The sequence below is a fragment of the Drosophila busckii genome, chromosome X (assembly GCF_011750605.1).
Source record: "Drosophila busckii strain San Diego stock center, stock number 13000-0081.31 chromosome X, ASM1175060v1, whole genome shotgun sequence".
NCBI lineage: Eukaryota > Metazoa > Arthropoda > Insecta > Diptera > Drosophilidae > Drosophila > Drosophila busckii.
In genome coordinates, this window is record NC_046608.1 from 13,668,158 (window position 1) to 13,773,496 (window position 105,339).

Here is a 105,339-nt window from a genome sequence, read left to right on the forward strand (position 1 = left end):
TATATATGTATATGTATATGTATGTAACTTAGCTAGAGACTAAGCGAATTGCAGCTGACTTAAGCTGAATCTTTTAAGAAATTTTTTTAATATGCAGAATAAGAATTTCAAGCTACCTAATGATTGCATTAGTTTATTATTATAATACACGAAAACATTGTCATAAAATTGTTTAAATAATTATGACATGCGTTATTTTTAAAATTATGCTATTTGAATAAATTGAAAATACTACTATTCTATAATTAATACATTTTTTATATATTTTAAACTGAGCAGACTTCTTGGCAAAATCATAGACAATTTAATGTAATTTAATAGCGTTAACTAGCTCTGCCCATCAATATTAAATTAGTTTTTAAACTGTTTGAAAAAATGTTTTAATCTTAAGCGAATTTCTTGAGCCGTGTGTCATTAAAAAAATAAATTCACTTTATCCTAAAATAAGCCCAAAGGCAATCAAGCATTGTCGTTGTAGCCAAAAAACAAAAAGAAAAAATTGTTTGTTGCTGCGCCGTAAACGCAAAAGTAAATTGATGTCCAGTTGGCTGCTACTTTTGAAATTTTGCCGCCTTGGGTACGTCTCGTCTGCCAGGGCAGTCAAACATCAATCAAATTGCAAATAGAAAACAAATCTCCAATCAAGCCGAATTGATCTTTCGATTGCTCTTGGCTCTTTCGGCTATGGCCATGGCTATGGGTTTGGCGCTCTCAACTGGCCACAGCCGGCGAGCGAGCGAGCGAACCCGCGGGGCCCAAAAACTTGACTCTAACAAATGCTTGCGGGTGGGCCGCCAACCAGACCAAGAGTTGCTGTTGCTGTTGCGGTTGTTGCTGTTGCTCTTGCTGGTGGATTAAGGAGTGTGGGGACACGCATACACAAAAGAAAGTGTTAAGTTCAATTTCAAATATTCGCTGGTGAAATTTAAATCATTTTCAAATTTAATTACTAACAAATAAACGTTTGACATTCCAGGCGAGCCAAGCCAACCGAATGACTGACGTTGCTGCTTGTCTGTGTCACCTGTTGCTGCTGCTGCTGCTGCTGCTGCTGCTGAGCTGCTGTTGGGTGTGGCGCGCGCGCATTTCAAACATTCAAGTGTAACAGCAACAGCATCACAGGCAGCAGCAACAACTACAACAACAGCAACTCGCATATTATCATCATTGGCATTACCATTAGCTTATTCTACGCATGTGCCACTCACCAACTTTTTCTCTCTGCTTTGCTGCTTAACCTCAGCTGATTGCTGTTGTCATTGAAGTCGTTGGCATCTCCAAAAATTTTAATGCCCAACAATTAAGCGCATGCTATTCATTCAGTAAAAGTGAAAATATTCATTAATGCTTAAATACATGTCATCAAATTTAATAATATTATATCACTTTATTTGAGATCTTTTTAATAATAATAAATATTATATACTAGCTGAATCGCCAGACTTTGTACTGCCTCATTCGATAAATAAAAGACAAACTTTTGTACACAATCATTTTAAAAATAACAAAACGAATCCGTATTTAATTTTTTTAAATTTGTCCATTAATTATTGCCATCAGCAGCAGCAGCTGAATCGTGGATGTGGTCGATCACGCATTGATGCAGCTGCTCCTCCCAAAAAGATGATGGCAACATTTGGCCGTCCAACGCTTCACAATTCGTTAACATAGCCCAATAAATGCTCAAGTTCTGGTCCAGTTGCAAGATTAATCCATCCAATCCTACGTAACTTTTTCCCAGTTGCGGCGATGTCTGCACCCATTACATTAATTTAATTATGTAAAATATTAACGCTCTATAAAATTTATTGCAGTTGTTGTTAAAATATATGTACAAAATATTTTGAAAATCCAATTCAATGTCAATTAATAATTAAATATGTTTCAAAAATTTTAATAGCTTTATACATATAATTTTTTGTTATTTATAAATATTAGCTTTAAGTGCATAACAATTGTTGTATAAATATCAAAATAAATTAATAGAAAACCCAACTAGTCTTAAATTCAAATATATTTCAATTAATAATTCAATAATTAACTCTTAAAAATATTTAATAAAATACTACTATTATTTTAAATAAATAAATACTATTTTAAGACGTAAAATGGGGATAATGGGATAAACATGTACAATAAAATATAAAAGTACATCAAAATTTGGTAGGCCCTGCTCATAACTTTTGTTAATAACTTCAGGCAAAACTAATTAAAATGCTTCGCATTTTTGTTGCCAAATGGCCAAGTGGCCAGTAATAAAACTGCAAAAGTCACTGCTACTGAATGTGTGGCATGCCACACTGCAACAATGTTGCACTTGCCAGCGTTTTTTATTTAACTGGGTTAGCAGGTCTGTGCGCCCTTGGCGCAAGCATTTTACAGCCCAGACAATTTCATTCATATTTAGCACACACACACACACACGCACATGTGCATATGTATGTGTGGCAGAGATCAGGAGACATTTCTTGTTGTTCGTTTTCTCGCCTTTTTTGCGTTGGCTGCTCATTTCTTTGCTTTTCTTACTGCAATTTTATTTATTTATTTATTTACGTTTCTTACACTTTTTTCCTTTTTGTTGCTATTGTTGTTGTTGTTGTTGTTGTCGCTTTTGGCGCACTTAAAAAAGCAGCTTTTCGTTTAAGTGCGTCGCGCCTGCCTGCTATGGAATGAGTTTAGATGAGAAGCTGCGCTGCGCTGCCGCTGCCGTTGGCGCTGCTAACTGCGCTGCTGGTTTCGCGTACCGCTAAAGCCGGAACTGGCCATGGCCATGGCCGCGAGAGATGCAAGCACGAAAGTTGCGCCGTTTTTGGGCTGACCGACTGACTAACTGACCAATTGACTGGCTGACTGACCAAACGAGACACTGCTGCAGACCCAGACTCAGACGCGGACGCAAATGCGCAGACGCAGGCGGAAGAAGGAAAGTGAAGACGATGCGCTGATGATGACGCCGACTGCAGCTGCATGCAGCCGACAGAGCCTGAGAGCCCCGGCCGCCAAGTTGAGGATGTGGAGATGTCGAATGGCCGTTGGCTGCGTGAAAATGCCGCCCAACAAGTTTCGCAATAAAGAGAAAGTGTCCAAAAGCCTGCTGTTCTCGCCGATCGTAAAGAATAAATTTGTGTTTCCTGTTTAACAGCATTTACTTTAAATCGCGCGCAGCGCACCCCCCGCTCTCTCGCCCTCTTATACCTTTTTAGCAGACTGTCCATAAAAAAAGTTTCATCTTTTTCGCTCTCTCGCCCAGCAAGTGCAGCGAGAAAGTTATAAGCACACAGGCACAGTCACAAACAAACATACATATGTATGTGTGCATGTGTGAGCCTTTTGGTCGGGAATGAGAAAGGAATCACTGCCAAAGCAGAGATCAATGAGCCCAAGCGACATCGTCAAGTGAAAACTAAACAGCAACAACAACGCTAAAGAAGAAGAAGAAGAAGATGCAATGATCAACAACTAAAAATGCAGCCGAAAATAATGTGTCTTTGCTGGAATGCCAGGCTGCTGCACAGTGGTACACTTATTCAATTATTCAAATGTATTCAATTTATAATTATACATACATATGTACATATACTCTGTATTTATGTATTTAATTGTATGCCACTGACTCATGCTGATAAGACACTTGCAACACACAAAAACCTATGACAAACAACAAAACAAAAAAAAACCAAAACAATTATTTGCAATTCATAGCTTAGCGCTAAGATAAGCTTTCAAAGCCAAGCTCTTAAGACTTGAGTATTTATTTATTTATTAAAACATACATATTTTATGTTCCATCTTAGTTTTTACTCTTTAATACGCTTTCATTTCGTTTTAATACGCATGCAATATTATTTACTGTATTATTTCTTTGTTGCTTCAGTGCTGCGTAAGCAGCGACTAATTGTGTTTGCCGCTAATTTTGTTAATAAATCTAGCGTTAATCAGGCTGCATACACACAGCACAGCACAGCCATGTAAATTGTGTATGTGTGAGTGTGTGCGTGTATGTTAGTGCGTTTTATTTTCAGCTACGATAATGAATAAGAAACAGTAGCGACAACAACGCATAACGTTTTAATATAAATACATGCGTGCACTGAAAACAATTTCTGATAGGAATATAATACATAAGTATATGAAAGTATGATCATATGTACATATATGTATTTTCAGTACATGCTGGCTATATAAAAATAACAATAGAAAATAAAATTGCCATTTACATTATTCACTTTGAAGTTAAAACACTTAAATAAATAATATTTATACAACTACAACTATGAAAACTTGAAATTTAAACATTTTGAATTTAAATAAAAAAGTTGCGGTATAGTAATTTTGCATACTTTTTTTATTTATTGAATATCAACGGTAAAAAATAAATAATTACATAATATTTAATGCTTTTTAAGTTTTTTAGTTAAAAATGTTTTATAAGCTTTAAATGGTATAACTGCTAATATAATCTTATTGTTGTAACTTTTATGGTAAAATACCAATATCAAAGAAATAATGAAGAAATAAATGAATTAACTTAAAACAAATTGCCTAGTTTTTCTTTTAATTGGCAATTGCTTTATTTATTTTAATCATTTCTTAGCTATAGCTTGAGTTTATTGCAGTGTATGTAATGAATTGTATGTTTTTGTGTAATATGTATGTACATATATTATTTTCTATGTATGTATGTATGCATGTATTTGCTTCTTATCCGCTAAAAAGTCCAACTGCTGCGGCGTCGGCGTCGGCTGCTTGACGCATCCGTTGGCGACAAACGCGCAGTGCCCTCAGCCTCCTCCTAGCGACAACAGCAGAGCTGTCATCAATTAGCTTATAACGCACATCCCACATCCAAATCACATACGCACTGATCCTTTGCCAAGTTCAAGATCCAAGAGTGCGCCATGTATTTGTGGCGCCACGCAGCTGCATCGCTGCCACTGCTGCTGTTGTTGCTAGGCGAGTTGACCAGCGTACTGGCCTGGATGAAGTACAACAGCTATACGGCCACAAGCAGGAAACGCACGGATTTGCGTAGGCGATGTCCCAATGTGAGTAAAAACGGTGAAAGGTAACCGTTTTAACAAATTGAGCTGCACAGTGAAACGAGATCTGAAAAAAAAGTATTCAATTTTACTCTTGAGCTGGCAATTTTTAAATGTATAGGGTCGAGTGTGTGTGTGTGTGTGTGTCTCATCAATATGCAACGCGACTCTTGAACACGTCGCATTCAGAATGTCTGGGAGAGCTTAAGAAATGGGCGCACACTGATGCCAAAATCAATCACACTTTCTAAGTGGAGCTGCCTCACACACACACACACACACACACAATACGTTGACGTCGCTGTCGCTTTTGGCCGCGACGCGCTTTTGCTGTTGACAGCGGTCAAATGTAGCAAAGAGCCTAAAGCTAAATAAACAAACTGTACAAATGCAACATGTTGCATGTGTCTGTGTGTGTGTGTGAGTGTGTGTGCCTTGATAATATTGTTTTGGCACGCACTTTTTCGATTTTTGTTAGCTTTCTTTTCATTCTTGCAACAGGTGCGCGCCATAAGAAACTTTGATCTGGAGCAAATGATGGGCTATTGGCATGTGGTGCAGTATTATGCATCCACTGAGGAGCTGCCAGAGTACGCTTGCATGCGCAGTCACTTTGCCTTCTCCAGCGAGGATCAGCATGTAATAGTATAAAGCCTCATTTATTCTCATACTCTTGTGTCTGCAACATGTTGCGTGTTTTGGCCCGTTGCAGATTACCATGAACTTTAGCTACATTTTTGCTGAGGATCCGTTGCGCGAAAAGCTGCAGGGCAACATTACTTGGCTAATACCGGATTTTGGCACACCAGCGCATTGGATGCACACTGAAGATATATACGAGGGCATCTATAATACGTATGTGCTGGACACGGACTATCGGAACTGGGGCCTTATAATGCACTGTGCCGAGAAGAAGAAGCATCCACGCTACTTGTCTGCTTTGTTACTTTCCCGGGAGCCCACACTGGGCGAGAATGTCATCACATTTTTGCGGTAACTAATTAAATGCCACATCTATGTATACATTTTGGCTAACTAATTTTCGTTGCAGTGAAAAGTTGCCGCGCTATGATATTGACTTGTCCTTTATGTTTAGCATTAATCAAACGTCATGCGACCATCTTATGGAGTCCAGCAAGGATGATCCACTTGCGTATATTGTAAATAGCCAGCTGAATTCAGGCGATAATTTTAAAATTATAAATAAATTATAAATATTTTGAATTGTGTATTTGCATTGGCGCGCCCTTGTGAAGTTGGCTGCGCTTGCTTGTGGCTCATTTCTGCGTCAATCATTCGCTGCTCGCTGCGAGCAACTGTGCGCCGCGCCGTGTGCTATCGAAATGTGAGCAGATAACTATCGAAATATGAGCAAACAATAGTTGGTCACTCTAATTCGCAGTTGGAAAGAAAAAATTAAATATTTTTGTGTGTTTTTAAACCAATTTAATTGACTTAGCAAACAACAAATGTGCACATAAAATGTATACGAAGCTATATGGATTATGTGCCAGATATTAAACAGTAATACAGCCAGCGAAACGCTTGTATATGTATGTAATCTTTAGCTGTTGTTGTATCTTCGTTCGTTGCGATTTTCGTATGCTGCGTTAAAAGTGGTGGAAAATGTGTGCAACAAAAAACATGCAGCTACTACTAACTATGCACAAACAACAGCCGCAATAGTGTGTGTGTGTGTGTGTATGTGTGAGTCTGTTGTATGTTGTTTGCAATTAAGCGTATAGTGTTGCTTCTTTTTTTTTCCGTGAAGTGTGTGCGGCAAGTGAATAAATAAGTGCAAAAACGTTGCAAAGATTTCGCGCGTGCAACAACACAAAATTGCGCCAATAAGCCCAAAACGAAGTCGACGTTTCTGTTTTATTGCATTCCTACTCTCGCATGCACACATACATACATACAAACATATATACGTACGCATACAGACGGACAGCAACAGAGATTTGAACACAGCAGCACACGCATATGTACATTTAATATTAATAAAAAAAAACGCAGAGGAACAACAAGAACCCACAAGCAAAAACCTACAAAAATACATCGAATATTGTGTGCTCAAGTCAAATGTTTTGTTTCAGGTGAGCTTGAGCATCGATGTACCACCATACAACAACAACAACAACAACACCATAATCTCTGCCTACAACAACAACACATACAGTGTGTGTGTGTTTTACTAAATAATTGTGTGTGCTAGCAGCAATAATAAAAACAGCAACAACAATAAAATACTTGCAACAGAAAAGTGCAACAAATAGCTCGCTGCATTGATTTGTTTTTGGCAGTAATAAGACAAATACAAAAAAAAATAGAAATAAGAAAAGAGAATTGTTAAACGATTCGCGCAAAGTAACTAGTGTGCGCTCGCTCGCACACATGGGCTGCTTATGGCAGCTCGTTTGTTGTGTTTTGTTGTTGTTGCATTTTGACATTTGCGCTTTTGTGTACTTGTCTGTTTATTAGTGTACATAACATCAAATGGCAGTTTATAAACATAATAAACAAAACTAATAATAATAGCAACACAATAACCGTGATTGCAATAATAATGCGCACTCTTCTTTTCTCACTCACACTCTTTCTCTCTCTCTCTCTCTATCTTGCATTGCAGCAGCCTAAACGTTGCCATCAGCTGGGCACACGCTTCAGCGCGAGCGTAAACAAAAATTTCAATTCGAAACTTAGATAAATAAAAAGAGCGAAGAGAGAGCAGCCGCAACAGCAGCAGCAGCACAAGCAGCATGTCGCGCTGGGGGAAAAACATCGTGCTGCCGCTGGACTCGCTCTGCAAGGAGAAGGAGAACACCAATCGACCCACAGTGGCACGCTCCGTCGGCACAGTGGGCAAATGGGGCAAAATGGGCTTCACCTCGACGCGCACCTACTCGCTTTCCAACCTGCATCCGATGGCAGCGGCTGCCGCAGCCGCCGCCGCTGCCGCCAGTCCCGCACAGAGTCCGGCTTCCACGCACGATCATGATCCGAACGACTTGTCGGTCTCGGTGCCAGAGCCGCCCAAGCCCAAAAAGTTTTTCAAATCGCGCAATGCAGCGCCGCCCGAGGTTATAGCACAGATCATTCAACAGCTGCCGCATTGTCTGGCTGGCGCATCGCCCATGCGTGAGCCGTCGGCGTCAGCGTACTCCTCCCATACGCCCATACAGGAAGCCCTTCCCAAACAGAAACTGGTCAAAGGTGGCGGCGGCAGTTCCGCAGAGCGGAAGCGCAAGTCGCCCAAAAAGAAACCCACAGCCGCAGCCGCCGCAGCAGCAGCCGCAACGCCCACAACGCCCGGTGCGTTTGATAGACTGGACAGCAGTTCCACAGATCAGCTGGATTTGGTGGTGACTGCCACGCCCAGCACAGCTGATCCCAAGGGCAAGAAGAAGAAGATCAAGGAGGAGAAAAAACTGAAGCCAGAGGCGCCGCCCTCACGCATTTTGGGCCGCGCACGCAAGGCGGTCAACTATTGCGAAGTAGAAGAGGATGACCGCTATCCCACGCCCGTCAAGGATCTGATCATTCCCAAGACAAAACCAGAAGCTTCCACAGTAGACAGCAGTCCAGCGCTTCCGCCGCCCACAACGTCGCCCAGTGTAGCGTTAGCAACAGCAACGGCTTTAGCTAATGCAACTGCAGCCGTCGTCGCGGCGGCATCCACCATGCCAATGCCATCCGCCTCCGCCTCGTCCAGTGCATCGCGCACGCCAGAGCATCCGCCAATTGTGTTACGCATTTCAAAGGTGAGCGCATAGCATAGATAAATGGAATAGATACAAATTTTATTTAATTTTCTGCTGTCAATTGAATAATCTACAATTTCTAACCATTTCAAATGGTGTTCAGCCCACTGTGCCCCTTACACATTTTTGGGTAAAAAGCAGCGGCAGCGGCGCTCTCACTGAGCCCGAACGATCATTTACCCTCGCGCTCGCACTTACGCCGCTCTCTCGCACTCTCCCATATGCGGCGTCTCGCTCTATTTGAAAAAAAAAAACGCTCTTTCAAGTAGTTTAGTTGCCGTGTGGGAAAGAGAAAGCGACAACAACAACAACAACAATACACGCAGTGTTAAATTACGCGCGCTTTTACATTAAACGGAGTTTTTTTTTTTTGCTGCTCTGGCTTGTTTCTTTTCTTTCTTTCGATTTTTTTTTATGTCATTTTAGTTCAAGCTGCGTGTTGTTGTCGCTTGTCGGCTGAAAAAATAAAATATTTCAAGAAATATCAGTGAGCACTCAATACTAATATTATTATTTTTATTACTATACTCTGCGTGTGTGTGTGTATTTATTTATGTTTTGTTTGTTATACTGAGAACTGAAATCACTTGTCGCTTGGCATTTTGCAGGGCACGTCGCGCTTAGTCAGCACGGACAGTGAGGGCCCGCCGCCGAATAGTTCGCCTGGACAGCAGCTGGACACATCCAATGAGACGGAGACGGAGCCGGAGCCGGCTGAGGACTATGATAAAGTTCCTGCAATAACAATAAGTACGCCAAAAATAACTGTAAAGCCATTGCGACCGCCCCCAGAGGCAACGGTGGATACGTCGGACGCAGCTGCGTCGTATTATCAGGAGCAACACGACGAAGACGACGAGGACGAGGAAGAGGAGGAAGAAGAGGAGGAGGAGGAGCCACCAGAAATTAACTATTGCACGGTAAAAATCTCACCGGATAAGCCACCCAAGGAGCGCTTGAAACTCATCATCAAAACCGACGTCATACGCAACGCCATTGCCAAGGCAGCCGCTGCAGCCGCAGCCAAAGCCGCTGGCGAAGATTCACGCAAGAAGTCGAAGAGTAAAAAGCACAAGCATCTCAAGCACGCGGCGCAGCAAGGGGAGCAACTTTATCCACCACCACCACCAGCACCAGCACCAGCACCAGCAGCAGCAGCAGCAGCAGCAGCAGTCGTCGTAGCAGCAGCCACTCCAAGCGACGCCTGCGTTGAGTTTAAGACGCCCTCACCACATTTTGCATTCACCACAAGTGAAGTGAACCAACCGCCGCCACAGCCGCCGCCATCGCTGCTGTCGCATCCGCATCAGCATCAGCACCCGTCGTATGTCATCTCACCCACGACGCGCTTGGATCACGATTTCGATCACTTCGATTCGCAGTCGCCCATGCTGGGCAGCATTTCCTCCAAGGGCAACAGCACGCCGCAGCTGCTGGCGCAATCAGTCCAAGAGGACTCCTGCGTCATACGCAGTCGCGGTTCCAGTGTGATCACCAGCGATCTGGAGACGAGTCAACACTCCTCGCTGGTGGCGCCGCCGTCGGACATCGAATCGCATCTCGAGTCCATGATGATGAACATGGATGGCCACAATGCGGGAGCTGCCATGGTGCAGGAGCCACTGCAGGAGGACATATTATCAGTGCTGCGTGGCGACGAGGGGTCCCGACTCAATGGCGCCGGGGACGCCGAAGCGGAAGCCAAACAGCCCAAGCGTAGCACGCGTGGACGCGCCGTGCGTAAAGTGAATAACACTAGCGAAGCTGTCAGCACCACCGAGAGCACGCGCACAAGAACGCGCCAGGCCAAGCCGCTGGAGACATCACCCACATCCACATCCACGTCGTCGGCGAGCGCCAAGCGCAACACGCGTGCACGTGCTGGACTCAAGCAGCAGCAGCAACAGCAGCAGCAGGAGGAGTCAGTCATATCGACGACTACGAATCCGACTATGTTCAATGTGGAACCGCAGCCGGCAGCGCTGCCCGACTCGGCTGAAGCGCCCACGCGACGCGGCCGTGCTGCTGCTCGGGCCAACAACAACAATGTGGCCACCACCAACAACAACATCAACAAAATTGCCGCCAGCTTGTCCGCCAAGGCGGAAGCAATCAAGGCAGGTGTGGACAATGGTGCTAGTGGCGCCTCCACGCGCAGTTATGGCCGCAAACGTAAAAATCAGCAGGTGATGCAAGTGCTACAGCAGCCGGAGCTTGATGAGGAGCAGCAGGCGGAGCTGGCAAAGCAAAAGATGCTGGAGGACCTGGAGCTGGGGGACTTGAATCTGGATATGGATATGGATATGGATGCACAACCCACACCCGCCAAAATGCCGCACCAAGACCTGGACCTGGACTTGGATCTAGAGTCTGAGCCGGAGCAGGACCACGAAACCGAGCACGGCATGGATGAAACCTCCAATACTTCGAATAGCTCCTCGATGCAACATGACAACAGCTCATCCTCGCCGCCGGCGCGTGACTATAAGTTTAAGGATAAATTTAAGCGCACCATAACGCTGGACACAGGCGCTGCTGCAGCGGCAGCGGCGGCGGCAGCTGCAGCAGCAGCAGCTGCTGCTGGTGGTGGTGGATCTGCTACGGGCAATGGCTCCACCACTGAAACCGATGAGGGGCAGCGCGGCGGCGTTGTCAAGTTGGTCATCAGCAAGAAGAAGGGCAGCATTTTCAAAAGTCGCGCCCTGGTGCCCTCCGACCAAGCGGAGCAGGCAACTGTGGCCAAGCGACATCTCTACAAGCACAGCTGGGATGCAGCTCTGGAGGCCAATGGTGGCGGCACTGGCAGCGATGCTAGCAATACGTCTGCCTCCACTCCAGTGAGCGGCAGCACCAAGACCGACACAAGCACTGGCAAATCCGCGGGTGATGCCATCTACAGCGACTTTGGTGACAGCAGCTCCAACAACAACACGAACAGCTCCGTGCTGCGTGGCGAGAGTCCGGCATCGGGCAAGCTATCGCGGCTGGCTAAGCCGTTGCCCACTTCGACAACGACAAACGAGTCACTGTTCGACTTGGAGCTCGACTCTGCAGTGGACGAAGCCTTGGGTGGGCCGTCAGCTGGCGCAGGTGGAGCAGCTGGTAGCACGGGCTTGCGGGTGGATCGCAAATCCAAGGAATACTATACGGTGGTGCGCAATGTAAAGACCGCACATCAAATTCAAGAGATTGGCGAGTATCAGGAAATGTACGACGACGTCGAGTATATACTGGATGCTCTGCAGCCGCATAATCCGCCGGCAACGCGTTGCCTCTCCGCCCTGCAGTTGGCCACCAAGTGCATGACGCCGGCGTTTCGCATGCACGTGCGTGCCCATGGTGTGGTCACCAAGTTTTTCAAGGTGAGTGAAAGAATTGATGAATTGCAAATTGGAAGCTTTTGATATTGTTAATCGATACTATCGATAACATAAACAAGAGTTCATTTCAAAGGTTCTTCTATGCCAAGCAAACAGTTAATACCTTCTGCTTTATTTCAGGCCCTCTCCGATGCCAACACGGATCTAAGTCTGGGCTTGTGCACCTCAGCCATCATGTACATACTCTCCCAGGAGGGTCTCAACATGGATCTGGATCGTGATTCCCTGGAGCTAATGATCAATCTGCTGGAGGCGGAGGGCGTGAGTGTAATCGCGGCGGCGGAACGCGTTGGCTACGAGCGCAACAAGCAGAAGGTGCGCGAACTCTGCGAGGAAATCAAGGCTCAGGGCAAGGGCACACATCTGAATGTGGAGTCGATTACCGTTGGCACCTTGGCCATGGAGACGCTGCTCTCGCTGACCTCGAAACGCGCGGGTGAATGGTTCAAGGAGGATCTGCGCAAACTCGGAGGTCTCGAGCATATTATCAAGACAATTTCCAACTTTTGTCAGCCGATTATCAACAATACGGATACGGATATTAACTGGCAACCAGCGCTGCTGGACAACATGCAGACTGTGGCGCGTTGCCTGCGCGTCCTGGAGAATGTGACGCAACACAATGAGACTAATCAACGCTATATGTTGACCTATGCCAAGGGATGTGCAGTGGAGACGCTCTGTCTGCTCTACAGACTCTGCGATCGTCAGCTGCTGCTGCATCCGTCCATGGCGGAGCAATGCAGCAGCAAAGAGCATCCGGGCGTGGCAATGCGTGAGCTGCTCATCCCGGTCATGAAGGTGCTCATCAATCTAACGCATACGTTCAATGAAGCGCAGCCCTCGCTGGGCGCCGAAATGCTTGGCAGGCGCAGCGATGTCGTCGAGACCAGCTTCCATCTGCTGCTGCTTGCCTCCAACTACATTCCCGATCGCTATATCTTCGAGCTGAGCATATTGGTGAGTTCCATTATAGATTATATCTTATATATAAATTTTAATTCATTGTCTGCTTTGTAGGTGTTGACGCTGCTCATCAATCTGTGCATGCATACGCGACCAAATCGCGCAACGCTGATGCTAGCTCATGCGCCTGGCGAATATGTGGCGGATAATCCATCGATGGATGGTCGACCTGTGTCGGCGCTGCAAGCGCTGCTTGAGTATTTCTACAAATGCGAAGAGCTCGCTAGGTAAGTCATCCCGTTCAAGTCAAGTTGCTTTGCTCGCTTTACTCACTTTTATGCTCTCTTCTATTGCAGACTGGTGGAGAAGAACACCGATGCTTTCCTCGAAAGCAATGACAAGGGCAAAAAGAAGCAGGAGGAGGTCGAAGAGACCGTTAACAATCGTAAGCTGCAGCTCGCTGACTTTGGCAATAATTATTCTGTTGCTAACACTTTCTCCTTATTTTGCAGTTGTGCAACGCGCTGGACACCACATGGAGCACACGCTAAAGGGCAGTTATGCCGCCATACTCATTGGCAATCTGATAGCGGATAACGAGCAGTACGAGATGATTGTACGGCAACAGCTGCGCGACAGAAGCTTCAAGGAGATTGTAGGTGTGCTAGAGAAATATCACACCTTCATGAATCTCACCTCGAGCGTAAGTACTTGTCATATTTATGCTAGTCACAAACTATAGTTTAATTCATTTGTGCGTTGCAGTTGGATGCCGCCTTTGTGGCGCATATGAAGTCCACCAAGAAGATCATTGACAACTTTAAGAAACGCGATTATATCTATGAGCATGCCGATGATCATGACATGCAGATGCCACTGAACTTGGAGACGACGCATCATGATCATGATATAAATGCCACTGTGGGATCGCAGGAGGACTCATCGCTGAGCGCCAGCAGCAGCAGCGGCAGCAGCATGCAGCGTGTCTTCAAGACCTACAGCAGTCACAGATAGAGACGAAGGATGGTTAGAAAGCAGCAACAAAAAAAAAAAAAAAGAATAAATATAAATATGTGTAAATTGCTGTGAAGTGAAAGTGAAAGTCAAACGAACATTGTCGCCGTCGTCAATCACACCGAAAGCCTGCCACCAAAATAATTATTTACCTTCTATATTTAATTATGAATTCTCCTAACAAACGCCGCTTTAATTTAGCTTAGCATTCGACTGTGTTTGTTTTGTGTCTGTTGTATTTATTATAATATTATATGTATGTGAACAAAAACAAAAAGCAAGTGATAGCAATTTTAGTTGAGCATGGTCAGCGTTTTCACTAAACAAAAACAAAAACAAAAACAAAAAAACACACAAGAAAAACAACAAAATCAAACAGTACACATAGAAACTAACACTAACAACAAATACAAAAACACAAAAGTAACAAACAAACACTCAAAGATACAAATTACTACTGATATGTGTACGTTATATAGTCGTAAGCAATACTAGCAATATATTGCTATACATATATATGTATATATATATATGCAAGCCTAAATATATTATATTATATTTACCTTTTAATCTACTCAAATTGTATATATTTGGTTAATCAACGATTTTATTGAGCGCAACTTAGTGTTTATTTAATATTTCACACAATATTTTTTTTTAACTCACGACATTTTTTTTTTTCGTATTTGTAGCATTCGGTATTCATAAGCACTAAATCTAAATGTAAAAAGAAATTGAGCAACGGTTTTGCAATTTAATGAAAAATCCAGTTATTTTATTGCATATATGTGTATATTTAAGCGTAACTCTATCCATAAACAATATGAATGTATGTATGTATGTATGTGTATGTTTAAAAGAAATTGTCATATTTAGGCTTACAACTGAGATACATAGAAAACAAAAAATAGCGGACAGAAAGAGGAGAACACAATTCGGGAACAAAAATTATATCTGTATTTATTTTTTGTTTTGAAATTGTCGATAATGTGAAAATTTAAATTAAGCTAAGATTACAACCACTATACATATAAATATTGTTCTTGCAGATACAAATAAAAATTCAAATGAAATGAAACAATTTCCACTTGTGCTTTGTATACAAACGAAAAATGTTGTTAATGCCCAATTTCAAACTCGACTGTTCGACTCTGGTCCGATAGCTTATCGATTGCCTTGCTGGCAGGCGCAGAACTGATAACAGTGTTGGTAAAAGGACATTTTCCGCACTACGCGTGTAGCACACTGTCATCCAGGCGGTGAGTAAACTTAAACAGCAGCAAGAATATGTTGTGTTTTTCTTGCTAGGTGCATTGCTTTTGCTGCAAAAAAAAAAACTAAATTAAGTGCGACAACAAATACGTCAGACGTCGTATCCAAAATTTTTGTCAAACTTTTAATTGAAAGCGAAAATTAAGTTCTTGACTCGAGGCAAAACGCGAAAATAAACAAACCACAACCCAGTGCAAAAACAAAGACAACAACAAACTGTAAATAAGATTGTGACAAGTGCAAGAGAGCGTGAGCCAAAAAGAGAGAGAAAGAGAGTGCAGAGCAGTGGTAGCAGTTGCAGTCCAAACGGCAGCGACCATGTCCAAGGTGCTCAGTCCACAGAAGCAGCAAATTGCAACGCGCCCAAGGCAGCGCGTGGGCGTGGGCGTGGATGTGGACTTGGACACTGAGGTCGCAGCAGCTGTAGCCAAGTTGGACCTAAGCGCAGTTGAGCTGGACTACACAAGCAGCAGCTCGATTATAGAGTTTCTGTCCAAAGAGCAGGACTGCAATTTGGAGGCTGCCGATGCCGAGAGCATATTCCAGGAAGTGAACCGTCTCTCTGACAACACTGACATGCGTTCCGTTGATGAGCTGCTGCTGGAGGCAGAGCGTCTCATTCAACAGCAATTGCGTCTGGGCTCTGGCGACTCGGAGCATGCCGCTTCTGCCGCCGCACAGACGCCCTCATCCTCCTCGGCTTCGCCACAGAGCAGCATAAAGCTAAACACACGCTATACGCGCTGCATTGAGCATGTGAAGCCCAAGACGCCAGCGGCGGCGGCGGCGTCAGCAGTGACGCCAGCGTCATCGGCGCAGCTAAGCAAAAGCAGCAGCTTTTTGGCATTTGTGGAGAATCTGCCTTCCGAGTCGGTCATTTCGGAGGAGTCGACGCCCAAGGATTTGCACAACACACACACACTCACACACAATGGCGGCGCCTTGGCGCAACTGCAGCTGGATCAGTTTGATAATACCGATGATGATGAGGACACGGTGAGTACATGAGAATCTTGTAGGATGTATAAATATATTTTGTTTTATTAGTTTTACATAAAGTTATGTACTAAGTACACGCAGACATACATAAATAAACCATTCTCTCTCAATCGATCTCTCGCTCTATATCTATCTCGCTCTCATACACACCAATACAAATACAAATACACGCGAAAAGTTGAAAGTACATTTATTCCATGGCCTCGGCCACTGTATCGACCATTATCCAGCCCTCGAGCGCCGTTTCCTTTATATACTTTGGCGGCAGTATAAAGCCGTGGGTGCCACGATCGCGCAACTCCACCGTGTAGACAAATTTGGTGCCCAAAGCGGCGCGGGACCAATCGTCAGAGCCGCCACCGGCTATGCCCAGTTGCTCGTGGGTAACAGAGGCGCGATAGGTGGCGCCTGTCTTTTGTAATATGCGCTTGGCCGCCGTGTTGCCGACGCGCTGCAGCACGCTCGCGTCCTTGACCTTGACCGCCTTGTAGGCCCACGGATAGACAATCATCTGGCCATAGCTGTGAAAGGTTAGGTACCCCTCGAGATTATATTTGCGCTTGCTCAGAAACTCGCTGACGGCCTTGGTCTCCTGCTCGGAGGCGGGCTCAGAGCCGCGATAGGTATCACTGCAGGGATTGTTCGAGGAGCCAACGCCAGTCCAGCCAATGTCGAAATTGCGATTCAGATCAACTCCGAAGCATTGCGATCGCTTTGCAGGTGAACGATTCTTGCGCCACATGCGATTCACCTTGCGACTGTAGGTATACCCATCTGGATTCATCACCGGCATGATATACCATGTGCGTTGACGCAAATAGTTTGGCAACTTATCCCAATTGCTCATCAGTTGCTGCAGTATGAAAGTCACTGTAGCCGGTGCAATCCATTCGCGTGCATGAATGCCGCCATCTATCCAAATCTTTTTGTACTCGCGTGGGTTCTCTGAAATGCTGAAACAAAAAGGCATAACCACATGTTAGAGATAACATTTAATTAATTAATTGAATTCGGAATTTTAGTTCCGCTTAGTTTTCATATCTACTATTTTAGTTTAATTTATGAATTGAATTCATCTGATAATTTTTGATGAAGTAGAATATTTCTCCGTGAAAAAATTATCTTTGGTCTTTTCTATTTCCCTTTCTCAAAAGGACCTTATTAGTAGTAAGACTTGTTGAGAATTATTAAATTTTAAGTCTGTTTCGATCATAAACATTGAAATTTCGACAGCTTTATCCAAAAGAGGAATTTGTGTCTCCTAAACTTTTGATTTTAGTTTGTTATTGTCGAATGCGATTATCATTATCGATTATTCGAACAACAATTCTAGACTGGCCTTATTTAATACGATGCTGTACTTACCGCATAACCTTCAGATCACGACCTTCGACCGTCTTGCCTATGGAGTAGAGACGCACAATATCTGGAAACTTGGCGCGTATCTCACGCATATATGCATAGATGTCCTCCAAGTCATGATAATCATTCCAGTGCATGCCGCTGCCCTCGCGCGTTGCTTTCTCTATAGGAAGGGAAATAAGTTTAGAGGATTGCATTCCTCCATCGTTCCCTGCCCTACTCACTTGTGCGTGCGCCTGGTGCGGACTGCGCTGCTTGAACGCTGCCCAGCAGCTCCTCGTCGATGAGCGACTGGACATTGTCTAGTATTATTTGCGGCTCGAGACGATACGCATTGAGAAAACTACGCGCAGCCTTCTGCTGCTCCTTGGCTATGCTTATGTCCAGAAACTTGGAGTTCTCCTTCCACACATTGCCGCCAAACTTCTGTTCCAGCAGCTCGCCCATGGGCATGCTCTGCTGCAGTGCATCGGTTATGTTGTAAATGCGCCACAGTTGCATCTGATCGAAGCGCTCGGGTATGTTGTTAAAGGTGTCATCTGCCCACGAGGTCATGTTGTTGTTGTCGTGCATCAACACTGTGGTGGCCATGGCCAGCAGCAGCAGCGTGGCTAGTTCGACTGCCAATCGCGTCATTGTTCAATTGTTATCTTATCGGGCGACACTTGTTTCTAGGAAAAACAAATTAAAAATATATAGTATAGAAAAAACATGGCTCGTTTTTTAGATGCTGCAGCTGTTTTGTTCATGGCGTCATGCTCTAGTTGCTAACATTTTATTTACGTTTATTTCTGGCTTTTTCATTATTCTTTTGAGTTATTGTGAGCTTGGCTGATTAGCATATTTCAAACTCTTTGGGGGATTTCCAAATAAACATCTTGTACATATTCCCATAAGTACATGACGTACTTTGCTAAGTAACTGACTTGTAATAAAGTATAAAAATTTATAGATTTTTTAAAATGGGTTTTGCCACCTTTCGGAAAGTGAGCTGACAAAATATAGCTCCGTACTGATATGAATAATGATAACGATAATTACTTAATAATATAGTTCGTATTGTTAGCTTTTAAAATGAAATATTAGTTTATGGTTTGCTTGTATAATAAAATATGCTTATTATATTTTTTAAATTTAGACATTTAAAAAAAAATTAGAATGATTCGACCACAAGAATTGTTGATAATATTTGAAAATAGTTTAATATAAACAAAGATCTCAAAGCTCGAATTTCAAATTTAAGCGATGAGTTGACTGTTCGACTTCTTGAGTTCGAATTCGAAGATCGAAATAAGTAACTTTGCTTCGTTGTTTTAAATTTTAAAATTACAAAGCTGTTGCTTTTCATCTTATGAATATTTTATTTTTTAAAGTTAAGCTATTAAGCTTTGAAGTCTAAAACTTTTTATATTTTTGTTGTAAATTTTAAATGCAACTTTTAATGTTATTTTTTATGTCTTTAGAGATTTGCATTTTTTACGCATTTCACATTCAAAAATAAAATATTTATGTGCATTTAATTTTTTTTTATGCTTTTCCATAAGCGTTGTGTAACAAATTTAGCATAAAATGAATTTTTTTTATGCACAGTTTATTGCACTTTCTAGCCATTTGCATAGTTTGTGCCACTGTGCCAACTATAAAATACTAGTCAGTATAATTTGAATAAATATTAAAATGCTAGACAGTTAATGATGGGTCAGATTAGTATTGACTTTACTAGGAGTGTTCGTCAACTGATAATAAATAACAACAATTAGCACGCAGCAGCCAAAAGGCAAATAGAAAGAAATACTATATAGTGGAAACATAGCTTATATAAAACGATACGATCAGCATATATGATTAGAAATAAGTATATATAAACAAATTTATAGTGTAATTGGACTTCTGGCCTTGGGCCAGCTGCCCATTGGTTGTCCAAAATGACCAAGTTCAATGGTATAATTGAATTAGCTACGATCGGTTGCAGTTTAGCTGGCATATTGAATGGATTTGGGCTTATGCGATATGCATGCCAAAGTGACTTAATCTCAAACAAATTTTAATTTGTATGCATTTGTTGTTTACGTAATCTCGAAATATATTTCGACATTTAATCAAGTTCAATTAGCCCCCGCCCGTTTGCTAAATAATTTTGGAAACTTTCGGGTTTACACACTCATAATTGTGCTAATTTCCCTTTACAAACTGCCTGCGACTAGAACTGGTTTTTATTATAGTTGGTATGGTTAGGTTGGTTGGTTGGTTGGTTGGTTAGTTGGCTCGACCTTCGTGGTGATCATGTGTCCCAGTTGTTATCGAGAGACGACGCTATTTCGTGTGTTCTAAATTACAGCGAGATAAAAAAATAACTGGATCAACTTGCACACTTTCCTTGAAAAGTCGTAAAAACTGAAAACTTGTCGCTCTCGACTTGTTGCAACTGTCGAAAATTACGAGCAGTTGTTATTATTACTTTTTTGTAATTACACTTTGCAGTTTTTTTTAAACTTGTTTGTATTGAAATGCATCCGCATACATACACACACACACACACTCACACATACACACACTTAGTTGTAATTGCAATTGTCAAGCTTACATTTTGATTTTATTCGCACTCTTTGTTGCTGCTGCTCCTGCTTCTTCTTCCTCTTTTAAGCTGCGCCGCTGCAGTTTGCCGGTCGCTCTTGTTGTTGCTGTTCTTTTTGTCTTTTGGTTGTTGTTGTTGCTGCTGACACACCTTTCGTGGATGTGACTGTTAATTTGTGGTGACTCTCTGACTCGGACTGTGATGTGCCGAAGCCCGACTAAATGCTGCTTTTGTATGAGCTTCAATTTTTATATGATGCCAAGCCAGGCAAACACTGCGAGGGTCGTTTCCCGATTAAAAAAAAAACCGTATACAAATCAAACAAAAAAAAAAAAAACAACAACCAAACAAAAACAAAAAAAAAACAGTGAGCAATAACAAAATATACAGTGAAAAAGAAACCGAACAGCAAATCAGCGTTAAACAAAATTACAACAACAAAAGTGAAATAACAAAAACCAAAAAAAAAAACTATTTAAAAAAAGAAACAATTTATTTGAAAAATTGCGCTGCTGACTGACGACCGATCTTGGAACGATCGGCGCGTACTGAATGAAATGACAACAACAGCAGGCAACAGTTCAAGTCAAGCCGCAGCAGCAGCGACGCGCTAGCTCTGCTCACAGGCAGCAGCAGCAGCGAGAGAGTCACGCATGGAGCAACAGCAGCCTGAAAGTAACAAAAGCAACAACTGTAGTTTTTTTTTTCTATTTTCATTTCGTTATCGTCGTTGACTGCATACAAACGTACTTGCTAGCGTCTGTGCAAGTGCAAGAGTGTGCGTGTTTGTATGTTTTACACTAGCTATGCTCCCACACCTGCTGCCGCCGCCGCTCCCTTCAAACGAGCAATGACTCTCTTTTTCGCTGCGACAGCGACGTCTCTGCTGCTGTGTGATTTATGATAAAGGCTATCTTTCACTTATACACACGCATACACAGTTAGATCTGCACTTTGCACATGCACATGCAGAGCTTGGAAGCGTCAGCGCAGCTGCAGCGTTAAATGAGTCCAGCTTTAAAATTGAAAGCAACAACAACTGTTGCTAAAGAGAAAGAGCGCGCTCTTTGACGATGCGTTTACTTCGTGTCGAGTGCGTCTCGTGGCAGAGGCTGACAATTCGTAAATTAACACCTCTATTTTGGGCACGAGTACTTTACTTTGAGCTGCTGATACAGTGGGCCAAAGCAGAGCAGCAGCTAATCAAATGGCTTAGTACGTGCTGCATGCAAAGTAAACAAATCAGAAACAAAAAATAAACACCTGATTCACGTTTCACACTTTTTTGCATAAATTATAACATTTATTCTTTTCATTGATACTTATTACGAAGCAGTAATTTATTAATGACTAATTCAATAATTATAGTGGAATTTTTTCCAACTAATTGAATAATGTGGTAATTTCCAACACCTATGCACGTACATAGCTAGTAACATATGTAAAAATGCAATGTCATGCTGTGAGCTATAATACAATTACCAATTATGAATTATTTATTTTTTATTTGACCTACTTGTGCGATTTAATTTCTTTTGCATGTAGCAATAATTTAAATATAGTTTATTTCTAGGCACGTTCGATTTGCGTTTGTTGTTTTCACTTTTAGAGCAGCAAGGCTATTGACACTGTGCGCAGTTAGTTGAGCCCACTGTATAGCTAGTGGTAGGGTATATGATAGTTGCTATAGCCGCTGGCGTTTCAAATCACTTTCTTTGCATTGCCCTAAGCTTTATATTTATTTTTATTATACACTTTGACATTTTTTTTTATTTTGTTTTTGCACCAGTCGCGTGCCTTTCGCTAGCTTCACATAATTTCTATATGCATGCAACATGATGTATGTATTTATGTTTTACATATATTTTTATGTATGCGCATAGCTATGAATAAATGAATTAATACATATTTTGAACGTTTGGGCTCACTACCTGTTTTTGAAACGCGATTGAAAGTGAAAGTTTCCGCCGGTCAAACTTGCTGATCACCTCTCTCAATCTACATATAGACAGAGATAGCAATAGCCTGGCGGCGCTCAGCCCAAAGCTTGCTTTGCTTTCTTTTTGGCTTTTGTTGTGCTGTGCATTCTACAACAACAACGACAACAACGGCAACAACAACAACAGTTAATTATTGTTGCTAAGTGCTTGCAGCTATTAAAGTACTCTTGAGCTTTCTTTGTAGCCAAACTGGGTCACGATCTGTTCAAATGAACTCAATTTGAGTACAGCAAAGTTTTTAAATTTCAATTTCAATGTGTAATTGCAGCTTTTGTTTTTGTTTTTTTGCACAGTATGCTATAATATTATGCGACAAGCAGAAGTTGCAACACACTTGTTGCATTCTTAAAGCTGTAGCCTAACTTTGGGCTTGAATAAGTTTGCTCGTATAAGCAATATTTAAAAAATGGTCCATTCTGAACGTAATTTAGCAAAAATCGTTTGTATAAACTTTACTCTAGTAACATTTTCATTTACTTCAGAGTTTGCAATTTGCATTTTTACCAACTTGAGTGCAATATATATGTAATAATGCTTAAAAGCAGGCAACATTTGTTTTAAAGCAAGCAGTGCAATTTAATATAAAACTTGCTGATTCAATACATTTTTTTTTTGCTAATTTCGATAATTAGATATAATTTTTTTTTATATAAGCTCTTATGTTTTAAGAACTAAAGATAAAATAGAAAATGATAGAAAATAAAATAAATTATACGTTTCTTTAGAAGCTCGATAAATAGATTTTGTTGCAAAATTTTTACTTTCATAAGTGCCGATACTTTCGAGCAAGCTGAGCAATCAAAAAGAATAAAAGCAATAAAAATTAAGATTGATTACTTAGTATATAGATAGAAATTTAAGTATGTTTTGTTGCTCAATTGAAAGTTTGATAATTGAAATAATTAAATAAAGAAAATTCAAGATTCAATGTGATTTTTTCATTTATAATAATTATCTACTTTTTTATTTTATTATTTCTATGAAAAACTACTCAAATATGTTTTTCTTTTTACTTAACCAGAAAATTTAAATTCTTCCTAAAACAAAAAACACTTTATTGGCAATTTTAAAATTTATTTAAATATATGTACATAGAAAAAAAAAATTGTTTTTTTAATTTTAAATTCAAATTATGATAAACATAAATAGTAGGAGCTTACTCATATGCATTGAGCTGCTCGGCAATAGTGCGGAGAAACTCGAAGGCCTCCTCGCCCGACTCCAAAATGTAGTGTGGCGGCATTAGATAGCCATAGCGTCCCAGATCCTTGAGGAACACATTGTAGACAAACTGCGGGTTGATGCGCTGCTGCACCCAGTCGGCCGAGTTGCCCGCCCTGGCCATCTTCTGGGTATAGCTGGTGCCCATGCTGTACTCGGCATGGTTGAGGCGTCGAAAGTTGAGCACAGCCTGGCGAGCAGTGTGGCGCAGCTGGCGCTCGTTGTGCGTCAGGTAGTCCGCATCGCCCCAGGGATAGGTAATGGTTTGGCCATAGCCGCCAAGGGAGATGTAGGCGCCCAGGTCATTGCGCATGCCCAACAGAAAGTTGCGTATGGCGCGTGATTCGGGCTCGGAGAAGCTTTTGCTGCCCTGGTAAAGATTCTTGCAGGCATTCTGCGTGGCGCCCGCTCCACCCCAAGCGTACTCAAAGTTGCGATCCAGGTTGACGCCATAGCAGCCGCTGTCAATGTCGTAATTGCGATTCTTGGTCCACAATCGGTCCGTCAGTCTCGAGTACTGATAGCCATCCGGATTGGCCAAAGGCAGGAAATACCAGTCAATACGACGCATAGCCCGCTCCAGCTGACCCTCACCCCAGAGCCAGGTCAACTTGGCTATGGCATAGCTGAGAGCAGCGGGACTCAGCCAGTCACGCGCCTGCAGTCCGGCGTCCACAAACACGGACCAATTGGCTCGATTGCCATTCGAGATTCTATATAGGGTGAAATATATAAATACATATAGTTAGCATTATATTCATTGCATTGAGATTAACTCAATTTTCTTCTCAGTTTTCTATTACACAAAAATATTTGAAATTATTTTCAATAATGTATGTGAGGAAAAACTTAATTTATTCGAAAAATTCATTTCAATCACTGTGAACTGCACTAATTTTCAATAGAGTTTAAAATGCTTCATAGTAAATTTTGCCGTTTTAGACGGCACCTATCTAGGGTGCCAGAGGTTTTAAAATCAACCTCAAACTAATCTAAAGTCAGCTTCGAGGCCATACAGATTCCTCTTTTAAAGGCAAGAGATACAATTTTGAAATATTAAATTCAATGGTAGCAAGTTTGCTAATTGCTAAGTAGAGTCAATAGTCTTTTTATGAAACGCACCTGAGCACCTCCATTGGTCGCTTGTTGCGCGTCAGTCCAATTTGTATAATCTCAGCCAGATCGGCGTGTGTCTCGAGCGTATTTTGTAGAAACTGCTGTAGATCGCCGTGATCGTGATAGCGTCGCCAGGTGAGCAACGAACCCTCGCGTTGAAGCCAGGGCAGGGAGTAGTTGGCATTGGCGCTCTCGGCCTGCTCGTCGCTCACCTCCGTATAGGTCTGATCGATGGCTGCCTCTATGTCATCGATCATGACATTATAGCTAAAGTCAGATTTCTCCATAAACTTCTGAGCCGCCTCGACGTTCTTATGCTCAATGAGTATATCGATGCCGTCTTGATTGATGTTCCACACCTCGCTACCTGCAAGAAGAGTGCGAAAGAGAGTGTTAAAGAGAGAATGGAAGAAGGAGAGATGGACTGAGCTACCAAAGAGACGCCTAAAGACGCGCCATCGCTGTCGATCGAGACAATCCTCGTGCAACTTCCACAGCTGATAGCCGTAATAACGTCGCACTCTCGAATCGTTGCGATAACGTCGATTTATCTGATATGTCGAGTCCGCTGATATAAAATCAAAGCGTCGCAGATCTGTTGGCGCCAACCACTGCAAACTCTCAAAGGTTGCCTCGTACAATTCGCTGCTATTCATCGTCCACAGCTGCGGCAGTCCCAGTCCGGGCAACGTAATGCTGCGCCACAGCAGCAAATGCTGCGCGTGGCCAGCGGCAAGCAGCAGCAGTCGAGGCAGCCACAGTAGCAACATGCTGCCAATCGTGCAACTCGCTTAGAACTAACTCGCGCTATTGCTGGAAGGTCAAGTTCTTGCGGCTTTCTAGACACAATAATCTTTTATCTGATTAATGCCAAATTTATGCACAAGCTTAAGAACAAGCTGAGCAATACACTGTGAGAAGTCGCAGTAAGTTCTTAGAAACTATAATTGAAAGTGACATTATTTAAATTTAGTGTTAAAGTGGAAATACAAGTTTGAATTAAAAATACTATTCATCATTATTTGGTAATATAAAAACTAACATTAACAGAAAATATTCTAAAATTATTCAGATTCAATTATTAACTCAGTTTTCGCTACTATCGACGTTTATTTTTTATTTTGTAAATATGCCTAATTTTTTTTTTTTTCAATTATAACGATAGCGACTAATATCGATAGATACTATACTTTTTAATTCTCCGGACTTTTCTAAATTTAAAAAATTATATCCTAAACTGGAGTTTTCTGTAGTTAAAATAATAAATCCACAGTTGGGTCTTTCTTCACTTTCATTTTCGATTTTGTTTTTACATTGCGATAAAACTAAAATTTTTGCTAGAACTTTCTGCATCTTTTTTCCGACATGTCTTGCTTTCTCACAGTGTATTCATGTTAAGCTGCTGAGAGTGAGCCAGAGAGAGAGAGAGAGAGAGTGCTAAAGGTCAACAGCCCAAGCGCTGCTGACCCGAACCCAACACCGCCCAGAGCCAATCACTCACCATACTTTTCCACAAATTGATTATAATGAGCATCCGGTGGACTATCGACGTCAGTGCGACGCGTGCCATTGAAGTTGAGCTTCCAGAGCTGGCCACCGCGATAGCTCACATAGTTCTCATCCAGAGCACTGCGCAGGGCCGAGCGACGGCCATTGGAGGCGGACTGCTCCATGGGGCGCAGATAGTGCAGCAGTTGGGTAACTCCGCCGCCAAAGAAGGGCAGCCTGGCCAGTTGGCCGGTGGTGCGGGATTGCAGTGCGCTTAGCGCACAAGGCGCAGAAGAGCAAAGAAGGCTGAGGGCGGCATACACGGCGTATGCGTAATGCATGTTGCGTTTTTGCTAATTGATTGCTGTTGCGACTGTTGCTCGCGTGACCGTTGGATTTAGTTTGGCGCTGTTCACTTTGCGTGCCGGCCAAATAACGGCCACTCTTCGTTAGCCAATTTGTTCTCAATTCTTCTGCACAACAATAGGCCACTGCCAATTTGCATAGTTAAATTTGCTGTTTTGCATTTTCGTCGCTGTCGCTGTTGCTGTTAACTTTTACTTTGTGGCGCGATTACTGAACTTACGACCTGTTTGCTGCCTTAGATTTCAATCTGAGCCAACTGTCATACCCATGAAAGTTGTCTCTCCGCTTCTGTTTTGTTTTCATATTTGTGGTTTTTATTTTGATTATTTTCGCTAAATACCGTTGAGGTAACATTCCATGTCGAAGCTTTAAAGCTCAGACCAAGGGCCGCAGCTAACAGCAGCTGTCTACAGTGCTGATTGCCTAGGGCGACTTTTTTTTGTGTGTTTATTTTTAGCTTGCATGCTGGAAATTTAAGTTTATGATACCCGTATGATTTAATATATAAATAAACAGTTTTTTATCATAGTTATTTATTTTTTAGAGCATTGTTATACAATTTAGGCTTAGATAAAATTGTAAAAATCCTCCAAGTACTAAATCTTAAATCGGAGTTTTTCATAATTCAAAAGTTCAAAAATATAAAATAATAATTTCAAGGGCTTATTTTAAACTTTTTATATTATAGTTTTTAAACTATTTTCTCATGCAACAAACAATAATAATAATAGTATTCTACTAGTCCTGACTAAGTTGTTGATTAAATATCATATTTGTCCTTATGTGTTGTCAACATTTGTTTGTTGTATTCTTCAATCTTTTAATTTTATTACAAGCGTGATTTACTCTCTGTTATGATCTGTTCAATAATTTTGCAAGTTTTCGCATCAATCAATAATTTCGAAAATAGTGTATGTGGTTTTTGAATTCCATTGGAATATTCGATACTTACTTTGGTCAGCTTTTAGGTTTATAAAGAAAACATAGATTTGCATTTGTTTTTTGTTGATTTTGCTAAATAAACATGTCTCAGTCTATTTGTTTATGTTCAATTTGTCTAATTACAAGTAAACAAATAAATAAATAAATACGTATAAAATAAATAGCGATAATAAATAAATAAATTTAAGACAAGTGAAAAAAAAAAACAAAAATCATTGCGCTAAACTAAGTTGAGTTGTGGCTGTGGCTTGGAGCAATTAGCGCAGGCGACGACGATTGCTCTTGCTGCGTGCCTCCGTGTTGTGCCCCTGGGCAATGGCGCGGGCCACGGTGTCGGCAAAGGTGTAACCATCCTTGCCATTGTACTGGATGAACTGGGCGGGCAGCACGAATCCGTAGCGACCCGTATCGCCCATTTCAATGGTGTAGGCATACTTGATGCCCGCAATGCCCTTGGCCCAATCATCGGAGCCACCGGCAGCGGGATAGAGTGTGGTGGCGGCAGAGCCAACGGTGTACTTGACTCCCGAGGACTTGGTGATAATCTGTGTGGAGCGAACAGTTAGTGGGCTATACATTTTGCTTTGGGGTTCTCCTAGCTTACCGATCCCGCTTGGCGTGCCACGCGATCCAGGTCAGCACGATCCTTGGTTAGCTGATAGTCATAGCCCCAGGGGTAGAGAATGTACTGGCCATAGCTGTGGAACGATAGATACGCCTGGAAGGTGTCGCGTGGAAAGCCGCTGATGAATTTGGAAATGTAGAAAGTCTCTGGCTCGGAGAACGCCTTGCTGCCGCGATAGGTCTGCGAGCAGGGACTGGCCGAGGTGCCCTTGCCGCCCCACTTGTAGCCAAAGTTACGGTTCAGGTCCACACCCGGACACTGCCGGCCATGGGCACGCATGTTCTTGCGCCACAGGCGATCCGTGGTGTGGGAATATTCGTAGCCATCGGGATTGGCCACCGGATGGATGTACCAGTTGATATTGCGCATATGCTCGGGCAGATCCTCCCAGCCTTCCACCAGCTGATTGGCTACATATGTTACGGTGGCCGGACTAATCCATTCGCGAGCATGCATGCCGCCATCCATCCAAATTCCGGGATTATTAGGGTTGCCATTCGATATTCTAGAAAACAATTAAGTTGGGGTTTCATTTTTATGGGCTGCAAATTCCATATTGGATTTAAAAACTTATGATCATAACTTTATAAAAAATTTTAAAAAAAATAATACAATAATGTGTTTTAAATTTAACTATTCAAATGTAATAATTTCTTTTGATTTGATTGCATAAGCAGCAGCAGTTCACTACTTTAAAGTAAAATTAATTAGATTCAATTTTTCAAAATAATTTATAGGAAATTTTAAATAATACTAAAAATAACAGTAGTTTCAATAAAATATTAAACTTGTTGAGTTGCTACGTTTCTTTTTAAATTTAATAAGTAATTTCAAAAAATTATTCTTAACTTTGTTTTCAGTAATTCGATATCAAAATTGAAATTGAATTTTTATTCCTTGCCACCACTTATAAATTCGATATTATGCTCAAGAATTTTAACCCTATACACAGTTAAAGTTTAAATTTGAAATCTTAAAGATTAGATTATAAATTTTGTGCACTTACTTGAGTATCTTGAGTGGTCGCTTCTCCACCGAGTAGCCAATTGTTTCCGCCGTGCAAATATCCGGATAGGTCTTGGCCATGTAGTCAATGAAGCCGTGTATGTCCTCCAGACGATGATAGGCCTGCCAGGTGAGGCGATGACCTGCCCGAGCCGCAAACAATAAAGGAGAGAGCACACAAAAGTTTTTATAACAACAAGTTGGCAAGCTATGGCAACAATAAAGGCGCAACCCCTAACTGAGAACCCCTCGAACCCCTTTGTGGGGTGCCCAGGACCAAGACCAAATCCTAGCTGAGGGGACAAGGCAAGTGTCAAGTGCTTTGCAAGAAAGTTGGCGCACTGCCGCGTTAAGCGTTGCAATGGCTCAATTTCTGGCAGCTGCCAAGGAAATTGCGTGTCCTGTTCCCTGGTTCCTGTTCCTTGTGCTATCCTGTGTCTGTGCATTATTGATTAAACAAGTTTATGCCCGCAGGAGTCGCTGCAATGCGTGTTGCGCTTAAGTTCAGGGTGCGGCAAAGAATGTCAAAGCTGTCACGTCAAGAAGTCTCCACCCCCCCTTTCCATTCCCATCCCCCTCGGCCTCTGGCTGTCACTTGTCGCTTTATGAACTTTTCGCACGCCCCCCTTTGGGCATTAGACTGCATTAAAAGCTCGTTTACGGCGACACCTTTTGGCCCGATACCAAAAAAAAAAAAAAAAAAAAAAAAATTGAAATGGGGAACTCACCCTTGCGATTCTGCAGTTCGGCAATTTTCTCTGCTGGCGGATTTTCCACTTCGATGACTTGCTGCAAGTTATCGATAAGCACAATGCGTGAGAGATTAGCGGAGCGTATGTGGCGCTCAGCGGCCGCCAGCACTTGCGGCTTCAGCAGATAATCCACCTCCTGCTTGACCTCCTTCCACAGTTGCCCATCGTACTTGGACTGCAGTTCATCGGCCAGCTTCTTGTCCTTGTCTGTTTGCACCACAATGCGCCATAGCTGGGCGCCGTCATAGCGACGCAGCTGCGAAGTCTCCAGCTCCACCTCGGGCTCCACCTTGGGCAAGTCCTGCTCGGCGGGCATAAACGAGGCGTTCACATAGTTCAGCACGCTGTCCAGCACTTGCACCGGCTCCACAGCAGGTATAATGGTGGTGAGCATGCTTTGCTCAACGGGTTTGGGTTCCATGGGCAGCTGTTCCACGGTCACAATGGGTTCAGCTGGCTCCTCTTGCTCCACCTTTTCCATTGTTTCAATGGCAATGGGTTCAGGCTCAGCTTCAGCTACAGCTACAGGCTCAACTGGCTCCACCTTTTCCATGGTCTGCTCCTCTATTGCGCGCTCAGTCTCATTTTCAGTGGAATCCACCACGGGCTCCACTGGGTCCACAATCTCCACTGGCTGCTCGGTAACTTGCTCTGGCTCTGGCTCATTCGCTGCTGCAGCTGGCTCCTCCACATTATTCACCTCTGTAGCTGCCACCATGACTTGCTCATTCAGTTCGCTCATAACTTCATTCAGTCCCTGCTCAATGCCCGTGGCTAGAGTTTCCAGCATTGTGGCTTCAGTGGCGTCAGTAGCAACTACACCTGACATGGACTCAGCTTCAGCTTCAGCCATAGTCTCAGCTTCAGCTTCAGCTAGAGTCTCGGCCTCAGCAATGGTCTCAGCTTCAGCTAGAGTCTCAGCCTCTGGCACTGCTTCAGGCTCAGTCTCCAGCTTGGACAACGACTCTGTTTGGGTTTCAACTTCAGCTACGGGCTCTGCTGCTTCATCAGCTACAACTTGAGCCACTAGCTCGGGCTCGGGCTCGGACTCAGGCTGAACTGCAACTTCAGCCACTGGCTCTGACTCTAACTCTGACTCGGCTTCAAGTGCAGCCACTGGCTCGGCTTCCATTTCAGCTTCAACCACTGGCTCTGGTTCCGTCTCTGACTTTGAGTCTGTCTGTGGCTCTGCATCCTGCGCTGGCATCTCATCATCAGCCAGCACTTGCTGCTCTGCTGCTGCTGCTGCTGGAGCAGCTTCTGTTACCGTTTCCATTATGACATCAGCATGCTCCAGCTGCGCTTCTTGGCTGCTAATAGCTTGGGGCTGCTCCACCACATGCTCCTCGATCACTTCAGGCACCATGACCACAGTCTCTGTGGCTGCTTCAGCTTCAGCTTCAACTGCAGCTGCAGTCTCTGCGGCTGCTTCTACTTCAGCTTGCATCTCTTGTGGCACTTCTGGCTCCGCTGGAGCTTCAGCTATTGGCTCTGGCATGAGCTCGGCCACTGTAATATCACTGGGCAGCTCCACCAGCTGCATGGCGGGCGTATCATCGCTCTCCAGCATTAGCATGTCGGCGCTCTCGCCGGGCGCGCTGCTCTCTGGCTGCGCTGCTGGCTCCGTTTCAATCGTATTCTGCTGCACATGCTCGGCATCGTCCAGCTGGCTGGCCACTGACGCTGGCAGCAGCATATACATATCCGTCTGGCCATTCGACTGCATGGGCGCCATCTTCATGTCGTCCACCAGAATAGCGCTCTCTGTGGCGGCTTCAGCTTCATTTTCGGCTGCATTCAGCTCGTTGCGTTCCAGCGCCAAGCGATCCAGCGACATGGACACAGTCGACTGACTGCATAGCAACAGGCAGAGGCAGAGGCACAGGCTCAGGCTAGCTGCTCTCAATCTTGATCTCCCGTTCAACATCTTTGCGAGATCTAACACTAAATCGTAATGAGACATGTCCCATTGCTGGAGTGTCGCTTTTATACCAACGCTGGGAAAGTATTGCCATTTCATTTTCGATATTTTTTTATTTTTCTCTCTCGCTGCGTGGACAACAACAGCAGCAGCAGCAGCAGCAGCAACAGACGTCAGTTGACGCGACGTCGACGCCGCAGTCGCCGCCAACGCCAGTGGACAAGCTCAAAAGCTTAAGCGCTGTGCCTGCTTGCCTGCCTGCATTTGTATGTATGTGTGTGTGTGTGTGTGAGCAATCGTGGTATGTATGTAAATGCGACGATGCCCCGTTGCTTGGCGTGTTCAGCTTCGTATTATAACAACAACAACAACAAGAGCACAACGTGCACGACGCTCTCTTCCTGTGTCAGCTCCGTTTATCGCTTGCATGAATCTTCCATAAATGTGCGCTCAGCGCTTTGCATTGCTCTTGTTGTTGCTGTTGTTGCTGCTATTGAACGATCTTTTATGTTAATTTCTCATATCCAAGCGCGCAGACAAATGTCGCCAACGGTCAAACACACAGAAAATGCCAAAACGCCAACGCTTAACGTTCGCTTTCTTTCATTTCTAGTTTAGTGCGTGGGTAGAAAAAGACGGAGAGGGAGAGCGCAAGCGAGAGAGGCAAAGAGAGAGAGGTAGCATAAGCTAACTCTGGGTGGCACATGCTTATTCATTGGAATTTAATTCCATCAACAATTGCGAGGAAATATTGAAACGCACTCACAAACGAACCGCAATAAATTTTAGAGAAAAATTGAATACATCATATGCGACAACAATTAATATTTACAATTATAGACTACAATGTGCACAGTGGACACACACCAAGAATTATTTTAATTCATTTATTTTTGTGTGCAATAACATACAACTATATTTTAATGAACAATAATAATAATACTTTATTTAAAAATAGTTTGAAATTACTATTTTAAATAATATAATTCAGAGCACTTGTGCACAGTGGGTTGTAAATCAGAATTGCTTTAATTCTTAAATTGCACAAACATAAATGAAAGATAAAAAAACAATGATAAAGTTGAAAATTTATTCGCTACGGTAACTTGATCTTTTTTTAAAGAGTCCGCTTTATGCATACATTTTTTATATGATATAATAGCTGGCTCGACAGAAATCTCGTAACAAAAATAAACATAATTAATGTACACAAAAATATCTGATTGTTTTTTTTTTTGCCATGGCAGGCAGAAAAGAGAAAAATAAAATAAAAAATTAACATACGTATATATGTATGTATGTATTTACAGCAGACATGAATAAATAAAATTGCAGCTTGTTATTGTCATTAAGCTGATATTTGAATCGACTTTCTATATGCACAATTTACTTTTTAGAAACCCACTGCACTCTTACCATGCCCCAATTAAAGAAACTCTGAGCTCTGAGCTCAATAACAATGTGTTAATTGCCTCATGCCACAGAACCAGGGGCGGCAGTTAAGTGCTGCTTATATTGTTATTGTTGATTATTCATTTTATACGCCTGTCTGCAGATCGAAAATGAAATTTACTGCAGCCTGCCTCCGTTTAATCGATAAAGAGTCTCGACAGTTCTGACATTCAAGTGCGTATTGAAAAGACTTTACGCTTTACGTTTTCGTTTTCATTTTCGTGCTTATTGACATGATTTCTGAATTAGACATAAAGCACAACTCAATTATTAGCATTGCTCTTTTGCCCACGCTCTTTGCTCTTTGCATTGAGTGTGCTGCTCTTGAATAAATCGGCCCAGAGCTAATGCCGGCGCTCCTTTCACTTTAAGTGCGCATATGACAATTGATTAAGAGCAAGAGCGCGCGCAGTTACAGTTAATTGCCAACTTAAGCTTGAGCATGTAAACGAGTGAAATTGTCCTTAATTTACAAGTGTTAATATATAAAAAAAAAAAATAAATAATATTATTAATTGTTAAAGGCAGGGCAACAATAGCATACTATTGTGAGTTGATAGCCAGCTCATTTCTTTCATTTCCATAAATACTTTCGACTTAATTGAAATACATACATATTTATGTAAATATATTATGACTTGTTTTTTGTTTTTCGTTTACTGTCTGTACATTTTTCAAAAGTATTTTGTTAACGTCGTGTAAATAAAATGGAAAGCGAGCTTCAAATATATTCAAGCCAAGCACGTATGTGTATGCATAACAGCTTAAGAGAAAGAAGCAGAAAAAAACAAAACATGAACTAGTTAAGCAGCAGTGGGGGAGCTAACAATTTGAAAAATTGACAGCTGACTCTCTTCGGGCTTCAAGTAGAATCTATCATCTCGGCTCATTTAAGTGACGAAAACGAGAGTGCAGCCCAAACAAGCGCAAGTGCTAAAGAGCGAAAACAAAAAGAATACGAATTGAAATAAAAAAGTAAAAAAAACCCCAAGCAAAAATAAAAAAAAGCGCTTAGTAATGAGATTTGAAAAGCAGTGCACAGTTGCTGCCCATATATGTTCACATGTGTGTGTGCATGTGTGTGTGGGTGGACAATAGACATTAGCTGGATGGCTTTTGCTTTGAGGAGACAGCGGCAGCAACTTTCTTCTTGAACTGTTTTCCGTTGCTCTTATTAAGTGCATTGTTGTTATTGTTATTGTATCGACTGCTGCTGCTGCACACACACACAAACACACACCCACACACATACATACAAACGCCTACACACTGCCATGTATCATTATCGTCTTGATAATTATCACATGTAATTTTGAGCGTTGTCTTTTTGTTTTTGCAAGCGCTTAGCCTTGTTAAATTTATTTGGGAAACTCTTGCGCACAGTGGTTGCAACTTCAATTATAATAGAAATTGAAAATAGATTTTTAATTTTCACTTTCATAATAAAATTTGTAAGCTATTTTTAAATTTTAATTATTATTTTACTATAAAAATTTTAAATTTAATTTATATTTTTTTATTTTATGAAAATAACTCACATTTCGACCTTTTTTTTAATATGAATTGAAATAATAATAATAATATAAATGTAAAAAAGCAATACAAAAAATTAAAATAAATTAAAATTCATAAAGGTAGCTATTAAATATTTGTTTTATTTTTATAAATACAATTAGATTCTATAAAAATTATTGTTGACTTATATATTTTAATGCTTAAAATTAATGATCAGGGCTTTTTCAAATAATTCAAAACTAATTTAATACTGTTGATGAGAAACCTCGAAAATCGGTACCTAATTATTACTGATTAATTTTTTTTATAATAAAAACAGTATCTGATTTTTGTTAATACTAAAAAAACCTAAATTATAATTTTGCAATTTGAATCTCGTATATTGATTAGTTAAAATTTTAAAAAAATATCAAAGCATTTTATAGTTAGTTATTCACTTGCTACAACTAACTAACATTAAAAAATGTGTGTACATATTTACTTAAATTTTTAAATTTATTATTATTATTTACTTGCTAATCAGTTGAGCGCAAAGAAAACTTTTGGCGAGCTGTGTGCAAATTCTAATTAATTATCAAAATCGAAATAAGAGTTTTTACCAGCGAGTTGTGCCCACTGTAGTGTACAGTGGGTTGCGTAGTTGGTGTTCATGTTGTTTGGCAGCAGAGAAACGTGGCTCGCATTCCCATTTGCCCATTTGCATTGAGTTGAGGGTTGGGCAGCCAAATGGGGCTTGGGTTTGGGTTTGACGCTTGGAAACTTGGCTGTTGCTCATTGTTTGCCGGCTTGCTAAGTGAGTGGGTGGGTGGGTGGTTGGTTCGGTTGCTTTAGCAGTTGTTTTTGTTATTATTGCTATTTTGCCGGCATTTGGCTGTTGGCATTGGTAGAGACCAAGACGTAGCCCAAGGCGCCGGGCATTTGGCAGTTTGGCCTGAGCTAATCCAGATTTTCGTTTTCGCTTTTCAGATGGAGGAGATTACCGAAGCGGAGGAGTGCGTAGTTCCAAGGGAGCGACGTCGCAGCGCTGCCACGCCAACTGCAGCCTGGAGCAGATGCCAACCTATCGCGCCCATGGCCAGCTACAAGGACAAGGCCGTGGGCAGCTCGCCCAAGCATCTGGTCCACACCCTGAGCTCACCGATTGAACCGCTGGCGGCGGCCTGCAATGTGTCGCGCGAGCATGCGCTGAAGACCGAGATTGAGCAGCTGCAGGAGCAGCTCAAGGACACCGAGGAGCGCTTGGCCTCGGTGCAGCTGCAAAGCGAATCCTTGTCGCAGACTCAACGCGCTCTGCGCGAGCACAACAGCCGCCTCCAGGAGGAGTCCGAAATGCTAAAGCTGGACGTGCAGCATTTAAAGGAGTGCGCCGGCATGTTGCGCTCGGAGCTGCAGGCGGCTCGCCGGGATCGTGACGAGGCTGTGCAGCTGGAGCGCTCGCTGCGCAGCGAGCTGGAGGAGGTGCATCTGGAGCGCCGCCAGGTGGCCGAAACCAAAGAGAAGGACGCTCGCATCATTCAGGATCTGCAGCGCCAGTGCCGTGAAATGGAACGCATCCTCATGCGCAAGCATCCGGACTCGGTGTCCGCTTTGATTGGTGAGTCGCATTTTCTTTTAAATTTCTGCTACGAAAACTTAACAATTTTATTTAGTTTTATTTATTTACTTTAATTTAAGACTGTATATATAAAAAGAAAAAGTATTAAAAAAAATTCAAATTTAACAAATAAAAGTTTCATAGATTGCTCGCAAAATTAATTTTAATTAAAGCTGTTTTTATTCTTTTATTCTGAATATTTGATAAGTTTATTGCACGAATACAAAAATTATTGAACTAAATTGTATTTTAATATAAGCATGACTTTTTTATTTTAATTTAAGCTTAAAGAAAATAAAACAATATTTAAACAAATTAAACATATTTAAGTTGTCTTACAATTTGCTTAGAAAATAGTAAGCAATAGGCATTCTTTTCTTTATTACTATTTGATTTGTGAATTAGTTTGAATTTAATTGATAATGAACATAAAAAATTCATAAATTTTATTTGATGTAACATGTGTTGATATTTTTTTAATTGCTATTATAATTTATTCAAACAAAATTAAAATGTATTTCAAATGAAAAAGTCTTGGACTTGTTTTTTAATTTTTATCTAGATTTTTTTACATTTTAATAGTATTTTACATTAATTGCTTACTTATTTTTTTATTAAATAAATATATTAAACTAATTATATTTAACTTATTTCCTTATTTTAATTTATTTATAAAACAAATAAATATATATATTATTTTTAAACTGTTGCATTGTTTGTTTTTTGTCTTACAGTCGCCTCGAAGAATCCCGGGCTCTGCTCATTGAATGACCAGGAGAATCTCAACAGTCGCAAGCTGCTGGAGCAGCGCATAGCGCAACTGGAGTCCGATGCCAAGGAGCAGGATCGCAAGGCGCAACAGATCCTGGCCAATGTGCAGGCGCGCTTCAACTCGGTGCAGGTCAAATATGAAACGCACATATCTGATCTGGAGACCCAAGTGTTGAGGTAAGTGCTTGCCATAGCTCGCCTTGGAGTAGCCACTAGGGTAACGAGTTTTACTTTGCAGCCTGCAAGAGATCAATACGAAGCTGAATGAGCAAATCGAGTCCCAGGTGCGCACCTTGGATCGCTATATGCAGAAGCGTGCCGATAGATATTACAACAATTGCACACAAACCGAAGCGGAGCTGACCACAGCTGGAGCAGCAGAACCCAAGGGCAAGTCGGCAGCCAGCACACAAACCCAAACTGCTGCCAGTGTGGGCGGCGTGCGTGATCATAGCACCAATACCATCGGCTGTCCCTCGCCCAGTTTGCTCTGCCAGCAGCACTTGTCGGCGCATCATCTGCAGCAGCAACAGCACTCGGCGGGCAGCAGCAGCACCAGCAGCACGGCCAACTCAACGCCAAATACCTCGCGTCCCAACTCCAAACAGAGCGGAGCACAGCGTCGTGCGGCTTCGCTGGCCTCCAAGCTGCCCATATCGCAGTCAGACTCCACGCTGTCGCTGGCGGCGTCAGCATCGGGCAGCAAGGAGGAGTCGCAGCTGCTCAGCTCGGTGCGCAGCATGCGCGTGGATTTGGCCATTAAGAACAAAGCGATGCAGCGTCTGACGCGTGAGCTGGACGATTGCAAGAAGACCATAAGGAAGCTGCAGCGAGATGGAGCGACAATGGGCTCGCTGGGCTCAGCAGCAGGTAAACTGCTTACACACAAATACATACAAATACATACTTGTGTGTATGTGTGTGTCAGTTGGCGTAATTTATGGACTTTCACTGGTCGTCAGCACGTACAAGAGACACAGACAGACGCAGACGAAGACGAAGACAACGACACGCAAATAAATTACGCTGATAAATCAAATCCCTGCTTAGACTCTGCCACGCCCACTGTGACACTTTTTTCTCTTCATTTTTGCACCCATTTAGTTCAATTGCTTATTACTTGTGTGTGTGCGTGTGTTTGTGCGTGTGTCTTGGCATCTCGGCCACTTGGTTATTGGTTATGTCACTTCAAAGCGCGTGTGGCTCTTGTTTATTTACATTTCTTCGATTTGCATTTGCTTAGTTTTGATTTTTATTTTTGTAATGCGTGCTGTGTGTGTTTTTTTTTCTGCTTTGGCAGCGAAAAAGAAAATTCGAAAGCGAAAGTCAAAGTCAAAGACGTTGCGGACCGGCTGGAACAGCTGTAGACGCTGATTGGTTGTTTGCTGTCTCTCTCGCTCGCTCGCTCGCTCTCTCGTTCTCTTGCTCTTTATGCTTGTCGTTTGTCACTTTGTTCGCATGCGCGCAAGTTTTATAATTTCATGTCTTGTTAGTCGGCATTTCTTTATTTATTTATTATTATTGTATTTGCTGTTGTTGTTGTTGCTGTGCTCTTTTGCTTTTTTTTTTATTGTTACATTTTTGTTTTGTGCACAATTATTAATGCCTTAAGCACGCATTTAAATACAACAACAACAATTGTCAGCGTGCCTAAATGCAAATCTTGTTATGCAATCCAATTTGCTTTAAACAAATGTAAATTTCTTTTCGCTGTAAGAAATTTCGTTTTCTTCATATTTTGGACATTGAACCCAATTGAACTTTGGCACGTGATCTGGCCACAATCGTAATAATAATTGCTGCTATAATAATTATATCACAAGTTAAATTGCATAAAGACTTGACAAATGTAATTCAATAATAATAAATAGATAACAGATGCTATTGTTATATTATGTACATATATTTATAAACTGAAGACCATAGCTCGGAATATCAATACCTTAAACCTAAACTAACGAATCAAAAAAGCTTTGAACTTGTTTTTTAACAATATATTATATATTCGATTTTTGAATCCAAGTTGTATATGCTTAAATATTTTGTTGATATTTTAATATTTTAGGGCACTTAAAAATGCTTAAAATAATTTGCAAACATTTTCATTTTCAATGTGATGCTAAAAATAAAAGTTTTTAAGATTTGAGGAATGAAATAGTCCGGATTTGTCTATAATCAAATAATTGTAATGAGTGATTTGAATGTGTAGAAATTAATTTAATCTACTTCAGCCTTGTGATAGCAGCTACTTTGTAGAAATTAAACTTATTATTTATAATAATGTATTCCCACTGATTGAATAATTCTATTTGTAATTCTAGGCGGCAGATTGGAGAGCAAGCTGGCTGGGCTGTCAGCCAGTGGGAGCGGCGCTCAACGACATCATCATCAGCATTATCCCGACCATATACCGGCGACCACAGAGAACCAGGCGCTGAAGGAGGCACAGAACAAATATCATCTGCTGGAGGCCGACTACAGGACGCTGCACGACAAGCGACTGCAGGATGTATGTGCTGAAGTTAGACTTTGATCACAAGATCTGCAGCAATTGCATTTATACTGTATTTCTCTATTTTATTTAGCTGAAGACGCTGCAGTGCGCCCACGAGCGGGAGCTGGCCTCTTGCAACGAGACCATGCGCATCTTGCAGCAGCGACTCAACGAGCGTGAGGAGGCGCTGACCACGCAGAAGCGACGCAAGGTGCCCGTCGATTATTATGCGCTCAAAGCCAAGGTATAGCCAGCAAATGCTCCAGCTGCAAGCAAATCAAGCACCCATTCAATCAAATTCAATCATGCCATGTAGCTAACAATAAGCTGAGCCATTTGTTTATACAGTTAACTAATTTTGCTTTTGTTGCTTGCAGGTCTCGCTGCTGGAGCGACGTCACTCGGAGCGGGAGGATCGCTTGCATATGCTGGTGGAGGCGCTTAGCAAGGGACGGCTCAATGGTGCGCTGGAGGATCTTTTACAGGAGAACAATAATAAATAATTGAAAGCGATGCTAACAAACTCGCCTATTAGCTTAGTTGATGGCTAATACTTGTAAACCATTTTAACTAAATTGTTTGCGCTTTCAACCATAATTAGACTTATGTTTAAACAAAATTGTGCGTTAACTTTGATCTCAGTTTTCCAAAACACACACACACACACGTACACACGCACACGCACTCAATGTACATATATAATTTTAATATTTATACACCTACTTAACTTATATACTATATATATTTTTTCATATAGTCATAATTAGTCGTATATTTTAGATTTGATTGCATTTGTATTTAACTTATTTGACATCAGCATTAGAATTGAAAGCCCTCCGCCCGTTTTTTTTTTTTTTAATTAGGAATATGCAAACAATTAATGAAGGTTATGATAGTTTTAACAAAAGCAAAAAGTATGTAGACGTATTTTAAATGCAAACCAAAAAGTGTTTTAAACTAGAGTTTACAATTTAATCAAAGCATACACGAAACAGAAAGAGATGCAAATATTGGCGCTTTAGAGCGAGATAGCATACACATAGATGTGACTAGCATAGATAATGTTAAGTGTCTTCTGTGTGTGTATTGATGTCATTTTATCAACATTTATGTAAACTCCATAATTCTGCCAATGAGAAGTTGTTCCGTCTGCAAAAAAATAAATTTGTCGCAAAGCAATGTCCATCCAGAAATAAATAGATTATTTGTTGACTTTATGTAAACGCTAGTATTTAATAATTGAAGGTAAACACATGTTGTCTTGTGCCATACTATTTAACTGTTTTGGAAAAATATCTTAATAATATTAATTAAAATATGTATGTCTGTCTGTTAAGGCTGAGCCTTGCCATTCCAAACTCCAGTCAAGGCCTCATTGCGCTCAAATCTCAAGCCCCTATACAACTCGAACTCGAAATTATATTAATGTGCAACTTTTAAAATAAGCAACAATAATACGATATGTGTATTTTGTACAAACAATTGCATTGAGTTTGGGGCAAACAATAATATATAGTCATTGGCATAGACGACTATAGTGTTCCAATTAGTTTTAAATATTTATTTACATACATGTATGTATGGAATGTATTGTAGCGAACTGCATACACTTCGGAATCAAAGTTAAAGTACTTCAAGTCCAAATGTCAAATTAATAAGTTTTGTGACAAAAATAAAATTTGAAAACGAATAGACTAAAAGACTTTTTTTTTCAAGTTGATATAAACGGCAGAAGCAGCGTCAGCAATAACTAAAATTGAAAGAGGAAAGCAGAAGTCAGCAACTGTGAATGCTTTGAGAGAGCAGCGCTGCTCGCGTCGTACGTTCGTCTGCTTACGCTCGCGCTTGACTGAAAGAGAGCGGCGCGTCGCTCTGCTTGCTGCTAAAAGAGAGCGCAGCGTTCGCGTTCGACGTGGGTGAGCTTTGGATTGGCCAATGAATGAGAGCTAAACTGGCGTTATCTTAACATCAACACAATTTAAGACGAATTGTGCTCAAAGCATTGGAAATGTATTTAAATCACTAAAGACAATTATTTATTTGTAGCACAGCCTGATAAAAATGTGCCTAATTTATTGTAGATTATTATAATTTAATAATCAATAAAATGCACATTTAATGATGAAGTCAATTCGATAGACTTATAAATGGCAACACCATTTGTACCTTATTCTAAAAGTAGTTGTGTTATTATTATTTTATGTTACCAAAAGTGCAGTCGATGCGATATACAGCGATGTGTGCATATGTAGTAAGCATTGTATACTTAATTATATATAAGTTACTGCTTCCCGTCAAGTGCATGGTCAGCGGATCTCACGACCATTGTGGAAACATTTTTTTGCCCGCGACATTCCATGCCGAACATGATCCGCTACAGTTTTAGGAACTCGGGCGACGCTACATCTAAGAATTCTTTCTACTTAGCTTTTTAGTCTGATTTGATCATCGAACGAAAACAGTACTCAATAAATAACTGGTGTTTTAAATTATTTTTTAAATTTTTTAACAGCACAATTTAAAGACTATAGTTCAATATATATATATATATATATATATATATATATATAAATAGTGTAAACGTATGACTTTCGGACACGTATATTTTTCTAATTGTTGCAAACAATAACAACCAACATAATTTGTGCAAATAAACATATATACATACATATATAAAACACAAACCGATAAATAAAAACCAACCAGCGCAGCAAACAAAATGAAAAATAATAAAAACAACATTAATGAAACCAGCAGCAGCTTCCACAGCAGCAACCACAGCAGCATATTTTTAATTAATACTAAAAATAATAACAAGCATGTGAGTAGAGTGTTCAGTTAAAAAAATTAATAGAAATCATAAATAAAATAAATTAAATATAGTTTAAATTTAAAAAAAAAAAATAGAAATTTATAAATTGTTTTCATTAAATAAAATTGTTAAAAATTTTACTCATTTTAATTACAAATCATCTTTAAAATTTTGTGTTGTTGTTTTTAAAAATGAGGCAATAAAATGAGTGACAGAACTAAAAGAATTAGTGTGTGATATATATAAAATTTCTAAGGAACTAATTAAATCTTAGAGCAGACTAAATCGCGAGAAAAGTGCGGGTCCGATAAAAAATAATAAGGAAAGTAATTATTGAAAAAGGACTGCACCACAATTAAAAAATATAAAAAAATCTGAAATAAATGAATGAAAGAATAAACAATCGGATAAATAACTTAGGAGTTATTTCAATATAGACAGCGGGTAGCGCTTGCTGACGCTCCATACAAATGTCTCTGCCGACGCAGTCGGCGGCGTCGCTGCTAACGCTACAGAGAAAACAGAGACACTTGGGCTGTTTTATGTGCATGTGTTTGTGAGTGCATGAGTGCAGCACTGCTCTAGTCAAGGTGTATATAAAAGTTGGTGTAGTATGTTTAATAATATATATAGTGTAGTATAATTATCATTATAATGAAAGGGGGTTAGAATGTTCAAGTCTTAACTTAAAGCCGAGAGCCTTATGCATATATTTTTTGTTAAATGTATATCTATCGCAGAGCGTTATGCATATATATATTAAGCACGGTCAATGCATGGAAATGCTGACTTGGCTTTAATTGCACCTGCTAAAGGTTCCTGTTACATTTGCACTTGAAATGCGTCGATCTAAGGGCTGTCGACAAAGTATCGTGGTCTTAATAATATTTATGCAGCAACAAAGTGTTGTTGTTTAATAAAGTACACTGCGTACAGTGTGTTCTCAATATGTGTGCAAGCTACACTATAAAAATATAATATGAAAACATATTTGTATTAATAAAAATTTTGTATGTACTTACAAAAATTTTTTCGTTTATATAATTATTTATTAATTATTATTTGGTGGCTGATCAGGCCTGAAATATAAATATATTCTATGCTCGAGATTAATCAACAGGTAAGTATCAGGGACACGAGATGCACTCACTAGACATGGGTGAGGCCGCATACGCGCGAGGGGGGAAGGGTTGTTATGTTGTTTATCTGTTTCTGAGTTTATGATCACTTGTCTATTATTTAATTCGATTAGTTTGGACTCTGGTTTTAATTTTTTGTGATCATTTGTTGTTTTTATTTGATACGAGTGAGCTGTTGTATGTTGAGCTTTATTCATTTTATTTACTTCGACGTAAGATGGTCAAGTTCTTCTTGCTGAGTCGCATGTATTTACCTGTGACTCCTTTTTTCCTGACCTTTTTGTTGTGCCCAGCATTCATATCCATTGTAACATTGTGTCAAGAGGCTGAATATCTTTTGAATTGCCTAATGACTGTTCATACAATGTTTTATTATTTATGTCCAATTTATTGCGAATGATCGCAATTAAGATTGAATCCCATGTTGAGATGTCAATCCCTAATCCTTTTAACGAAGCTAAGGATTCAATAGTTGTTATATACAACTCCTTTAATGACTTGGTATCGTCATTTACAGTTTGTTGTTATAGAAAGCGGCTCCGAACTGTATCGGCCACTTCCCTGGGATTATTGTACGTATCATTCAATATTTCCCATGCATTAATGTAATTTTCGGCTCTCATGTCGATATGCTGAATCAATCTTTCAGCCTCGCCGGTTACTGTAATTTTTAGGTAACACATTTTTTGCACTGTAGGCATTTTTGTTTCATGAACCATACATGAGAACAGATCATAAAATTGACTCCATTCAAGGATGTCACCATCAAGCCTTGGAATGTTGATTCGTGGTAAATTTATGTCTGTTTTGGATTCATTGCAGCTCTTTGCTTGCAATGCCAACTGCACTTTTCTTTTCAAGGTAAGGTAGGCTTCAATGTCATAGCCTCCTTCGCTTGGATTGTTGTATTCTTCATGAATATGGAAGTGCAGCTCTTGCGTATCTAGCGCTAATTTTCCGCTAACTTCATTGAGATCATTAATATTTCTTTATTAATGACTCCATCATTGGCCTTTGTGCCGTTCTGTCAGAGTGCTGCCAATTTTCGGCCTGCATCGACAATTAATTGCTGACCATCAGAAGGTTTTCTTTCGGGCTTCTTGCTATGAGATTGTTCCTGTGTATCTGCATTGCTCTTAAAGAACCTACTTGTATTTTGCATAGGATTTCTTTTAGGTCTTTGGCAGATGCCAGATAGTCATCATTGCCGTTAGCTCCGACAACCTTCATTATTTGGTTGTCGTTTTCTTCAAAACGGTCCCATGCATTGACATCTTCGTTTTGAAGTATGAGCCTTTTGCTTTTCTCTCATCAGAATCTTTCTTAAAGTTTCTGATTATTTTTGGGATTTCCTCATCAATCTCATGTTGAACATCCATTGTTATCATCTTATTTGTTATTATTGACCCGTTGGAAGTCATTTATTACGCTACGCTTCTGCTCGCAGCAATAAATTGGTCAAAATATTAACAGACTTTGGATTTATGCGAAAGGGTTCTTTATATATTGATGTTTGTCGCCTGGTTGACAACTTCAAGGCTCTGTTTGAGCCGTCGGGGTCACCAAAATGTTTTTCCTGTTTGAAAAGTTAGCATCCACTACATAAACTGGCTACTTAATCATCGTCGCAACTGGTACTTGGAATCAGAGGGTATCCTTCGGTGCGCACTATTGAAGACTAAAGATCCTGTAATAGCTTCTGCTGGGTGCGATGCTAGGAATTGAGAACACAGTTGTTTATTGGTTAGTAAAGGTTAGATGCCAACTCAATTCTGAATGATATGTAGGTAAATATATGTAGGTAAATGTATGCACATAGGTCAAACGTGGGAGACATGCTGAATCGGCTATAAGGCGGGCACTGTTATCAAATGAGATCGGATTTCGTCTGGCACAAATCATTAGGCCACGCTGCAACATTGTTGTTGCTTTATGTACTATTATTATTATTATTATTAATTGTGCTTATGCATTATGTGCATATATACAAATTATTTAAACGAGCGACTGCTCTTGCTTATTGGTCAAATTGGACTAAAAGCTAAGTACATTTAATTCTTAAAAGTAGCCTAGCCACAGTCCCCAAAACCGTTGGCACGGTTAACGGATCAACTTGTTCGTGGCCTGTGCACTGTGGCCGTGGGAACGCCAGGCCATTATGTTGAGCCTTGGGCTTGATATAGTAGGGGCTGTTGCCTTGTTGTGAGCTGTCTATATTCTGTTGACGTTGCTCATTTCGTTGAGCTCCATCTTCCAGACTTTTTGCAGAGTTATTTGCAAATTGGAAGCGTTCATGGTTTGACGCGGCTGTTTGAGCCAAAGTTCAAGTTGCTGTTTTTGGTCTTTGGGTCGTGCCGAGAAATGTATATCGCGAACATTTTATACCCTGTGTGTGCGGCTTTCCGCCAAGACACATATGTCTCGTGTTTTCCTTCAAAGTCGGAGATTGACTTCATTATATCAAGGGACATTCGGCATCTTTAAAAATTTCAATCTCTTCTTCTAATTTTGATGATTGAGTGCAGCATTAACGTGCAGTCTCAATTAGTTTTAAATTGTCGTCATCAATATTAATTTTGATTATAATTTTTACCACCAGTTATTCACTCGACTATGTAGCAGTGCTTTGCTCTGCTCTTAGGTTATTTAATTCATTAGAAATTTGCTCAATATCGGATGCTAATCTTCTAATTTACTGACACTCATAAGATTGCCTGAATTATTCTTGTAAAAACGAGAACACAAATATCAAAGATCGATTTTCAAATACCTTTTTTGTATGTAAGAATTATTCAAACTTATTTATTTGTATTAAAAAAATATTTAAAACGAGCACTCTACTCACACGGTTTGTTTTTATTTCTAAAATTAACTGTTGTATTTAAATTGTGCTGTTACTTGTGCAGCAATTTAAAATTAATTTTTAGTGATAATATTTAAACACTTACGGATCTTACGATTTTTTTGGGGGTGCCAGTTATTAATTGAGACTAAATCAGACTAAAAGCTAAGTACAAGTAGCCGAGCCACAGTACCTAAACCTGTTGACACGGCAAGCGGATCATGTTGCCCATAGAAAGTCGCTGCAACGATGTTGCCCAACGGCATATCCAGAATGGCCGTAGGAATGCTGAATGCTTGACCGGATGCGTTAACTTACGTTAACTTATATATTGTAAGTATATTAATTCTCCTGAACTGTCCTGTAACAATAACAATACGTTATATAACTATATGAAGCTGCTATTGCTCACTCAACACTCAGTTATTACGAAAAGGTAATTGAAATTATATATAATTTACCTTATATTGAAGCTGCGCAGTTTCATGTTAATTTGTTACTCAAATCTATTTATTACGCACATGCTTTGTATCTCATGTTACTCAACTTTGTTGCAGCGAAAAGCAATTAGTTGGAAAAATTCAAACATTAATTAGTGCTGTAAACTAAAACTTTTGGATCCATGTGCGCGCTCAGTGCAAATATAATGTAATTTTCATGCGCTTTGACATTTTAATTCGTACAGTTGGAATAGGAAAAAGGAAGCATGGCAGACCCCACAGAGTGTATATATATGTATATTTTTGATTAGACAAGACAAACTGTGATTGAGCCCTGTCCGTCCATCTGTATGAGCAATAAGATTTCGGAGAGTGTACAAGGTAGAGCTGCCAAATTTTATATCTAGGTCCTCTTAATGGAAGCAGTACACTTTTATTTTATTTCTCACACATTTCTACCGATTTAAGTCTAATTTACATATCCGATTTTCTTTTTAAATTTAAATAAATTCAGCACCGCTTACCACTACTCCGAGGGTTAAAGTAAAAATGCATATTTACTATTTTGTTTGCTCAATACTTGAATAAGTTAACTTTTTATTTGCAATTTACGAGTATAGGTATGCATAGGTATGTGTATTGCATAGGTATGTGTATTGCTTAGAATACATATTTATGTTTTGCATAGATGCGTCCCATGGCAGGACACATGTTGCATGTTTTTGTTTTTTGTTTATAATATCATATGTGCTTCTTGTATCGTTTATATAGCATTGGCATACGTTTGATAACTTTGCTAAGTATGTTAAGTATATATATATTGTGTGTGCATAAACAAATTAGTTATTTAGTTAGATGTTGGTTAGTTTAGTTAGTTTCTCAAACAGTTGACAATACGTTCCCAAACAACAGCAACATTTAACTACGGCATTTGACCGTTATGATTATTATGATGCAGAGTATATAGTTTATATAACAATAGTTTATAACGTAGACCTCAGTTAACTGGCGGGCTTCACAAAAAAAAAGAAAAAAAAACACGACCTATTGGCTACAACCGTAACTGTACTGAATGTCTAACGTTTAGCTTGTGGTTAAATTATGTAATGCATTGTACTTTAATCCAAATTGTAGAATATAACATTTGTTTGCTAGTAGGGTAGTCATCATTGCTTAGTACGCGTAGTTTTGTAAACGGAGCAGCTCTAAGAAAAAGATTCAGCTTAAGATTGATATGGTGAAAGAAAGTTAGACTTACTTTAGGGCTTTTCAGCCCAGACGGGCCGCTCCGGCAAGGCTCGAGGCCTGACTGCCTGCTTGGAGCCTCGATTGAAGTTAAACTGGCAGCAGTGTTGGCTTCAAGTACTGCCTTTTATAGCGCCCAGCGACTGCTGTTGGAGCGCATTTGGCGCGGGCCGTGCTCAATTTTACGCCTAGCTGAGCATCAGGACATCAATCCTTATTCATTTATTTCAGCGGTCTGTCCGTTACGCTGCCTCAACATATTGCTCATTGCACTTTAATTTGATTTTGATTGAAGCGCGCTTATCGCACTTGTGCACTCGAGCCTGAGTCGGGACTACGCTGCCGGGCTCCGTTTGCTTCTGACGTCACTCACAGACCTTAGCAGATGGCTAAATAAGTGGGTTACATGTGTTGCCACTTGCCACATTGATTGCTTTTAAGCCTGCAACGCACATAATGAAAAGCAACGTGAAGCTTAAAACTGTCATTGCAACAATGACGTCATGCCGTCATTTATTTTGTTATTGAATTTCATTGATAAAATATAAATAAATGGAATAACTTTAATGCGGGCTTCAATTTGCACACTTGGCTGAAGTTGTGGCGTCTGCGCCAACGCAAAGTGCAGTGGTGCACATGTGCGATAAGCGAAATTAAATCAATCAAAAAAGGAAATTGAAATCCATTCAATACGCCGTGAAAAATCGTTAGCGTGGGCGTCCGCAATACTAAGCTCAGGCTAAGACCCTCAGCAATCAGTATAAAAGCAAGACAAAGTGTCTAGCACCCTCATTCAAGTTCTACAGCTTGCGGCACCAACGACTAACCGTAAGCGTACAAACTATCTCTGCTACAAGTATCAATCCCACGAATATGGAACGGAATCCTCGCTGGCTAACACTTAGCATTCTTTTGCTATTCGCCCAACTGGCTCGCTTGGAATCAGTGTATGACCAGTCCTGCCGTCCAGGGGACTCAGGATGCCCGGCAGACCGGGGGCATCGTATGATGGAAGATCGTGGCGCTGCTTTGGAGGAATACGATGAGCATTTGGTCTATAGACAGGTTAGCGAGCCAAAGGACGTTCGTCGCCGCGAGCAAATTCCGGAGGATGAACGTGCTGTCCGACGAGTAGATGAGCGACGAAATGAGCTGTCTCGACGTGAAGAAGATGCGTCTCGTCGACAAGTTCGAGAAGATCGCAGCGACTCACGAAACGTTGAAATCTTACGACGTCAAGAGCAACGCGAAATGTTCCGTCAAGAAGAACGTGAAGGAGAGCAACGTGAAATGTCCCGCCGAGAAGAGTTGAGTCGTGAAGACCGTTTGGAAATGGAAGCCCGAGAGCAACGAGTTACGTCTCGCAGTCAAGAACGAGAAAATCGGGATGCCTCTTTGGAGAAGCGTATGGCAGCACGAGAGCACCGAGTAACCTTACAAAGGCAAGAAATAGAAGGTCGCGAAGACCCCTGGGAAAACCGCATGGAAGCACGAGAGCAACGAGTTACGTCTCGCAGGCAAGAGCGAGAGCAGCGAGTTACATCGCGAAGGGGAGAAAACCGAGAACGTCATGAAAACCGTATGGAAAGCCGCAGAGAAGACCATAAAGACCGTGTGGAAAATAGAAGAGACATGTCGCAAGGTGAGGAGCGCCGGCAGGAACGTGAAACTCGTGACGATCAAGAGCAGCGAGTAGAAAGGCGTGTAAGCCGCGAAGTTGTTCGACGAGAAGAGCGCGATGAGTCACGCAACGAACGGATGCGTGAAGCTCGCGAGGAAAATCAAACACGACGTGAGCAGCATCAGATGAGACGTGACGAGCGTGATATCTCTCGTAGACAATTTGAAGATAATCGTATTGAAGAACTGGAAAGTCGCATTGATATGCGCCTGAATCGTGAGAACATGCGTCGTAGCGAGGAGCGTGATAGTCTCCGACGAGAGCGAGCTGTGGATGAGCGAAGGGATAATCGGGACAGCATGGTACGTGACGAAATTTCTCGCAGGGAAGCAGTACGTGAAGTACGAAATATTGAGCGCAGACAAGAGCAAGATCGCAATGAGCAGCGAGAGGAGCTGCGTCGTATGGATGAGCGAGTAAATATGCGACGAGAGGTGCAAGTTCCTCGTGAAGATCGCGCACAGCCCGAAGAACGTAGATCTGAGCGACTGAACAGGCGAGCCGAAGAGTCCAGGCGGAACGAAGTGCGACGTGAGAATCGCCGAGAGCAGAGCGACATCACACGAAGAGACGAGCGTGAGGAGCGCGAAGAGCGTGCGGAAAGATTGGACGACCGCCAAAACATGCCAAGAAGAGAAGCTTCCAGACGGTATGCAGAGCGTAATGAGAGAGAAAATGAAGCACTCGAACGCCGCTGGTCCCCAATCACCATGCCGATGAAACCAAGCACTGAGTACGGCAAGCAAGGTCTGTTCCTTGCTGGCCAGGCACTGTTGCTGCTCTTTCTGTACTCCAAGATGGGCAATAACTCAAAGGGAGCAAACATATGGTAAGTTTAAGCATAAAGTAGTCTTTCCATGTGGATATATTTGAATATTGTTGTCGCTTCCATAGCAGCAGCATTGGCGAGCGTATTCAGAGCTTCTTGCATCCCGTTGAATGTTAAGGCGCTGAATGGATGAAGCAAAGCAAAGCTGTTGACCTGAACTGCAATGAAAGTACCTAACGCGTGAATCCAGATGATGTCTGTAAATGTAAATGTAAATTTAAATGCATTGTAAACTTTAATCCAAATCAAATATTATACCAAACGCAAATATAAGCAACACTTTATTGAACATGTACATAACCGCACAGTTGTACCATAATCAATTTTCATTAGGCAAGCGAAATTTCTTGTTGACTCGCACAACACACAACTTGTGACCCAGGCTCTCTATCTTTGTGTCTCTGTATCCTGGCCACATTCCTGCTTAACAAACTCTGGTTTTATTGTTGCTGCTGCTGCTGCTATTCTTGTTGATGTCTGTGTTTTGTGTCCTGCTCAACAATTGTCCACTTGGCATCTTAGAGCATATGCTCTGGCCACTATCCAATGCATACAACAAACAATCATTCATTCATACATATTTGCAAGCAAAGCCCCGCAGAGCAGTGGGACGTGTCACAAAGCTCAGCTGGAAAATTATTATTGCGATTTTCTAACTCGCTTGCCTTGCATATCCATATGTCCCTTTTGTCTGCCTTTGCAACTGTGTTTGTCCTCAGTCTGTATCGTTGCTGATAAATTTCGCACATATTTGATGCTGGCTGGGCGGGTGTTTGGGGTCTATACATTTTTTGCTGTTTCAAAGGATTTACCCCTGGGGAGGGTCTGTTGCTGGCCAACAGCCCGTCAAGCAGCTAGTAAGCCATCCTTAATCAGTGGCAACCAACACAAATTTTACACAATTTTCTTCTATTGGGGATTATTTTGCATGCTAAATCATTGTGTTTGTGTGTGCTTGAAAGTGCGGTCGACTTATGGTCAACATACACACCCACCCACCCACACATACACACACACCTACAAAATGCTGCGTGCTTTTTCAGCTGCTGCTTCTGCTGCTTAGTGGTTGCATGCAAAATGTTGCAAAATGTTGTTGTACCAAGCACAGTGGCAGAATACTATTTATGTCCAAGACTACAAAATGTCTTACAACTCTTAGATGTTTTCTTTGCAAGTGACATTATTGCGAATTTCTGAAATTATCAAATGAAATCACTAGTGCCTGCAGAACTTCGAGTGATAATTTCGTAGATTGGATTGTGGTAATCTAAGTGAAATTCAATTTGATTGATTTTTAATAGACTTAAGTACAATTTGAGATATAACTCTTTCAGACTATTTAAAGTATTCATAGTATTTATATTTCAAGCTACAGAGTTCTATTATTCCTTAAGTTCCATTATTCTTTTGAAATATTCGTCTGTTTAATTGGTACTAAAAGTTTTCATTTGATTTATAGAATATGTATTTTAAAAGTTGCAAAATGTGGCAACCTTTTCACCAAAAGGTCTTCCACTGTGGCATAAGTAAACATGTATTAGTGATGAGTGCACAGATGCACATACAAACAGGACATGCTCTAATAGCCTAGCTGCCTCTCTTTCAGACAGCTGCACTGCTGTTGAGTGCACTCTTACCCTGTAGGCATACAAAACTGTTATTAGTAAACGTCAAGTAGACTTCATTTACTGGCTGAAATATTATTGAATGTATCAGTGCAGTGGTGCCAACAAAAGTGGAATATTCAAGTTGCAGAGCAAATTTGTTTAGGTAAAGCAATAAATCTAAAGGTGCGTTTACGTTGAGTTATTAAAATAAATCAATATGCTGATTGACTAAATGTTGTTTTAAAAGCCTGAGCTTCAGCTTGAGTGTGTTTTCAATATACAACTCTAAATTTGTGTTTATGTTATAAGTATAAGTAAATGTTTATTAGTTAAATGCTCTTTAAAAGCTTAGGTCGGCTTTAAATATGTTCGATTTTTGCACTGCAAAGCAAACTTAAGCCGATTAGCAATTGTTTAAAATCAAATAAGCAAACAAGCACACATATGCAGGTGGCTAAATTATGATAGAAAATATGCTTTTGTCTAATCTACTAGGGAGATTCGCCATTCCCCAGTTCTGTTTTCAAAAGAGGATTTGTCTATTCAAAGTTTATATATTGGGGTTTCCACAGAATTTCACATCAAGCCACAAGACACCCAAAATCAGCTTTGGTTTGGTTAAATGAGAAATAATTGCCTTAAAACCATAAATTACCGTAACTAAATATTCTTTTTCTACTCTACAGAGATCTAAGACTAAAGTATATGCAGATTACTGTGGCACCCCTGTTAAAAATAATTCGCCTTAGATAGGAAAATAAAAAATTTAATTTAATATTCGGTTCGTTGTGATTAAAATTTTATATTTTACACCAACTATAAGTATTTAAATAATTGTATAATGTAATTTTTATATCTCAAATCTGATGTTGTGAAGTATCTTAGATATTTGCCATAGACTTTTGGTAAACATTTTAGCTTTGTAGCTAATGCCGTTTCAGCTGTACATCTATATCCAATCACCCATCATCTATCGGTTAGAACTCTTATATATATGTATTTATATTTTTTTGTCTGTATGGAGTGCCCGCATGCTCAACTGAAGTATGCAGCTGCAAGTGTATATATGTATTTATATATACATGTAAGGGTGAATATGTGCTCAATATAAACACATTCACACTTACCGAACACACACACACACACACACGCACACAGAGGCAAACAGCCAAACAGTCAGACAGACGTTGCAAGGTTATGCGATATTAAAACGCCACAAAAGCGCAATAAACCAACAAGAAAACATCATAAAAAATTGAGTTTTCAATATTTATTCGAATTAAATAATTCACGCGCATTGGGTCTGCTGCCTGAGTGCTTCGTAGTGGAGCCAGCGGGCAACAGTAAAACCACGTGTGTGTGTGTGTGTGTGAGGGGCTAGACTAGCGAAAAAGGGCACAAGCTATAGCTTGGGGTTGAAATATTGGCGTAGGGCTCGCAGGTTGAGCTTGGTGTTTGGCATTTTACGAGTATTTGAGGTTTATTTTATGCACACACACACACACACACACAGACGCACTCACACTTATACACATGCCCACGCACTTTTTACCAACTGCAAAAAAAGAAAAAGAAGAGCGAACAACAACATAAACTTTTTTGTAAGAAATCATAAATTTCAATAAAAATAAAAAGCAGCAAAGCGCTAAACAAATACGTGAAGCGCACACAATTTTCCCATAAATTTTATTGGCCTGGCCTGGTCTGGCCTGGCCAAGAGAGAAGCAACAGTTTTTTCGCTCTCAACGGCCTTTTGTGCCTTGTTTTAAAGCAACAACAACAAAAAATCACAAGCAAATATTCAATTTTTAGGCCATTTTGTAAGCAAATAGTATAGAAGGCATACATATGCATAAATTGCACAATTTAAAGTGCATAAAATATTTGTTTTTTATTGGTGTTCTGTTGTAAGTTTGCCTGCTGTGTACATTTTAATCAAATTGCGTACATATAGTAAACATGCATAAAAGGGTTTCTATATATTTTTGTTCATTTAATCTGTCTGCACATAGATAGAGACAGATACAGCTTTTCATTGGAAATCAGTTGTCCATCAAATATTTACTTTTATTATTGAGAAATATAATATGCAAAATGTTACAGTTCTACATTTATTATGTGTTTCATAAAAAGAGCATCAATTTGTTCATTTAGTTGTAAAAGTTAACGAAATGATTTGCTTGCGATATTTGATATTATTGTATTTCAATTGTACGCTATATAATTATGCTGCTTTAATAAATTTACTGGACGACAGACAAAAACATATAAAAATATAAATATTCGACTTTAACATAATCTCGTGAGATGCAAAAATTTAATTATCTTAAAGTAATTACAGCAAAAAATATTTCTGTTAGTTTTTCTTTTTATTATTGAATTTATTATTATTTATTATTTGCTTGCACCAAAATAAAAATTAGTAGTTCATTTACCATTTTATTGTAGCTTTGCATTTTTGACTTCTGAAAATAAAAATAATTTCCAAAGTATCAAAAAGTGGTTACATTTACAGCTGGATGAAAATTATTTTTTATTATTATTTTACATTTTAGTGTTTAAACAAATAATATAAATAGGCAGGTAGTTAATAAAATTAAATAAGACAACCAATCATTTAAAGCTTTAGGCATAGAAATATTTATCTCATTGGTGCATTCGGCCTAGGCCCTGCCGACTTCAGCGAGCTCACCTGGTCAATTACAATAGAAGAATTAAAGCTAGTTAAAATTAGTACTGCACTAGTTCGTTTGCGTATAGAGTGGAGTGGAGGGGCTCTAATCCAAAATGACAGCAGCTAATAAAAGAAGCAAAGTCCCGGTGCTTGGATCAGATACACTCGGACAGACAGAGGGTTAGATTTCGCCTTCGTCTGCCATTCAACTATATTAACAACAAAAAACAAAAAGCAGGACGAGCCAATGCCAATGCCAATATGCAGTTGAACAGGATCAGCGAAAGCACGCGCATTGACTCCATAAAGCGACAATTTGTACAAATTCCTTCTTTTTTTTTTTTTCTGTAAATCAGTGGGCGTGTGTGTAGTCGGGGGAGGAGGCGTGTCACAACATTTGCTCTGGCAATTTTTGGAAAATTATCAATTTCAACGGCAACTGAGCAGCGCATACATAAATACGTAAAAAAACGAGCAGAAGAAAAATACGTGAATTGGTAAAATGGAATACGGACGGCAAAATGGCAAACTGGTTGCGAAAAATTGTGAAATTGCCAAACTGACAGCAAGCAGAAAAAAACACGGAAAAACAGAAAAAGAGCAACAGAGAAAACAGCAACAACAACAGCAACAACAAAATAAACGTAAACCGCAGCGCTTCGAGCAGCGCAAGCAAAAATCCCTCCACAAGTTGCCATTAAACGTCAATAGAACTAAAACCAGGCAGCAGCAGCAGCAGCAGCAGCAGCAAGTGGGTGGAGTGTGGTTGGGGTTGGTGGGGATGGGTGTGATTGTTGGGTGCTTGTATGTCCGCCCACCGAAAGCGAAATGTGCAGTTAAATAAAAATCAAAGCGGTTTACGTTATCAGCGACGATTTTGTGCTGCAAACGAATTCGATTGCAATGCAAGAGTTGCATGCAACAGCAGCAGCGGCGGCAGCAGAGTTCGGCTGCTGCGTTGACAGTGGAAACTCACAACCTCTGCATAATCCTGGCCACACCCCCATCCGCCTTCCGCTCACTGCTCATAGTTACCGCAGCCGCAGCAACCACAAACAGCAATCGCCCAAAACCTCGCACACGCGTCCGCTCTTGCAATTGCAGCAACTAGCAACGTTGCCAAATCACCCACACACAAACACACAGTTGCAAGCAAATGCGAAATTGGTTTATGCAGCAGACTTTTATGGGGCACATCAGACGACGACGACGACGAGGAACATTTGGGGGACAAAAAAATAGAAAAAGGGAAAAACGCTTGCAAACTTTGACAGCGCCAACGCCAAGCTGCAAATCCTGCTTCCAATGCACAGCGCAGGCAAATTTCTAAATAGAAACGGTCTATGGCTGCAGCTTAAGCTCTGTCACAGCCAAAAGAGGGAGAGGGAGTGGGAGAGGGGGTGTTGGCTTGGGGGGTAGTCAGCATCCATTGCAGTTCGTGCAAATAAATTTGCTGTTCACGTACATGAAAGCCGTTTGCACAAGCATGCAATCATCCACAAATATTGTCTAACCGAACACACAGCAAGTGAGAGTGGGCAACAGACAGAGAGTGAGACAGAGAGTGAGACAGAGAGTGAGAAAGAGAGAGAGAGAGAGTTGGTTGGTTAGTTGGTAGCAAGTTTTTGATAATCCACGGCTCGTTGAATTGATCAGTTGGAAAGCAAACGTAGCCTCATGTCAATTGCTAGGCACAAGACACACACACACACACACACATCATGCATACACATGCACCTACGTTGCACGTGCCCCAATGCCTGACTGACTGCCTGCCTGCGTGGACTGAACTCAACTGAACTGTTGTGTATAGAGCCTCTCTACATGAGAGTTTGCCAAAGATTCGTTCGCTTGGCACACACCAATGATGACATTGACGAGCTACCAAGACACACACACAAACCACGCCCCCTTTCAAGCCACAGCTTGTCAGTCAGCCAGCCAGCCAGCGAGCCAAGCAGCATTCACGCTCTTAAGTTTTATGAGATTTTTCCCATTTTCAGATATATTTATAGATTGCACTTTTGCAATCGGCACAGTTCGCTGCATTTTCGTATTTGCCCTCAGTCCGGTGGCAGGTTGCTGGTGGCTGCTCCTGCCTGTCCAGCTGTTGCGCAATGGCGCATACAAAATTGTTGCATGCCCCAAGTCCGCACAAATTTCTTAAGCAGCAAAAATCAAAGTCAATTTATTTAACATCTTGTTGGCATTTTGCCTCTGCATCCGAGTTCAGAGTCTAGTGGCGAGTAGCGATTAACGAGACGCAATAAGCAAACGTGTATTAAAATAAAAATTGTTAAGAAAATCATTAAAAAAAAGTGAATAATAAATGGTAATTCAAGATTGCTTAGCCAACGGATTTCCGGTGTTCTCCTTCCTGCCCTTTTTGATGTTCAAGTGCAAATATCTTCTAGTTCATCTTGGATAAGTTACCCAAGCCTTCATTAAAGTCTTGTAGGGTCTTCTGCGAATCATAAGCAGGTAATCGGAGCTTTATGTAGTTACAATTTCTAAGAGATTATTTGCATTGCACTATGGGTCTGCTAACAAATAATTACTCAACTAAATGATTTTGCATTCAAATTGCTTTGGTATTCGTAATGGAATTTAGGTCTGCATTGAACAAAATTTATCAAAATACAATTTTTCTTATTCTACTTTAATGTAGTAAAATACAAACTATTTATTATATTATTATAGTTTTCTATGCTACAAATGTACAAACAAATATTTAATGCTTCAAATACAATGCTCAACATAAAATTGCACCCCTGTGCCTTGGACATAATTGCTCATAAATCAGTTCATGCCCACGCTTGGTCTGCCTTCAGCCGAATCAAAACTCTCGCACCCAAGCCACCCACACAGCAAAGCAGCGACCTACAGTCGAACGATCTCTGATGGGTTGATGACAAGCATAAGCTCCCTTAGAGGCTGGCTGGCTGCCTCACCATTGTTATTGTACTGAGATCAATGTGCGTGAGGCTGGACACTCAGGTTAGCAAGCGAGGCCCCAAGCAGGTCAGTCGTGTGTAAACTCTTGGGGAGTAAACAAGCAAGTGACGAGTGAAACAAGTTGTCTGCATAATATTTATAGGTAATCAAATATGCATTGCAACAAGCTGCGCATATAGTTCATAAGTCTGTTCTCGAAAAATGCATTGAATCAAACAAAATTGTGAAAGTTCTGAAACTACTACTAGTTCGATTTGTTTGGCAAATGAAATCTAATTGAAGATTATTTTAATTGGTGAGATTTCGTTCTGAAATGGTAAAGCTTTAAGCAATTTAATAATTTATCAAACATATTACAATTATTAAAAAATAAATGTAATTCGTTAATTTGATTTTTTAATATGGAATACGCAGATGTTAAGCTAGAAGCTAAAATTAAAACGTTGCAATAATTTTATTTATTTATTTTATTAATGTCGACTATTTATTAAGAAACTCAGCCATTTTAAATGAATTAAAGCTATTTAAATAATTGAATTAATATTGACAGATATAAGTATATATATTGCTTTATTTATCCATTTGTTGAATGTAGCTTTACAAATAATAAATGCTTTTATTTTTATTTACTATAACTCAGGCCAAAAATTTGTTTCAAGGATTACTCAGATATGCAATCAATCTCGTATAGTTTTCGCTATAAATTGATAATGTTTCAGCTTCGAATACTTAACAACATTTGCTTTGCACTCTTTATTATTTTGCACCTCGCCACGTAGCTCACGTTGCTGTTTGCTTATCGGAGATGCCTGAGGTATGTGAGCTGAAAAAAAATCAATTAGAATTTTACATAACTGAAGTGGAAACTGTTTGATGCCTGCCTCTCTGCCCCGCCCCCTACCATACCATCGTTGCTCTCTCCGCTTGCCACTTGCCACTTTGCACTTTTTGCACTACATACTAGTGAGTGGGGAATTGTTGGCTTGCCCCCGGGGCAATCGGCAGGAGCATCAACGCCAGTGCAATCGCAATCGCAATCGCATACGCATACGCATGCTGCATTCATATTCGCAACAGTTCATTGTGCAACAGAGCGTGCGGCAATTGAATTTTTGCGGCCTGACGCAGAGACAGAGACAGACGGACAGGCGGACCCCAGTGTGGGGTTAAATGAAAAGGTGTTGATGGACTGCGACATGGCAGACGAACAAACATACACAACAGATACATATGTTGGTTGGGTGGGGACATGGGAGAGAGACAGAGTTAACAGACGTCTGGCATATGACCAAAAAAGCAGTGGGCATTGGGCAGTGGGACGAAAAAAAATAAAGTGCCATGGAGCTGGAGCCGGAGCCGGCCGCATGAGGCTGCAGCTAATTAAACGCGAAAATTGCATAAAGCGGCAAAACTACAGTAATTGTAACCATGCTGCCAAATGGCGGACAACATGACACTCGTCGCATACCAATGACCTAAAAGCAAAGGCGGCGGGGCGTGGCAATTGCTGTGCTCGACCAGAGCACTTGCATGTTGCTCTTGTTGCTGCTGTTAGCGTAAGAGCAACAGCAAATGTTGTTGCTGGCCTTTCTTTTTTTTTTTTAGTTGCTGCTGCTGTTGCCAATTGAATTTCAATTCGAGCTTGCAACAAAATGAAATTGAATACAGGCAACGCGCAAACCTGAACGAGGCTACGAATTAGAAGCGTGGCATGTGGCATGGCGTGTAATGTAACCCAGCCGGCGTGTAAAGTGGGTGTGGCATGTGGAGGCGTTGCTGGCCACAGCGGACCCAACTCAAATTAGAATGAAAAATAATTGCAGCTGGCGCTTGTTTCAATTAAGTTCGGCGCCCAGCAATTGCAGTGCCCTCAGTGCCCAGATGCAGCGCAGCACATGCCACATGCCACATCTCCACCCCGATCTCTCCCCAGTTGCTGCTAATTATTGCTCTGCAGCTCCAGTGCTCGCTCGCTCGCTCGCTCTCTCCCACTGGCCCAGCTGAGTGTGCACAATGGATTTGAGGCTCCCAGTTCGTAGCTGCCAACTAACTGAATTGCAATTTAAGAGCCATGTGGCAAGCACTAGCAGCAGCAGCAACTGCACCCGAGGGATGCTAAAAGTCAGCCAGCTGCTGCTGCTGCTGCTGCTGCTGTTGCAACTGCTGCTTTCAGCGCTAAACAGGCTGTCAGGCTTAAGCTTAAGCTGGCTTATATGCAATATTTTTGCTTCGACTTCGACTTTGGCTTTGACTTGGGGGCGCTGCTGTTGCCAGCTGTTGATTCATTAATCAGTGGGCATGCCTAGGCCATGGAATTGATTGCCACCCAGCAGCTGACGCAAGCAGTCGCTGCGCCGCTCCACGCCTTAGCCATACTCAAGGCGCGTAATAATTGATTTCGGTTGCGTTGCGTTGCGTTGCCGCAGCCGTAGCCATGGCCATAGCCTTTGGCCTTTGTTGCGTGTTCATTGTGTAACGCACTCTTTGCTGCTGCTGCTGCTGTCCAGTTGGAGCTAATTAAAGCTAATCGGGTTGTCGACTTGCGTCTGCATTCTGTTGGCACATTAAGCTGCTGCTGGCTTTACTACTCAAGTGCCCTGCCACACTGCAATATTTCGTTGCCTACTTATTGGGGCAACACACAAAATACGCATACGTAATTTTTTTTATAACATTTTAAAATTCATAAAATAGGAAATATATTTTAATTATTTTTTTTCACACTAGCTTTTGAGTTAAGTACAACCAAGAATTAGTTTTAATTTTTTGGATGGATTTTTGGTGGATTGGTTAGGGTCTTAGTATGCTGCTCTGTCTTAATTGCTGCAAGTCTTAATTTAGTTTCTCATGTCGTGCAACTCAAAGGACAACATTTATTTCATGCATATATATTTAACAATAATTAACTAATTCATAGTTGAATGCCTTGCGGTCGCTCGAGCTTTCTTCAAGTGTAGTTATCGCACTCTTATGCTTTGTGGCAAGCGGCAAGTGGCCACACGCATTGCCGGACGATGCAAACACAGTCGATTTGCTGAAAACAGAAAACAGAAAACCCAACCGAAAACCGAATACCAAACCAAAGCAAAGCCAAACCAAGCCGAGCGTATTGGCGGGTGCGTAGGCAACTTTGGCCCGAACAATTTTGCGGCGAATTGGAAAAGCTTTGGCAATGAGTGCGAGGCAAGCCAACGCTGCATGGCTGACTTCGTTGCTTGCTTGCGCTGCTTGGGTGCAAGTGGGAAGTCAAGTCAGCGCCACTTCCGACAGTTTGGTTGACAGCGCCTGTGGAGCAAAGGGGTGGGGAAATGGGGGTGTGGGGAGTGAGTGTTGTTGCCGGTTAGCAGCTCAAAAGTTGGATAGCATTTACTTCATCGTGCTTAACACTTTCCGCCAGCGTTGACTTGCAGCCAAGCCAGAGTTTCAGTTTTAGCGTCGGCCTTGGCTATAGCTTTATCTATCTGCTTGTTGCAAACTTGTGCGTCTGCTTCGCTGGCTGGCTGGCTGGCTGGCTCCTCTGATGTATGCTCATATAACTTTGCCACTAACGAGACTCATGAGCTGCATAATAATGAGACGCAGCAGGCAACGTAATCACAGATACACTCAGTAGTGAGTCCAAAAACCCCAGTGAAAGTTGCAGCCCCTCAAATCTAATATGCCTAGCCGCATTTACTACTAAGCCATACATACAACTAACAAAATATATACAAATATATATATGTACATATATATTTATATAAAGATATCAATCAGCTGCCTGTGGCCACGCCAATGAATTGTATGCGTTTAATTTAGCAACTGATTTTGCCGCTGACGCAAATCATTCAAAATCTGCGGCCACAGACCTCCACCGAATTTGCATTACGCTCATTCTCATGCCCCTTTGGCTAAGCAGCTGCTGGTTTAAGCCTTGAATGCAGCAGCATTAATTATGTGTATGGCTAACTATTCTAAACACACACACACACACGCAACTTGAGCAAATATTTGTTAGAGAGTTAGCATATGATTCGAATAATAATAATAAACATGATATATTAGCATAGTGAGAATAGTAATTAAAATGATTCATGATAAAATATGTTAAGCTATGCATATTCAGCTTTATAAATAAAAAGCATTACTTACTACAAGCTCAACAGAATTATTAAATTAACAGAACGGAACGGAAAGTAGCAAATCGGTAACTTGAACAAATATTATTCGATATTACCTCATTAATTAAAAGAATAAGTCAAAGCATAGATAGCAAATTGAATCACCTACTAACTGCTTTAATTTCTTATTTCTATAGAGTCCAGATAATGGGGGTTTTATCAATTTGATTCTAAAATTTATATACAAGCGAGTTTATTGTTTTATACTTAAGTTTCGATACAATTGTAAAAATTGCTGCAAGTTTGCAAGCAATTAAAATTATTTCTGTAACGATTTAATTAGAATATTTTAACGAATGGAGCAGCTAACTTGTATTTAAATTTCAAAGCTGTGTAGAAAAAGTTGCGTATGGAGAAGAAAAAAGTCTTAATTGTCAATGAGTTCGACAATTAAGACTCTATTTTTCTTTATAAGCAACTCTTTTTACACAGACAACTTTTCTGATAAAAATAAACTCAGATTAGTTGCTGTATTGCAAATAAATTTACACCATTACATTCAAAGTTGGCAAGTTGATGCTCATTTTAATTATTGTTATGCCTTGAGCTAAGCTTGGTTTAAGTAGCACTAACTCTTGGTGGCTAGTTGCGTAACTAGGGCTATGCATGGCTTTAAAAATGTGCAATGTGTTTTTTGTATTTTTACTTTTTGCCGAAAGCAACGATGACAAGTTGCCATCTCGAACTTCAGATTGCCGTTGCCAAGTCGTTTTTATTTTCGTTTTCGTTGTCTTTTCAATTACCACAATGCAGAGGCAGCGGCAGCGGCAGCAGCAGCGGCAGCGACAGCGACAGAGGCTGCAAAACTTCTCTCTGTCGCTCTTTCTCTCTCGCCGTCTGGCTTGTTGTGCCTTGGTCCATTGCGTTACAAGTGCAAATTAGTCGAGAGTGCCAACAAAATTTAACGAGCAAATTTACACCCAACGAGCGGACACCAACAAAAAATGAAGAAGAAAAACGGCAAACAGCTCTAAAGCGAGGCTCTAGCTCTTGCTGCTGCTGAGCTCAATTGCAAGCGTTGCTGCTGCTGTTGCTGCTGCCTCGACCAGCAACGACTTTTTGCCAGATCAAAAGAGGCGTGGCTGCAGGGGCGACAGCAGCAGCAGCAGCTGGACAAAGTGGCAGAGTAACGTTAGCCAGGCAGTTGTAAATTTTGTGTTTGTGCTTCCGTTGCGCCCAAAGGCAACTGACAGTCTACCCAGTCTGTCCTCTGTCTGTCTGTCTGTCTGCCCAGTCCTCTCTGTCTATGTATCTGTGTCAGCGTGTTTGTGCTTTAATTTTGGGGCCAGAACCATAGTTGGTACTACCTTTTATTATTACGCGAGCTAAAAACATTGCGTGCCACGCATTCCCCCCACCCACTAGCCACCACCCACTGCCCCAAGCTGTAGCACTACGCTTTACCTTTTGCTTTTGAGAGCGAGCATATTTCTTTGAATTTAACTTTTGCAGCTTGTCTTTGCTCTTGGCGTGTACTATATGTATTGTCATTAAAATTGAATCTAAAAATTGAATTTGCTCAGCTCTCCACTTGCCTACTCTACGCTCTCTCTCTTTCGTTCTCTTTCACTCTCTCTCTCTTTGAGTACGTTTACTCAGACATTGCTTGAGCATGCTGTTTAGCTTGGGTCACGGTTTGCTTTTCGTTTTAGTTTTGGTTTTTGCTGTTAGCCAGCTGTGAACCCATGTCAACTTTAATTGAATTTGATAGAACAAATATTTAGCAGCGTCGCGCACCATTTACACCAATACCAACACACACACACAGGCTTGTGCACAAGCACAACAAGAGCAAAAACAATAATAATAATGCAAACATGCGTACTTATGTACTTATAATAACAACAAGAGCAGCTCGAGTGCCGCACAGACAGACAGACAGACAGATCGGAAGCATTAACTAACACATTGTACCCTTTGCTCAATTTATTCACAGTTTGTTTCTATGCTAGGCTGTGCTTTAGGCTCTATTTTACTATAATAATTAATTCTTCTTTGCACGTTCACTCTCGGCAAAGGCAAATGCACAAAATATTGCGTATACGCAACGTATTTTAAATTAGTTAACATTTACTTTCTCAATTGTGTACAAACAGCAATTCCGTAATGGATTTTATAGATAGGCACGTCGCTATTCGTGCTTAGTATAGCCCTCATCCTCTTCCTTGAAAAGTGTAAACACAAATCCTGAAAAGTAAATATCAATCTAGCATGAAAACTAAGAATAAGAATTTTTGTTTTATTTTTGAGCATTGCAGACCTGAACTGTGTCTTCAGTTAATCTTCCTTTTATGCAGCTGGCAATTACTTGTATTGCTGCTTGCTATAAAAAATGTATATGCGTTTGTTTTAAGCCTTTCATTGCCACAAAAAGTCGCATATTATGCATATGGCACGGCTTAAATAAATCTTGCAAATTGCTTGCTGATTGCACTGGCATATGCACAAATAAGAAGGGCAAAAGTAGAAGCCTTCGAAGTCGAGATTGCAGCAGATATGCTTGAACATTTTGCAAACTACAAAGACAAGCAGAGCAGAGCAGAGTAGAGCACACGTATTACGTATACGCCAAGTATTGATGTTTTGCAAAATCATAAACTGCTTTAATTGCCCGGTGTGCATAGCTAAGCTGCTTATCGCTGCATATGGTACAGTTGGCAAGAAGTTGAGTTAATCACTTAAATCCAGGACCTTGTCTATGCCTATGGTGCTCCCATATTTAATTAATTTAATACATACAAATGAGCAACGTGTAAGCTGCACTTATCGATAACAAATCAAGTTGTCAGTGTGTGCATATGCTTTGCATCCATTTTCCATATACTTATCAACTGGCATATGCTAACGGCAGTTACTAACTGTACAGCGGCAGCGTCAGTGGCGGCGTCGGCAGGTGTAGCAACAAATGATGCAAGGAATTTGTGACTTACAACTGCAGTGATGGGTAAGTGGCAAGTGGCAAGAGCCATGCTGCATGTTGCTGCATGTGCGGCATGCATATGTATGAGTAAATCAAGTGCGTAGTACACTTGTTAGTGTGAGTAGACTCCACTCCTATTCTGTTCTTTTCTCAATTCGCTTTCGCTTCTGTTTTCACTTGTGTGTGTGTGTGTGTGTGTGTGTCTCACAGCTTCTGTTTCTCGTTTCGTTTGAGTTCTTATGTGTGCTTTCCATGCCGTTTGCTTTTGTTATTAAATTGCCAGCACACATTGCACTCTCTCATTCGCTCTCTCTCTCTCTCTCTCTCTCTCACTCTGGCAAGTATTTATTAAGTCATAAGCTGCAGCATGACGCACACACACAGGCTCACACCTACACACAGTCCGCACAACTATGCGCGCAACTCAATTCACACGTGCACATTGCGCTTGCACAGTGGTACGCAAGCGCCTAAAAAAAATCGTTGCAATTTAATAAAAATTGAATATAGCAAGAATGCAAATCAATTTGGACCACTGTGCGCCAGTTGCATTTCACACCTGCATGACGCCTGCGGGCAACAAGCAGAGCCTCAGACAGCGTAAGAATTTTCCACATTGCACAAACACACAGACACCCACGCACACACACATACAACTAAGTATGCAGGCGCCCTCGAAGTCAGTGTTGCCAGCTTAGCAATTTTATAGCTAGACTTGGCTATTTCGAAATTGTAACTGCTAAAAATACTCTGAATTTTATTAGCTATATTTGCCTTTTTAATGTGATTTGACTGTTTTTATTTAAAATTTAGCGTTTTTTTAAACGAAAGCAAGTAATGTAGAGGCGTTAATTTTTAACTTTTTTTTATGCAGAAATGTAGCTATTTTCATTAATATATTAATAAGGAACACGATGTTTTTTCTTTTAAATGAACTTAAGATTGAATTACAAATATTTAATTTTAGCTCGAATCTTGTTGCTCTTTTAACTAATTTTTTTGCAATTTGTTTGTCAGTGATTTTGCCATGAAATTTGAGCAACAATATGTCTGAGTGCGGGCGTGTGGGCGTGGTTATGCATTGACGTTGTAACTTGCCAATGTTAGTTCTATTTTAGCAACAGCAATGCACATTGAACTGATGACTAAGCCGCACGACTTGCAATACAAAGAGCGCTGTCATTCATTAAAAGTGCTTTCTATAATATTAATATGTGGGTTGGAAAAAAAAAATGAAAGAAACTAAGAGCAAGCATTCAAAGTGTGGGCTTCAAAAGAAGATGGAAATATACAGTGCAACAATCAGTGTGCCATATTTCTGTATACGCACAAGTTATACAAACATTTAAGCTATAAGCTGCAACTAATTGGAGCGTTGGTAACAGCTTGCAGTTCATATACTATACTGAGCACGTTAATGAGCTCTGCTAGGCAACAGAGTAACTGAACTTAAGGCCAATTAAATTATGCAATGCCAAGTTCTTCTTGTTGTTGTTGTTAGCAGTTGCATAAACCATTGGGTAGGGCTATCGAAATTACTTTGGCGGCCTTTTGGATATCGCACGATTCCAAGCCATTGACTCAAATTTGTCGCAGGAGTCGTAGCCATAACTAACATGGCTAAATTGGCTACAAGGCGCAGATTAAAGTGCGAGAGCTGGAGAGTGGTAGGAGCGGAAGTGTGGCCTGTCGCGTCTAGACTGGCAGGCAAAGTTAATAAACTTCCAAATTTGCGACAGCAGCTTAAGCGGCATTAATGACGCTTTCGCGTCCAAATGATTTATTAACAGTTAGCTCAAGCTCATGCCGCATGCCGCATGCTTATGCTTTTGCTTATGCTCTTGGCTGTTGGCTGTTGTTACTTTAGCCGCTGCTCCTTTATGTGCTTGAAGTCTTGTCAAATGCCATTAAGATTGCATCCTGAGATTGTCTCGTCGAAAGATTAAATTCCTACTCGTGCTTGGTTTGGTAATAAAAGATTTAGTTCTCATCCTGCCAACATTTTGGGATGGCTGCTCTCCCCCCCCATGGCGGGGCAGCGGCAGCGGCGCGGCGCTCGCTGTGCTTTAATTGAAACGTCCTCGGCACACTCAGAGCACAGTTTTTTGCCAGTTTTCCCATTAGGCGGCCCAGGCAGCTGTCCAAATGCCAAAATGCGAAAATCTCAATTGCTCAAAAGAAAGTTGCATTTGCATTCGCATTTGCCAGTCCGAGAAGACGATTCTCTACTCTCTTGCTCTACGGATTTGGATTCGCATTAGATGCTGTTGCAAAAAGTTTTGCTTTTTCTGCTTCTGCAACTTCTTCTGCTGCTGCTGCTGCTGCTGCTGCTGTTGGTGTTTTTTCTTTTGCGTTTTATTATATGTATTTTTGTTAGTTTTGTTGGCCAAATGCAGCGCAAAATTGTTTAAGTAAACTTGCGAGTCGCAAGTGCTTCGACTGTCGTCGCACAAATCCCGTTGAGCGTCCAGAGCTTCAGCTGCCGTCTCGTAATTAAGTTGCACAAAAGTTGCAAGCATGATTTGCAAGTTGCAACTTGCTACTTGCAACAACTTGCACCACTCCCTCTCCCAGTCTCACTCTCACACCCACTCCCACTCTCCCACTGAGTTGTCAATCAGTTATTGGCATTTGCATAGCCGTAGCTAAGATTGAGCGAACAGTTGGCTTACCGCTTTTTGCTAGCGCTGATTAAAATATAACCGGCCTCTCATTAATGTTAATTGACTTGAGCGACATGCGGCGGCGACTCGCTGCTGCTGCTGTTGATGTTGCAATCAGTGCCTGATTGACAGCATATTGATTTGTTTTATGGAACAGGTGGCCTGGGGCATGGTCAGTCCGCAGCTGCCACACTCCTTTATGCCACTTTTGAAGAGTACGAAGTAATTTAATTAAATATTAATTAAATCAGCGATTTACAATAACTTTTGTTTTTACATTTTCATTTCCATTTTCACTTCAGCTATGCGTTGGCAAAAGCATTTCTGCTCTTTCATTCATTTCCAATTAATTTGTGGCATGAGAGTTTTTACATCAAAATATTTGCAATCTGTATGCGCGTTTTTAAAAAATTGCATAGAAATTACGTTTGTGCAATTAATGAAATGAAGCGAAAGGTGATTAAAAACAAAAACAAGAAGGCAAGCCGAAAGTCTGCCACAGCCGACAGTACAAGACCCGGTGCATACTTTTTCAAATTGTAGCAAGCAAAATTGATTAAAATTACTGCTGAAGACAAAGGCAAAAGCAAACTTAACAACTATTTGATAAATAAAGCAAATTAAATTTACTTTAAAGCGATTTTGAGGATTGGATTGGATATGGAATAGTGCAAACAAATGAACTGAAATTATTTCATGGTTATTGTTAGCCAACTTCACTAACACTGAAGCTTCTAAGAGCTGAAACATGAAATGTGCATGAAAATGCACAAAAGACAAGTAATAAATATTATGCTTGTATTCCAGTGCTCAATTTATTTGTCCCTCACAGTTGTGCAGCTTGTGTGGCACGGACATGCGTGTCATATGACCAGGATGAATAAAGAAATCTGAAGAATGTTTAAACTTTGCATGTTGTATGTGGAATGCAGTGAAGAAGGACTTGGGCTACCAATTAGGCACTGTCATATGCTCCGGCAGTTGGCATGTGGCATATTGCATGTGGCATGTGGCATGCTGCATGTGGAAGCTTGTAAAGAGCTGCAGGGCACATTGCCAATTAGTTAGAGCAGGCATTGAGTTTTGTTCTGACAACAAATTTTTAGCCGATACTCAATACTTTGTTCGTCCATTGAAATTCTCAGAGCTTTAAATATTTTTGTATAAATCAAGAACAGCATGCAGCATCCAAGTGGCTTCAGCATGGTGAACACCAAACGGTAAATACGAGAGCGAGCGTTGGTCGCCATTTGTTTGTGTCTCAGCTAAATATGTGAACTTGCAGCAATGTCGAGTTGCTGTTGAACGGATTCGCTCCGCCGCTGCCAGTGCGCACAGGCACCTCCATAGTGGGTCTGATATTTCAGGATGGTGTCATCCTGGGCGCCGACACGCGCGCCACCGAAGGACCCATTGTCTCGGATAAGAACTGCTCCAAAATCCATCGTCTGCAGGATCACATATTGTAAGTAGGGTGACTCGATTTAAGCAAAATTTCCAAAATGCTAGCGAAATGTATGGAAAATTCTGAAAATATTTTACACAAAAGCCAGGGCTCAAATATAACTTTTTTGATACCGTTTGAAAATTCGTATTCATGCTAATACGAACTCAAATAATAAAGCATTTGAAAATAAATGAGATTTTAAAATATTGACAAGAAACTCACAAGAAAATTTAGATTCTAACACCAATGATCAAAAATTCATTTAGTTTCGAATATATAAGATAAAATATCATATATCTCAAATGTCGAATTCAAAAACTATATAGACATATGTATAAATATTTTCAACCATAGCCCAACTATATTCGTAAATATCTTATTATCAGAAATTTAATCAATAAAGTTTACTGTACGAAAAGTTAAACTTTTGCCTGAAATGAGTTAAATAATTATCAGAGTTTTCCGTAGCTTACAATTCGTTCATTTTGCGAATTTGCTTTAAACTATCGACCCACCCTAATGTGCACGCCCGTGTGTCTTTCGGCAGCTGCTGTGGCGCTGGCACCGCCGCCGACACGGAGCAAATGACGCTGCTGACCTCGGCCGAGCTGGACATGCATCAGCTGAACACGGAGCGCCAGGTGCCCGTCATGTGCGCCAGCATGTTGCTGCGCCGCACGCTCTTTCGCTATCAGGGCCACATTAGCGCCGCTTTGGTGCTGGGCGGGGTGGACAAGCTGGGCCCGCATGTGCATTGCATTCATCCGTGCGGCTCCATTGACAAGATACCCTACGCTGCCATGGGCTCTGGCACTTTGGCTGCCATGGCCGTCATGGAGAACGGCTGGCATCCCGGCCTCAGTCTCGAGCAGGCCAAGCAGCTGGTGCGCGAGGCCATCAGCGCGGGCGTCTTCAACGATCTCGGCTCCGGCTCCAACATAGATCTCTGCATACTCACACGCGAGGGCACCCAACACCTGCGCACCGAGACGGTCGCCAGCGAGCGTGGAACGCGACAAGTCGAATATGACATTCTGCCCAATACGTCGCTGGTGAAGAGCATCTCAGTGCAGGATATCGAAATCACAGATGAGCACACTTATCATCTGTCCTCTAGCTGCCTGTTTCAGCCCTCGCGGCAACTGCACTCCAGTGCGTCTCTTGGGTCAGAAGCGGACAGACAGCCACCCACACAGCAGTAGCCCTAAGCTCATCTAATGCTTCAATTTGGGCACATAACTGTTCAGCTAAATTAGTATTTCAACTAAATGCATTAGAACTGTTCGCACTCAAAGAAAATATCCAAATTATTTCGTGTCGATTTGCCAAGTAACCAACATTCGCGTTTGAAATGAATTTAAATTCAAATTCGTATTACAATTTCATTTAGGAAAAATTCGTTTATGAACAAGAGTTGTTTCAGTTTTCTGTATAATCAAAGAATGATGAAAAGCCATTGGGCTATTTGTTAAATTTAATTCTTACATTTATTTCGTTAAGTTTTGCATTTATAATTGTTAATTGCAATCTACGATATTATTGAGAGCTGAAACAGTTGAAATTATTTCACTTTTCTCAGAACTAAAATAAATAATTAAAATAATGAAAGGACCATTGCTGCTGTACTTTTCATGAAATTCAATTCCCTCCGTTTGTTCAGTTGCATTTGCACTTATAATTATTAACTGGAAAAACGTTGTTATGCAATCCACGTTACCACACAAGATACAACAAATGAAAATAATTGCAGATTTCTCAGAAAAAATGCAATAAATAATAGTAGCTTACAAACCTAATGAGAGTGCTGTGCTTTTCCAGCTTTCCACGTATTTTCATGTCATTCGATACAAATGAATGATGTGTTTGCTGGTCTGTTATTTATTTTAAACATTTTTGCTGTTCCTTTTGCTATGCTGATTGTCCTGTTGTTGTTGTTGTTGTTGATATGAGATTGACTTATTTGTGGTTTGGTTTTGTGTTTTCATCTCATTTAATTTCTTTTCTCTAATAAATTCCTTATAAAGATACGTCGCTCCCACGGTCGTCTATGGTTCACGCCGGACGCGCGGTGCAATATGACTCCGTCCAGCCGCACATTCTTCTGCAGAACTGGCGAAGTCAGTGGTTGGGGGCCTTACTCAGCAAAACGCTAGAGTAGCGACTGCTCAGCTTTATTGGTCAGAATGGACTAATGTCTAATACATTTTTTATTTATAAGTAACGAGCCCCAGACCCAAGTCTTGACACGGCTAAATGGAAACGAGAATTTGCGCTATCAATTCGTTCAGTTGCCACGCGAAGTGTGCAACGGCATGTGCATGGTGAGCGTGGGAACGCTGACACGAATATTACAAAAATTGAAAACTTATAACTAGCCCTATTGTGGCCGAGACATGCCGGAGTTACAAGTCGTAGTCCCGTACAAAGGTAGATGATGAGCCCTGATCCCGGTCGTTGGGCCTGCCTTATGCTGAGATTGCAACCCAATACAATGTAATACACTTGCGCAGTAAATTTACTTTGTAAAAATCGTTTAGTGCTGTGTTTATTTATTTAGCAGCTGCGAGGCGGCTTCGGGGCTGGCAGTTGGGGGAAAGGGGGCTGTATGGTAACTCATGCGCGTCCGGTTTCTTAATGCAACAACAGCGTTTGCATAAATGTTTCGGTTATTATTTCTTTTTGCTTTGTATAAATGCTTCGTTTATTATTTCTTTTTGCTTTGAATGAATGTTTGTGTTTATTATTTCTTTTTATTAACTTTATAATAAATGAAGCAACACACGGGATCGTTCTTTATCATCAACGTTTATTATCTGACTGTCTTCATAATTCAAAGTCGCTGCTTCGACATGTGAAGTCAGCGCGGTCTTATGTATATATAAGTATATAATTATATATATGTATATGTAGGGGGAATGTACGGCACATATATATGTATTGAGCGGTCAGTGCATAATAATGCTGACGCGGCTCAATAGCGCCCGTTATGTTCCCAATGGATCATATTACTTGCGCACTTGAAATGTGCTGCAGTAAGGGCTGACGACAAAGTGTCGTTGTTTAGTTAAAAATTATTTATCGACATGTTTATATATTTGAACTACACTGAGTACAGTGTGTTCTTGATATGTGCATACTACACCTCCCTTTTTGTTTAAAAAACGTAATATTACTAAGTTTTTTTTATTTATTTTTACAAGTTCATATGGGCAGTATTCATGTGCTGTTGACGGTGTTGTACATTCAGGACAAGATTGCGCTATGAATTATGTATTATATATAACTCTTAATATATTTCCAAAAATACATTAAAAAATTGATTTTGTTATTTATAATTTTTGTTTGTTTTATATTTTATTTTATTATTTTTTGTTTTTGTTATGGCTGATCAGACCTATTTATATCCTAATCTTGCTTCTAAATTTTAGCTTACTTTTGAGTTTATTTACTTCTAAAAACTTTTAACCTGTTTTTATTTACTATTTGTGGTTTCTTTTTACCCACATCTATCTTTATATTATTTCTATCTTTTATTTCTACAACTCTATATGGGCCTAAGTATTTCTTTTTTTTAGCTTATGCCATGTTTCATTTCTTAGGAGAACTAAATCCCCAGTATCTAACTTTAAATCTTTTACTTTCTTATCATATTCTATTTTTCTTTTTATTTTTTCCGTTTTTACGATTTCTCTAGCTCTTTTATACGCTAGTTCTAGTCTGAACTTGAACTCTTTACCGTAATCGTCTAGGTTGTATATTGGGTCTATTTTCTTTATAGTACTGAATTCTGTGAACTGTCTTGGTAATCTACCGTAAACAAGTTCATATGGGCAGTATTCATGTACTGTAGACGGTGTTGGCTTGGAAATCACTGTCACGGTCGCCATGTAGAATGGTCCATAAAAAAATAGATTGTTTCGTTTCTTGAAGTAGAACACGTTGTGTTCATATCGTACTCTTTATTTAAATTGATTATGACTTACTTCTAAAAATGTGAATATACCTAAAGCTGCGCAACTGCGCTGTCGGCGACGCCAGCAGCGGAGCAGCCTTTGTTACATATGTATATTTGTAATGTATATATTATGTATAATGAGTGCGGCGATTCGTCGCTAGAGGGAGATGGTAGATTATGCTTACATAGTAAGGCAGGTGCGCATGTTGTATAACATGCCGACCGCATTTTGCGCGTGTTACTCAAGTTACATTTGCACTTGAAATATGCTTAGGGCATTGGTTATGAATGCATAACACTGTCTACAGTGTGCATTCAATATGTGAGCATACTACAATTGAAACAATATGTGAAATAATTCAACCATATGTCCCAATCGTCTTTGTCAATCGAAATGTATGAACGTATAAATTCATTAAATGTTCGATGACTTCTTTCTATAGTACCCAAGGTTTCTTGATGATGTGCAGTTGAATGTATATTGTTTATGTTCATATACTTGCACAAGTCATTTATTAAAGAATTTTTATATTCAGTACCCATGTCCGTTATGAACGTCTTCATTGGACCATATTTTAATATAAAAGATTCGAATATTCCCTTAGCAACTGTTTTGGCACTTTTATCTGGTACTGGTACAGTAACTAGATATTTTGTGAGATCGCAAATTATTGTTTTTGCGTACTCATTTCCATTCTCATGTTCGAAGGTAATGGGACCAATTCGTGTCAATTAAAACAGTGTCGAATGCTGTGTTGGGAGTATTTGTTATTATCATGTGGAGCTTTTGTATGTGTAGTGGTTTTTGCTTGTTGGCATTTAACACACGTTTTCACATACTTTGTAATGGATTTTGTCATTTGTGGCCAGTAATAGAATTTTTTATTTTTAACAGGGTACGCGTGATCCCTGTATGGCCTCCCTTCTATTGGATCATCTTGGATATCTAGACAGTATTTGCTTTTATTTGACTTTCGTCATTTTTTGTCTATTACTGTCACTTTTGTGTAATAAGCGCTATTTATCAATTGAGTTAATTTTTTATTGCCCATATTTTTGAACTCATTTACTGAGACAAATTCGAAAATTTGTTCACTTAGTGACATTTGTAAGTTAAAGGATTTTGTTTATCCCGGCTTCTGAAATAAGCCTTTGGAAAAAATTGATCTAAATCGAATTTTTCATTGGAATATAAATCGTTAACTGGAAATTGTGAAATGATTTGCTTTCCTCTTTTGAGTAAGCATTTAAAATTAATCATTTTTATTTAATATAAATATGAATATCAGTTAAAGTGCTTTGTGCAAATTGACGCAGCATCCATAATTAGAGACATTTACTAAATTAATACAGTTTACGATTGTGTGTTTATGCGTTGTGGGAATATCATGTATAACATTCGAATTAATTTCAAATGTTGCAGGATTACCAATCAGGATGCAAAAATGTATTGTCTGCATTAACTGGCAACAACACTTGATAGCTTGGAGCTGGAGATTGATTGAATTTTAGGCTATTTACAAAAATAATGTCTGCATGCATAAAAATTCGCTTTCCGCGCACTAATAGCAGATTGTTTAAATTTATAAAAGGTAGCAGAGCTTGTGCACAGATTAAATTACAGTACGGTAAATCGCATCCAGACACACAAACACACATGGGGCACACATATGCAGTTTAATATACTAAACATTGTTATGCACTATCTGTTGTTGCCCTATGAATTTTTTGTTAACGTTTAAGCGCATCAGCTTGCTGTGCCACACACACACACACACATATACACACACATGCTTGTTTAGTAACCATATGTGGCAGCTGCTGTAGTTTGCTTATTTTAAATTAAATTTCTATTTACTGTTTGCATCCTGCTAAGACCTGTCCGACTGTGGCTGACAACTTTGCCTTGTCTTAGCTCCAGCTCTTGCTCACTCTCTCTCACTCTACCTTTCTCACTCCCTTCTGTGTATTGGTAAGCAGATTGGTCGATCTGTGTTTTTGATATCTGATTAAAATATCAAAGAACGCAGCAACGCAGCATGTGCCACTCACTGTGCAGTGGACATAAAGCTCGTTTGTGATTTCCAGGAAGCAACACTGTGCTATTGAGTTCACTGCCAGTCCCAGTCCCAGCCCCAGTCGCAGTCGCAGCGCTGCTTCAATATGTGTCATGTAGCATTTTTTGCCAACTACTAATTTGTTATAAACAAGCTCAGAGATAAAGTTTATTATATGCTGCTGCTGTTGCTGCACTGGCAATAAATTGCAGCTTGCAAAGCATGGAATTAATTGAATTCAAAGACAAAGAGAGAGAGAGAGAGAGAGAGAGAGACAAAGGAAGAGGGTGTAAAGCGGGAGCGAGGTGCAAGTGCCATTGAATGTCCTTTGGTCGGGGCTTAACCTTTGGCGCTGCAGGTGAATGCGTCGAGTGCAATTTAATTTAAATCGTGCGTAGCCAGGGGCAACGTTTACGGCAACACTGACGACAGTTACATTCTCCTGCCAAACACACACAGAGACAGATACACACACACTGAGACATCAGCACAATGTGTGTGTGTTGCCTGTGGGGGACAAGCTGTTGAGTAATAGCCAGACTGCCGCCGGCACTTGGGAGCTGCAGCTGAAGCTGGCACTGGAGCAGCAGCCATTTTACATTCGGTTGTTTATGGTCACATATACTTAAAGTTGGTGGCGCAAAGCATGCAAACAACTTGGCTGAATGGCCAGCTCTCTAGCAGCAGCAGAGTTGCATTACTTATGTGCCACTGGGGGCGACAACAAGCGTCGGGCGAAACGAAACGAAACGAAACCAAATCCCAAATCCAGACAAACAGCTGCAATCCATGAAACTTGTCGCCTCTGTCGACGGCAAATGTGCCGCCGGCTATTGACAGGGGTGGCAATAAAAACGACAAGCATGACAAAGGCCACACACAGGACACACACACAAAGAAACACATACACAAGCTTAGAAGCTGGCCCGATAAGTTAGCCTGAGTAAGTGTCGTGCATTCTTTGGTTCTAACAAGCTGCAGTCTCAATACGGTTGGTCAGTCAGCATTGAACGCTGCACAGTGCTTCTAAAAATATATTTGATATTAAGTTATTGCCGCTTGTGTCACAAATACGAATCAAATTGCTGTCTAACTTAAATGAAGCCTTAGCTATAAATCAATTTCAATTTATTATGACTTAGCAACCACTGTGCTGGACTTGTGGCATTAACAATGCCATGCACGTCGATTGTCTGAGCCTTGTGCATGATGTGGATAAGACGCAACTTAGTTGCTGAACGGTCAGCATTGGCAATTTTCGTTTATAGTGCTAATACTTTGTTTAGTTAAACCCGGCGTATGCGTAATCTGTTCAGTAAATTGTTGCGCAAGCGCCCTATACTATTTTCGAACTTAAAGCTAACTTGTTTTTGGCTCTTGACTGCATTTTATTTAAGGCAACTTTTAGCTGCCCACTCTACCAACCCACCACCCACTTGAGCGCGCTGGAGCGAGCGGAATGGCGGCGGCAGAAGTTATCGCAGTGACAAGCAGGACAATGGAGCACGCAGCAGCTATCCTTTTAGTATGTCCGTTCGTAGAAAACTACATGCCACGTTTGGCGACGTGCCACACAAGCTTAAACAGGCGTCCAGGGCCATATGTCGCGCCTCAGGGCGAACGTAATCTATCTTTAGCGATGCTGCTGTTGCTGCTGCTGCTGTCTTGTCCAACATGATCTATTCATGTTGCTGCCAACACTAGCGTATAATGATTTTAACATACAATGCCACTTCATTATCGACAACAGTTGTGCCTAATTAGCGCGGCACATGTGGCGTATGCGCAATGAATAATTGCTGGTTACCTTGGCCACAGCCCCATCGCAATAGCAGCAGCAGCAGCAGCAGCAACGACTGCGGCAGTCATGTGGCAAGTCATGTAGCCACTGAACCACAACAGCGCTACGAATCCACATCCACACATCATTTCAAATCGGTCTGCGGTCAGTTGACAGCTGCCGCTTCTACTGCTGCTGCCATTGGCGCGTCCATTGTCACTCCATTTGTTGCTACTCCCAGACAACAAATCAAATGCCATGCAAGCAGCTATAACACAAGTTCAATACTCTGCTATTTATTTCTCTAAAGATACATAACAATATTTTCAAATCCATACATAACATTATTATTTATAGAAAAACATATACATACATATACAATATATAATTTTAGTTACTTTCAAACATTTTGCGCTATGAATTCATTGATTGCGATCAGCTGTTAACTATCGATTAGACTTTGGTATTTTTCAGTATTCTAACCCAACGAGCAAGGCTGCCAAAGTGTTGCCAGACTAGCTTTTTATAGACTATATCTAGCATTTTTAACAACGGAATATCTTTTCGTCTGGAATCTAGCATATGCTAGATTAAAATTATTCAATATTCATATAGCAATACTGTAGCAGTAACTGTTTTCGTCACGTGGACTGCAAATTCTTTTTACCTACTGATACGTAAGATTTATTTAAATAATGGTGCACACATTGTATTAATTACAGTCGACAGTCGAAGTCGAAAGAGTGAAGATAAGTATTGTAAAAAAAAATTTCGCAACAACATAAAGTTAAATACTATAAACGCAATATGCAACATAGGGGTGGGTTTGTCTTTAAAGTAAATTCAGATATGCAGAGTGTTGCAACATTTACAACTTACCACAAAAATACTTTTTTTTTTTTTAATTTTAGCTTTTTTAGTCTGAATCTAGCGCGCGCTTATTATCTGTCAGCACTGATAGTTTTGTTGCCAGCTGCGATCTTCTCGGTTTGTTATTTTAACAATGTCTGCTGCGGTGATGGACGATATTGAGCTGCGCGTGGCCACCGCAGAGGACAGCAAGCGAATGATGGAGTTTCTGCATGAGCACTATTATCAGGAGGAGCCGCTGACAATTGGCTGTGAGCCCAAGCAGCCAGATGCCGCTGATGAGAGCTTTCTGCTGTCGAATATACCGCATGGCACATGTCTGCTGGCGCTGCAGGGAGATCGCATTATGGGCGCCGTAGTGGCTGGACCCAAAGACAAGGAGGAGGCGCAGCTCTTGGATGAGGAGGCGGCGCAGCATGCGGGCACCAAGTGGGGACGCATTGTTGGCTTTCTGGCTCTGGTGGAGCGTGAAGCAAACGTATTCGAACGTTATGGCGTGGATAAGGCCGTGCACGCCCATGCCCTGGGCGTGGACACAACAATGCGTGGCCGGGCGCTGGGTGCGCGGCTAATAACGGCGCTCGCTGCACGTGGTAAAGAGCTGGGGTATCCATTGCTGACGCTGGACTGTACCAGCGTCTATTCATCACGTCTCTCACGGCGCCTGGGGTGCGATCTGATAAACAGCAAGCTCTATAGCGATTATAAAGATGTGTCAGGTGTGCAACTGATATGCCCGCCCGCGCCCCACGACCGCGTCGAGACTTACGCTCTGCTTCTGTAAGCTTATCGTCGTCGTCATCGTCCACAATTTTTTTGTTATCAATAAATATATACTATACTAAGCTTATCAACAATATTTGTGTGTGCTGTAAGTGCAACGAAAATTCGTTGTCTTCAATCGCTTTTGTTGTCGTTGTCGTCGACGTCGTCGTCGTTGTTGTTGTTGGATATATCCATCAAAATTGCTGTGTGAATATTAGATGCGACCAATTCCTTAGCGAGCATCCATCACTAGTTTCGAGATTGAGTCCTTTGACAAGGAAAAGCAACTAGCGCTGAAATACTACTCAGGTAGCACTGCGGACTCCTGTGGGGCGGGACAGCTTGGGGAATTGATGGCCGGGATTATGCTGCTGAAGCTTGTTAAAGCGAAATTGAGCGCGTGGAAGTTGAAGAGCTGCTGCGCTCTAATTGGAGCAAGGCTCTTACAAAACGGATAATGGCTGTCCAAGGTCAGGTTTTTGCCCGAAAAATAAAAAGGCAAAACAAAAAGCTAAAAACCGAAAATGTGTTCAAACAAATCAACCTAAACACTAAGGAAATGCTTGACAATAAAAGCATTAACTTGCGAATCTAACTGAATATACATATAACTACGTGTGTGCTTGTGTATCAGTGTGTGTCTGTGTGCGAGTGTCTTGGTGTCCTTGAGCATTTTGTGGCAAATACAGAGGCGACACCACCAGCGGTAACAGCAGCAGCCAAAGCTTAACACACACTTCAAACGCTAAGCGAGTCCACAGTCACGTACATTTTATAAACTTCATAACACGCCAAGCCCACAGTCCACAGCCCACAGCCCACAGCCCACAACCCGAGCCCCAGCCCTTTGTGCCCAACAGCTGTCGCCCTCGCTCGCTCGCACACTCGTTCGTTAACGCTCGCTCGCTCGCTTGCACGCTCGCCGCAAAGCTTGCTCCCGACGCGCTCAATTCGCCGAGCAGTCGATTTCGCCGCCTGCTGCTGCCATTCAAAAGCAGCTGCCACTGCAGTCAGGATGCCAGAACAATTCGTGCCGCGTGCGCGTTCGGTTCGACTCTCTCTCTCTCTCTCTCTCTCTCTAATAGTGGGAAACAATTCCCAAACTGTTGCTGTAAGTGTTCTTTCATTTTTGTTCTTGTGATTGTAGATTGAAGTTTCTGTTTTTTTTTTTTTTTTTGTGTTTTTGTTCTTGTGTGTTCGTGCCATACACTTAGTTGTGCCTGTGTGCGTTTTTGGCTGCTTCCGCCGTTGCCGCCGCCATGTCCTAGCACAAAAGTAAACAAGCCACACGGCCACACGGCCACACGGGCGCCGGCAAATCATCAAGACGCACACAGACACACACAACCAAACAAAAGCAAAAAGCAGCAGCAGCAGCAACTAAAAACTGAATGTGCAACGCCAACGCCAGTGACAGCCCAACACTTGAGCAGTCAACACACTGTGTGGAAACTCGAAACTGAATTCCATTCATTCATTTTGAAATCCGTTTCACCGTTTCCGTTGCTGTTGCCGTTGCCGTTGCGCGTGCTGATGCCAAAAACTTTACTATAAATGTAGTTGTTGCTGTTGCTGCTGCTGCTGCTGCTGCTGCTGCTGCTGCTGCTGCTGCTGCTCTCGTGTTTATTTTTTATTGTGTACACAATTGTTTTTCTCTCTTCTAGTGTAAATCACAGGCAAATTCACTATAAACGTCGTAAACAAACATTGAACTGAAGCACAGGCGCAACCAAAAAGGAAGCATGTTGCAAAAGCTGCAACGTCGGCGTCCAGCCAACCGGCTGTGGCTGCTGGCGCTGTGGGGCATTTGCTTGGCCAGCCTGGGAGCCCACTGCGATGCACGTGCGGTAAGTGATTGCTTCATTAATTGTTTATTAACATGAGCGCAATGGCATAATTATTTATAAAAGTGCTGTTCACAATTCCAATCAAGTTATATAAATTGCTGTGTAAAATCTTTTAAAATGACACACAACTTTTTTATGATTGAGCTAAAAATTGCATGAAAATTCACTTAATGGCATAAATTTTAAAATAGTACTAAAATGAACAGTGCGGAGGCAGCTTGAAATTGAATTAAAAGTTTACTCAATTTACTCGCAGAGTATATTCATAAAATTTTATAATTATGTGTAGCAAATTAATTGATGCTAGAATTTTGTAGTAAAGTCAGTTAAAAGCTAAAAATATTGATAAAATTATATAAATAATTATGTCTTTGCCACATTACTGCACAATATATATTTCATAAAAATCAATTGAATATACATCTAAGAATACAAAAGTCGAAAAGTTTCACACACACAAAATACAAAAATAAATGAAATCTGTCAAAATAAAATACAAACTAATATAAGTGCCTTAAGTATAAGAGTGACAAAAGGTTTGTATCTTTAATCTGTGCTATATATAAGCTACGATCTAAACGCAATAAAAAAACCCAAAAGGGCTGAGACTGTTGCACTTTTGACTGTTGATGTGACAGCTAAATAAACAAATTTGGCTGGCTGTCTACGCAAGTTATTTCAATAAAAATATATCTATATTTATATATCACACACACATATAGAAATATATATATTTTTAATTTTCATGGCAGGCGCCAATATGGGGCGGCGTTACATGAAGCGTAACCTAGAGCCAGAGCGGTGGGCGGGGCTGTGGGCACGGAGCTGACAGCACGTCGGATTGCCCAATTTATATGCGCAAAACTTGTGCGTGTGTGTGTGTGTGTGTTTTTTTGGGAGTAAATCAAAAACGTGAACTCTTGGCCAAAAAGTTTTTTTTTTTGTTGTTGGCTTTCTTTTTGAATAAGCAGCAAGAGTACGTCATCGTTGTTGGCACCCAACAAAATTTCTCTGGCGGCGAATTGTTTTGGTTTCGGGGCTTATCCTTTCAACTGCCGCGCCTCCTGCGCCTCCACCCACACCCACCAACATAGCCTAGTGCCAATTTCTCTTGCGTTTGTTTTGCCATTATTATTATTACTATGAGATGCTTGTTGTTGTTGCTGCTGCTGCTGCTGCTGTCCAGCCAGCTGTAAGCGCGCTGTGAAATGAATAATTTGTGTAAATTTACTACAAAATTTTATTCATATAAATCACAAATTAAATAAGTTTTTACGACATTGTTCAGCGGCTGCTGCTCCTGCTGCCGCCACTACGAACTTATTTGTGTTTCTCATTTTCATGCACTCGTTGGCCAAGTTGTACGTGGCTTGTTGCTGGCGCCATTTAACATGGCTAAAAAAAAAGCAGCAGAGTAACCCCTGCCAGGTTTGTTGCCCAGCCAGGCAGCCAGCCATTTGCCCTTTTTTATGGTCTTGTAATTTTTTCTTTTCAGCCCTTTTACTGGGGCTACTTTCTGTTGCTGTCGCTGTCGCTGTCCTCTGTCTCTCTCACTCTTAATTTATGCTTATTATCGTGATTGCCCTAGAGTAGACCGCATAGACCATTACGCATATACAATACCCTTCATGCATATACATAGCTTTGGCTATAGCCATAGCTCTGCATATATTTGTCTAGTCTGGCCTAAAATTTGTTGGCTTTGTGCAGCATGCGGCGTGCAAGTTGCAGATGCATTAATAATGCAACATTAGCCAAAGAATGAACGAGCCAGCAAACAAGGCAAGGCCAGTGCCAGAACAGGACAGGACAGCACACGGGATGGAGATTGGGACCTGGGACATGCATAGCAAACTAACACTGGGATTGAGTAGCATCAACGTTTTGTCTGCTGCAAAATGCTATTCATTTTATTCATGCCAGCCCAGCCCAGCAAAGAACAGTTAGCGAGCGTCGGCCCGATAGGCAACGGGGCGTATACGGACTGAAAGCAATTTACGTTGCGGTCGACGCAACAACATGCAATTAATCATAGCCACAGCAGAGGGCCAAAAAACCAGCCACTGGCTTGCTCCACTTTCAGTTTTGCAAACACACAGACACACACACATGCATACATAGAAACATCAAGGACATACAGAGGAGAGCAGAGCCAAGCAGAGCAGAGCATAGAGCCAAAAGCAAGGTAAAGCATAAAATTCGAAAAGTTTGCTTTTTGGCGTGGACTGACCTTGAGAGCCAAACTGCATTGATTACAAAGCTCTGCATAGAGATGGGCATGGGCCCACGCCCAGATTCAAGCCAGAAATAAATATTTAAGGCGCAGCCCCATCTAATTTACAAAGAGCCAGGGCCAAACAGTAAAGTTTGTATTAGTTGATTACTGTTTATTTTAACTTCATCAATCGATATACAAATTAGCTGAGCAGCAACTGAAGCCAAAATTAGCACTGAGCTGGTTTTGCTATTTTATTGTCACTTTTATGTTAAAATCACATGAAGTTGTGCCAGCGATTCAAACATAACTTGCGAAAATGCTGTTGCCAGCCCAGCCCGTGTCCATCTCTAACATAGAGTATATATCTATATAGTTATGCCAGTGTGTACATTATTCTGACATCAATTCATAATTTATGGCACACTGACCCAAAAGAAATAATATTCTATATGTATCTCTGTCTCGCTCTCTTTGGGTGTGTGTGTGTCGTTCAAGGCAATCGAATTGAGCCTGCAACGGGCATTGAGCAGCAGCAGCAGCAGCAGTTCGGCCTTCGAGCTCTTGCCGCAGTCACAGTCGCCCACATAATTATCGCTTTGATTTATGGCAGCATTTTCGCAGCCAATTACTTCGCACCCAGCTTGGCAAAAAAATAAACGTATATATAAAAAAAAAAATTACAACAAGAACAGCGCATAGCGCGAGCGAAAACAAAAGAAAAGAAAGTGCGCAAGCGGAAGCGGAAATCACATGGCTTGCGCTGAGGCATGTGGCATGTGGCAGGCAGCGCGGCGGCAAAAAGACGCGCGCCTGAGGCCAACAGGTTGCGTGCCATGCAAATTACCTTAAGTTTCCAGCCTGCGGCAATTGGCTTACGCCCGCTCCCGCTCCCGCTCCCGCCCCCAGCTTGAGTAGGCTTCATTATTGCAACTTGAATTGCTGTGCATTTGGCCAAGTGTTGCAACTTGTACTTGAGCCTTAAATTAGCGCAAGGCACGTGGGTAAAATATAATTGCTTTGGCCACGTTTGCAAAAGCAAATGGCGCACGATTCCAAGAATCGAACAATAACCTACATTTCCTTAGCTTAAGTTGCAAATGCTTTGTCTGAGCATAAAGTGTAGCATACTTTCTGGGACTTTAAATTCACAAGAAAAATAAAATTAGACAGCAGACGCAATTTAATTATATATCTTATATATTCTTACTAATTATTGGTACAGCATGTAAATATTAAAAGTCGGAAAAATATATAAATATAAAAATAATTTCAATACAAAAGAATATACACCAAATACACACGTTTCAAACAAGAGTAAGGTAATGTATATAAATAAAATCTAAAAGTAAAAATAAGCATAAGCACACTTGCTATATGTTGAATAGCTTAGCATTTATTGTTATTGTAAACAAAGCTACAATTAAGTTATTCAAATAAGAACATGCTACAAATACTTTGAATATTTATTTTATTTAATGCAAATAACTTTACTTGTATCAGGCGACGTTTAGCTAGCCAGCAAAGCAGCGACGCTCTCGCTCAGTCATTGTGATCGAGTTGTCAGGCTAATATATTTACTGACATATAGTCAATGCTCTCGCTGATTGAAAACGCAACTTTCACTAAGCTCGTGCAAAGTTTGCAAATTACCAAACAAATTTCACTTGAGTTTTGTTAACTCTGTCAAATTGTTGTTGTCATAGCAGCAGTGCAATTTGACTCGCTCTCTCTTAACTCAAAAAAAAAATGATGTTAACTTATTACGCCGAGGCAAGAAAAAAGTGGCTTTTGTTTTTGCAGCTGAAGCTGCACATAAATTTGTGTGCGAACAAAATTGAGACAGTTTTCTCTTCTTTTTTTTTTGTATTTTGCGTAATAGCTGCAGTTTAAGCAAGTGACTCTAACTGATTGCATGCGATTTATTTATGGTAAATGTAATCAACTTGCAGACATCTTGGCTGCAGCCATATGCGGCAGCAACACTGGGGCAACTTTGTCTGCCTCGCGCTGCGCAGCGCTGCGCTGCGTTGCGTTTGTTAATCAACTTCAATTGCTGAGCGTTTTGCACGACTTTCAACTTATTCGACAGTCATTTAGCGTGTGTTTTTTCTTATTGCTGCGTAGCGTATGCGGGTGCCACGCCCTAGCAGCCACCCACCCAGTCACTGACTGACTGACTGACTGACTGACTGGCAGGTTGCTCTTACATCAAAGCGTTTACATAGCTGGCGCAAAAGCAAACGCGACAGCATTTGCCCTTACAAATAACCCTCGTACCTTGGGCCCGGATGCTGCCTCAGCTGCCGCCGCTGCTGGTAGCGCTTTGTGTAGCGCGTTGCATGCCTCGTTATGCACAAACAAAGCGTTTCACTTCAATTTAACAGCAAATTATAAGAGGCAACTTGCTTGCCTTTGAGTTGCGAGCTGCGCTCAGTGCGTTCACCTGTGTTGCAACATCATCATTTGCAGCAGAGCTATAGAGAGACCAATGTAACACGTTTGTTTGCATTACATATCAAATATTTAGCATGTATTTCAAATTGAGAACTGCCAGTGTACTCGATGGTTATAAATGCTGCAAGGCCGCAGCAATGACAATAAGGCGCTTGTGGCACGCAGCAGCTGCTAGTGCCACAATGAAAGGCAAATTAATTTGCGGGCATTTTGAAGACCTCTGACCCTAGCACGCAAGCTCAACGGCTGCTCCTGCTGCTGCTGCTGATGATGATGATAATGAGCATTGAAGTTGCTTCTAATGAGACAAAGCACTGCCCATGATGATGATGATGATGATGATGGGCCTCGGCGTTGAAACATTATCGTTCACTGGGGCATCATTGATAACTAATGTGGGCTCATTAATCGAGTCTGTTTGTTGGCCCATTGTTAATGCGCAGTTTGCCTTTTTCTTTTTCTGTTTCGGCTATGCTAAGCTTTTTATGTGGCCAGCCCTCGACCCCTGACGCCCAACCCCCAACCCTTGCTTAATAATTGAACAATAAAGAATGCGCATTAAGTAATTTGCTTGTGTACAAGTATGCCAAGCCATAAAACACATACATACGCACATGTGTGCATTAATTGTTAATTTAGTGGCCCCGCTTAAGCTCGAACGAATCGTTGTGGTCATCAAGTTTAAACTTTATTGCCAACTACAGAGTTTACTCTTTATCCTTAACAAATACAATATGTTTCTCATAGAATCTGATGACGAGTTGTGGACACACGAGTTTTGCTGCCTTGGAGTTGACCAACTCGACCCGCTCGACGTACTTCCACTTCATAAAAAAAATCACGTTGTCCAACTTTGTTGTTGCGCCAACGATTTCTAATGGCTCCAGGCCGCGCTCAAAGCCAGAGCTCATTCTGAGCGTTGATGCTCTGTTTTATTTTCTGAATATCACGAATATTTCAACGGCTTTACTTTTTATGAATATGAATATGAATAGTAGCTTCATATTTTTCCCAAGCCTACCTTGAAAATTTAGTTTTTTCTTACTTTAAAGCTGCGCATTCTTTGATTTTTCTTTTGGTTTGCTGTGGCAGTTGCAATTGTTTTTAATTAATTGTCTGCGTCAATGCTTTGCCACTCAATCGTAAAAGAATGAGCGTGAGGCTTAGTTAACATTTAATGCTAAAAAATTTTATTGTCGAGTAATTCTTAATAGCAAATCATTTAAAGCATCGCTCATGGCATCGACTGTGATGTTCAGGAAATCACTTGGCACTTGGCACAGCAGCCTTTCTGACCAGCAGCAGCAGCAGCAGGACCTTCAATAAAGCCACTGATTCATGTTAATTAAATGCGCTAAAAGTTTTTGGTCAACTTTCTCTATAGCAGACTGCAATTCAATACGAGCGTTGAGCCTGAGGGCGAATGCCCTGTAAAAATTGAAGAAGCATTTCCCGCTGGCCAGATTGGCACAAAAACGAAATGAGTACAATATGGTTTAGATCTTTTATATATTTATAATTTTATATCAATCGTATTATTTCACAACTGAGTTGCTGCTTGTAATTCAATTTAGACATTTATTTATTTATAATTGCTGCCAAGCGCTTAATCTGTTTTTGTTTATTGAAGTGAAGGATATTTTATAATTACAAATTTATAGCCACAATGGTGTACAATAAAAACTTATAGCTTATTTTAATTATGAGCTAAATCTCGCCAAAGGCTAAAAGGGGCAGCACCAAATTGATCTTAAATTCGAAAGTTTCACGCTTTGGCTTTTCCAATTGGCAGTGGAAATCTTACTTAAGCCGCTGGCGTTTTTGCTTTTTTCTGTCAGCACAAATATTTACAGCATATTGGAAAAGTTCATCAGTTGCCGTTGCAGCCACGCCCCTAGACGTAGCGCATGATGTGCGACATTTAACGATAACGATCATCAGTTGAAAAAGTTTTATGCTTTTAATTAGAAATCGAATCCACAAGCTGTGCCAACTTTAACTTGTGTGTGTGTGTGTGTGTGTGTGTCAACATGCTTGACTTGCAACACTTTGAGGCTGAGGTTAGCCAGGCAAATGGTTTGCCACAAACGGCAGTGCTAGGTGGCAGGATGCAACCACACAAAGGACGCAATGGATGTTGCGCATATTGAATATGCTGCTCGCTTATTGTTGGACTTAAGCGCTTACAACAAGCACACACACACACACACACCCACTAAACCACTCAGCCACCACCCCCCTACACCCTAGGAAGCTGGTCAGGTGGCTTGACTGTGTGGTTATGCAAAACGTTGCCCAGCATGCTGTTTAATTGTGCTCAAGTTTATCCTTACACACATAGACAGCAGGACATGCAGCTGCTCACTATGGGGAATTCGAGCCGATAATGTGCATAAATATATGAAAATCCGTATATGGAAAAAGCAAAGCAACATGAGTGTAGCTTTAACTAATAAGTCTGCAGTTTTGACATATTGTTTGAGTGGATGGTGGCTCAATTCATACTTTACTCAATTTTAAATCGAACTGATTTTGGGCGACACTTTATTTTTTTATTTAAATGCAAAAAGGTTTACCATTAATGGTAATTGTTTAAGTAATTTACCGCCTACAATTCGCTTTATAGATTTAAGACTGACCAAGATATTCTTATTAAAAGACTTGTCGATTAATCGATTGTATTGTTTTAAATTTGATTTATTGGCATTTTGTATTAAAACTTCGTTATATTTTGTAGTAATAATAATTATTATGTGCACAAAACTCTTCGTTTTGAATTATGCCCAGATTTTCGCTACGATTTGCCCATAGTGTGGCAGCAACAATGTAACAATGCCCAAGCGCATCAAACTGTCGCAGTTGCAAAGTCAATTAGACACACAACATAGCAAGCATATTTATGTAAATCCAAACATGCATATGCATATATATATATACTATATGTGTGTGTGTGTGTGTGTACAGTCTGAAAGTTGCAGTTAAAGTTACAAGTGTGTAGCTTGTTGCAACTAAATTCTTTGGTTGCTTTTGCTTGCTATTGTCTATTGTTATGTTTAGCTTTTTGCCAATAACTGTTGCAATTGTTACACAGCTTAAGCTTGTTCTTTTTCAATTTCAATTAGAAACTTAAACAAACGTTGAACACACACACACACACACAGACAGACAGACTTACAGTGCTTTTAAAATTGTCGTCAGCAGCTGCAGTCGCAGTCGCTCCGCTCTCTTCTCTTTTCATTTCAGCTCAGTTACTTTTTCGTTTCTTCGCTTTTATTTTTTGTTTGGTCTGTCTCTGTCTCTGTCTCTGCAGCAGCTGACGACAGCGCATTGCTTCGCATTGTGGGTGAGAGAGCGCAATTTAATTTCTTTGCAGCTGCCATTCGTAACGTCTTGCGTTGAAGCTTCCCAACGACTTGGCAATTCTCACTAAACGTACTTATGCGTCTCTCTCTCCCTCTCTCTCTCTCTCGCTCTCTATGTGTGCGTGTGTGTGTGTGCTAGCAGCTTACTATTAAAGTAAATCTATTACTTTCATGCAGCTGCAAGACGCTGCTGCAAAAATTGCAAGCTAGCAAATATATTATACTTGCCCTCTCCCTCTGTCTCTCTCTCACACTCACTCACATAGAGCGCAACCGCTTATTGAAGGCCACTCACACAAAAGTTAACTGCTGATAATATTGTGTGGGTAATGACTTACACACACACACATATGCAGTTTGGGTGAAAGTAGCGCAAGGCTTAGCGCAAATTACATTGCTATCCTTGAGCCTTTAAAGCACATGTCAAGCAAAAGTCCTTTAACTGGCAGCTGTCTAGCAGAAAAATTAAGCTCTTAGTGTGTGCGAAAGCGAGACAGACAGAGATAGAGAGAGATCACTAGTTGCTTGATAGGCTAATGTTGAAAAGCTATCGACATGTGCATTGAATTATGACAAGTCGCTGAGTAGAGCGCAAAAGAAAACTTTATTTATTTATTTATAAATAATTAAAATTATGAGCTAGCAATGATGTTGAGCAATGGCGACGTCGTGGGCCTTTAGCTCGTACAAACAACGATTAGTGTTGCAAAGCGCTGCAAATCATCACTTTGGCACTTAACCTGCTACTTAAACTCGCTAATTTGCAATCGAAATATATGAAATGAACAAATAGAATTTAACAATCGAACAACAAACAGAACTAGCTGCTGTTCTAAACGTATTAAATATTTGTTTGAAGTCACAATTACATTTATATATTGATAGCTTATATATTAAAGCTTTTAAATAAAATATGTGTGATTAATTGACTGAAGTAATGAATTAGCTATGAAGTATTTGTAATAAGTCTCTTTATTATGAACTTTAAAATATTCTGTTTTTTCACAAACTATTCAATTGCAAAATATGCTAGATCTAGCCTGAAATAAGCTAATTTAGCTACACGCTAGCTTAGAGGCAATGACTAAGCGACAGTGTTGAAAATCGCTTATGCTTAAAAGTGAGTTAAGTAACTTTGCAAGCTTTTTAAACAATATTGTTGTAAGCAGTTATGCTGACATAACCAGCGCTATTTGTTGTTGTTGTAGTAGTTACGTGCCACTTGTGCTAGTTGTAACTGTCTGATTGACTGACTGACTGACTGACTGACATGCAAGTTGTTTTCAATTTTAATAAATTTGCGCTGCATGCCTCACAGACTAAGAACAAGCAACAGCAGCAGCAGCAGCAGCAGTGGCAGCTGTGGAAGAAAGCTGCTCAGTGAGGCAGACAGCGTGTTGGTGTTGACATCGTCCACAATTTAGCTTGACGTGTTGGCGACAATGTTGCTGTTGCCGTTGCCGGCTCGCAATGTGGCACAAGCTGTAGCAGTTACAGTTACAGCTTCAACATGGCAATATGCTTGAATGGCATTGGGGGGGCGTGGCCGTTGTGGCGAAGTTAGACAGCGTTTGTGCCAAGGACAATGCAGTTTTTTTTCGCTATGTGTGTGTCTGTATGTGCGTGTGTGTGTGGCTAATACCACGCTTATTTATAAGTTCGAGCCACGCCCACGCCATTGCCCAGCCACCCACACAGACTTCGCCTCACTCACTCATTCGCTCATTTCATTTCATTTATTTTGTAACATTTTTCATGCAAGCGAACTGCGTTGTTATTTATCATTTTGAGAATCTGGAGCCATCCATTTTACCTGTCGGGCTGTCGAGCTGTCGCCCTGTCGCTCTGTCGCATTTCGAGCCGAACGTTTGTCGCAAAACATTTCGCTTATCAACGCCAAATTGAGCGCTCAATGCAAACTGTTATCAAAGCAGCAAAAAGCTGCAAGTGTCAGCAGCGGCAGCATTTTGTGCGTGTGAATGTTGCAAGACAAATTATTGCCATAAAATGCTAATAGTATTTGCCACAGCAAGCGGCAGCAGCAACAACAACAACTCACGCTGCTGCATTAAATTAATGGCCACGACAATGGGCTGTTAAATATAAAAGATGACTTTGTTGCTCTGCCTGGCCACGCGACAGGTAAACGGGGGAAGCGAGGCACGGGGCACACGCATTTTAATGCGTAATATATATAGATCGATGGGCAGAGAGGTCAGCACGCCGCCAATAAGTGCCACAATTTGTGGCTAAATTATAATGCGATAATGGCAAAATAAATTGACGCTTAAAGTCAGACTCAGTACGCATCGTTCGCTACGCTGCGCATGTCACTCTTAAATTTGAAGTTTATTTTTAGTTGGCAATCTCTCTCTCTTTTTGTGGCTCAAACCCTCGGGGCGCAGCAGCAGCAGCAGCAGCAAAAGCAGCAGCATGACTTTGAGTCGCTGTGAATGACATGACATTTGACACAGTGTGCGGTTCAAGCGCTGGGAAGCTCGAGCAGCATTTGTGACATGCATAATATATACAAACAATGTATCAAAAGTATGGCTAATACAGGTGCACACACACACACACACACAGACACAAAAGGCAGAGAGACAGGGAGACAGACGAAGCGCGTATCAGCTTGAACTTTAAGCCCAGTTATGCATAACTCTTGAGCTTGCTTGCTTTTAATATGTTTATACACTTTGGTTGTATTAACAAATTGCAAAAGGGTATGCAGAGAGTGTGTAGCAAGCATATATTAAATATATAGAAAGACCACAAACTGACGTTTGTTATAATAATTTATTATTATATTTGATTTCAATAGAGAAAAGTGTGTATGCAAGTCGAGTGCATGCCATTTGAGTTGCACGTTTGTTACAAAATCATAAAGAGTAGAGTTTAATATTTGATAGCAACATAGATAGATATATTGATAAACGTCAATTTATTAAAATTTAGGCTAAATTATTCTATACTTTAAATAAAACTCAAGCAAATATTTTTCTAATTATATAGTAAAGTAGATATGATTATATTGCAGTATAGCTTCTTATTATATTGTTATATAGAAAAAAACTGAAGGCTCTACGTCATTTATTAATATTTAATAACAATACTCAAGCTTATAAAAATGTTCAATATCTTAAGTCAATTTATATTGATTTGCACACAAATCTTTTTAATGCTTTAATTTCAATGCACGCATGCATCAAGTGTATGTGCAAGTCGATTGCATGCCACTTTAAGTTGCACGCTTGCTTTCCGCTATGCATAAAGTGTAAAGTTAACGCTTACGTTGCGTATACGTAATGTCTTTGTTATGGCAACTGGCGCATAAACCAAATTATGCTCAATCAGGCATGCTAAGCACGCTTGCCACTTGCCACTTGCCCCACAATGTAGCATATAGCAAGGCTTTATGCTCTCAAGCAATTGCTTTAAATTTAAGCTGCCTGCACCGGCGATGGCAAAAGCGATGGGCGACTGCAACTGTTTGGCCTGTTTTAGCGCATGAAAACTAAAAAAATAAAACAAAGACTTGTGCAACGTTGCATTGTCTGCCTGCCTTGCCTGCCTTGCCTGCTGCTGTTGCACAAACACAAAGAGAGCCCTAAGTGCAGGCCAAATAGCGCCACGGGCTGCCCAAAAAAAAAAAAAAAAGAAAGAAAATAGAAATTGCAACTAGCATAGACTAGTAACGTCTCCAACTAGCGCTTAGGCTTAGCGGGCTGAGTAAAAGCTTTGTGCTTTGTGCCTTGGCTGCTGCTGCTGCTGCTGCTGCTGCTGCTTTTGTGAAGATTGTAACAGGCTCGTTGGCAGTGGCGCTGGTGCGACGCTTTGGTCTTCATCATAACTGCAAACAAAAGCATAACGAGGCAAACAGTGAGCGCCGAAGCTGTAGCTGGCATTGTGTGTGTGCCTTGCAACTTGTGCTAAGTGCCTTGAAACAAATAATAAATGAAACAAAATATAAACAACATAAAATAAGAGTCAGCAAACTGCTGCGTCTGGGCTGACAATTCAATTGCATAAATATCTGTTGATATTTGTATAATTTACGCTCATGGCGTATACGTAATGTGCCTTTGCAGCTTTGGCAATTTAAATCAAAAGCACACGCGTCTCTTTCAATCATGCAATGCATTGCTTTCAATAATCGTTTGACAGTTGCTATTAACGCATTGTTTCGCATGCGAGCATACGCTGCGTATGCTTAATATACAGCACTTAGCCTTGCTTAATGCCAATTAAACGTCACTTTGTGACTTACATTTGCTCTCGCGCTCGCTCTCGCTCCCGGTGTTGATTAAACTGCAAGCCAACTTTATTTATGTTGTGTGTTCATAATACGCTTTACTGCTTTCATTCGCCGTCTTGCTTATCTCACCCCTTTACCCTCTTGTTTAACTTGTTCTCGCTGTTTGTTCTGTGCTGTGAAGTGCGCAATTTTATTGTTAAAAATTTCTTTCATTGCTTTCATTCACACAGCTTGGGTGTGTGTGTGTGTGTGTGTGTGTGCAGCTTTTAAATTGCAATTAAAAGATGAAAGTACAGCGAGCGAGCCTTTGCGCTTTTCTGTTAAACAATTTCAATTAAAAGTTAATTAACTTAATGAAACGTTTGGCTTGTTTCTCTGCACTTTGTTGACTCACACACACACACACACACACACACCTATTTTAATAAGCGCTGGAATTTGCTTAGCTTGCACATGCCTCTAATGCTCTCTCCCCGCCCCTTTTGCCCGCTTGCCTACAATTGCTTGGAATTTCTTAATAAACTTCGCTCAGTGTCAGTTCTTTTGTCTGATTTTTTATTCATATTGCACCAAGCAACATAAAAATCAAAGATTCTTGCATAAATATCTTTGTGTGCACGTGGAATTTCACGTTAATGCTCGAATTTCTTTTCTTTTTGGGGGGAAAGCAGTACAAGTAACCAAATTGTCTAAATTATAAATTTGGCGTTAAAATGTTGAACAATAAATTGTGGCTGTCTATTAAATTAAGTTGCTTAATAAAAAATTGACAAACAAAATCAATTCAAATACATATTTATTACTAATTTTATGCTATAAATTTATATATAATTTATAGAGTCCAAAATAAAAATTTATAAAACGCTTTGATGCAATTCTTATTTTTAATTTTACTTTTGTTAAACTAGCCTTGAAATATCTCAAGTTTAATAACTAATTTGAATATACATTATTTTATTTTATTGCATAATTATTTAATAATTTATTTATGTGCTGTAGCAAGTGTTTTCTAACTGTCAGCTAAACTTTTCGCTTGATAGGGTAGCGAGCGCTGTTGGTTTCTTTATTTTAACGCTCTTTTTTATGAATAATAGGCGCATTTGGAGGCGCTCCCGACCCCGTTACATGTTGTGTGACGGCAGGCGGCCTTAAATTTAATACCCGGCAGCCTGCTTGATATGCCCTGAATTGCATATAAGAGCATGTCTGATGTGCGCTTAATCTACGCCGGGGCTTATGTTTATATGCATATTTATTTTAGCGCGCAACTTTTCTCTGTTGCTTTTCCGTCTCGCTTGCGCTCCCGCCGCGTAATTAGTTAATGTGCCCGGCATACCGCAGCCGCAGCCCCAGCAGCAGCAGCAGCGCCTTTTATAGTCGAAACGTAGGAGCTGACGGCGGGGAGGACAAACTGGGGCAAGGTGGCAAAGGCAAAGGCAAAGGCAAAAGCAAAGTCGTGAGCCTATGTTGCTGCCGCTTTTTGTGGCAGCTGTTCTACTCGTTACTTACCTTATGTTGCCAACACGCTGTCTAAGCTAATGAAGTACACACACACACACACACACACACACACACTGACACACACTCGCACACAGCGACATGTGACAGCATTGAAAGCAGTTACTTTTTTTTTTAGAAGCATTTTACACATAGGCACGCGCTCGTGTATTAAATATGCAAATGGCTGGCTATATATACTATATAGCTGGATGGGCATATACATAAAGATGCTTTTGTATGTCTGTAGGCGTCGCTGGCTGTTGTGGCAGCATTAGAAATGCTAAAGCGGCGCATGTTTAATGCATTAAGTATACGCAGCGTTGAGCGACGAGCCACTGACACAAGCATGTCAAGACTAAATCTCTTCTCTCTCTCTCTCTCTCTTCTGTTGCAGGTAAACGTTAGCAACACTTGGACCATGCCACAAGAGGGTCTTAATGTGTTCTATCGATTCTTTCGTGATCGCATCTCCTGGTTTGAGGCGGACGCCGTTTGTCAGTTTCATCATGCCAATCTGGTGACAGGTAAGCGACGACAGTCAAAAAGCCAACAGACACACATAGTAGCTGCAGCTGCAGCCAACGTGAAATGTGAAATGCAAATAAGCAAGACAAGCGACAAAGGACATTCCATAGAGACAAAGACAGCGCAGCAGAGGCGAAGGCGGAGGCGGCGGCGGCGGCGCAGGTGGAAGCTGAGGCTGCTGCTGTAATCAAATGCGAACAAAGCGCTTGGCAAACAACAGCACCCAGGCAACAAGCAAAATGTCAAAGGACAAGAGTGTCCTTTGAGCTTGTAAGCTTGCACTTTATTGCAAATGTCCAGCAACGACATTGTCGTACATATTGCATAAAGTAGAGAACACGCCCCTTTGTGTACCTTATTCGGTTTGTGTCCAGGCAAATGCCAAAGCACTGCGACCCATTGAGCAAAAAGGCGCCGCGTTGTGCCCATAACACAATAAATTCTGTTCACAAATGCCAACACTGCAGTGCAGCGGACAGACGGATCGACGGACAGACCGACTGATTATTCTTATATGCAAAACAAAGCAAAACAGTTCACTGCGGCTAAATCTGAGCTGATTGAACTGATAACACTGCGTGCTAAACTTAAATAATATTCGATTGTAGCTTATGTTGCTATAATTCGTGCTCAACTCTTTCAACTCAATTGCCCAGTCAATTGGCTTCGTTAGGAAAACGCTGCAAACGCTTTGAAGTCGCTTTAGTCAATGTCAAGTCGATGCGGCTTAAAAAGTTAAAAAATATGCACTGCTTGTGAATTGTTTTTTCAATTTAGAGCAACTAACTATTTGTACCGTTTAAATACTGCGGCCATTTAAATATTTTAGTATGCAGACTAGATCTTAAATTTAATTCGAAATGAAACGTTTTTGTTAAGCAGGCGAACAAAATAATTTAATTATTATACCAAAATAATTTAATTATTTGATTATAGTTACTTCGAAACTGGTTTCAATTACTTTCAATTATTATAATAATTTTCAACCAAATAATTTGATTTTAAATTAATGGCTTAGCCTTGTGATATTCTTATTAATGCTTTGTGCTTGCTACAAAAATTACCTTAATAATTCAATAAAAATAATCTAAAAACTCTAACAATTATGTCTTGTATATTATTTTAATTGCATTAACTGTTTATTATTTTGAATTGTAAACAGAACCAGAAGAAAATATTACACTTAGGTATTATAAATATAATAATTTTGATTATTTTTTAAAAATAATTTAAGCGAGTAGTACTGCTAGTATAACATGTTTGGTTATTATTATTACTATTCTCACATTTTAAAAAATTCCACAAGTATCAAACATAAAGAGAAAATGCTTAAAAAAAATAGTAGTTAGTAGTCGTAGTTAGTAAGTCGTTTGTAGATAATACTATTAATTGAAAATATATAAGGCAGCGTGCTTTTAATAATATGCAAACAAAACATTTTGTTGAAACTGCTGCTGCTTATGCTTATAAATTATTTTTTTATTTATTTCGTAGCCTTAAATACTTGAAATTAATTTGTTACTGCTCAGCATTTGGTTATTTAAAATGGCCATGCAATGGATTTGCTGCTGATTTCAGTTGTAGTCAAGAATCAAAATTAGCTTTAAGAATGCATGAGCCATCAGAGCTATGCGCCCGATTCAGCCCACAGGGGTTGGGGCCAGGTCGAGCTATTATACAGTTGACTATTTTTGGTTAAAGTGAAAGGTGGAGTGGGCCCGATACTGTATCTCGAACTGTAGCTGTAGCTGTAGCTGTGTGTGTGTGTGTGTGTGACTGTGTTTGGATTGTCACTGGCATTTGTTGAGCGCTCAACGCTCAGAGCAAAATACAAACATGCGAAAGCACAAAAAAAAAAGAGACACAGACACAGAAAGAGAAAGAGAAAGAAAGAGAGAGCAGCAAACAATGCTCTTGATGAAATTTAATAGGAATGCTTTCGTATTGTACAAATAAAAAGCATTTGTTGCCGTTTGCTACTCGTTTGCTTCCCTATTTACCTATGCTCTATTTTTATTTTTCCACTGCTTTTCGGCTGTCGCTGCTTTTCCTTTTTGTTTTTCGGCGACAGTCGACAACAGTTTTCAATTCGATGCCACGCGCGACCTGCTAAGGGAATTGGATGTGAACGACATCGTTTGGATTGGACTCATGCGACCGCAGAACTCGGAGCGTTTTATGTGGTCGTAAGTAAAATAACAACAGCAGCAGCAGCAGCAGCAGCAGCAGCAGCAATAGCAACAATAGCAACTAACAAAATAAAATACAAAAAAAAAAAAACAAGCAAACAAAAGAGCAGCGCATTTTATAAAATTTGTTATTTTTACTACTGCTGTTGTTAATATTTGCATGCACAGAGGTGTGTGTACGCAAATATTTGAGAGTCAGTGTGGCGCTAAATATTTTACTCGCTATTCCGTTCTGCACTGAAGCAACTCCCGGCCATTGGTTGTTGATACTGGTTACTGGGCCGAGTCGCTGCCTTTGATGGATGCCCCGCTGTGTGCCGTGATTGATCCCATACGTGACTATCGCTGGCATGCGCTGCGCTGTGGCGGCCCCGAGACAGCCTCGTTTCTCTGCGAGATGCCAGGTGAGCCAACTTTAGCCCGACGACTCGAGCTGTGAGTGATGCGACTTTGCGCTTTGCGCTTTGTTCTCTTTGTTTCTACTTGACAGTGCCCAGCTGGGCAGATGCCTGCATACTCAAGGAGATGCCCAACCTAACCATGCAGTATATGGCGGATACTGCGAGCATCGAGCTCATTCGCAACTGCCAGGAGGAAGGCCTGCTGCGCCACTCGTGCAAGGGCAAGGAGGTAAGTGTTTGGCCAAAAGTGGCAAAAAGTGTGAGGTAAGACACTCGAGCCTGCGTTTGTTTTGCAGGACCGTGCACATGCCATCAAGGAGTTGATCTGCCCCAAGGAGCGTCTCGAGGCGCAGCGCATCAATGACATTGCCAACTCTCACTTCAAGTCGCTGCAGATCATCAACAACATACGCACCGACAACAATGAGAACAACGACATTGAGCTGCAGCCCAACTACGGCAAGCTGGTGATGCCCACTGCGCCCACAGCGGCGCCCGAGCGCTTTAGCCTCGACAAGCTAATGCTGGCCGATGCGCCAATGCCCGAGCCAGAGTCCGAGCTGCATATACCCGATGAGATACCCATGCCTGTTAAGAAGTCGGCCAAGAAGGCCAGCGAGCAGGATGAGCACGTGAAGAAGCTGAAGACGCAGCAACAGGAGCAACAGCAGCAGCAGAATAAACAGTCCAAGATGACAGCCAAGCCAACCGTTCATTTGGACATGATGATGATGGGAGATCAGCCGGCGTTGAGCGAGGAGCAATTGCCAGAGGATCTCAGCGATATCGATGCATCCAATGAAATATTTGAAGCTTTGCCGCATAAGAAGAAGACATTGCCGCAAGATCTGAAGACAATGCCGATCATTGTAGAGTCAACAACAGCAGCAGCAGCAACAACAACTCCAGCAGCAGCAGCAACTGCAAGAACAACAGCAGCAGCCATTATTAAAAGCAGCGCCGCACCAACAACAACAACCACAACACCAACACCAACAACTCCAACTACACCAATAACTACACCAACAACAACAACTACTACTACTACTGCAACTGCAACTGCAGTTACTGCGCCATTAGCAAAAGCAACAACAAGTGCAATCAACATAACGCTAACAACATCAGCTACAGAGGAAACGGATCCGGATGCGGAACAGGATACAGCTACAACAGTTGTTACTGCAATCAGCAGCACCTCAACTGCCAAGCCAACTGACATCGCCAGCAGCAGCAGCAGCACCACAACAACAACGCCAACACCAACACCTACACCAACAACCGTGACAACATCCGCGGTCAGCATCGGACATCCTTTGCATCCGGCCCAACAGTCCCGCGATGAGCTCGCCCATCCACATGCCGTCAAGGAAACGGTGGACAACTCGCACTTCATTCCGCCCATGCTCATGGTCAAGTCCCACTATGTGCCGCCGGGCAAGCATGGCGAGCATGGTGAGCACTTCGAGCACTTGGCGCATTTGGAGCATAAGCCGGAGTTGGCAGTAGCAGCAGCAACAACAGCCATTGTCACTAGCAGCAGCACCACTGCAATGCCAGCAACCAGTGTTGCTGCTGAGAAGACAACAACTGTTGCAGCAACCACCACCACACCAACAACAACAACCCAAACAACAGCAGTGCCAATAACAACAACGGCAGCGGCTTCGCTACCCACAACAACAGCGGCAGCAATAACAACAACAGCAGCAGCAGCAGCAGCTACACCAACAACAAGAACAAGCACAACAGCGCGAGCCACAACTGCTGAGTTGCCCCATTTGCCAGCAACCAGCACAATTAAGCAGCCAACAGTTAATGAAAGCGGCTTCAAGCCAATTGCAGCAGCTACAGCAGCAACTGTAAACGCTGCAACTGCAACACCAGCAGCAGCAGCAGCAGCGGCAGCGGCAGCGGCAGCAATTAAGCGTAACACTCCGATGCAAATGCAACTGCATGAGAAGGAGAAGGAGCAGCAGAAGGAGAAGGAGAAATTTGTAAAGATGGTGCAGCTGGCTAAAACTGACGGCGATAGTGAGAGTGAGGCCGAAGGAGAGAGTGTGGGTGGAGCTGTGGCTAACGCTGAGAGTGAGTCTGCGGCTGAGGGTGAGGCTGAGGCTGAGGCGGCGGCAACAACAAGACGCAACTTCCTGCAGGAGGAAACCGAGACGCCATTTAAGCCAAATCGACGACGCTCGCTTACAAAGCCGGAAACCGTTAGCTATTTCAAGAAGATCTTGGGCTAAAGCAACTTTGCAGTTAACACATTTCCGCCGCAAATACAAACACACACAAACACACACACGCACACACACTATTACACTGACAGCATCCACAGTCTGTGTTGTTTTGGTGCAGCATAATTGGTGTGTAAAATGAAATCCGCATGCAGCTCAAATTGAATAAGTTGAGGCTAACTCCATTCGCAAAGCTTCGACGCATACCAATGCCATGTTGGAGGCGGCTGGAGTGAAGCTTCTTCATCATCATCATTACCCGCAGAGCAAAGCCAAAGTTTGTTACAACTCAAGCGCCGTCTTAACCGCCGGAAACTCAAGCTGTTAGTCAACGCCCAGCGGAAACGCAAAGCATCCAAAGAAAACTCAAAGCTTTTCGCTTTGCGCTTCTCGCCTGACTGCAGGCAGAAGGTTTTAAACACCAAATATGTATAATATTCTTTTTCTGCACCAAGCAAATAAACAGCAAACACACACACACACACACACACACGCGTATACAGCAAAGAGCGAGAGGCGAGAAATTCACCCACAGTTGCATCCTGTCTGTCAAACTGAGCAGAGGCCAAATCTAGTCGAGTGTGAAGAATACTTAAGTATTAAAAAATAAAATTAACAAGCATAAGAGTCTGTTGCAATTTGTGCACAGCATATAACACACACATACATACACACACACACACACACACACCATAGCGCTATGAGTGTGTGATTTTAAGCGAGAACAGCTGCTCGCATTAATTTACAAAATATTGATGTGTATGGCATAATTAATAGATGTTTTTTTCCGAAAATCAGAATCCACAAAATACATTAGCAAATATCTATATATACAACAACAAAAAATATATATGTATGTGTATAAGAAAGCAACAAGATTGCAGCAACATTTTAGCCAAGCTTACAGCAACTATTGCTAGTTAAAGCGATCCCCCCCCCTCCCCCAAATATTTACCAAACTTAACTTTAAGCGAAATTAAAATTGATCGACGGAACAACATTCAATGCAACTAACAGGCAAACGCAAATCCAATCCACATATGACGGAAATAGATAATTACAATATATACTACAAATATATTCAATCCAAGCCCAAAATGCAAAATACAATTTAAATAAACAATGTAAACTGCAGATAAATATCTGTTTGTTTGCTATATGCGCATGAAATACACGAACAAACTAGAGCTAGAGCCCCAAAAGGGGTTCGCCAAAAAAAAACCAAAAAAAAATAATAATAATAAACATAAACAAACTCAATGTCAATGCGATTTAAATTATGCAAAACTATGATTAAACCAAGTACTTAAATATGAATAAAGAGACACATTCCCGATTAACCAAATATTGCGTGAGTTTATTTTGTGCGCACTCTTTTAGCGATGAGTGTATGTGTTAAGTTGCATTAACATTGCTAATTCGATTATTTTTGTTAAAAGCCTTGATGTTTACATTCGGTTTCGCTCAATTACAAATCGAAAACGATTGTAACTAATAAAAAGTTAAATTGCAAACACTTGATTGCAATTAAACAAGTATTTATTTTTTAGTTTACAAGCTTAATTGTTATACAAAAATTATAAAAGCAGCTAAGCTAATCAAGTACTTATATTATTGTTGGTTTTGGCACAACAAACTTAAGCGATTTGGATTAAGCTGAAAATTATTCTCAGCTGTCGGCATTTTCAATAATTCCGCATTACTTTTCAATTCATCGTTTTCGTTATCAATTAGTTATAGTAGCGCAATTTCCTGCTTTCAATTATTGCAGCTACTCTGGCTGACTCTTTGTCTGTGGCCATGTAAATTGCCAACGAAAGCGAAAAGCGAATTACAAATACATTTCTGTTTTGTTCGGAAATTTGCATGCTCTTTGCATTTGAAGTTAATGAAATTGAGTATGGAGCGTATGTATATCTGTGTTCCACCTAAGCCAGCATAAGTGCTCACAAGCACTTGTCCAAAGCTGATTTTGATACACTTTGATGTTGCGCATAGCAGCAGGACTGCCTGACTGTATGATCAACAGAAAGTCAGCGACTATTAGAGCCAGAGTAACAAAATTTTGTAGCTAGTTAGAGCTATTTCGGACTCTGTCTAGAGCATGACGAAACTCCAGAGTACCTACTGGAAGAGTGTCCTGCGCTCTGCAGAGTTAGACAATCAGTTGGGAACTCATACCCTAGATACAAGACAGATGAGGAATAGGGCTGGATAGGGAACTTTAACTCATCTACCAGTGGGAGGCACAATGGACATTTTAGGTCGCATAATAATAATAATAATAGAGCTATTTCCGTAGAATATTTACTTTTACTTTGTTAAGTTGAAATTACTAGCAACTGCCTCAGAAATCGAAAGAAAAGCAAAGACTTGTATCAAAGTCAATGATTTAACCAATCGCTGGCAAAGTGTATAGCAAAGTTGGCTGCGCTCAACTGAAATGCGCGCTTGCTTGAATTGGGCACATAAACGAAATTTCTGTCTAAGTGCCTTGCATGCATCAAACTGAGCAGCGTCTGTTGTTATCTCACACACACACACACACACACACACACGCCCACGTATTTTGGCATTGGTGTGTAGAAATCGAAAAAGAAAAAATAGCATGGCATAGGTATCTGCAACTGAAAGCAGAGCTAGCAGCAAAGTTGCTTTCCGGGCATTTTGTTTGTGCTTGGACCAACGGCGACCTCTTTTTGTTGGCCAGCTTGCTCCAGCCAGCCAGACTGTTAGCCACAGGCACTTTGGGTGCTCCCTCCCCCCCCACACAAACACCACCCTCTGTATCTATTTTTTGGTTTTCTTTTTTTTCTGCAGCAGCATTTCCCTTTTAGCGCACAAACAGCAGCAATGCGAATGGGCCAGGCCAAGCCTCTAACGTTCTACTTATGATTGCGTAAAATCCAATGAAGCGTCAGACAGTTGGCGCTGCTGCTGCTGCTGGACGGGGCGGGCAATTGCTGTCATCGGCGCACAGTTATCTCTATAGATACCGGAAGCTTTTGGCCATGCCCGTTGTCCGTTGTCCGTTGTCCGCTTACGAATGCGAATGGTTGTTGAATTCTTAAAGTTGTAAACGCTTTAAGCCCCTTAACAAACAACGAAAAAAACAGCGAGAGAGAAAAAGAAGGAAAGCAAGCAAGCAAAGTAAATAAATTGTTTTGTTTGTCATGCAAAATGTTGAGTGCAATAATTCTGACGCTTAAAACTGTAATTTCGCTGTTTACTGTTTTAATCCTTTCGACAGTACAGCAGCCTGTATGCATGTGTGTGTGTGTGTGTGTGTGTTAAGTTATACTTAGCGCCGTGGCACGCAAAAGAAATTTATTACAAGCGCGCTGTGTTTTTATATCATTTTTATTTACGCGTCGTCGTTGAGTACGCGTTTTTACAATCAACTTGGGCAGCAAATTAAATGCAGCTGGCACATACAGCGAGCGAGTGAGAGCGCGAGCGCGAGAGCGAGACAGACAAATGATAATCATTTGGACAAGAAATAAAATGTTTTATTAAGCAAGCAACACATGCGAACGGCAAGCGCGCCTTCCACTCGCATTACGTATACGCACATTAAGCAAAAGCGCGCACCCATATGAGTCTGAGTCTCAGTCTGAGTCTCAGCCTCAGTCTGGGCGTCTCTCTGCCGTGCTCCGCGTGAGTTGAAACAAGTGCGTTTAAGGTAGACAACATCTTGACCTAATAGTCTACTTCCACATATATGTACATTAAGTGGCAAGCTCTTTAAGCTGCACACCAGCTGCGTGTTGTCAACGTTGCGAATTTATTTAAGGCACCAGCTCTAGCAGCAGCAGCAGCAGTTGATTTATAAAGTAGTAAAGATAAAGCATTGGCATTGATGCAAATCAACTTGAGATTGTATTGCCTTAGTGCCAGCGATAATAGCTGCTACAATTTCTGACAATCTGCCTGCGTGCTGCTCTCTCTCTCTCTCTTTCTCTCTCGAAGTCGTAGCAGTCACAGCCACAAGCAAATCGCCAGCAAAGCCATTTCAAATTGCTGTAAAAGCCTCGAAGAAAAATGGCGTAGTTATTGCCAGCAGACACACACACACACACATACACAACAGACATCAGCTATGTACTAGCTTACAGTTGTGTTGGAAAGTACTCGGTCTCTCTCGCTTGAGCAATTTGCTTTCAGGCAGCGCCACTTTAAGTATTTATTTTTAGCTTTCATTATTTAGTTCATTGATGCTCCAATTAGTTGCAACATTGCTGTTAATTCACACTAAATGATTAAACATTTACCAAGCATAAATAAACACCCGAGAACAAAACAAAATCAACTGTCAATAACAATTTGCCAAATGCGCATAAATAAATAAATGCGCTTTACAAAAAACACAATGCAAATCTGTTTTTATATTTCTCTCTCTCTCTCTCTCTCCCTCTCACTCGATTTGATTGCACTTTTTTTTATAAATTTATTTTTAAGCCGCTTTGCATATGCATATGACATAAGCCGTCTGCACAGTGGTGCTAAAAGTAACAAAAAGTAGAGCTATCACTAAAATGGCTATTTGCTTTATTTATATTAAGTATTATGCTTGATGCTGATACTACACACACACACACACGCACACACACATACTTTTTTAAATAAAATATACACCACTGTGCTGCACATGAAATGTCAGCAAAACGAAATGAGAAGTGCGAATGCATATGCAACGCACTAATTGCAATTCATAAATTCTGCCACAATTTATTTTGTTTCAAAAGTGCGCAAGAAAGTATCTGAAATTACGAAATATGCAACTCAATCAAATTGTTGCCTTTTTTTAAAATTTATTTATTTCATTTCATTCATCGCCCAGTTGGTAACCCAATGCGCAAGTTAATGACGAAATTCGCAATTATTAAATGAATTCGTGTGAAAAAAGCGTCGTCAGCAACTGTAATCATCAGTTTATGCAAATATAAGTATGGCCAAAGCGCATATTATCCATAACTGGCTGCACTCAAAATTCCAATCACATCTGCATTAATTCATATTCATGTCAAGCTTATTGCGAACTGCGATTGCCGCTAAAAGTAAAGAGCTCCAAAAGGCTTATGATCAATACTCAGACAACTTATTTATGTGTGCAATAAATATTTATTTTATAATTTTGCTCAACTAAATTAATGTGAACATTTAGTTTGCGATTTAAATGAAGCACAAATTGTTTTAGAATGTGTAATTCCTAAGGCTTAAGCTTTAAATAAACATTAATCAAAACTAAATTAGTGATTTGCACTTCATAGAAATTTCTTCTTATGCAGCGTACAAACTTTAATCACATTTTGCATTTCGTAGTAAAAGCGCTTTGCATGCATATAAAAATAAAATGGAATTTATTTCCATTTTAAGCAATTAGTAAGCTTTGCTAGTAGTTTATGTTTCGATTCGTTTTAAGACTTGTTACATGCAAGCATATTACGCATACGTCTGTACTGCGTACACACAATGAGATCATAAAAGGATTTATCTTAACTTTAAATTGCATTCACAATAATTGAGCACATCGCCCAGCCCAGCAATTGAACGTGAGTAAGAGCAGCAAAGCTAAACGCAATGTCGAAGCAACGACTTGAATTCAGTGCGAATTTCCAATTAAAATTAAAGGCTTACTTACTTAACAAGTTAAGGCGAAGCAAAGATTATACAATGCTTAGATTAAGTGTTAGCGTGTGTCTATTTCCTTTTAAGTTTGGCAGTATAACTTGCCCTTTGCACTATCAGCTAAAGTTAAGCAACCAACTTAAACTTATAGCATATGTAAGACACTCCACTCTTCTTGGCATAAACGGTCTACATATAATATTGCCAATTATTAAACGCCAGACAGAGCAACACGCACTAATAATTCAATTTCAATAAAATCAAAATTTATTTACAACTATCAGTGCTTCATAGCTTCAACAGCAATTAGCTATT

The 105,339-nt window shown here is 40.9% G+C and overlaps 10 protein-coding genes across 13 annotated transcripts; 7 read left to right on the forward strand and 3 right to left on the reverse strand.

The window, feature by feature from the left end:
• The first annotated feature begins 4,782 nt into the window (after window positions 1–4,782).
• LOC108605057 lies at window positions 4,783–6,253 on the forward strand. Its single transcript, XM_017994625.1, has 4 exons — window positions 4,783–5,045; window positions 5,541–5,678; window positions 5,752–6,032; window positions 6,091–6,253. The coding sequence occupies exons 1-4, from the start codon at window positions 4,899–4,901 to the stop codon at window positions 6,251–6,253; spliced, it is 729 nt and encodes a 242-aa protein (XP_017850114.1). The 5' UTR covers window positions 4,783–4,898.
• A 384-nt stretch (window positions 6,254–6,637) lies between these two features.
• LOC108606333 (protein wings apart-like) lies at window positions 6,638–14,424 on the forward strand. Of its 2 annotated transcripts, XM_017996357.1 has the most exons (8): window positions 6,638–7,135; window positions 7,669–8,800; window positions 9,409–12,162; window positions 12,301–13,140; window positions 13,201–13,373; window positions 13,443–13,531; window positions 13,599–13,789; window positions 13,852–14,424. In XM_017996357.1, exons 2-8 carry the CDS (start codon window positions 7,799–7,801, stop codon window positions 14,098–14,100), a joined length of 5,298 nt encoding a protein of 1,765 aa, XP_017851846.1. In that variant the 5' UTR covers window positions 6,638–7,135; window positions 7,669–7,798; the 3' UTR covers window positions 14,101–14,424. The 2 variants fall into 2 exon arrangements, with proteins under 2 accessions (XP_017851846.1, XP_017851848.1); XM_017996359.1 differs by lacking the exon at window positions 6,638–7,135 and having other exon boundaries at window positions 7,582–8,800.
• A 960-nt stretch (window positions 14,425–15,384) lies between these two features.
• Window positions 15,385–40,284, forward strand: LOC108606334 (centrosomal protein of 162 kDa). 3 transcript variants are annotated; one of them, XR_001915438.1, is made up of 7 exons: window positions 15,385–16,368; window positions 35,678–36,305; window positions 37,040–37,253; window positions 37,315–37,946; window positions 39,398–39,597; window positions 39,662–39,882; window positions 39,948–40,027. XR_001915438.1 is itself a non-coding variant. In XM_017996360.1 (7 exons), the coding sequence occupies exons 1-7, from the start codon at window positions 15,691–15,693 to the stop codon at window positions 40,071–40,073; spliced, it is 2,631 nt and encodes an 876-aa protein (XP_017851849.1). In that variant the 5' UTR covers window positions 15,387–15,690; the 3' UTR covers window positions 40,074–40,284. The 3 variants fall into 3 exon arrangements, 2 of the variants coding, with proteins under 2 accessions (XP_017851849.1, XP_017851850.1); XM_017996360.1 differs by having other exon boundaries at window positions 15,387–16,368; window positions 39,662–39,814; window positions 39,948–40,284; XM_017996361.1 differs by having other exon boundaries at window positions 15,388–16,368; window positions 39,398–39,585; window positions 39,662–39,814; window positions 39,948–40,284.
• LOC108606336 (carboxypeptidase B) lies at window positions 16,395–20,622 on the reverse strand. Its single transcript, XM_017996363.1, has 4 exons — window positions 20,318–20,622; window positions 17,958–18,404; window positions 17,737–17,896; window positions 16,395–17,324 (listed from the first exon to the last, which is right to left on the reverse strand). The coding sequence occupies exons 2-4, from the start codon at window positions 18,367–18,369 to the stop codon at window positions 16,562–16,564; spliced, it is 1,335 nt and encodes a 444-aa protein (XP_017851852.1). The 5' UTR covers window positions 18,370–18,404; window positions 20,318–20,622; the 3' UTR covers window positions 16,395–16,561.
• LOC108604918 (carboxypeptidase A2) lies at window positions 23,465–26,474 on the reverse strand. Its single transcript, XM_017994488.1, has 4 exons — window positions 26,152–26,474; window positions 25,079–25,416; window positions 24,652–25,012; window positions 23,465–24,242 (listed from the first exon to the last, which is right to left on the reverse strand). Exons 1-4 carry the CDS (start codon window positions 26,472–26,474, stop codon window positions 23,465–23,467), a joined length of 1,800 nt encoding a protein of 599 aa, XP_017849977.1.
• LOC108606335 (carboxypeptidase A4) lies at window positions 27,661–30,671 on the reverse strand. The gene is made up of 4 exons (XM_017996362.1): window positions 29,800–30,671; window positions 29,073–29,214; window positions 28,046–28,571; window positions 27,661–27,986 (listed from the first exon to the last, which is right to left on the reverse strand). Exons 1-4 carry the CDS (start codon window positions 30,650–30,652, stop codon window positions 27,699–27,701), a joined length of 1,809 nt encoding a protein of 602 aa, XP_017851851.1. The 5' UTR covers window positions 30,653–30,671; the 3' UTR covers window positions 27,661–27,698.
• Window positions 40,285–48,779: 8,495 nt separating the features above from the next.
• On the forward strand, window positions 48,780–50,845 carry LOC108606879 (trichohyalin). Its single transcript, XM_017997403.1, has 2 exons — window positions 48,780–50,558; window positions 50,624–50,845. Exons 1-2 carry the CDS (start codon window positions 48,922–48,924, stop codon window positions 50,673–50,675), a joined length of 1,689 nt encoding a protein of 562 aa, XP_017852892.1. The 5' UTR covers window positions 48,780–48,921; the 3' UTR covers window positions 50,676–50,845.
• Window positions 50,846–68,537: 17,692 nt separating this feature from the next.
• Window positions 68,538–70,447, forward strand: LOC108606880 (proteasome subunit beta type-7). The gene is made up of 3 exons (XM_017997404.1): window positions 68,538–68,757; window positions 68,823–69,002; window positions 69,532–70,447. The coding sequence occupies exons 1-3, from the start codon at window positions 68,717–68,719 to the stop codon at window positions 70,184–70,186; spliced, it is 876 nt and encodes a 291-aa protein (XP_017852893.1). The 5' UTR covers window positions 68,538–68,716; the 3' UTR covers window positions 70,187–70,447.
• A 7,268-nt stretch (window positions 70,448–77,715) lies between these two features.
• Window positions 77,716–78,487, forward strand: LOC108606881. The gene has a single exon (XM_017997406.1). The coding sequence runs from the start codon at window positions 77,780–77,782 to the stop codon at window positions 78,428–78,430; it is 651 nt and encodes a 216-aa protein (XP_017852895.1). The 5' UTR covers window positions 77,716–77,779; the 3' UTR covers window positions 78,431–78,487.
• Window positions 78,488–79,441: 954 nt separating this feature from the next.
• Window positions 79,442–100,355, forward strand: LOC108605058 (ecdysone-induced protein 74EF). Its single transcript, XM_017994626.1, has 9 exons — window positions 79,442–79,522; window positions 80,076–80,258; window positions 94,442–94,571; window positions 96,644–96,758; window positions 97,005–97,165; window positions 97,252–97,391; window positions 97,459–98,106; window positions 98,188–98,736; window positions 98,839–100,355. Exons 2-9 carry the CDS (start codon window positions 80,154–80,156, stop codon window positions 99,403–99,405), a joined length of 2,415 nt encoding a protein of 804 aa, XP_017850115.1. The 5' UTR covers window positions 79,442–79,522; window positions 80,076–80,153; the 3' UTR covers window positions 99,406–100,355.
• The last annotated feature ends 4,984 nt before the right edge of the window (window positions 100,356–105,339 follow it).

What these genes read in the sequence shown, in the direction of transcription:
- LOC108605057 (XM_017994625.1), top strand. Translation starts at nt 4,899, where the DNA reads ATGTATTTGTGGCGCCACGCAGCTGCATCGCTGCCACTGCTGCTGTTG. An exon ending in TCTCCAGCGAGGATCAGCAT is followed by an intron (nt 5,679 to 5,751) that starts GTAATAGTATAA and finishes GGCCCGTTGCAG; the next exon opens with ATTACCATGAACTTTAGCTA. An exon ending in AATGTCATCACATTTTTGCG is followed by an intron (nt 6,033 to 6,090) that starts GTAACTAATTAA and finishes TTTTCGTTGCAG; the next exon opens with TGAAAAGTTGCCGCGCTATG.
- LOC108606333 (XM_017996357.1), top strand. Translation starts at nt 7,799, where the DNA reads ATGTCGCGCTGGGGGAAAAACATCGTGCTGCCGCTGGACTCGCTCTGC. An exon ending in TGGTCACCAAGTTTTTCAAG is followed by an intron (nt 12,163 to 12,300) that starts GTGAGTGAAAGA and finishes GCTTTATTTCAG; the next exon opens with GCCCTCTCCGATGCCAACAC. An exon ending in AAATGCGAAGAGCTCGCTAG is followed by an intron (nt 13,374 to 13,442) that starts GTAAGTCATCCC and finishes CTTCTATTGCAG; the next exon opens with ACTGGTGGAGAAGAACACCG.
- LOC108606334 (XM_017996360.1), top strand. Translation starts at nt 15,691, where the DNA reads ATGTCCAAGGTGCTCAGTCCACAGAAGCAGCAAATTGCAACGCGCCCA. An exon ending in CTCGCTGGGCTCAGCAGCAG is followed by an intron (nt 37,947 to 39,397) that starts GTAAACTGCTTA and finishes TTGTAATTCTAG; the next exon opens with GCGGCAGATTGGAGAGCAAG. An exon ending in ATTATGCGCTCAAAGCCAAG is followed by an intron (nt 39,815 to 39,947) that starts GTATAGCCAGCA and finishes TGTTGCTTGCAG; the next exon opens with GTCTCGCTGCTGGAGCGACG.
- LOC108606336 (XM_017996363.1), bottom strand. Translation starts at nt 18,369, where the DNA reads ATGACGCGATTGGCAGTCGAACTAGCCACGCTGCTGCTGCTGGCCATG. An exon ending in CGCACCAGGCGCACGCACAA is followed by an intron (nt 17,897 to 17,957) that starts GTGAGTAGGGCA and finishes CCCTTCCTATAG; the next exon opens with AGAAAGCAACGCGCGAGGGC. An exon ending in CGTGATCTGAAGGTTATGCG is followed by an intron (nt 17,325 to 17,736) that starts GTAAGTACAGCA and finishes TTTTTGTTTCAG; the next exon opens with CATTTCAGAGAACCCACGCG.
- LOC108604918 (XM_017994488.1), bottom strand. Translation starts at nt 26,474, where the DNA reads ATGCATTACGCATACGCCGTGTATGCCGCCCTCAGCCTTCTTTGCTCT. An exon ending in TATAATCAATTTGTGGAAAA is followed by an intron (nt 25,417 to 26,151) that starts GTATGGTGAGTG and finishes CACGATTGGCAG; the next exon opens with CATGTTGCTACTGTGGCTGC. An exon ending in CGTCTTTAGGCGTCTCTTTG is followed by an intron (nt 25,013 to 25,078) that starts GTAGCTCAGTCC and finishes CTCTTCTTGCAG; the next exon opens with GTAGCGAGGTGTGGAACATC.
- LOC108606335 (XM_017996362.1), bottom strand. Translation starts at nt 30,652, where the DNA reads ATGTCAGGTGTAGTTGCTACTGACGCCACTGAAGCCACAATGCTGGAA. An exon ending in CGAACTGCAGAATCGCAAGG is followed by an intron (nt 29,215 to 29,799) that starts GTGAGTTCCCCA and finishes CGGCTCGGGCAG; the next exon opens with GTCATCGCCTCACCTGGCAG. An exon ending in CGACCACTCAAGATACTCAA is followed by an intron (nt 28,572 to 29,072) that starts GTAAGTGCACAA and finishes ATTGTTTTCTAG; the next exon opens with AATATCGAATGGCAACCCTA.
- LOC108606879 (XM_017997403.1), top strand. Translation starts at nt 48,922, where the DNA reads ATGGAACGGAATCCTCGCTGGCTAACACTTAGCATTCTTTTGCTATTC. An exon ending in TCAAAGGGAGCAAACATATG is followed by an intron (nt 50,559 to 50,623) that starts GTAAGTTTAAGC and finishes TCGCTTCCATAG; the next exon opens with CAGCAGCATTGGCGAGCGTA.
- LOC108606880 (XM_017997404.1), top strand. Translation starts at nt 68,717, where the DNA reads ATGCAGCATCCAAGTGGCTTCAGCATGGTGAACACCAAACG. An exon ending in AGCATGGTGAACACCAAACG is followed by an intron (nt 68,758 to 68,822) that starts GTAAATACGAGA and finishes GTGAACTTGCAG; the next exon opens with CAATGTCGAGTTGCTGTTGA. An exon ending in CGTCTGCAGGATCACATATT is followed by an intron (nt 69,003 to 69,531) that starts GTAAGTAGGGTG and finishes GTCTTTCGGCAG; the next exon opens with CTGCTGTGGCGCTGGCACCG.
- LOC108606881 (XM_017997406.1), top strand. Translation starts at nt 77,780, where the DNA reads ATGTCTGCTGCGGTGATGGACGATATTGAGCTGCGCGTGGCCACCGCA.
- LOC108605058 (XM_017994626.1), top strand. Translation starts at nt 80,154, where the DNA reads ATGTTGCAAAAGCTGCAACGTCGGCGTCCAGCCAACCGGCTGTGGCTG. An exon ending in TCGGAGCGTTTTATGTGGTC is followed by an intron (nt 96,759 to 97,004) that starts GTAAGTAAAATA and finishes TCTGCACTGAAG; the next exon opens with CAACTCCCGGCCATTGGTTG. An exon ending in CAGCAACCAGTGTTGCTGCT is followed by an intron (nt 98,737 to 98,838) that starts GAGAAGACAACA and finishes TCGCTACCCACA; the next exon opens with ACAACAGCGGCAGCAATAAC.